Source organism: Nycticebus coucang, chromosome 19 (genome assembly GCF_027406575.1).
Source record: "Nycticebus coucang isolate mNycCou1 chromosome 19, mNycCou1.pri, whole genome shotgun sequence".
Lineage (NCBI taxonomy): Eukaryota > Metazoa > Chordata > Mammalia > Primates > Lorisidae > Nycticebus > Nycticebus coucang.
In genome coordinates this window covers 27232707-27376885 of record NC_069798.1, presented here as the reverse complement: position 1 = coordinate 27376885, position 144179 = coordinate 27232707, and the positions used below count along the sequence as shown (strand labels likewise).

Here is a 144179-nt window from a genome sequence, read left to right as displayed (position 1 = left end):
TTTTTTGGTTATTAAAAATATAGAAGTTTTTTTATTTGGGGCTCATAGTCTTTGTATTTAAAGAGAGGAATAAGCCATCTATTAAAGCAACAAATGCCTCAAAGATGTATTGCGAATTACTGTCTAATTGTGAAAAGAGTTGTAAGTAAATAAGATGTTCTATGTAAATAAGATGCCAGAATCTAGTATTCTTAGAGAAGCCATTTGTTTTCATTTGGTGCTGCCATAAACATAGTCAGATTACATTCTCTTTATTGTGAATAATTTGAACTTCACCACCAAAAAGTGGTGTGAATCATATCATCGAAGTACTTGATAAATCTTTAAAGGCTGTTGCTTTGGACTTTGAGTTATTTGGCACTTACACAGGTCTCCTAATGAGAAGATAGTACTAGTTTATCAGTATTTGATAAAAAATAGCATAATATTAGCACCCCCATTAGATTGATTAATTTCCAGGGATAGTAAATACTCCAAAATGACATTGATACTGTTTGATGAATTTAACTTCATCTGGGCCTTCAATATTATCCATCTGTTTTCTCTCTTTACCTCTCTCTTGGTCTCTTTGAAGACCAAATCAAATATCTTTGAACCATCCTATATTAGTAATGAATGCTTCTGGATGCAAAATTAATCTCTGAGGCTGGTCACAATGGCTCACACCTGTAATCCTAGCACTCTGGAAAGCCAAGACAGGTAGATTGCTTGAGCTCAGGAGTTGGAGACCAGCCTGAGCAAAAGCAAGACTCTGTTTCTAAAATAGCAGCCAGGTATTGTGAGGGGGCGCATATAGTCCCAGCTGCTTGGGAGGCTGAGGCAAGAGGATCACTTGAGCCCAAGAGTTTGCAGTTGCTGTGAACTATAATGCCATAGTACTCTACCAAGGGCAACAAAGTAAGCCTGTCTCAAAAAAAAAAAACAAAAAAAAACTGGCTTAAACAAGGAGATGTTTGCAACATGAAATCTGGAAGGCAAGTTGCTGCTGGCTGTTGGTCAGCATCTGGACGATGTCTGGTCTGGCTTGCATCTCTGTTCTAGCCTCTCATTCAGGCTAATTTTCTCAGATTTTCAAGAGGTGTCCCAGCTCCAGGAACTACATCTAGGTTTAAGTTAGCAATAAAGAGAAAAAAAGGGGGACTAGTTATGCCTGTCCCCTTTACTAGGAAAAGCAAAAGCTTGTGTTTCTTTGTTGCACATGTGTCTGGAAAAGCAAGTGCTTTCAACCTCTAGAGAGAAAGTAGTAGGGACTATGGGGCTTGGGGACAACAGAGGGTCAGTTAACAGTGTTTGCCATATTACTCCTTTGCTACTTTCTTCTTTGTGGGCAACTATGTTTTTTCTTCCTGTGTTATATTTTAAAAGATGAAAACTCTCACAACTTCCTGCCTAAGTCTGCGAGCTTACCCATACTTTACCTATCATTTCCTCTCCCTCTTTGACCCTCACCATTCCTTCCTACCTGCGAAGTGCCTTGGCTGCAGCGTCATTCTCTTGTCTTCTGATTGTTCACCATCTGTCTTTACCCCTTCAACACATCAGTGTGCTCCTGTGGCCCATCCTCCAATCCTATTTTTGCGGCATTTATGAGCAAAATTCAAGATATGGGCTAATGCCTGAGTGGAAGGAAGCATATGGCCCTTCACTTTGTCCTCTTCATTTGCATTCATCTCTTCCAACCAGAGTAATTTTCTAAAGCATAAACTTTGTTGTGCTCCCTTCCTGCCTAACACATAGGCTTCCCGTTTCTTTTAGGATAAAGTCAGAGCTCTTAAACAAGAATTTCGAGGCTCTTCATGTTCTGACCACTGCTGACCACTTCTGGTTCATCTCTTGCCACCACCTCCTTTATACCCTGTGCTGCAGCCTGGTTACATTGTCAGAAGTCCTCTTGCCTCTCTCTGGGCTTTTGTGTGTGTTCCTTTTGAGCTCTTGCACCTCCCACATATTATCTAACTCCTGTGTATTCTTCGGGTGGGTGTCCCTTCCCTAACACCCCAAGAGTAGGTTGAGGACGCCCAGCACTCTTCTCTTGATTCCATAGCAGTTTGTTTTTAACCCTGGCGGGACATTTATCACATGGAATAGCATATTTTTAAAGTAATAATCAACTGCAAATATGGCCTCAAGGAAGAGGAGGAGAATAAGTGATAACCTGGGAAGGAAGAAGTCACGAGGCAGCAAAAGGGAACATTTTAACGGCCCATCTAGTCCTGGCAATGGGGAGACAATGAGAGGGTCAGGGTGACCTTTCACGTCTGTACGCCACATGCTGCGGAAGTTGTGAAAGGGGTTGGAGAAGAACTTGAAAGGGGGGAGGGCTGTGCCCACTGCCACTGAGTGCATCGGGAGGAAAACTGTTGAATAGGCTGTGGTGCTCCAAACTGGACTCCTGTAAAAAATGGCAATGCAGTGTCAGGCAAAGAGCTTCTATCAGCTAGCAGGTGGCTTCACAAATTCATGGCAGTTGTCCATGTTTGATAGGGACCTTGGAAAATAGCTATCTATCAGGCTGGAGACATGGAGAACTGTGCAAAGTAACCGTGTGGATCCTACAGCTAAGGGCTGCGGGATCCAGCAGGCCAGCGTCAACTGTAAGTCTCAGCCAGGTCCTACAGGGGACCCACAGCTCTTTCTAGAAGCAAAGTAGAGGCAAATCTCCAGAGACCATACAGCAAGCCCGTCTACAGCCCAATCCGCAGCACTGCCTCACCACAGGGCATGTCAGCGCCCTTGCCCAAACACCCTGCTGGCAGAAAAGGACAGAGAGAGAACTAGCTATGCTAGGGAGCTGAATTTAAAATGGACTGAATAATTCAATTTAATAATTAATAACTTAATTCAACTCTTGCATCACCCACTCACCCAATGGGGTAGAAATTCAAGAAGCAAAAACATATCGATTATAAAAATAAAGAAGCTACATTTTCCTTTGCATATTTAAGAACATGATAGTTTTTTACACCACTACATCTGGATGGACACTATATTTGTTTCTGTATTGGTTCCACTAATACTTCCTGGGAGTATGAGCTGCCTCATTCTCCACTTTTTCTCAAGCATCTGGCAGAGTACATGGCCTATGATAGTCACTTGAATGCTTGTAGAACAACAATATTTGAAAATAATATATCAGATAAAGGGTTAATATCCATAATATGTAAAGAACTCCTATAATTCATCAACAAAAGCACAATCTTTTAAAAATGGGCAGAGGGCAAGCATGGTAGCTCATACTTGTAATCAAAGAACTCCGGAAGGCTGAGACAGGAGGGCTGTCTCAGGTCAGGAGTTCAAGATCAACCTGAGCAAGAGCAAGACTCCATCTCTACAACAAACAGAAAATAATAGCTGGGCCTGGTGGCACATGCCTGTTGTCCTAAGGTACTTGGGAGGCTGAGGCAGGAGGATTGCTTGAGCCCAGGAGTTGGAGGTTGCAGTGAGCTATGATGATGCCACCGTACACTAGCCAGGGCAATAGAGTGAAACTCTGTCTCAAACAAAAAGGGCAGTGCCTGTGGCTCAGTGAGTAGGGCACTGGCCCCATATACTGAGGGTGGCAGGTTTGAACCCAGCCCCGGCCAAATTGCAGCAAAAAATAGCCAGGTGTTGTGGTGGGTGCCTGTAGTCCCAGCTACTCAGGAGGCGAGGCAAGAGAATCGCCTAAGCCCAAGAGCTGGAGCTTGTGAGCTATGATGCCATAGCACTTTACCTAGGGTGACAAAGTGAGACTGTGTCTCTCAAAAAAGAAAAAAAAAAGGTAAAGGAGTAGACATTTATTCAGTTTATGCAAATGACTAATAAGTGTATGAAAAGTTGTTCAATATTGCTAATCATTGGAGAAATGCAAATCAAAACAACAATGAGATATCACTTTATACCCATTAAGATGGCTATTTAAAATAAAAAAGAAACAAAATAACAGGTGCTGGAAAGGATGCAGAGAAATTAGAAGCCTTGTTCTTTGTTGATGAGAATATAAAATGGCATAGCTTGTATGGAAAACGGTTTGGTGATTCTTCAAAATGTTAACCTTAAAATTATCATAGGATCCAGCAATTCCACTATGAAGTACATACCCCCAAAGAAAGCAGAGACTCAAAGAGCTATCTGTGTACCAATGCTTGCAGCAGCAGCATTTGCAATAGCCAAAAGGTAGAAACAACCTAAATCATTCTACAAATGAATGGATAGACATGTATTGTACACATACAATGGAATATTATTCAGCATAAAAAGGAATGAAATTCTGATGCATAAACAATGAGGATGAACCTTGAAAATGTTATACTAAGTGAAATAAGCCGGAAAAAAGGACAAAAAAAGGATAGCTATTATATGATTCTACTTATCTGAGGTGCCCAGAACTGGCATGTTTATAGAGACATAAAGTAGAATCGTAGTTATAAGTGTTTAAAGCGGACAAAATGCATGGAGCAACATCATTTACTTCCAAGTAAATGACAAGAAGCAGATTGGGAAAAGAGCACAAAATCTGAAGTTCTACTAAACTATCATTGAATTTACTCTTTAATCTACTTGTCTCCTTTTACTCTTCTTATCTAACCTTGCAGGCAGGCTTAAAACCCAGAAGTACATGTGGAAAGTAAATAAACAAGACAAGTGTTCTGTTTCTGGCCTAAGGAGTGGGAAAAGGGACTTCCAAGAATCGGAGAGAATGGGGGAAAATCCCATATACAGTATTTTCCCCTTCATTGCCATTCAAACCCAGTCTCAAGGCAATACTCTGTCAGTGGCAGTGGCAGCAACTGTAGTAGCAGAGGAGCACTTTGCTCTAAACATAGCATGTTGCAAATTGCCATTGTTTGTCTTATCTCTGGGTCCTTTCATTACTTGCACCAGGGGGCAGAATGCAGGTGTGAGAAGTAAATAGCAAGGTCAGGAAACTTAAACTCCAGCTTTCTGGATGAACAACTGGTAAGGAAGACCCCTGGGGCCAGAAAGAGGATGAAGATCAAGTGATCCCCTAAATTCGTCATTTGGGTATTGGCATTGTGTGTGAACTCCTCCACTGGCCTTTACACTGCGCATGCATGGATCTGACCCTATACAGTGGATCACAGGCGTTGAGAACTGAGCTACAGGGCAGACTACCAGCTAGGCCCCACACTGGCCACTGGGTGGCGCACACAAAGGACAGACCCAAATTGCACTGGAAATGTTTGAAAATCAACTGACCCTGAACTACCGCCCACACAATCAGATCAGAACTTGTGGTCTAACTCTAACTAGGGCAGTTGCTTGTTAAAACAAAACCATCAACATTCTCCTTAGGGTTTAAATAATTCCCAGAATCTGATAACGTAATATAGAGAATGTGCAGAACACAATGCAAAATTACTAGGCATAGGACAAACAAGGGATATTTTAATTTACAAGAAAAAAGAAAACCAAATGATGCCAATTCATGGAGCTCACAGATATTAAAATTAACAGAAGACTTTAAAGCAGGTTTTATAACCATGTTTAGGAAGTAAGGGTGAATGAATGGAAAGACAGATATCAGGAAAGAAATCAAAGATATGAGAAGAAATAAATGGGAATTTTTGTTGTTGTTTGTTTGTTTGTTTGTTTGTTTTAGAGACAGAGTCTCACTTTATAGCCCTCGGTAGAGTGCTGTGATTGTCACAGCTCACAGCAACCTCCAGCTCTTGGGCTTAGGTGATTCTCTTGCCTCTGCCTCCTAAGTAGCTGGGACTTACAGGTGCCTGCCACAACGCCTGGTAATTTTTTTTTTATTGCAGTTTGGCCGAGGCCAGATTCCAACCTGCCACCCTCGTTATATGGGGCCAGGGCCCTACTCACTAAGGCACAGTTACTACCCAGGAATTTTTTTTTTCCAAGACAGAGTCTTACTCTGTTATCCAAGCTAGAGGGCATGGCATCAGCCTAGCCCACAACAACCTCTAACTCCTGGGTTCAAGCAATTCTCTTGCTTCAGCCTTCCATGCTGGGACTACAGGCACCTGCCACAATGCCTGGCTAATTTTTCTATTTTTAGTAAAGACATAGTCTCACTTTTGCTCAGGCTGGTCACAAACTCCTGAGCTCAAGCAGTCCTCCCACCTCAGCCTCCCAGAGTGCTAAGATTACAGGCATAAGCCACCATGCCTAGCCTCAAATGGGAATTTTTGAACTGAAAAATACAGCCATTGATATGAAATATTCATTGGATGGGCTCAATGGAAGAAAGAAGGTGACAGAGGAAATAGAAAGTAATAGATCACTGGCAATCATCCAATCTAAACAATACAGAGAATAAAGGATTTAAAAGCAAAAAGAACAGACAAGAAAAGAAAATTGCAATCTAAGGCTAAGCATGGTGGCAGACACCTATAATCCTAGTCCTTTGGGAGGCCAAGGTGGAAGGATTGCTCAAGGCCAGGTATTTGAGGTTTGAGACCAGTCCAAGCAAGAGTGACATCCCATCTTTACAAAAAATAGAAAAATTAGCGGGGTGTTGTAGTGGGCACTTGTTGTCCCAGCTACTCAGGAGGTTGAGGCAGGAGGACCACTTGAACCCAGGAGTTTGAGGTTGCAGTGGGCTATGATGACATCACTGCACTCTACCCAGGCAACAGAGGAGACCCTGTGGAAAGAAGTGAGGGAGGGAAGAAAGGAAGGAAGGAGGAAGGGTTATAATATCCTTCACAAACACAGGCACAAAAATTCTCAAGAAAATATTAGCAAATGTAATCTAGCAAGGTATAAAAAGAATAAAACCTCTGAATCGGGCGGTGCCTGTGGCTCAGCGGGTAGGGCGTCGGTCCCATATGCTGGAGGTGGCGGGTTCAAACCCAGCCCCAGCCAAAAAAAAAAAAAATACAAAAAAAAAAAAAAAAAAAACCTCTGAATCACATGGGGTTTATCCCAGAACTATAAGGTTGACTCAGTATTCAAAAATCTATCAAGGTGATGCTGAGGTGGGTGGCCTGAGCTCACAGGTTCGAAACTAGCCTGAGCAAGAGCAAGACCCCTATCTCTAAAAAAATAGCCGGGCATTGTGGCAGGCACCTGTAGTCCCAGTTACTCAGTTGGCTCAGGCAAGAGAATCACTTGAGCCCAAGAGTTGGAGGTTGCTGTGAGCTATGACACCATGGTACTCTACCAAGGGTGACAAAGTGAGACTCTGTCTCAAAAAAAAAAAAATCAATCAAGGTAATCTACCATATTAATAGTGTCAAGAGGGAAGATCATATGATCATATTGATCAATGCAGGAAAGATAGTTGACAAAAATTAAACATCCATTTATGATAAGAATAGAAGGAAACTTCTTCAAACTGGTAAAGGACATCTACTAAAATCCTAAAGTTAGTATCATAGTTATTTATAAAAGACTGAATAGTACTTTTCCCCCTAAGATTGAGAACAAAGAAAGAAAGTCCACTCTCTTCACTCCTATTCAACATTGTATTGGCAGTCAAAGCCAGTGCAGTAAGGCAAGAAAAAGATATAAAAGTTCTATGGATTCTTTATTTAAAAATAAATTTTTTCTCAGGTGAGAAATGACTTGGCAAAAAAAGTTAAAAAGTAAGTTTTTCCAATTTTCAGACAACATGTTTACCTAGAAACCCCCACAGAATGTACAAAAAAGCTCCTAATAATAATCATAATTATAATGATGGAGTTTAGCAGCGTTGCAGAATGGAAAATTGTCTTAGTTACTTTGGACTGCTACAACACAAATACCATGGTTTAAAGAGCAGAAATTCATTCTCCACAGTTCTGAAAGCTAGGTGGTTCAAGATCAAGGTACCATATGATTGGGTTCCTGGTGAGGGCCCTCTTCCTGGTTTTCAGAGGGTCATTTCCTTGCTATTTCCTTACATGGCAGAAAGAGAGATCACCCTTTTCGTGTGTCTTCTCATAGAGGCCCTAATCCCATTCACAAGGGCTCCACCCTCATGACCAAATTCCCTCCTATAGGCTCTAATTCCAAATACCATCACATTGGGGATTAGGGCTTCAATGTATAAATTTTGGTGAGGGGACACAAACAGTAAATTTATAGCAAAAGTCAACATACAAAAATCAATTATATTTACATGTGCTGACAATAAATACAGGAAGTCAAAACATTTTTAAATACTATTTAAAATATTTCAAAAACCTATCAGTATTCCAGAATAAATTGAAGGAACATGGGTAGGATGTGTATATTGAAATCTATAAAATAATGATGAAGGAAATCAAAGAAGACAGAAAATAACTGGAGAGTGTAGAATGTTTATGGATTGATAGATTTAATTGAATAAACGTACTTATTTTCCCTAAATTAAACACTACATTTAATGTAATTCAAGTACAAATTCCAGAAGGATGTTTTTGGACATACATACTAGCTGATTATAAAGTTAGATGCAATGCTAAATTAACTAGAATAGCCAAAACAATTTTAAAAGAGAAGAATAAACTTGGAGGACTACCAGATTTTTGACAATTATTATAAAGTTAATAGTAATAAAGGGTATGAGATAAATACAGCAGACTAGAGAGTTCAGAAATATGCACCGTTGATTATTTTTATAAATAAAATGCAATTCCATGGAGACAAAATAAACTGTTCATTAACAAGAACAATTGGACATCTATAGGAAAAAAAATGACTTATACTAAACTTGAAAGCAAACTAAATAATATCTAACGTAAAATTTAAAATTATGAAACTTTTAGGAGAAAACAAAAGAGAGACTCTTCATAGTCTGGTATTAAGTACTCTTAGATATGCCACCAAAAGCACTAAAGAAAAAAAATTGGATAAATTTGAGTTTGTCAAAATTAACTTTTGCTGGACAGCAGGAACAGTCAGGTTCTGGACACTGACACCTTTGGTGGTGACTGGTACGGATGGTCTCCACCTGAGTTATCCCTTCCAAATTCGCCCATCTTGGGGCCACGTCCCTCGGATTAACTTTACAAAAGAAAAGCTATTTTCTGCAAGTCCTCTCCACTAGAAATGTCCAATGTGCTTTGTTTCAGAGCCAGACTGGTTTCCTATCTCCCAGGGTTTTGCTCTTTAATGAAAAGAGTTGTCAATCCCAAAGCAGTTTCAACTGTGGGGTCATCAGATTCTGATGAGTCTCATGTGGCCATTGCACCTACAGATATAGGCTCTTGAACAGTTTGGCCTGATGAAACTATGGGATCATTTGGACCTCAGGATCAGAGATTCCAGCTTCCTGGGAATATAGGTTTTGATTGTCACCTCAATGGGACCACTTCACAGAAGAAAAGTCTGGTTCATAAAACTTTGCCTGATGTTCTAGCAGAACCTTTATCAAGTGCAAGACATGAGTTTGTGATGGCATAAATTGTAAATGAATTTCAGGGTAATGATGCACCTGTCGAACAAGAAATTAACAGTGCAGAAACTTACTTTGAAAATGCCAGAGTAGAGTGTACAATCCAAACATGTCCAGAATTGCTGCGAAGAGATTTTGAATCACTAATTCCAGAAGTAATTAATAACAAACTAATGATTCTGACTGTAACAAAGAAGACTAAGAATGACATGACCGTTTGGAGTGAAGAAGTAGAAACTTGAAGAGAAATGCTCTTAGAAAAGTTCGTCAGTGGTGCTAAGGAAATTTGCTATGCTCTTGGAGCTGAAGGATACTGGGCTGACTTTATTGACCCACCATGAGGTTTAACATTTTTTGGACCATATACAAACAATACTCTTTTTGAAACAGATGAATGCTACCAACATCTAGGATTCTCTGTTGATGATCTTGGATGCTATATAATGATTCATCATAGTGTTTGGGGTACCCATGTATTCGTAGGAAGTATCTTCATTAATGCAACACCAGAAAGTTATATTATGAAGAAATTAAGTGGAAACTAGCAGTAATGTCAATTTTTTTGCAGAACTGTTTGTATTAACATTTGAGTTGATCTATAAACACTATCAAAGACTTCAATTTTTAAAAGATACTTATTTCTAAATATTTATTGCAACAATTATGAACTTATAACATTCTTAATGATTTGGGATTTTAAAATTGCAAATCTATTATTTGTAATATCTTTGAATACATGAGCACATTCACATCATATAGAATGTGGCAATTAGCATGTAACCAGGGTATAATATCTTATTGTTATTTCTCCCCTTTATTGAAAGAAAAAGGGGGGAGGGGGCTGAGGCAAGATGACTGACTAAAGCCAGCTTTTCACAGAGGCTCCTGTCCAGAAGGAGAGTTAAAGAACAGAAGTTTAGCAAGTCACCCAGTGGATTACAGCTGCGCCAAGAGAGAAGGTTGAAGAATGCACATCAACCCTCCTGAGGTGAGCTGTGACCTGAAGGATACAAACAAAAGGTACAAAATCCATCGCTAAGCAGACCAGAGTCCCCTCTCCCAGGAGAAAAGATCAGAGTACTCCATACAAATGAGCAGAGTTCAAAAGTCCTCCCATTATATCCCATGGGACAGACTGAAAACTGGACCTACTTCCTCTACTAGGGTGCCATGGCACTCTCCTGCCAGGCATAAAACTGTATAAAACTGGATATATTCTCTACCTGCAATTCTGAACTCCCAGCACACCCCTCCACTCTCAATCTGAGGTCTGGAAGCCTGTCCCCCAGGAGTCCAGATTATTGGGTATTTTCTCGAGAGGTGTGGACAGGGCATGGACTGCTGCTGGTCAGTGCTGATTCTGTGGCCTGGGAGTGAGGAGAGGATAGTCAGCTGAGAGGGAACCATACAGGAGCTGCAGTGCCCCAAGGCACAGAGCAGCAGCCGTTTTTGGCAACAATGGGGCTCACCCCTGCATATTCTGGAGTCACACATCCTGTCTCCCTGGGAAACCAGAGGAGGCCAGGCATCTTCTCTGGTGGCAGCCACTGGTGGAACAGATCTGGGACGGAAACGCGGGCCCCTGTGAGTAAAGGGTTTGCATGGGCTTAGTGTGGGGACTAGAATACGTACTTGCAGAGCCAGCAGACTCTCAGGGTAGGGATGACACAGAAAACTGCTTTACTGAGCCGGGATGCACCTGGCCCTCAGGGGATCATTAGCTGAGACAAAGGAGGGAAGGCAGAGGTTGGAACTGACAAATAACCGTGCTCCTAGAATACAAACCGCAGCTGAGACGGGGCAGCGGCACAGACAGGGCCTGAGGTGCAGGTTCTGTGAACTCTAACAGCCTCTCTTCTGCAGGGGAAGATAGCTGGGACAGACACAAATTCTGTGAAGTTGTTCTGTTCTGTCAGTAACATCAATCAAGGGCAGGGCTGGAACTGAGTGAAAAGCCCCAGCCACCATTAATCACCTGAGGTTGTCAAGCCTCACCTCCCCCTGCCAGATAGTGGCAGAGAGCAGCGGCCTAGCTGAGGAGACATAGATCTCCCTGTGAATCAGGCCGGTGCAAACCCCTAGAGTATCTGCTCATTGGAGGCAACTGGGTCACAGCCCTGTGGGGTTATCAGTGATTGGTTGTCACAGAGGTGCAAGGTGGGAAAGGAGGCATCGACCTTCCCAGACTAATATATTTGCTGGTTGGGTCCTCCTGACCTCACAGAGCACAAGAGCGAGTCATATTTGAGTTGTCAGCAGACCCCTGTGATCTAATTGCCAGAGACTTTTAAACTTTCCCACTTGAGACAGGTGCTAAGACAATTGATTTGGACCTCTTGAACTGGGCCAATCACCTAAGGACTATCCAAGTGGTACCCTGGGTGGGTGGTTGTGGGAAGGTTTGATTTTCCATTTCCAATTATTGCCTGTGGGGGCACAGTAATTTCTCCACAGCAGAGACTTCAAACCAGAGTAACTGATACACTAAGGTAGGACAGAGACCACCTGAAAATAAGACAAGGCACTTAGCCCCACCACACCAAGCAGGTACCCCGTTTCTCAGGCCATAGAACTGTACGGGTCCTTGGCAAAGATCCAAGGGAAAAGGTAGAGACATCAGTCCCAGCTTTTGAGGAAATGGCTCGTTAATTACTACTCCTGGAGCACCGAACACAACTTTCTTTATCTGCTCATCTAGGCAAATGCTGTAAAATAATCATGGTGTGGAATCACCAGAAAAACTTCAGTAACATGAATAACCAGAGTAGATCAACCCCCACCCCCAAGGAAAGACATGGCAGATGTAACTGAAGATCCCATTCATAAACAGATGGCTGAGATGTCAGAAATCGAATTCAGAATTTGGATTGCAAACAAGATTAATAGAATGGAGGAAAAGTTGGAATTAGAAATTTGAGGAGCAATTCAAAAGTTGTCTCAAGGATTCAATGAATTTAAAGACAAAATCACCAAAGATTTTGACACATTGAGGAAAGAATTTGCAGCCCTCAAAGATCTGAAAAATATACAGTAGAATCCCTCAGTAACAGAGTGGAACAAGCATAACAAAGGATTTCTAACATTGAAGACAGAACTTTTGAACACTCCCAAACTCTCAAGTGGAAGAGAAATGGAGAGCAAAAATGGATCATTCTCTCAGAGAGCTCTGGGATAATTGGAAGAAGGCTAATATCTGCCTCATTGGAAACCCTGAAAGCAATGAAGTGGCTTCGCAAGGCACAGAGGCTCTTCTCCATGAAATTATGAAAGAGAATTTTCCAGACATGCCAAGAGATTCTGAAATTCAGATAGCAGTTTCAGAACCACAGCATGACCCAACCTGAATAAGACATCCCCCAGGCACATCACAATTAACTTCAATAACGTTAATATGAAGGAGAGAATTCTCAAAGCAGCCAGATGTAAGAAAAACATAACCTACAAAGGGAAGAATATAAGAATGACTACAGATCTCTCTGCTGAAACTTTTCAAGCCACAAGAGGGTGGTCATCGACTTTTAATCTCCTAAAACAAAATAACTTTCAACTCCAGATCCTGTATCCAACGAAACTGAGTTTCACTTATAATGGAGAAATTAAATAATTTAAGGACATGATAAAGAAATTTGCCATAACTAAACCAGCTCCTCAGGATATTCTCAGACCTATCCTCCATAATGACCAGCACAATCCGCTACCACAAAAGTAAACTCACTCAGCAACTTTGATCAAACTCCAACTTCCACAGTGGCTAAAGAATTAAAAATGTCCACCGGACTTTCGAAAAACTTGATATCAAAAAATGTTACCAGGCTTATCAATATTCTCCATTAATGTGAATGGCTTCACCTGTCCTCTAAAGAGGCACAGGTTGGCTGACTGGATACAAAACCTCAGGCCACATATCTGCTGCATACAACGATCTCATCTTACCTTAAAAGATAAATATAGACTCAGGGTGAAAGTATGGTTGTCTATATTTCAGGAAAATGGAAATCAGATAAAAGTAGTATTGCAATTCTATTTGCAGATACAATATGCTTTAAACCAGCAAAAGTAAGGAAGGATAATAATGGTCACTTCATATTTGTTAAGGGTGATACTCAATATGATGAGATTTCAATTATTAATATTTATGCACCCACCCAGAATGCACCTCAATTTATAAGAGAAACTCTAATAGACATGAGCGACTTAATTTCCTCCACCTCCATAATAGTTGGAGATTTCAACACTCCTTTGGCAATGTTGGATAGATCCTCCAATAAGAACCTGAGCAAAGAAATTTTAGATTTAAACCTAACCACCCAACATTTGGGTTTAACAGACATCTACAGAACATTTCGTCCCAACAAAACTGAATACAAATTCTTCTCATCAGCCCACGGAACATTCTCTACTGAGGTCACAAGTCTAAATTCAGTAAATTTAAAGGAATAGAAATTATTCCTTGCATCTTCTCAGACTACCATGGAATAAAAGTTGAACACAGTAAAAACAAGAATATCCATACTCATACAAAAACATGGAAGTTAAATAACCTTATGCTGAATGATAACTGGGTCATAGACGAGATTAAGAAGGAAATTCCCAAATTTTTCTAACAAAACGACAATGAAGACACAAATTATCAGCACCTCTGGGATACCACAAAGGCAGTATCCTTTAGGCTGGCTCTGCAAGCCTTCCTCCAGAGAATGGAAAGAGAGGAAGTTAATAACTTAAAGAGACATCTCAAGCAACTGGAAAAGGAAGAACATTCCTACCCAAAACCCAGTAGAAGAAAAGAAATAACCAAAATTAGAGCAGAATTAAATGAAATTGAAAACCAAAGGATTATACAACAGATCAATAAATCAAAAAGTTGGTTTTTTTAAAAGGTCAATAAAATAGATAAACCTTTAGCTAACCTAACAAGGAAAAAAGACTAAAATCTCTAATTTCATCAATCAGAAATGACAAAGATGAAATAAAAACAGACTCCTCAGAAATTCAAAAAATCCTTAATGAATATTACAAGAAACTTTATTCTCAGAAACATGAAAATCTGAAGGAAATTGACCAATACTTGGAAGCACGTCACCTTCCAAAACTTAGCCAGTCATTCTAATATTCTTCCCTTTGTAGGCACTGGCTTTCTTATATCTGGTTGCTTTGAGAATTTTCTCCTTCATATTAACTTTAGTGAAGTTAATTATGATATGCCTGGGGGATATCTTATTGGGATTGAGTCATGCTGGGGTTCTGAAAGTGTCTGCTATCTGAATTTCGGAATCTCTAGGCATGTCTGGAAAATTTCTCTTTCATAATTTCATGGAGAAGGGCCTCTGTGCCTAGCGAGGCCACTTCATCAGATTCAGGGATTCCAATGAGGTGGATATTAGCCTTCATCGAATTATCCCAGAGTTCTCTGAGAGAATGATCCATTTTTGCTCTCTATTTCTCTTCCTCTTTGAGAGTTTGGGAGCATACAAAGGCTTTGTCTTCAATGTCAGAAATCCTTTCTTCTGCTTGTTCCACTCTGTTACTGAGAGATTCTACTGTATTTTTCAGATCTTTGAGGGGTGCAAATGCTTGCTTCAGTGCGTCTAAATCTTTGGTGGTTTTGTCTTTAAATTCATTAAATTCTTGAGACAACTTTTGAATTTCTCCTCGAATTCCTAATTCCGACTTTTGAGTTGCTGCTCAAATTTCTAATTCCAAATTTCCCTCCACTTTATTAATCTTGTTTGCAATCCAAATTCTGAATTTGATTTCTGACGTCTCGGCCAGTAGTTTATGAATGGGATCTTCAGTTACATCTGCCATATCTTTCCTTGGGGGAGTTGCTCTATTCTGGTCATTCATGTTACCAGAGTTTTTCCACTGATTCCACCCCATGATTGTTTTACACCCTTTGATTTTTTCCCTAGAGCTTTGTCGAGGACCCATGGAGTGCTATGGCCTGAGAAACTTGGGTCCTGTTTGGTGTGGTGGGGCTAAGTGGTTCTGTCTCGTTTTCAGCTGGTTTCTGTTCGACCCTACTGAAACAGTTACTCTCGGTTAAAGTCTCAGCTGTGGAGAAATACCAGTGATTAAGTCACCCCACCCACCGCAGGCAACAATTGGTAAAGGAAAATCAAACCTTCCTACAAACATACACCCAGGGAACCACCTGAATAGTCCTCAGGCGATTGCCTCAGTTCAAAAGGTCCAAATCAATTGTCTCAGTCAGCACCTGTCTCGGGTGGAAGAGTTTAAGAGACCTCTGGGAACTGGGTCACAGGGGTCTGGTGACTACCCTGATATGGCTTGCTCCAGTGCTGCATGGAGTCAGGAGGAGCCACCCAGCAAATAGATCAGTCTGGGAAGGTTGATGTCTCCTTCCCCACCTTGCACCTCTGTCACACCCAGTCACTGATAGCCCTGCAGTTGGCTGACCCAGTTGCCTGTAGTGAACAGATATTCCAGGGGATTGCACCTGCCTGAATCACAAGGCAATCTATTTCAGTTCAGCCAGGCCATTGTGCTTTGCCTTTACTTAGCAGGAGGAGGTGAGGCCTTACAACCTCAGGCACTTGATGAAGGCTGGGGGGTGTTCACTCAGTTCCAGCCCTGCCCCTGATTGATGTTACTGACAGAACAGAAAAGAACAACTTTGGGGGATTTTGTTTCTGTTCCTGCTAAATTCCCATCAGTTCTATCCTCCTGCCTTCCTTTGTCTATAGGCTGACAATCCCCTGAGGGCCAGGTGCATCTTAAGCTCAGTAAAGCGGTCCTCTGTGTCAGCCCTGCCCTGGGAACTTCTGGGGTCTGCGAGTGCGTTTCTAGTCCCTGTGCTCCACTCAGGTAGGTACCGCCTCAGGCAAATCCTTTACTCACGGGGCCTGTGTTTCCATCCCAGATCTGTTCGTGGTGGTTGCCGGCCTCCTCTGGTTGCCCAGGGAGACAGGGGGTGTGGTTTCAGGATATCTGGGAGTGAGCTGTATTGTTGCTAAAAGATAGCTGCTGCTCTGTGCATCAGGGAACCACTGCTCTGGTGTGGTTCCCTCTCAGCCGACCATCCTCTCCTCACTCCCATGCCCCAGGGTCAGCACTGACGAGCTGTGGTTCAGGCACTGTCCACACCCCTTGAGAAATCACCCAAGAATCTGGATTCCTGGGTGACAGCCCTCCAGACCTCAGAGTGAGAACGGAGGGGAGGGCTGGGAGCTCAGAGTTGCAGGTGAAGAATATATACAGTTTTATGCAGTTTTATACAATTTTATGCCTGGCTATGTTTTTGCTAAAAGACAGCTGCTGCTCTGTGCCTCAGGGAACTGCTGCTCTGGTGTGGTTCCCTCTCAGCAGAGCATCCTCTCCTCGCTCCCATGCCCCAGAGTCAGTACTGACCAGATGCAGTTTAGGCCCTGTTCACACCCCTCAAGAAATCACCCAAGAATCTGGACTCCTGACGGACAGGCCTCCAGACCTCAGAGTGAGAGCAGAGGGGATTGCTGGGAGCTCAGAGTTGCAGGTAGAGAATATATACAGTTTTACACAGTTTTATGCCTGGCAGGAGAACACCATGGCACCCTAGTAGGGGAGGTAGGTCCAGTTTTTAGACGGTCTCTCCCTTGGAGTGTAGTGGGAGGACCTTTGAACTCTGCCCATTTGTTTATGGGGCACGCCGAGCCATTCTCATGGGAGAGGGGACTCCCATCCACTTGGTGATGGATTTTGTACCTTTTGTTTGTATCCTTGTGGTGTCGGCTCGCCTCAGCAGGGTTGATGTCTGTTCTTCAGCCTTCTCTCTTGGTGCAGCTCAAATCCACCAGGTTACTTGCTAAATTTCTGTTGTTTAACTCTTCTTCTGGCAGGAGCCTCTGTGGAAAGCTGGCTTCAGTCAGCCATCTTGTCTCTGCCCACAGTATGTGTATTTTATAGCCTGTGAGTTCTCAGCAGGCTTGTCTTTGTATTGTATACATTATATCTTACATTCTTGTAACTATTGTGTGATCAGTAAGATTCCTATTAAAAAATGCCACATTGGGGAGGATGTGTGTGACCTATATTCCACTTCAGTGGGTGGTCACTTTATAGGATCTTCAAAACAAGTACAATTTTAATGAACTGAGGTGAATAAAGGCACAATTAAAACCTGTCAAAAAAATAAATAAAAAGTTTCTGCACAGCCACGAACACAGTAAGTAAAGCAAGCAGACAGCCCTCAGAATGGGAGAAGATATTTGCAGGTTATTAACCTCCAATAAAGATTTAATAACCAGAATCCACAGAGAACTCACACATATTACCAAGAAAAGAACATGTGATCCCACCTCAGGGTGGCCAGGGACTTGAAGCGAAACTTCTCTGAAGAAGACAGGTGCATGGCCTACAGACATATGAAAAAATGCTCATCATCCTTAATCATCAGAGAAATGCAAATCAAAACTACTTTGAGATATCATCTAACACCACTAAGATTAGCCCATATCACAAAATCCCAAGACCAGAGATGTTGGTGTGGATGTGGAGAAAAGGGAACACTTCTACACTGCTAGTGGGAATACAAACTAATATGTTCCTTTTGGAAAGATGTTTGGAGAATACTTAGAGATCTAATAATAGACCTGCCATTGGATCCTACAATTCCTCTACTAGATATATACCCAGAAGACCAAAAATCACATTATAACAAAGAGATTTGTTCCAGAATGTTTATTGCAGCCAAATTCATAATTGCTATGTCATAGAAGAAGCCGAAGTGCCCATCGATCCATGAATGGATTAATAAACTGTGGTATATATACACCATGGAATTTTATGTAGCCTTAAAGAAAGATGGAGACTTTACCTCTTTCATGTTTACATGGATGGAGCTGGAACATATTGTTCTTAGTAAAGAATCTCAAGAATGGAAGAAAAAGTATCCAATGTACTCAGCACTAATATGAAACTAATTTATGAATTATATAATTTTATAATTATTAATTATGAAACTATAACCCAATCATAATCTAAGAAAATGGGGAAAGGGTAAAGGGGGGAGGATGGGCGGAGGGAGGGTGATTGGTGGGATCACAGCTACGGTGCACCTTACAAGGGTACATGTGAAATTTACTATAGAATATTAATGTCTCAACACAATAATTAATAAAATGCCAGGAAGTCTATGTTAAGCAGTGTGATGAAAATATATCAAATGGTATATAAAACCAGAGTATGGTGCCCCATGATTGCATTAATGTACACAGCTATGATTTAATAATAAATAAAAACCTCAGTTTTGTTTTGCTCCAAAATAAATCACACATTTGATTATGATAACAAAAAAATTAACTTTTGCTCTGAGAAACACACAAGTGAGAGAAGAAAATATAAACTACAGATGCAAAGAAATATTTACAAATCACAAACTAGGCAAAACACTTGTCTCTAGCATATATACAGAACTTTCAAAACTCAACAACAAGAGAAAAAAAAATTCAAATGATGGGAGGGGCTTGACCAGAATTCATGAAAGAGGACTTGTAAAAAAGCACAGAAAAAGTTGTCCAACCTGTGTACTTAAAGTGTCCAGCAGGAAATACTTTTGAACTGAAGACCTCCAAAATAAATATTAGAGAAAAGCCTAGAAAAGATCAGTCATGAGGAAAATCTGATAACGTCAAATCTGAAGGTCTGTGCTTTCCTTCCAATGTGAAAACAATCCTTACTCTCTTCTCTGTCCCATGGTGCCTCCCTTCCCTCTCAGTGCTGGGTCCTCTAGCAGTCACAGTTGAGGGAAGATTGGGGCCAGCCCGATCTCATCCCAGGGGCTGAGCGGGATGGTGAGTGTCGGTGGCTCGAACAGGGACATAGGAGCTGGAGTCTGTCGAAGCAGGAACTCAACTTTATTGTAACATGCTGCAATTTTTATCATTTGGATAAGGGCTAGCCCAAAGGCACATTCCTGGAAGAAGGGGGTGCATTTGCACTTGAATAGGGGGTGCTAAAGTACAATTAGGCACTGGGTGAGGAATATTATAAGTAGATGCATTGGTAATTATAGCTATGGGTTGAGGGGGGCTGGCACTTAAGCACAACCAACAGCTTTCAGTGAGGGTAGGACCTGTACTGTTTAAAAGGGAAAAATTGAGGCCAAGGATATCTTCAGTGAGGGTGTCAAGGGTTAATTTGCCTCAATTCTTGGGTATAGTTAATGGGTGATAATCAAGTTTAGGGTATTTGGACTTAAGATCCTGTTCTATCATTTCTTGAAATTTAGCTTTCCGGATGTCGTCCTGTACCCCCCCCCCCTCCGTCTGTATACCCGATGGGAGGCTCCAAGCTCCAGCATCGTTTTTTTCCAGCTACTCCAGGACAGGGAGCAGTAGCCAGATTGCCTGCTCCTGGGGAGGAAACAGAGGCCCTTGCTGGTTTTCTGATAGCTGTCCAATAGGTTCGATTGTGAGCGGTGTACTGCTGGGCCTGATCATAACAGGTGACATGCATAGTCAAGTGGAATTCAGTGCATTCACGCAGGCAAGGTCCTGGCCTCCCTCCCACTGAGGGTATAACCTTCGGTTTAGGCACACAGTACCAGCCGGCAGTGCCGCCTGTAAGCTGTGTTACGAGGTGTTGACGTGCTAATTTGTCTCCACAGTCAACTGTGGAGAGTGTCTGGCCTAATCCTGCCATTCCACTTGGAAGGGCAGTAACCGTTCCTGCGGAACAGGCACAAGAATTACCGAACGTCCTCTGCAGGAGTGCTTTGGCAGCAGTGTTATCATCAAGTCCCTCCCAGCTGGGGTGGATGAACATCATCAATAGGGAGAGGAACAAATGTGTCAGCATCCGCATCCTCATTGTGAGTAGTATCTGGGGAAAAAATAGGGGGGGGGTCTCAGGGGTGTCAGACTCCCTGGACAAAGGCTGATCAGTGTGTTCCGGCTGGGGCAAATATTTGAAATCACGTGCCGGAATCCAAATAGGTCTGTTTTCAGTTTGCGGGAAAATACACCCAAATCCTCTCCCTGCTGTAAGCAGGGGGTCCGGGCCTCTCCGTGCTCCCATGAGCGGGTCCTTCCACCTGACCCAAATGCAGCTGTAAGTGACAGAAGAAGACCAATGCTTTTGAAAGGGGGAGAGATGCGGGTCATTTCTGGAAAAATTTAAAATATTTAATGTGAATAATGCCTTCTTGAGTTGATCATGTGGGGGCAGTGACTCCCCCTTTTGTTTTTGTAATTGGCTCTTAAGGGTTTGGTTGAATCTCTCTACGATTGCTTGTCTTTGGGGGTTATAGGGTATACCAGTGGAATGGGAAATTTTCCAAGTTTGGAGAAAAGTAGTAAAAGGTTTACTTGTGAAGCAGCGACCATTATCAGTTTTGATTTGGTTGGGTAGGCCTAATGTGGCAAAGCATTGAAGCATATGGCTTATGGCATGTTTAGTTTTTTCCCCTGAATGCGCCAATACCCAGCAAGCATGGGAAAAAGTGTCAATAGACATGAAAATATATTTTAGTTTTCCAAAAGGGGCATAATGAGTGACATCTATTTGCCAGAGGTGATTAGGCCGGAGGCCCCGTGGATTGGTTCCTGCGGGTTGAAGTGGGGGAACTTGAAGAAAAGGTTGGCAAGATTGACAGGTGCAAATGATCTTTTTTAAGTCCTTGATGGGAATTTGGGGGTATTTATGTTTTAATCCTCTCCAATTGGTATGAGTGAGTTGATGGAAGCGAGTGGCTTCTATGACTATATTACATTGAGGATGAGAAGCTAATTGATTGGCTAATTTATTAAGAATCCTGGGAGATTTTTATGTCCTCAGAGATGTTGTATATAAATAGGATTAGATCTTTGCTTGAGCAAAGTTCTGGCTTGGATCATTAAGGGAGAAATAGGGTTGGAATCTAATCTAATATGAGTTTCCACTAAATAGGGTAGAAGGTTTACAACATAGAGGCTATCTGAAAATAAGTTGAAAGGTTCGGTGACGGCATTTAATGCCATAACTACTGCAAAGAGTTCTTTGAACTGAGTCGATCCTTTAAGTTCTTGTAAAAGGGACTTTGAAGGTGTGGGCTCTTGTGCTTGGAGCAGGGGTGGATAAATAATTACAGAAGCTCCCAGGCTCCCCCCGTCCATGAAAATCGTGAGGAAATTAGGGTTAGGGTGAGAAAGGAATAATCGGGGAGGTCTCCAAGTTAATTGGGAGAAAGAGTTCATCCACTTATAGGGTCCGTAGTGATAGTCAATTTGGCCAAGGAATCCTTCAAATGCCAATGCAATTCTGTTGTTATTCCTGTGGAGCCAGGAAAAGTCAGTGGCTCTATATGGGGTAATGATGAAATGGGGTTCAATACCAAATAATCTGACTGCTGTGTCTCTTCCCTTAATGATGCAGTCAGCAGTTTGATTGATCATGGAATACAGTCTGGAGATTCCTCCCACTGAAAGGTGGATCCACTGGATAGGCTCCCCATCCTTGGCTAGGAGGGCAGTACATAAAGTTTCCCCTGGGAAAAGATAAAGAGTGAGAGGGAGGTGGGGGTCAAATCTTTTGAGGGAGGCTTTATCTATGGATTGTTGGATTTTTGTGAGGATAGATAAACAGTGGGGCGGGACTGTAATTTGAGAGGCCAAATCATGGCCTCTAAGGAGATCGAATAGGGGAATTAACTCTTCCGTAGAAATGGGAATCCAAGGTCGGAGCCAGTTAATCTCTCCCAATAATCTCTGGAGTTGGGGTAATGTATAAATGTTTTGAAAGACTAGTTGGGGCTTAATGGGGGAAATAGACTCTAAAGAAAGGATAGATCCTAAGATTTTGAAAGGGGGGACAGTTTGTATTTTTTCGGGCACGACTTGGAAGTTATTTTGTTGGAGAATGTTGAGACATTTAGTGGTAAATTCTTGGAGGCCATGTGGAGTAGGATTTCCTATGATGATATCATCCATATAAATATAGAATAATACATCTGGGTGTTCCATTAATGGGGTAAAAATATGTGTTAAATAGTATTGGCAAATAGGGGGGCTGTTAGCCATCCCTTGGGGGCAATACTGTCCACTCAAATCTTAAATCTGGTTTTTGGAAATTAGTTGAGGGTACAGAAAAAGCAAATTTTTCAGTGTCATTAGGGTGAAGGGGGATGGAAAAGAAGCAGTCTTTAATATTGATGATGGTTAGGTGGTAAGTTGAGGGAATTGCTGGGATCCAAGGAAGGCCCCTCTGGGGGGTTCCAAAAGGGATCATTTTATCATTTATTTTTCTAAGGTCTTGTAAAAACCTCCAGGAACCATTGGGCTTTTTAATAATGAAAACAGGGGAATTCCAAGGACTAGTAGAAGGTTTTAGGTGTCCTTGATCTATTTGCTGTTTGATTAATATAAGTAGTTGTTGGAGTTTAGTCATAGGAAGAGGCCACTGCTCTACCCACACAGGGTCTCCGGGTATCCACTGTATTTGGAATACCGGGGGATGAGCAGTGGCCCTTAGGGTTGGGGGCGGAACCCCGGGAAAAAATTGTGTAATTGGCTCAGGAAGCGAATTATGTGTCAGATTGGGCTGGCTTTTATATTGTTGTTGAGGCAGCTGCTTGATTCTGTCATGGTTTGAAAGGTTGTCATAAAGGATCTTGTGGTCAGTGGTAATACATGCTTCAGCTTCGCCTAAAATATCTTGACCCAGAAGATTGGTGGTTAAGCCAGGGACTACCAGTGGGCGGATTGCTCCATTGTTTCCACTAGAGTCTACCCAGGGGAGCCAGTCAGCAGTTTCCCAGGATGTGGATTGGCCACCCACCCCTACCGGGCGGTCCAGGAATTAGCTGCCAGGACGTGGGCACTTCTTCCTTTCTGATGACTGTGCGATCCACCCCAGTATCGATGAGGAATTTAAAGGATTTGTCCCCTATTGAAACATTCATTTTCGGTCTCAGGCCGGCGATGAGAGGGATGGTCCAGTGAGCGTGGACAGGTCAGCTCCCCTTATTTAAGGGGGCTGGGGCTGCCCCGTTGGGAGTTTAAAGGCTCACCTTTGATATTAAATTTAGATTTACAGTGGCGGGCCCAATGAAAACCCTTTTTACAATGGGGACATGGGGTCTGGGGTCCGTCTCCACCCGTGGAGGCAGAAGGGGCTTTAGGCTGGCTAGGGCATTCTAGTCGGAAGTGTCTTTCTCTGCCACACCCAAAGCACATCCGCTTGCCGGATGTTGGGGGCTAACTGCAAGGCATTAATAAGCATTTGAAGCTCCTCCTGGCGGTTAGCCTGTAATGCGGAGACCATCGCCCTCCTGTGGTGAGATGTAGTACCAACGTCTAGGGTAGCAATAATCCATCTCTCTATGGACTGGTTTCTAAGCCCGGCACAAGCAAGCTTGCACTCATTGGTCATGCCATCCCAAACTAGGGAGCGAACAAAACGATCGCGCATTTCGCTGGAAGGGAACTTGTTTTTTAAACTTTTCTGGACCTGGTCAACATACGTGGGGAAGTCCTCAGTGCCCTTCTGAAAAATTCCTGATATGGGGGACTCAGTTGGGCCCTCATCAAGCTTTTTCCAAGCGGCTAGCCCACAGGCCCTGGGCTGTGGTGGTGGTGGGGGAATGGTAGCTTGTTGGAGGCCGGTGGAAAATTGATCAGCAGGAGCCGTGCTACAAAGCATGCCATAGGTGATAGGTATAAGGGTCGGGCGGCTTGGTTATGTTCCCCATATACGCGACACTCTTCCTGAGAGAAAGCCATCCATTTAAGGAAAGAAGGACCGGGAAGCACAGCTTTGGCAAGATCCTTCCAGTCGCAGGCAACACAAGCCCAATGGGCTAGCCCTTCTAAGATAGTTTTTGCCCAAGGTGAATTAGGACCATCCTCAGCGACTGCCTTTTATAGGTCTTTAAGATCTTGAGGCTCCCAGGGATACCAGGCCTCCAGGATTGACATTGACTGGAAAGAGCCCGGTCGTTCTGTCCCCAACCTCACTTTCCCCGCCATACGGAGGAGGTGCAGGTGGGGCCTGAAAGGGGTTGGTCAGAGTGATGGGGAATGTGGCTCCTTATGGGGCCAAGGGGCGCTCCCGAATGGATCAAGAGAAGGATAAAGAGAGGGAGGCTGATTTGGTGGGGGAGTGGGGCTTAAAGGTTTGGGACTCTGATCTGAGTCCCAACTGGTGTCGGGGGTTTTGTTCTCTGCTCCTTGAGGGAGAGGAGCTTTGTCGCCTCCTTGGGCGGTCGGGGAGGGAAACAACCCTTCAGGGCAGCCGCTGTGGGGAGAGCTCCGATAGGTGGGATTTCTCCTTTTCTATATGAGCTCTCCGAATCAACCTTTCAACTCTTTCCCAAGTGTCCCAGTCAAAGAGGTTGCTCTCCGGAAGCCACGGCGCAATCCGGAGCAAGCATACCCAAGCCTGGGAGGCCTGACTATCCGAGAGGTCAAGCCCTCGACTCTTGAGTAAAACTCGAAGGGATTCTAAAGTGGGGTCAAGTTTAGAGTAAGACTTCCCCATAATTTATGGGAGTACACTCACCCGCAGACCGATTGGCTTGTCAGCGATCTTCCTGTGGGGAGCCTAATTTCCTCACACGGGGCACCAATCTGCCCGGTCCTCCGGCAGTCGCAATTGAGGGAAGATTGGGGCCAGCCCGATCTCGTCCCAGGGGCTGAGCGGGATGGCAATTGTCTGCTGCTCGAACAGGGACACACAGAGCCGGGAGTCTGTCAAAGCAGGAACTCAACTTTATTGTAACATGGTGCAATTTTTATACACTTCGGCTAGGGGACAAGAGGTGGGAGCAGGAAGGAGGGGGTACATAAAATGGGTGACAGGCTTCAAGCCAATAAAATCTAACCCCATCACCTTTATCCAGGCAGAGGCCGTTTCAGGTCGGGTCTTGCTGAGTCACTCCTATGCAGAAGTGTGCGCATAGCACCAACTTGACTCAGGCTTAGGAAGTTCCTCTAGGCTTCGAGTAGGCCTTGCCCACGTGAGAAGGCCCAACATCTCAGCACTACCTCATTTAAGTGTGATTGCTGGTACTCCGTTCTTCTCTTCTCTTCACTTCTATGCTACCTTGTCAATACTTGTTTTCTTGTCTCTCCTTTTTTTTTTAATTTATTTATTTTTATTTATTTTTTATTTTTTTATTTAATCATAGCTGTGTACATTGATATAATCACGGGGCATCATTCACTAGCTTCACAGACCGTTTACCAAGTTTCACATATACCCTTGTAAGATGCACCACTGATGTAATCCCACCATCTTGTCTATCTTCTTAACGAGATAGTCACATTAAAAGAAGGCATCACGTCAGGTGTGGTGGCTTGCGCCTATAATGCTAACTCTGGGAGGCCAAGGTGGTGGATTCTTTGAGCCAAGGAGTTTGAGACCAGCTTGAGCAAGAGCAAGACTCTATCTCTACTAAAAATAGAAAAATTAGCCATCTCCACTACTTGGGAGGCTGAGGGATGAGGATCACTGGAGCCCAGGAGTTTGAGGTTGCTCTGAACTATGATACCACAGCACTCTATTCAGGACAACAGAGTGAGACGCTGTCTCAAAAAAAAAAGGAATAATGACTTAACTTTTTTTTTTTTTTTATTGTTGGGGATTCATTGGACTTAACTTATTTTTAGATCTCTGGTATTCAGCTAATGTCTGTCTGGTTGTTTTGTCGGTTTGTCTTACCCTTAATTATGAATCAGATATTTGGTATCAAGGCAAGACATGTTTGAAAGATTTGGCTGGTAAAGAAATGAGCCATTTTTGGACTTAGACGGGTTATTACTTACATAGGCGGTGAGAGCAAAGGCAAGTGCCCTTTCCCAGTGAGCTTTTGTGTTACACACCAAAATGAGGACATCAAAACCAAAAGGGCCAGATGACTGCAACTCGATCACCTGGTTGCTGAGAGACTGATACCTCTACAGCTAACTTTTGTTACACGTGGATAGCCGGCAGGGGTACTCTAGGGAGGTGAGGTGGAAAGGCTCATCAGAACCCAGGAGAAAATGAGAAACTGCCTCATGACTCCTCCTCGGAAAACAGGTTGCTGAGTGGGAAATGGCCTTGTAGTAGCTGCTCACAAGCTTCCCATGCTCTCATGTCCCAGGAGAATAAAAGGTGTTCTGCCAAAACTGAAGCCATGCCTATGTGGCCCATGAGGATTTATACAAGGTTGTCGTGTGCTGATACTGAGCTGCTCCCTCTATTCAGGTTGCCCAGAGAAACACGGTATTCTATTTCTTTTTTTTTTTTTTTTGCAGTTTTTGGCTGGGGCTGAGTTTGAACCCACCACCTCTGGCATATGGGGCCAGCGCCCTACTCCTTTGAGCCACAGGCACTGCCCCATGATATTCTATCTTGACTAGATCTTTAAGATGGCAACAAGAGCCACCATTCAGGAAAAATTGTACATAGTGGGGCTCAGAAAGATGGTGTTTCTGATAGAGTCAAATGGAGGACCTGCCCAAATAGAATTGACCTACCCAGATAGAATGTACCAACCCCTACCCTTCGGACCTTTAAAAGGCCCATCCATCTTAACCCCAGTGCTAACTTCCTCCTTCAGCTCAGCTCACCTGCACCTGGGTGGAAATAAAGGCTGATGTTGCCTACACAGAACCTGGACTTGTTATGGAGCAAGATAAGGACCACCAACTCAAATTAGAATTTCAAAAAGGAGTCTTTTATTAACTGTGTGACTGTCTCAGCAAAATCTAAAGCAGACTAAGTGAGAGAGCATTGAGGGGTCTGAAGTTGGGGTTTTTCTAGTCTGAAAGTTGGCAAAAGGCCAAACAGGTGGGCTGAAAGTTAGCAATTAGAAGCAAAAAGAAAGTTGGTAGAAGAAGCAAAAAGCGAAGCCAATTTACAGAAGCCAATCTTACTATTTAGCGGTTTAGCCAATAGGTAACATAAAGGGCCGTTAGATAACAATAAGGTAACATAATGCAGATCTAGCAACTAATAGATGAGTAAAACAATTTGTCACAGCACTTAGCTCATTAACTCTTATTATGACAGTACTTGGCCCATTCGTTCTTATCTTGTCCTGTTCTGGCCCAATCCAGACCTATCTAAGAGTAATGGTGCCTGTCATCATTTCAGAGTTATGGTATTCTCATCTTTTTTGTCCTTTCATCTTTTATCCTACACAGCCCCCTAGGGCACGTTGGTGGCAGGCAGTATCCATCTTTTGGGGGTGATGAGCCTGTTGGAACCCATCTCAGACTCAGTTTCCTTTCCTTTGCATTTCGGAATAGTCCTTTATTTTTGATCCACGACGTCTCAGTTTCAAAGTGGGTGTTATTGGTCCCTGCCCTCAAAAGTCAGTAAAATCTCTTTGTTCTTTCCATTTACCATCTTAGAAAGAATTAGGAGTAATAGGCAATCATGGGCAAAGGGTTTTGTCAAATTTTCAACTAAAAATATTGCCAAAACATACCAAGTTTTTGTTTGATGTTTATCATTTTTGTTTTCCAACATTAGATGTAAAAACTCCTAATGTGAAACAAACAAAAATACCTTGAGCTATCCTTTAAAAGAGGGACAGAGTGGGAACAGCAGCCAAACTTGTTACTAGCAGTAGCCATGTAGGGAAATGAAATGGCTGGATTTCTGAAGCCTCCTAAAATGAAGTGGGGAGGTGGTGGTGGTGGTGGTATGTTATGAGAAGATGACTCTATTCACACTGAAAAGTGATGCTATACCACCATCAGCTACTCACTGGCTCAACTGTCTTTTATTCACAAATCCTCAGTCCAGGATGAGGGCACTTTCCAGAGGGCATTTTTCCTTAATAAGGCAGAAAAGCCAAAGCCTGAGGATCTTGAGATACTTCTAGAAGTCTGGACCTACACTTCCCACAAGGACTTACACAACAGGGCTCTTTCTTTTGTGTGACGTCTGATGCCTGACACGTGACCTAGCAGAGGCAACAATGTGATCAGCCCACAATTCATTCATTTATTCAACAAATATTTATTGAGTTCTCTATGTACCAGGCAGTCAGCTTCCTGGGAGTAGGTGGGGATACTGTGGTAAACAAACAGACAAGATCCCTGTCCTTATGGCACTTAGAAGCAAAACAAAAAGCAGAAGAATAAACAAATGAGATCTGTTCTAATAGTGCTATGAAGGGTGAGGCGGCTTCCAGGAGGAAAGGCTGTGGGGGGTAGGTGGGGGGGGGGTGGTGAGGAGCCTGGGCCACAGTGGGCCTAAGAGCTTTTAAATTGAAGTGGTCTGATTTATGTTTTTAAATGATCACTTCAGCAGCTGTTTTATAGTTTAAAATGAGTAGCTAGAAGTTTGAAGATGATCATGCATTCTGCAAATTCACTGTGACCTCACTGCTAAAATTCTTAACTGGTGTCATCTAGTTCCCCTGACAGATCATAAAAACTCCGTAGCATCTTAATTCGAGGAATATCTTGGTTTCAAATCCTGCTGCCCTCTTGGAAGTTGTGAGCCCGTTGGCAAGTTATTTACTGTATTTGTGACTCAATTATCTCAGCAGTGGAAGGGGCATAATAAAAGTTCCTACATTTATGTAGGTTATTGTGAAAAATAAATGACATGCAAAGCGCGACGATGGTGCCTGGCACAACACAGTACACTTTCATAAATATTCACTATTATTACTTCTTTCAGAAGATTATTGTGAGAACCACAAGAGATATTCCATGTGAAAGAGCTAGTGCAACGGTAGGGACCGATCTTAACAGCAGTCTTCTCTTTTCCTTTTCTTTCAAATGAACAGAGAACACTATGCTATCCGAGGAGAGGCGCCAGGCCAAGCACAGCTTCAATACGGTCATTGTCGCTGGGCCGCCCCTCCCCCACCCGGAGCGCATCTCCATGGCAACGTGGGCTTTGCCTCTCCCGCCTCCTGGGGCCCGCAGACCGGAAGCAGTCCGCACCGGGGGCTTCTGGGAAACGGCTTGCAAACGGCATTTCTGCGTCCGCCGTGTACAGCGAAGCTGTTGCGGTTCCTGAGCCGGAGGTTGGCGCCGGAATAGGGGGAACGGTATTCAGGGGAGGGGGACGCTGAGCTAGGGTCTGCGGATCTTTTAGCAAGAACTGGTGAGGAAGCCTGGCGGGGATCTTCCTCGGATGCCTGGGCGACGCGGGGAACAGGCCGCGGTCTCCGCGCCCTGCAGTTGGAAGGCGAGGAGGGGTAGGCGGGAGGCCTGCGCGGGTCTTCGGAATCCGTGGAGAGCCCTCTATCTCCTGTGTCCTCTGCGGCGCTCACTTCCCCCTCCCCCATGGCCGGTTTTGTTCGATTTGGAGGCCTTGGCATCTCGCGGAGGTTTCTGGGAGTCGTTTCAGGCGGAGGTGGGGACAGGGCGGGCCTTGCGCGGGGGGTGCAGGGACTTGTAGTCCCGCCGGCTGTGGACGGAAGTACTCCGACGCTGTTGTGTCCTGGGGGCCTTTGGTCCTCAGAAATGCGCCGCCTTGAGTGCAGGGAAGAGGGCCCGGAGGACGTCGGACTAGGGTCGGGGTACAGAGTGGGTCTGTGCTGGAGTGAGGTGGGGATCGCCTGAGGCGAAGTACCCTGCCCCAGTACTTTCAGGACCGTGGGCTTGCCCTCCTGGAGTGTGCTGTATATATAAGAGAACCATTGATACCATTTATAAGATAGGGGGTCTTGGAATAGGAACGAATGAAATCTGCTGGCTAGACCTTATTTATAAGGCCTCCAGCTCCAGAGGATTTAGATAAACCCATATGTATTACCGGTCTGATGAGGTCTTAGATTTCTAGTCTTCGTCTTCATCGGTTTACAGTAAGCTTTTCTAAGTTGTTATTGTTCAGATTCGGGGAACTGAATAAATACATAGCTGCACGCTTCATTCCTAACGTGTTGTAAACAGTGGCACGGGCATGACAGTGCAATTACTAAGGAAAGGATCAGAAATAGTACAAAGTTTCCCCGAAGGTAGAAGCTGTGAGTCGTCCAGTATAAGGACAAGATATTGGGTGACGGCAAGAAGTCAAGGTGGTTATGAGAGTGCTTTTTCTTAATAGAATTTACTGGAATTAATGCTTATTATTTATTATAAATGTATTTATGGTGTGATGGATGAAAGATAATTTGCATATTACTATGCAAAATGTTTTTTTCAATATTGTGTAGTCTGTTTTTCATATATTATATGCTTTCCCCCCAATATCCTGTGACATATCACTAAGTAAGAACTTTTTTTTTAACGTTTAAGTCGAAATACCTTTTCACTTAAAAAAAATTTTTTTTTGTGAAGAAAATTCTCTTAAAGCAAATAATAAAAAAGGCCTTTAATTTTGAGTTGACCTAAGAGTCAGGAAATGCCAGTCCTGAATGGAAAATAGTGTGTACCTGGATTAAGCACATTTAGAAAACACGAGTTGGGGCAAATACTTAACTTGGCATTCTTTTGAGTATTGACATAGAGTTTGTTAACTTAGGTCATATATTGGCAAGCTTTTTCTGTAAAGGGCCAGAGAGTAAATATGGTCATGCATCACTTAAGGACGTGATACATTCTGGGAAAGGTGTTAGGTGGTTTCAGCATTGCTCGAACATCATAGAATGTTCTTCAAACCTAAATAGTATAGCCTTCTGTTCCTACACTGCAAACCTGTAGGGCATGTTACACTGTAAGCGACTTTAACACAATGGTATTAACAGAAAAGGAACAATAAAATATGGTGTAAAAGATAAAAAAAAAAAGTACACATGTACAGAGCACTTAACTATTAATAGAGCTTAGAGAACTGGAAGTTGCTCTAGTGAGTGAGTAGTGAGTTAATGTAAAGGTTTACTGTACACTGATGTAAACTTTATAAATATTGTATACTTTGGCTGACTAAAATTTTTTTTTTAATTCTCTTTCATCAATAATAGATTAACTTATGGGAACTTTTTTTTACTTACCAACTTAAATTTTCTTTTTGTTTTTTGAGACAAGAGTCTCAAGATGTCGCCCTGGGTAGAGTGCTGTGGCATGTGTCACAGCTCACAGCAACCTCCACCTCTTGGGCTTAAGTGATTCTTTTGCCTCAGCCTCCCAAGTAACTGGAACTACAGGTCCCTGCTACAATGCCCGGCTATTTTTTTGTTTTTGCAGTTGTTGTTGTTTAGCTGGCCCGGGCTGGGTTCAAATCTGCCAGCCTGGGTGTATGTGGCCGGTGCCCTACCCATTGAGCCACGGGCACCACCAAACTTAAATTTTCTTAAACGTTTTGATTCTTACATTAGTACTTAAAACACACATTGTACAGCTATACAGAAATTCTTTTATTATATCCTTATGGTATAAACTTTTTTTCTATTTAGAATTTTTTCTTTTTTCAGTTTTTAAACTTTTTTGTTAAAAATTGATTCACAAGCAACAAATTAGCCTACACAGGGTCAGGATTATCAGTATCACTGTCTTCCACCTCCGTATCTTCTCCTACTGGAAGGTCTTCAAGGGCAAATAACACACATATCATCTCCTATGATAACAGTGCTTTCTTCTGGAATACCTCCTGAAGGACCTACCTGACGTTTTACAGTTAACCTTTTTTCCGTAAGTAGAAGGAATATACTCTAAAAGATAAAAAGTGTAGCATAATAAATATATAAACTAATAACATACATGCTAGACTTTTGTACAACCAGCAGTATATTTGTTTACACCAGTAGTGCTACAAACATCTAATGCCTTACACAGTTACAGTTAGGAATTTTGGGGCTCTATTTTCATTTTATGGGACCATGTTCTAAAGGTGGTCTGTTCTGTTACTGACCGAAACATCATCATGTAGTGCATGACTGCATAAGGTCTTTCAGGCCACATAATCTGTTGAAACTAACCAACTCCAATACTTACAATGGTAATTGTAGCATGAATCATGAATAATTAAAATTATTTATGGACACGTAAGGGATATCATTTTCACATCTTATGAAATATTCTTTTGTGTTTTTTTAATATTTAAAATTGTGAAAACTTTTTAGAATAAGCATTATATAAAAATAGGCAGCAGGTACATTTGGCCATGAGCTATAGTTTGCCAACTCCTGATATAGCTTGTTGATTGGAAAGAATAGGTATCTTTTACTTCCTTTATCAGCTCGAGTTCAAATTTTTAGGCTATTTGATTATTTATATATTTTTTCTTGTGCCTCAGGATTGACTGTGAAGAAAACGGGGTATTTTCCTGGAGCAGTGTATTCTGCCTTGGTTGTCTCCTCTTGAAGTATTGAGTAAATCAGGATGTCTGCACAGTCAGTGGAAGAAGATTCAATACTTATCATCCCGACTCCAGATGAAGATGAAAAAATTCTGAGAGTAAAATTAGAGGAGGATCCTGATGGTGAAGAGGGATCAAGTATTCCTTGGAACCATCTCCCTGACCCGGAGGTTTTTCGACAGCGGTTCAGGCAGTTTGGATACCAGGATTCACCTGGGCCCCGTGAAGCTGTGAGCCAGCTCCGAGAACTTTGTCGTCTATGGCTCAGGCCAGAGACACACACGAAAGAACAAATCTTAGAGCTGGTTGTGCTGGAGCAGTTTGTTGCCATCCTACCCAAGGAGCTACAGACTTGGGTTCGTGATCATCATCCAGAGAATGGAGAGGAGGCAGTGACAGTGCTAGAGGATTTGGAGAGTGAACTTGATGACCCTGGACAGCCGGTGAGCCTGTTTGTATCACTTTTCCTGGGTCAGAACCACTAACATAGGCATCGGCAGCTGCTGAATTAATTGCAGTCAACTAAGTTAGATGTATGTTTGTGCCTTCTCTCCCATCCCTCTACTACTCCCCATGATCTGAACTGCTTTGCCATCTAAGCCTTTGCAATGTATGTTTTGTGTGGTTTCTTTTATGTGTTTTTAGTTCTGATCCTCATCAAATTTTTTTCTCTGAATCAAATCTTACTGTTTCCAGGTTTCTCTCCGTCGACGAAAACGCGAAGTACTAGTAGAGGAGATTGTATCTCAAGAAGAAGCTCAGGGATTACCAAGTTCTGAGCTTGATGCTGTGGAGAACCAGCTCAAGTGGGCATCCTGGGAGCTCCATTCCCTCAGGCACTGTGGTGAGGACCAGAATTCTTTGTGAGCTAGAGGATGAAAGAGAATATGGGCCTTTTATCCAAAACTCTGCTTGTTCTCATGGGGGTGTTACTCTTAATCTGATTCCTTAGACACAGACACACTCTAAGATACTGATTATTTTGCTGAACTCAGATCTTTTATTCTTAGCCATTAACATCTTTAGCCTTTTCTTCTTTTTCAACTTGTTTTCTGAAGACTTGCCTGTGTCAGGATAGCCATTTGCTTTACTCTGAGCTAGCACCCCACCTCTCGACCAGATCCCTCTATTTTACATGCAGTTTTGCTTATCTGTTGTATAACTTTTTACTTTGAGTCTACTGCCTAATTCTGTACTTTTGTGTTTACTTTGATGTAGTTCAGTATATTCCTAAAACTGCTGGATTTCTTTTTTATATTTGTTTAAATTAAAATGAAATTTTGTTTACATCTGCTTTGGGAATCCTTTCTTGACATAGTTGCATATAGGGCTGGTGTGTTACAGAATAAAATCTGAGCAGGTTTTCTTCCCGTTTGAGGGGGCAGTGCTGAAGTCTGCTGAGAATCTGCAGTTATGTGTCATATGGGACATTCTTCTGTCCAGTAAAATTTGAGAACCATTGTCCTTGATCTTTGGAGGTACCATTTTCTTGGGTAGCAAACTTCTGCCCTTTCTGAATTTGAGAATAACTTTTTACCTATTTTTATATAGATTCCTTTCAGCAGTCTATTCTCTTCCACACTAGGAAGTTCTGTTTCTTTCTGTGCCAGTTGTCTCTACTTAATCTTCCCACTCACTTCTGTTCTTTGTCTTTGGGCTCACTAATGCATATCTCTCTTCTTTCTCTCTGGTTTATCTTCTGATTTTATCCTTTTGTTAATCATCTACTATTTACCTCTCTTTTTATTTCTTTATTTTTTTGTTGTTGTTGTTGTTGAGACAGGGTCCCACCCTATGCCCCTGAGCAGAGTGCAGTGGGCGTGGTAGCTCTCCGCAACCTCAGAACGGGCTGCGGGCACCCCACTGCCTCAGCCTCCGGAAGTCGCTGGGATTACAGGCGCTTGCCAAGGTGCCCAGTTGGGTTTTTCCATTTTTTTCATGAGTTGGGGTCTCACTGTCGCTCAGGCGAGTCTTGAACTCCTGAGCTCAAGCAATTCTCCCTCCTCAGCCTCCCACAGTGCTGGGATTACAGGCGTGAGCCACCTCTTTTTGAGTGTTGCTGTTCACCATATATCAACTGTATCTTTACTCTTTAAGGCTTGAATTTTCAGGAAAGTCTTTAATGAGACTTGCTGACTTGCTGTTACCTCTGCCTGAAGGTGGATGATAGTACCTCATGTTGGTAATTCAGGCTTTTCTTTCACTGGCCACAGTTCACTGAGGCTTGGAAATAACCATTTTTCTAAGACCATGACAGAAAATAAACAGAGAAAGCTTCTTTTATTGGAAAGTTTTCATTTATTAGGGGCATATTGAATTGAATCTTCATGTCTTGGGTCAACACAGTGTTCCCAGTTTACCTTCAGCCCCTTCTCTTTAGGACTCCTATGTTAGTTCTGCTTTTACTCTAATCTTGGCTGGGACCTGCCTTGTCTTCCTTATTTCAGAAATAGCCACTTCTTGACAGATACTTTTTTATTTACTCCTTTCTATTTCAATGTGATTTATCCCTTTCTCAAAGCAAAAGAAGATTACAGTAATTTCCAACTAGCCAATTTAATTTTCTTTCTTTCTTTTTGTTTTTTTTTTGGGTTTTTTTGGTTGCAGTTTGGCCGGGGCGGGTTTGAATCCGTCATCCTCGGTGTATGGAGCTGGCGTCCTACTCACTGAGCCACAGGCAAAATTTCATCCAGACCTAGCCACATCACTATGACTGTTTCCATAACCATCTTAGAATCTACCATCTTTCTGCTCTTTCTTTTCTGACTGTCATTTATAACCCACTTGCCTGTGTTTTATCCAGATATAACCTGTTATGTCGTTAATGCTGTTACCTCATTAGCTGATAATTAGTGATTACATTTTTTCTCTTTTGAAAGTAGGCAACTTTAACACCAATTTTCAGAACACTGTATATAGATATATATAAGTTACTTACTTTCAGTTCATTTTTAAAAAAATTTTCTTTAGATTTCTTTTTCCCTGAATAGGTAATGAGTGATATTTGCATTTTCTGTTTATTTCAGATGATGATGCTAGGACTGAAAATGGAGCATTAGCTCCAAAGCAGGAGACTCCTTCAGCAGTAGAATCTCATGAAGCTCCTGGCATACTCAATATAGGTGTTCCTCAAATTTTTAAATATGGAGAAGGCTGTTTTCCCAAGGGCAGGTTTGAAAGAAAGAGAAATCCCTCTCGAAAGAAACAACATATATGTGATGAATGTGGAAAACACTTCAGTCAGGGCTCAGCCCTTATTCTTCATCAAAGAATTCACAGTGGGGAGAAACCTTATGGATGTGTTGAGTGTGGGAAAGCATTCAGCCGAAGCTCCATCCTTGTGCAGCACCAGAGAGTCCATACTGGAGAAAAACCTTACAAATGTCTTGAATGTGGGAAAGCCTTTAGCCAGAATTCTGGGCTTATTAATCATCAGAGAATCCATACTGGGGAGAAACCTTATGAATGTGTTCAGTGTGGGAAATCCTATAGTCAAAGCTCCAATCTTTTTAGACATCAGAGAAGACACAATGCAGAAAAACTTCTGAATGTTGTGAAAGTTTAAGAAATTAAAAAAGAAAATTAGCACTCAGGTCTTTTTCTTCAGAAATGAAGACAAAATTAAAAACATGAAATGATACAGAATAGGTTTTTCCCTATTGACTGTCAGAAAATCCACTGGGAAATGTAAAAATTCTTCACTTACCATTATTATTTTATCTGAAAAGGAATGGTGTCATACCTGCCTAGAAACTGAAATTTTAAACTTAATTCAGATGTTAATGACTAAATTTTCTGTAAAATGTTTATATTCTCTATTATTTTTCCAAGTAATGAGCTACTTGATTATCCTTTTCTGAATTTCTTTTTTTTAGGCAAATTATTTCTGAGTTGTTCATTGAAATGCTCTTTATAAGGATACATTCCCTTCTATATTAAAAGGCAACATAGGAATTATAAAGTCTGAAAACTATCTTAAACAATTTTAAAACCATCTTTTAAAAGTTTGCTTTTCTGTTTCCTTTTTTTGAATTTGAATCTGCATTTGAAAAAAATAGGAGATAAAGGATGGCTAAAAGCCTGAAAGTAAAATCTAAGCTGTAAGATCTCAGATAAGATGTGGTGGTAACAAGACATCAGTAAGTGAATGGGGAAGATACACAGATACTCTTGATTGAAGAATTGAAATATCTCAAGGATTTTTCTAAATTCAGTCATTTGTGTACAGGAAGACTCAAAAACCACTCCTCCTATCTGTAATTTGGAGGCACCTTACTAATAAAAATGTTCTCCTATATACCATTAAAAAGTAGAAGTCTAACAATAATTATAAAACTATGAAGGTGGAAATTATAACACTAAGGAAGAATTTGTTGTGAATGGCAGTGTTGGAGGGCAAGTGTAAACGTAAGAGTAATGATCTTTCTTGGCTTTTAGAAAAAGATCTGGTTTATCATTATTTTGCCTTTATCTTTCCTAAGGATAGAAAATTCCGTGATAGTAGGCAACAAGTATCAGGTTTGCTATTTTTTTATTCATTTGGTATAAAAGGGTTGAACACCAGGCTTTAAAAGCAGCCATACATTTATCATTAAACATTTTCTACCGATAAGGCACTGTGCTAGGTACTGTAATCCTACCATAAATGGGGTAGGTATTTCTTCCACTATAAATCATAGGGTGTATGGTACAAAGCTGTTTCACATGAATTAGCCTCTTCCCTTGCTGAGCATTCCCGGGGGTAGTCACCTCTGAAATTCCCAGAGCCATAGTTGTCTTACCAGGGTGTTGTATTGGGGTGGGGTGGGGGGAGGATAGACTCAACTCAAATTGCTAGCCAGCTCTCCAGCATTCTTCAGAGGTGAGTCTAAAATACTCTCTATCACAGTTTGGAGGTTTGTGAATCTTTTAAAAAAACTAAACTCTAGTAGCATTGAGGTTGTACCTACATGTTAAGTTGAATGGACTATTTAAAAAATAAACAACTAGACTATTAACTAGTTTATTAACTATCAGAATTGATTGAACTATTTTTTTTAATTTTCAGTCTTAACACATTTTTAAAAATGTATTCAAGTAATACATTGTAGTAGTAGGATTATATACTCCTTGACTGAGAATCCCAAGTACTGTGGTTCTACTGTTTAGAGGAAAACTCTGGAAGTTAAAATATAGAATATGAGAAAAGGGTTTTTTATAATGGGCATCATTGTGTGGAAAATGACCCAAGTCAATACAAATATTTCATAGTTCAGAGATTTTGGTTATATCTGGTGCTTGGATCAAATTGAAAAATGGAAGATGAGATTTGCATGAGCCTATTAAAAAGCATAGTACTAAAAGCAAGGCCAGCTGGTGGAGAAGTGAGGAAGAATGGAACTTGTTTATAGGTTTTCTGATAACAATTATAAGAAATGTGCTTTATAGATTAAGATTTATTGAAGTATAAATATGTAGTAATGATATAATGTATTTTAAGTTATACAAGAAAACATAGGGACTTTTGTTTGGGTCTTTTTCTCTTTGTGGCTGAGAGGAAGCAAGTTACTGTCCAATAAAGCTGTAAATTCCTCTGCTCTAAGATAAAATGATCTTGATTGATTTATTTATAACTGGCTTCTTTCCAAGACCGTTTTGAGGTGGCATATTTGGAAGACTGCTGGGATGACAATTATCAGAGTAGGTAAGAAGGGAGCAACCTCTCAGTGGAATGTTCCATTTTTAAGATCTGACACCTTTCCTACGTAGAAGGAAGCTTCCCTGTGGTAGGTTTTTCATAAATGCCAAAGATTTGGTAATATGAGAGTATAGAAAAAGTAGTATTAGAGTTGGCAAATAATGTTTTTGTCTTGCTAGCTTTAATACCTGTGCGTTGTTCGAAAGGGCTCTGACTGAGGCTAAGGAAGGCTCTGGGGGGAAAGGGACTGGGACCCGGACCAGGAAAAGGAAATGAGAGATGTATACTGCATTAGGCTTAGTCCCCACTAGACACATTGATTTTCATTAAACAGTTATTGATCTGTGATTTCGTCCAGACATTGATTTATACCCATGGAGATAATCATAGCAATGTGACTGTGTGCCCAGCTTCCAGTGAAGTGTGGTGATGCGGCAGTTGCTGAGCAGTAGTGCATAACCAGGACATCTGTTTGGTTACAAATGAGCAGATGTATTGGGGCATGCAGATTACTGATACCTGCCCAGGAGCCACTGTGCATTTGCTTGTTGCTGCTAAATTTTATTGTGGTTTTCCTGGAGGATAAGCTCCACATTCACACCCAGTTCACACTTCGATCATTTAACAGTATGTCTCACATTTGTGTAAATTGAGGGGAGGGATACATGTATTGAAATAATTTGCATGTCAGGCATTGAATTAGACATTCTAACTATCAGTTATGTTTATAGACTAGGAAAGCAAGGTTCAGAGATCATGTAACTTGCATGTGGCCAATTAGAGCTAAAATTCATACCTAGTTCTGTGGGCTCCAGTGATATATTCACTATACCATGAGTGGTGGCTGTTAAGCCAGCCTTAGTTAATAATTTTTACGCATTTATTTTGATGGTTAACAAATCAGGAAGTTATTAAAATGCTGGTTTGAATTTTTTACAGTACACAAATGTAAAATGAAAAAAGACATTTCCTTTTACAGTTACTACCCAGAAGTGATAATAGTTTGGTTTCTTGTTCTTCCAGATATGGGCATATATATGTTTAATAAAAAGTGTGTTAATAGCTGACACTTGTTGCTATGTACAGGCACTCTGAGGTGCTTTGTTATGGATTAGCTCTTAATCCTTAGCAGCCATCAGAGGTAGAACATACCCTCATTTCACATGTACTATGCTGAGATTTGCCTCCCCTCCCTCTCATTGTTATAGACATTGTTTTCATAACTACATACAATTCCACTGCATGAATATACTATAATTTATTTAATTCCATATTAATGGATAAGTAGGTTCATTATAGATAAAGGTATAGTTAACTTTCTGTACATGTGTTTTCTTGCCTGTGTGGGTACTTCTGTAAGGGAAATAGATTGGAATACTACCAAAAAGATTACACCAATTTACAACTCCATCAATAGTAAGAGCACCTATTTGCCTACACTCCTACCAACCCTGAATTCTTAAAATTGCCAGTCTGACAGGTGAAATTTGTTTCTTTGAGTATTAAGAGGAATGCCTTTTTGTGTTTTTATTGGTCATTTGCTTTTCCTGTTGGGAATTGCTTTTGCCTATTTTTCTGTTTTTAAGTGTGGTAGTACAAATGACTACCTTATCATTGTACAAAACTTAAATGATACCCAAGTGGAAGAGTAAGGAGAGACCCTTTTCTCCAATGCTTTCGATCACATTCCACTTCCTACTGTTTAGCATACATCCTTTTAGCCCCTTTTTTCATGTTTCCATATGAATATACATACATAAAACACTATTTTTACACAAATAGGATCATATTTTGTATTGTTCTGTAGCTTTTTTTTTTTTTTTGGTGTCAGAAATAGTTACTGAGGTCTTTAAATTTCTTTAATGGTTGAAATGGTTAAATACTATGAAAATACCATTATTCAACGATTTGATTCCCTTATTTTTTCTCTCTTGCTATTACATTGCCAAAGTAAGCATCATACTCAGATGTTTTTGTGCATGTGTGTGAGTATCTTTAAGTTGGAGTCCCACATGGTGGATTGTGGGTCAAAGGGGTGTGCTCTCTGATAGACCCACCTTAGCCTTCCCAAAGGCCTTCATAACTTTGTATTTTCACCAACTATGTGAAAAATGCTTGTTTCCTTATTTAGCCTTACCTACTTTGCTAGTTTTTATCTGTTAGGCTAGAAAGAGACAAGAATCCTTTCTTATTTTGCATTTCCCTAATCATCAAAAATGGTGAGATTGGGGTTATTTTCATGTTATTGGCTATAGTTTTACCATGAATTGTTTGTATCCTTTACCTGTTTGTCTTTCGGGTTATTGCCGATATCTCAGTTTTGTTCAAAACATCTCTTTCCCTATCTTCTGGTAATGGAACCCTTATTTATTGTGGAGAACCCATTCCCTGTGGCCTAGGTGAACGATGACCACGTCTGACACTTGGGTCCCAGAGCTCCCTAGCCACATTGATTGAATGGGCATGAAATTTAAGCCAGGCAAAGGAGAGCCCTCGACAGAACTTCTGCTGGGACTACTGGAAAGAAGGCTTTATGGAGATCCCAGGAATCAAGGAACATGTAAGCCTGAATTTGTACCATGATGGAAAGAGTCTGTGTGAGGAGAGACTTGGAGGCTAGCAGAAATGGAAAGAGAACTAAGTTCTGATGTCATTTTTCTGGAGCCCCTAGATCCAGCTGTGCCTAAAGCCTGCCCTACCTCCGGACTTTAAAGTTTTGTGAGCCAATAAAGTCCCTTTCTTGTTTAAGATAATTGAATTGGGTTTCTGTCCTGATTAATATAGGTTATTTGTATTTTCTTAATTGATTTGTAGAAAATGTTTGTAATATTAAATTTTAGACCTATACTTTATGCACTATATAAGTTAATAAAATTAGCATGGCCTTCCATGATTTAGCCTCTGTCACCTCTGCCATTTACTTCAGTTTCTCCATACCCCACACCCCATACGTACATAACACATTCTAACAATGAACATTGGTGTTGAGAATGCCAATGAAGAGCTTTTTACACAATTGCTTGCTTGAGAGTTCTCATTTCATCCTTCCTCCAGATTCATTAACCTGGGACTTTGAAACTGGAGATTGCACTGTTGTAACACCACCACCCACCCCCCACAATTGCTCTTGGGGTATTCCACTCAAGGATCCCCTATATACAACCATTGGAGGCCTTTCCAATGACCTATTACTCTAGCATGTTTCTCCAGGTCTTTTATTTACTCTTAGGCCTGTGAACTTGAAGCTGCTTATGCCCAAGATTTGAGTGGCTTCACGTTGTGGGCTCTTTTCCAGGGCAGAAAATGGAGCAATGCTTACTGTCACCTGGCACTTGTGATTAATCACATCTCCCAGCATGTAGTTTTCAAAAAGATGTCCCCCAAGACTGAGCCAAACATTGCGCAAGTTTTGTTTCATTCCTCAAAACATTTGGTACCTACTCTGGGTCAGGCACTGTTCTGGGTTTACATCTATTCCTGTGTGTGTGTGTGTGTGTGTAAACTACACATGGCAGTTGAAAACCAACAGCAAATAAAGTTTTTTTTTTAAACACATATTGCAATTTAGATTGGTTGGTCAGGTGACGCTTCATTGACAAAATGAAATTTAAGAAAAAGATGAATGTAAGGAAGCAAGCCAGGAGACTGGAAGAAAAATGTTCTCGTCAGGGAAACAGCGATTTACAAAGAACTTGCATTACGATTAGCAATGCCTAATTTGTTTAAAAAAGCAAGGAGGCCACTGAAGCTGGAGCAGAATATCCATGGGGAAAAGTAGTAGATGAGACCAGAGAAATAAAAGAGGTGAGGACAAGAGGCAGAGACATCATGGAGGAACTGGGTAGTCATTGGTAGAACTTTGGCTTTTCCTTTGAATGTGATGGGGGACCATTGGTGTTCTGGGCAAAGGAGAGAGATGACAAATTATCTAGTTTCCTTAAATTCTTAAAATATGTCTCTACATATCATGAAGGTAATGTAATAAAAGGAAAGATTTAGAGATAAAATTGACCCCAAAGTCACCTATGTGTCCACCATCCTAATAAAATCCCATTAATATGTGGATGTTCTCTATATACCTCTCTCCATCTATACCTATTATGCCATTATCTGCAACAGAAATATATGTTTAGAAAACGAAAAACTTGTGTCCATGTATTTTCCTTCCTCCCTTCCTTTCCTCTGCCCATCCTCCCCTTCTCTCCTACCTCCTTCTCTTATCTCTCTCTGGGTCCTGAGACCTTATCTATCAGCTACAACTCTCTGTGCTTCTAAGGCTAACTTCTCCATTGATCCAAGCTGTCTTCTCTTGCATCCAATGGAGCTATCAATTTTTCTGTTCTGAATTTTTCTAATTAGCATTCAAATAGGTTTGTTACAGACACACAAACCCTTCAGGCCAAGATGCAGCACAGGGATTAATCTAACCTTCCTGAACAAATATCAGACATAGGCAAAGGACGGGAAAGATAGGATCCCAACAGGGAAGAAATGAGATAAACTTGGATTGCCTCAGTTTACCACTTGGAGTTTCTAGGTCACAACATAGGAAAAGGGAACTCAGTCAGGGATCAGCAGTCTTGTTGAGAAGATAAAGCAAAGAGTTCTAGGAGCCCAAGGTGGCTAGCTTTTGCAGGGCAGAGTCCCAGAGAGTGGATTAACTGCACAGAAAGAGAATACTGGACATCTGCAGGGAGTCCTTCACAAGTTTTTTTTTTGTTGTTGTTTTGTGTGAGACAGAGTCTCACTCTATGCCCTGGGTAGAATGTTGTGGCATCATAGCTCACAGCAACCTAAAACTCTTGGGTTGAAGTGATTCTCTTTCCTCAGACTTCATAGTGACTGGGAGTACAAGTGCCTGCCACAACGCCGGCTCTTTTTAGAGATGGGGTCTTGCTCTTGCTCAGGCTGGTCTTGAACTCCTGAACTCAAGCAATCCACCCACCTCGGCCTCCCAGAGTGCTAGCATTATAGGTGTGAGCCACCACGCCTGTCACCTCACAAGTATTCAAATGAGTACTTATGAGCCCATATATGTAAGAAAACTACCTGAGGTTGAGGAAAGAACCGTAAATGATTAGCAGGGAAAATCACTGGAACTCACAAAGCATCAGGAATGGTATCATCAGCTAGAGTAGAAAATCTCATAATTCACAGGGCAGTGGTTCTCAAGGATAATTTTAGCCCCCAGAAAACATTTGGAAATATCTGGAGACATTTTTGGTTGTCACAAACTAGGGGAGTACTACTGGCAACAGGTGGGTAGATGCTGTTAAATATCCTACAATGCATAACAATGAATTAGCCTGCATCAAGTGGCAATAGTGCTGAGGTTGAGAATTCTAATTCTGGCTCTTGAAAGGGTCTTCCCTCCTTAGTGGAAAAAAATAAGCCATAGACTAAATACTGCCTTAAAAAAAAAAAAAAAAAAAGGTGAGAGCAAAACTTGAGAAAATAAAACTTTAAGTGACTTAAACACATACCAGAACAAAGCTCAAAAACGTGTGTGTGTGTGTTTTAAAAATATCCAGAACCCTGGCTCGGCACCAGTAGCACAGTTGTTACAGCATCAGCCACATACACCGAGGTGGTGGGTTCAAACCTGGCCCGGGCCAGCTAAACAACTGCAACAAAAAATAGCCAGGCATTGTGGCGGGTGCCTGTAGTCACAGCTACTTGGGAGCCTGAGGCAAGAGAATCGCTTAAGCCCAAGAGTTGGAGGTTGCTGTGACACCACGGCACTCTACCGAGGGTGATAAAATGAGACTATGTCTCTAAATAAATAAAAATAATAAATATATCCAGAACCCAACAAGATACAATATACAATGTCTGTAGCTAATCAAAAGTTATAAGTCATACAAAGAAGCAGGAATATAACCCATAATAAGAAAAATAATCAAAAACGACCCAGAAATGACAAAGAATTACTAGACAATGACATTAAAACAATTATTATAACTGTATTCCATATAATCAAGATGCTAGTGGCAATACTGAGCATGTGTAGTAGAAAAACAGAAGGTATAAAAATAATCAAATTCAGGGCGGTGCCTGTGGCTCAAAGGGGTAGGGCACCAGCCCCATATGCCGGAGGTGGTGGGTTCAAACCCAGACCCAGCCAAAAACTGCAAAAAAAAAATAAAAAATAAAATAAAAAATAAAATTCAACTTCTAGAGATGAAAACTGCAATGCCTGAAAATTTTAAAATATGTGCAGGATGTGTAGTGATTCACTGCTGTAATCCTAGTATTGTAGTAGGCTGAAGCAGGGAATCACTTGGGCGCAGGAGTTTTAGAACATAGTGAACCCCATAGTGAGACCCTGTATCTACAAAAATTAGAAAGGCAGCCAGGTGTGGTGACTCACACCTGTAATCCTAGCACTATGGGAGGCCAAGGCAGGTGGATTGCCTAAGCTCATGAGTTCAAGACCTACCTGAGCCAGAGCGAGACCTTGTCTCTAAAAATAGCCGTATATTGTGGCAGGCCTGTAGTCCCAGCTACTTGGGAGGCTGAGGCAAGAGAATTGTTTAAGCTCAAGAGTTCGAGGTTGCTGTGAGCTATGATACCACAGCACTCTACCAAGTTGGACAAAGTGAGACTCTGTCTTAAAAAAAAAAAATTAGAAAGTATAGCTGGGTGTGGTGGCATGCACCTGCAGTTTCAGTTACTTAGAAGGCTAAGGCATGCATTTGAGCTGATTCATGTATGAGGTTGCAGTAAGCTATGATGATGCTGTTACATTCTAGCCTGGGCAACAGAGTGAAACACTGTCTAGAAAAAGAAAAAGAAAAATGCAGTTGATGAGATTAATCATACATTAAACACAATAGAAAAAGAAATCATTGTAGACAAAACATAGCAAAAGAAACTATACACAAAGAAAAAGAAAAAAATTAAAGCATCAAAAAGCTGTTGTACAACTTTAAGCAGTTTATGTTTAATAGTAATTGGAGTACCCAAAGGTGAGGAGAGAGTGGAGGAATAGAAAAAAATTTATATGATGCAGCTAAAACAGTACCTAGATGGAAATTTATTGCAACAAAACACCTGTATTAGAATGCTTGCACATGCTGTTTTACAGGTGAAATCAATGAGAGGGATGATAAAAAGAACGGGAGTGAAGAATTAGTATTATTTTGTTTTTATAAGGAATTTGCACTGGCCATGAAGTGATACAATGTTATTTGAACATGGACTTGGATTAGCTTTAAGTGTATATTGCAAACTTCAGGGCAAACACTTTTAAAAGTTTCAAAAAAAAAAAAAAAAGGAAAGACAACTGATCTGCTAAGAAAGGAAAGAAAATGGAATCATACAAAATGTTCAGTTACAACATAAGAGGCATGAGCCTTATCAGTGGCCCATGCCTGTAGTCCCAGCTACTTGAGCCTTGAGAGGCTAAGCCGGGAGAATTGCTTGAGCCCTTGAGTTTGAGACCAGCCTGGGCAACATAGTGGGGTTACTATATTGGTCAAATAAGAAAAAAAAAAAAATCACACGAGTCATATAGGCAAAAGGCCTATAAGTAAACCTTTAGGCAGTTCCATTCTGTGAGAGTAAGTTTGAAGTCTTTTGTGAGTAAGGCAGGAAAAAAACCTGGATAGAACTCCGTAAGTGGCTGAAGGACTGGTCACATAGCAAGTGATTTAAGGCCTGGCTTCATGGGGGCAAGTCTGCAAGCAGGTACTTGTATATCTCAGGAATTTCCTGATTACTCCTCAAGATGGATGACCTCCTCCAGATGGTTTGTTAAAGGTCAAGCATTCAATTGGTTTTCTCCCTAGAGTTTTGTTTTGTTGTTTTGTTTTAATTATGTGGTATAAGGATAATTTTAGATAAGGTTAGTGAAGTGGTAATATATTGGTTAATCAGTAGATTTGTAAGGTGCCAGGCAGTAACAGACCTGCGTAATAAGGTTTTAGTCACAAGATTATTGATTAATAATGTGTGTACATGCAGTGCTGCTTAAATAAGTTGTGGTAGAATAAAGAACATTGCTACATGCCATAGAGAGCTATAGTCTTCCTTATTCGCCATACAATTTCATTGTAGGTCTTAGCCTATGCGTCTCCACATCACTCACATTAACACAACAGAGTCAGAAGAAGAGAAGACAAAAATAGGAACAAAGAAGAAGGGCAACAAATAGAAAACGGTAACAAATATGATAGTATACCCATATATACTTATCTATATATGAGATATGTAACTATATCAATAATCACTTTGAACATCAATGGTTTAAATGAATCAATGAAAAGACAGAGAGTGTCAGAGTGCATCAAAAAATGAGACTCAACTATATGTTGTCTACAAGACACTCACTTTCAATATAAAAACATACAGATTAAAAGTAAATGGATGGAGGCTGGGTGCCTTTAGCACCGCGGTTATAGTGCTGGCCACATACACTGAGGGTGGCGGGATCGAAACTGGCTGGGGCCAGCTAAACAACAATGACAACTACAACAACAACAAAAAATAGCCAGGTGTTGTGGTGGGTGCCTGTAGTCCCAGCTACTTGGGAGGCTGAATGAAGAGAATCGTTTAAGCCCAAGAGTTTGAAGTTGCTGTGAGCTGTGATGCCACAGCACTCTACCAAGGATGACATAAGATATGTCATTTCCTTCCTGTCTCAAAAAAACAAAAAAAGTAAATGGATGGAGAAAGATACTAATATTAACTGAAGGTAGGTAGGAACAGCTATATTCATTTATAACAATGCAGACTTCAAAGCAAGGAAAGTTATCAGGCATAAAGAATTGTATTACACAATGACAAAGGGATCAGTTCTCCAAGAAGACATAACAATTCTTCACATATATGTGCCTAACAAGAGAGTATCAAAATATATGAAGCAAAAACTGATAACACTCCAAGGAGACATAGATAAGGACATAGTTTAATTCAATAATTGTATATTATGGACTTCTATTGATGATTTTATCCACTGCGGCAGAATACACATCCTTCTCTAGCTTACATAAAATAATTTGTTAAGATAGACCACATTCTGGGTGATAAAACACATGCTGGCAAATTGAAAAGAATGGAAATAATACATGTCTGCTCTGAGATTATGCTGGAATTAAAACTAGAAATCAATAACAGAAATAGAGCTGAAAAATCTCAAAATATTTGGAGATTAAACAACACACTTCTAAATAACACATAGGTCAAAGAAGGAATCTCAAGAGAAATTAAAATAAATTTTAAACTAAATGGAAACTTAAATTCAAAGTAAGTAGAAGAAAAGAAATAATAGAGTAAAATTGATGAAATTGAAAACAGGAATTTCATAGAGAAAAATTAACAAAACCAAAAAGTTCTTTGAAAAGATCAATACAGGGAGGCGGAGCAAGATGGCAGCCGAGTAACAGCTTTCTTGCATCTGGGCACCGTGAGTCTGGGGAGATAGAACTCCAGGCATCTCTGTCTGGTGGGATCTGCCTATCATCACCCCTGCGCGGATACAGGGAGTCAGCGAGAGACTTCTGGACCCCAAGAGGAGGACTAAAACAGTGGAAAACTGGCAAGTGGTCGCGTGTGTTCAATCCATCTAAACCCGCCCACAACTGTAAGTTCAGTAGCAGCGAGACTGCAAACCAGAAAGGCCTTACCTGTGAACTGTTTTGGTGTCTTTGGACTTGGCACTCAGTTGAACTGCCTTGGGGAGAGCCTGAGCGGGAGTGTGGAGAATTTTGGCCATTCTCTAGGGCCCCAGTCTGAGCCGCTGAGCCAGACGGAGCTAATGGTGTTTGCCAGTGGGTCACAGGGAGCCATTGTGAGCGATCTGCCCCCGCAAGCTCCGCCCTCAGGGTCGCAGAGCTAGAATTGGGTGGGGCTGGTAACCCAGCGACCAAGTAGCTTAAGGGTGGGGTCTGAGCCGCCTTGCAGCCCTAACTCTCAGGGGCAGAGTGAGACCGGTTTTGGCACACTGGATAAGTGGATAGCCACTTCAGCAGTGATTCCAGCGACAAGCACTTTCCTGGGAAAGCTTCTGCTCAGCAACTGAACAAGTTCAAAGTGCCTTTTAAGTGGGCTGAAGAGAGATTTAGGGTGTCTACCTGCTGGAGTTTGAGAAATCAGCACCCTCCAGTCGTATCAGAACTGTGATTAACATCTCATACCCCAGAAGACCACGTGTTGCCCAGACAATATTCAATAACATATACATACTGCTTTGTTTTTGGTTGGGTTTTTTTTTTTTTTTTTTGGTTTGGTTGTTGTTTTTTTGTTTATTTTGATGTTGTTGACGTTGTTTTGTTTTATAAGTTCAACCTTTTCCATACAGATCCTTTTTCTTTCTCAATTTTTCTAGTTTAATTATAATTTCCTATTGCTGTCTTTTTCAACAATTAGAACTTCATTTTTGCTAGTGTTTCTACTGCTATTATTTGGTTTTTCACCCAATTTTATCCCGTAAAGTTTTCTGTTTGCTTGTTTTGGTTTGACTTATAGCATATTTGTCTTTCCTCTCTACTTGGTGGAGGTGGGGTACTGTATCTGATCAGGTTAGCAAAGAGCTGCTGACCTCAAGGGAACCACCCAACTGGGCACCCCCAGAAGGTGGGTTTTTTTTTTAAGGTTGTGTCAAAGTACCCTACTGTACACCTATATTGTTCTGTCTCCCTCTTTCTGTGCCTCTCCTCTTTTTGTCAATATTCCTTTTACCCACCCCCTCTCCTTTCTCTATTTTTCTTTTTTTTCTTATCACTTGGTCCTCCTTTCTTTCATCCCTTTTTTGCTCTTCAGCCTTCTCACCCCTCTGGTCCTGTAACCCTTAGTCCACAGGCACGAGAACTTAAAGAGCAAGAGGAAGTGAAAGGAAAATTAAGGTAAGAAAAAAAGATAAAAGAAACCACTCATGAGGAAGAATCAGCAGAAAACTCCAGGCAACATGAAGAACCAGTCCAGCGCAACCCCGCCGAGGGACCATGAGGTAGCTATTGCAGATGATTCCACCTATGAAGAAATGTTAGGAATGACAGAAAGGGAACTTAGAATACACATGTTGAAAACAATGAAAGAGGGGTGGCGCCTGTGGCTCAATCGGTAAGGCACCGGCCCCATATACCGAGGGTAGCGGGTTCAAACCCGGCCCCGGCCAAACTGCAACAAAAAAAATAGCCGGGCGTTGTGGCGGGTGCCTGTAGTCCCAGCTGCTCGGGAGGCTGAGGCAAGAGAATCGCTTAAGCCCAGGAGTTGGAGGTTGCTGTGAGCTGTGTGAGGCCACGGCACTATCGAGGGACATGAAGTGAGACTCTGTCCCTACAAAAAAATAAAAAAAAAAAAAAGAAAACAATGAAAGAAATGATGGAAACAATGAAGGAAACTGCTAATAAAGGGGAAAATAACCAAAAGGAAATCCAAAAACAGAATCAAATAAGAGATGAACGATATGAAAAATATAAAAAGGATATAGCAGAGCTTAAGGAACTGAAACAGTCAATTAGGGAACTTAAAGATGCAATGGAAAGTATCAGCAACAGGTTAGACGATGCAGAAGAAAGAATTTCAGAGTAGAAGACAAAGTTCTTGAGATAACTCAGATAGTAAAAGAGGCAGAAAAGAAGAGAGAGAAAGCAGAACGTTCACTGTCAGAATTATGGGACTTTATGAAGTGTTCCAACATACGAGTTATAGGAATTCCAGAAGGGGAAGAAGAATGCCCCAGAGGAATGGAAGCCATACTAGAGAATATTAGAAAAGAAAATTTCCCAAATATCACCAAAGATTCTGACACACTGCTTTCAGAGGGATATCAGACCCCAGCTCACCTCAACTCTCACCGAGCTTCTCCAAGACACATTGTGATGAACCTGTCCAAAGTCAAGACAAAAGAAAAGATTCTGCAGGCTTCCAGGAGTAAGTGCCAGTTGACCTACAGGGGCAAATCCATCAGAGTGACTGCAGACTTCTCTTATGAAACTTTCCAAGCAAGAAGACAATGGTCATCTACCTTTAATCTACTTAAACAGAACAATTTCCAGCCCAGAATTATGTACCCTGCTAAACTAAGCTTCAAAATTGACGGAGAAATCAAATCATTTACGGATATACAAACATTGAGGAAATTCGCCACAACAAGACCAGCTCTACAGGAAATACTTCAACCTGTTCTGCACACTGACAACCACAATGGATCAGCAGCAAAGTAAGAACTCAGAAATTAAAGGACAGAACCTAACCTCCACACTGATGCAAAAGATAAAACTAATAATGGACTCTCACAAAATAAGATGAATAGAATACTACCACACTTATCAATTATCTCAATAAATGTTAATGGCTTGAATTCCCCACTGAAGAGATATAGATTGGCTGACTGGAGTAAAAAACACAAGCCATCTATTTGCTGTCTGCAAGAAACACACCTGGCTTCAAAAGACAAATTAAAGCTCCGAGTCAAGGGGTGGAAGACAATTTTTCAGGCAAATGGAATTCAGAAGAAAAGAGGAGTTGCAATCTTATTTTCAGATACATGTGGATTCAAAGCAACTAAAGTCAAAAAAGACAAAGATGGTTACTTTATATTGGTCAAGGGAAAAATACAACAAGAAGACGTTTCAGTTCTAAATATCTATGCATCCAATTTAAATGCTCCCAGATTCTTGAAGCAGACCTTACTCAGTCTGAGCAATATGATATCTGCAAATACCATAATAACAGGGGACTTCAACACTCCTCTCACAGAGCTGGACAGATCCTCTAAACAGAAATGAAACAAAGATATAAGAGATTTAAATGAGACCCTAGAACAACTGTGCTTGATAGACGCATATAGAACCCTCCACCCCAAAGATAAAGAATATACATTCTTCTCATCACCCCATGGAACATTCTCCAAAATTGATCATATCCTGGGACACAAAACAAATATCAACAGAATCAAAAGAATTGAAATTTTACCTTGTATCTTCTCAGACCGTAAGGCACTAAAGGTGGAACTCAACTCTAACAAAAATGCTCGACCCCACCCAAAGACATGGAAATTAAACACTCTTCTGTTGAATAACAGATGGGTACAGAAAGAAATAAAACAGGAAATTATTAACGTCCTTGAGCATAAGAACAATGAAGACACAAGCTACCAAAACCTGTGGGATACTGCAAAAGCAGTTTTGAGAGGAAAATTCATCGCTTTAGATGCCTACATTTGAAAAACAGAAAGAGAGCACATCAACAATCTCACAAGAGATCTTATGGAATTGGAAAAAGAAGAACAATCTAAGCCTAAACTCAGTAGAAGAAAAGAAATGTCCAAAATCAAATCAGAGATCAATGAAATTGAAAACAAAAGAATCATTCAGAAAATTAATGAAACAAGGAGTTGGTTTTTTGAAAAAATTAATAAAATAGATTAACCATTGGCCAGACTAACAAGGAATAGAAAAGTAAAATCTCTAGTAACCTCAATCATAAATGATAAAGGGGAAATAAGAACTGATCCCACAGAGATACAAGAGATCATCTCTGAATACTACCAGAAACTCTACGCCCAGAAATTTGACAATGTGAAGGAAACGGATAAATATTTGGAATCACACCCTCTCCCTAGACTTAGCCAGGAAGAAATAGAGCCCCTGAACAGACCAATTTCAAGCACTGAGATCAAAGAAACAATAAAAAATCTTCCAACCAAAAAATGACCTGGTCCAGAATTCTATCAAACCTTCAAGGAAGAGCTTATTCCTGTACTGCAGAAATTATTCCAAAAAATTGAGGAAGAAGGAATCTTCCCCAACACATTCTATGAAGCAAACATCACCCTGATGCCAAAATCAGAAAAAGACCCAAACAAAAAGGAGAATTTCAGACCAATCTCACTCATGAATATAGATGCAAAAATCCTCAACAAAATCCTAGCCAATAGATTACAGCTTATCATCAAAAAAGTCATTCATCATGATCACGTAGGCTTCATCCCAGGGATGCAAGGCTGGTTTAACATACGCAAGTCCATAAACGTTATCCACCATATTAACAGAGGCAAAAATAAAGATCACATGATCCTCTCAATAGATGCAGAAAAAGCATTTGATAAAATCCAGCATCCTTTTCTAATTAGAACACTGAAGAGTATAGGCATAGGTGGCACATTTCTAAAACTGATTGAAGCTATCTATGACAAACCCACAGCCAATATTTTAGTGAATGGAGTAAAACTCAAAACTTTTCCTCTTAGAACTGGAACCAGACAAGGTTGTCCTCTGTCACCTTTACTATTCAACGTAGTGCTGGAAGTTCTAGCCAATACAATTAGGCAAGACAAGGAAATAAAGGGAATCCAAATGGGAGCAGAGGAGGTCAAAATCTCCCTCTTTGCTGACGACATGATCTTATACTTAGAGAACCCCAAAGACTTAACCACAAGACTCCTAGAAGTCATCAAAAAATACAGTAATGTTTCAGGATATAAAATCAATGTCCACAAGTCAGTAGCCTTTGTATACACCAATAACAGTCAAGATGAGAAGCTAATTAAGGACACAACTCCCTTCACCATAGTCTCAAAGGAAATGAAATACCTAGGAATATACCTAACGAAGGAGGTGAAGGACCTCTCTAAAGAAAACTATGAAATCCTCAGAAAGGAAATAGCAGATGATATTAACAAATGGAAGAACATACCATGCTCATGGATGGGAAGAATCAACATTGTTAAAATGTCTATACTTCCCAAAGCAATCTACCTATTCAATGCCATTCCTATCAAAATACCAACATTGTACTTTCCAGATTTGGAAAAAATGATTCTGCATTTTGTATGGAACCAGAAAAAACCCCGTATAGCTAAGGCTGTTTTTAGTAACAAAAATAAAGCTGGGGGCATCAGCATACCAGATTTTAGTCTGTACTACAAAGCCATAGTGCTCAAGACAGCATGGTACTGGCACAAAAACAGAGACATAGACACTTGGAATCGAATTGAAAACCAAGAAATGAAACTAACATCTTACAACCACCTAATCTTTGATAAACCAAACAAGAACATACCTAGGGGGAAAGACTCCCTATTCAATAAATTGTGTTGGGAGAACTGGATGTCTACATGTAAAAGACTGAAACTGGACCCACACCTTTCCCCACTCACAAAAATTGATTCAAGATGGATAAAGGACTTAAATTTAAGGCATGAAACAATAAAAATCGTCCAAGAAAGCATAGGAAAAACACTGGAAGATATTGGCCTGGGGAAGGACTTCATGAAGAAGACTGCCATGGCAACTGCAACAACAAAAATAAACAAATGGGACTTCATTAAACTGAAAAGCTTCTGTACAGCTAAGGAGACAATAACCAAAGCAAAGAGACAACCTACACAATGGGAAAGGATATTTGCATATTTTCAATCAGACAAAAGCTTGATAACTAAGATCTATAGAGAACTCAAATTAATCCACATGAAAAAACCCAACAATCCCATATATCAATGGGCAAGATACATGAATAGAACTTTCTCTAAAGACGACAGACGAATGGCTAACAAACACATGAAAAAATGTTCATCATCTCTATATATTAGAGAAATGCAAATCAAAACAACCCTGAGATATCATCTAACCCCAGTGAGAATGGCCCACATCACAAAAATCTCAAAACTGCAGATTCTGGCGTGGATGTGGAGAGAAGGGAACACTTTTACACTGCTGGTGGGACTGCAAACTAGTACAACCTTTTTGGAAGGAAGTATGCAAAGCACTCAACCTAGACCTCCCATTTGATCCTGCAATCCCATTACTGGGCATCTACCCAGAAGGAAAAAAATCCTTTTATCATAAGGACACTTGTACTAGAGTGTTTATTGCAGCTCAATTTACAATAGCCAAAATGTGGAAGCAGCCTAAATGTCCACCAACACAGGAATGGATTAACAAGCTGTGGTATATGTATACCATGGAATACTATTCAGCCATTAAAAAAATGGAGACTTTACATCCTTTGTATTAACCTGGATGGAAGTGGAAGACATTATTCTTAGTAAAGCATCACAAGAATGGAGAAGCATGAATCCTATGTACTCAATTTTGATATGATGACAATTAATGACAATTAAGGTTATGGGGGGAAAGAAGAAAGAGGGTCGGAAGTAGGGGGTGTGGCCTTGGTGTGTGTCACACTTTATGGGGGCAAGACATGATTGCAAGAGGGACTTTACCTAACAATTGCAATCAGTGTAACCTGGCTTATTGTACCCTCAATGAATCCCCAACAATAAAAAAAAAAAAGAAAAGAAAAGATCAATACAATCAGTAAGCTTCTCTAGTCAGTCTAACTAGGAAAAAAAAGAGAGGGTATAAATCACTAATATCAGAAATGAAAGGGAATCATCATTACACATGCAACAAACATTAAAAAGTTAATAAAGGATGGCTTGGCACCTGTAGCACAGTGGTTATGGTGCCAGCCACATGCACCAAGGCTGGCGGGTTTGAACCCAGCCTGGGCCAGCTGAACAACAATGACAACTGTAACAATAAAATAGCTGGGCATTGTGGCAGGCACCTGTAGTCCCAGCTACTTGGGAGGCTGAGACAAGAGAATCGCTTAAACCCAAGAGTTTGAGGGTGCTGTGAGCTGTGATGTCACGGCACTCTACCGAGGGCAACATAATGAGATTCTATCTCAAAAAAAAAAAAAAATAGTAAAGGGATACCACAAAGAACTCTGTGTTCACTTAGGTGATAACCTAAATAAAACAGACCAATTTCTTGAAAGACACAATCTGCCAAAAATCATACAAGAAGAAATAGACAATCTGAATAGTCCTATATCTTTTAAAGAAGTCAAATCATTTCCAAAATGGAAAGCACCAAGCCCAAATGAATTTACTGGGACTTGTACCAAACATTTAAGAAAAGTTTTACACAATTCCTTTCAGAAAATAGAATAAGAGGGAATACTTCCTGACTCATTCTTTGGAGCCAGCATCACCCTAATAGCAAAACCAGACAAAGATGTTACAAGAAAAGAAAACTACAGACCACTATCTCTCATGAACAGAGATGCAAAAATCTTCAACAAGATATTAACAAATCAAATCCAATAATGTATAAAAAGAATTATATACAACAAAGTAGGATTTATCCAAGTGCATAAGACTAGTTCAACATCTGAAAATTGATTAATGTAATCCACCCAACCAATAGGCTAAAGAAGAAATATCACATGTTCATATAAATAGATGCAGAAAAAACATTTGATGAAATCCAACACCCATTTATAATTAAAAAAAAAAATCTCAGTAATCTAGGAATAGAAGAGAACTTCCTCAACTTGGTAAATAGTATCTACAAAAAACCTGGTGCTAGCAACAAACTTAATGGTGAGGGATTTGAAACTTTCTAAGATTAGGAACAAGGCAAAGATTTGCCCTTTCACAACTGCTTTTCAATATTGTACTGAAAATGTACTAAAAGTCCTAGCTAATGCCCTTAGACCAGAAAACAAAGGAAATAAAAAAGTATATAGATTGGAAAGGAAAAAACAAAATTTTGTCTTTGTTTGTAGATGATACAATTGTTCATGTAGAAAATCCAGAAGAATGTACAAAATATCTCCTGAAACTAATAAGCAATTATAGCAAGATTGAAGGATACGGAGTTGTTTTCCTGTATACCAACAATGAACAAGTTTACATTAACACCATCAAAAATGAAATACTTAAGTATAAGTCTAACAGAATATGTGCAATATCTATATGAGAAAAACTACAAAATTCTGATGAAAGAAATTAAAGAATTTAATAAATACAGAGATGCGACAAACATGCGACAAATATCGAGTCTTCCTATCCATAAAATCCGTAAACTCTAGAGAGCCAAGAAATACACCTATATAAATATAATCAACTTATCTTTGACAAAGGAACAAAGGTAATACAGTGGAGAAAAGTGTAGACTTTTCAACAAACAATGCTGGAACAAGTGGACGTTCACATGCCAAAAAATGGGAAAAAAATCTAGCCACGGAACTGACCCTCTTCATGGTTCAAAGGAGTAGGGCGCCAGCTCCATATACCAGAGGTGGCAGGTTCAAACCTGGCCCCGGCCAAAAAAAAAACTGCAAAAAAAAAGAAGATTTTTTTTTTTAATTAAAAAAATTAACTCAAAATGAATTATAAACTTCAAGATTCAAAACTAGGCTCGGCGCCTGTTGCTCAGTGGTTAGGGTGCCGACCGGGCATTGTAGCTAGTGCCTGTAGTCCCAGCTACTTGGGAGGCTGAAGCAAGGGAATCACTTAAGCCCAAGAATTTGAGGTTGCTGTGAGCTGTGACACTATGACACTTTACTGAGGTGACACAGTGAGACTAAAAAAAAAAAAGATACAAATTATAATATACATGTATCAGCAATGAGACGTGTGACATAATTGTATATCACACAAATTCTTCAGATAGAGTTCTAGCCAAGTTTGTTAACCTCCATGGTAATAATTCCAGTCCTCATTTCTTAGACTTATATTGCTTAGCTCTCAGTAGTATTTTGCATAATTGACATATTTTTACTTGGCTTCTAGAACACTCGGTTTCCATTTACCTCTCAGTCTCATCGCTGGTATTTCCTCATCTCTCTAGATATCTTCCTGTATGTTGGAATACCTGAGTCTCCGTGTTCAGAACTATTTTATTCTCTACCTATATTCACTCTCAGATATTGTCTTATGCCTTTAAATATTATCTAAAATGTGAAAATCTAACTCCCCAGCCTTGACCTCTTCTCTTAAGTCCGGACTCATATAACCCTTTGCCTACCAGACATCTCCACTTTGATACCTGCCTTAGTCTAGGTTCCTTGAGAAAACAGCTTAACTCAAAACCTTAAAGCTAGTAAATTATTGGGGTGCTGCAATTGCAGAATAGGATGACTGAAGGTAAATGGGAGATGACCAGGGAAAGAGAGAGAAAATTCCAGTGGGTGTTACTGGAGCTGTCTGCTTAGTCTCACTAAACATCTTCACAGCACAAACCTTATGAACCACAGCAATGCATTTCACCTCACCGTGACGTGAGGAATGGGGGTCCGTAGACTCCCCTCTCCCTCTGGTCAGAGATTCCACCACAGAGTATCAACTCTTCCACATTTCCAGGCTGCACACCATTCAGCCTCTCCAGCAGGAACCACTAAGGAAGCTGGGCTCTAAGACGACAGCACAGGATGAGTGGCAGGCCAACAAACAAGTGGGAGTCAGCCACCAACCTGGTGGGTGGGGCCGGGCAATCTTAAGGGAGTCACCAGTGTCACAGAACAGAAAACCCTGTAAATAAACCCGAGGCTTATAAATTGGCTTTGGCACAATGACTAATTAGACATATAAAGTTGTTGGCTTTATTTTCTCTTAAAAAATGTTTGTTTTCTATTTCGTTAATTCATGTTCCTTACTATTTACTTCTTTCTACTTTCATTGGATTTGTTTGCTATTCTTGTTACAAGTTTTTGTGATGGATACCTAGATCTTTGAATTTTAGCTTTTTTCTTTTCTAATATTTGCAATAAAGGCTATAAATTTCTCTTTAAGTTAGCCATATTGCACAATTTTCACTATCACCCACGTGAAAATGTTTTTTTTTTTTTTTTTTTTGAGACAGTCTCAAGCTGCTGCCCCTGGCTAGAGTGCTGTAGTATTATAGCTCACAGCAACCTCAAACTCTTGGACTCAAGCGATCCTTTTGCCTCAGTTTTTTTTCTATTTTAGTAGAGACGGGATCTCACTTTTGCTCAGGTTGGTCTTCAACTCATGAGCTCAAGCTATCCACCGGCCTCGGCCTCCCTGAGTGCTAGGATTATAGGCGTGAGCCACTGCGCCTGGCTGTAAAAATATACTCTAATTTCCACTGTGCTTACTTCTTTGACCCATGGATTATTCAAATTGTGTTACTTAATTTCCAAACATTTGGGAAATTGTGTGTGTGTGTGTGTGTGTGTATGGTTATTTGAAAATATATGCTAAGTCTGCGATGTCCAATATGGTAGCCACTAACCACATGTGGTTAATTAGACCTAAATAAAATTCATCACTTTAGCCAGAGTTTAAGTGCTCAGAAAGCACATGGGGCTAGTGGCCACAGTGTTCAATAATACAGATAGGACACAGAAACTTCTATCAGACAGCATTACTCAATATGATGAAATTTTTTGAGGCTTCCTTTACAAACTAGCACATACTTGGTTTTGATAAATGTTTTGTGTGCACCTAAAAATAAGTTTTTTGCCATTTTTAGTTGCACTGTTATCTGTACATTGTTTTGTTAATTATATTGTCCATCTATACTATATTCTTAGAAAATGTTCTTCTGCTTGTTCTATCTTTTACAAATGAGTTGTGTAAAACTCTCCAACTACAGATTTCTCTTATGCTCCTTTTAGTTTTGTCAACTTAAGCTTTATATATTTTGAAGTGAAATTATTAAATGTATACACTTTAAGAATATTTATATTTTTCTTGCCAAATTGACTCTTTCATCAATAGAAATGTCCCACTTTATCTCCAGTAATACTTTGGCTTAAAGTTTACTTCTTATCTGAAATTAGCATAGTTATTAACAACTACCAACAGCTTTCTTTTGAGTAGTGTTTCCTTTTCTTTCTCTCTCTCTTTTTTTCCTTTCCTTTTTTTTGAGATAAGGTCTTGCTCTGTTGCCCCCAAGTTAGAGTGCAGTAGTGTCATCATAGCTTACTGTCATCATAACTATAATGCCTCAGCTCAAGTAATCCTCTTGCCTTAGTCTCCAGGATAGCTGAGACTGCAGGCACGTGCCACCACACCTGGAAAATTTTTCTATGTTGTGTAGAGACAGGGTCTTGTTATTACACAGGCTGGTCTCAAACTTCTGGCCTCCAGTGATCCTCTCACCTCAGTCTACCAAAGTGCTAGGATCACAGATGTGAGCCACCACACCTGGCTTCTTTTGGGTAGTGTTTGGATGTGTTACATTTTCTCATGCTTTTATTGTTAAATTTCCTGGGCCCTTGTAGTTATAGTATGTCTTAAATAAGTGCTATATGGTTAATTAAAACAAATCTAGTCCACAATATTTGTCTTGTAGTTCATTTACATGTAATATAGTTATTGATGTATTTGGGTTTATATCTATCATGTTTCTACTTGTTATCTATTTGTCTTGCCTGATTAATATTCTTTTTTTGTTTCTTCTTGCCTCCTTTTAGATTAAGCAATCATTTTTATTGCTGCATTTTATAGTGTATTAAGTTGTTAGTTATACCCTTCTTTTTACCCTAGAGAGTATAAGATGTATCCTTGGTTAGGATCTGGTATAAATTAGGACTTGGATCACTTCCCTGAGAATGTACTGAGGTCCTGACTTTAGGCATTATTATCTTTTCCTGCAGTCAATATTCATTTGGATCTACCTTCTGGTTTACTCTTTCTGTGGCTCTTCACTTCTTCCTAAACTTCTTTTTCTGAGTAGGATCATTTTCTTTCTGGCTTTTGGCTATTATGAATAATGCCGCTAAGTATCTGTGAGTCCCTGCTTTCACTTCTTTTGGGTGTACACACAGAAGTGGAATTGCAGAGTCATGTGGTAATTCTATTTTTAATTTTTTAAGGAAACACCATACTGTTTTCCACAGCAGCAGCATTTTCCTTTCCTATTAGCAATGCACGGCGTTCCAATGTCTCCACATCTTCACCAAAAAGTTCTGTTTTGGTTTGTTTGTTTGAATAATGCCCAACCTAATGGATGTGAAGAATCTCATTGAGGTTTTTACTTGTATCTCTCTAATGAATAATGGTGTTCATCACCCTTTAAAGTATTTTTCTGTTTAAGGCCTTTAGAATGTTGAGGTAGTTTCCTTATGTTCCTATTTTGTTGAATGCTATCATAAAAAGGCATTGAATTTTGTCAATTGTTTTTCTGTATCAGTTGAGATGATCATGTAGTTTTTTTATCCTTCATTCCATGTAATGGAATGATTTTTGTTTTTTTGTTTTTGTTTTTGTTTTGAGACAGAGTCTCACTTTGTCACCCTTGGGGGACTGCCATGGCATCTTTAGCTCACAGCAACCTCAAACTCCTGTGCTCAAGTGATCCTCGTGTCTCAGCCTCACAAGTAGCTGGGACTACAGGTGCTGGCCACGGTTCCTGGAAATTTTTTTTAGAGATGGGGTCTCACTCTAGCTTAGGCTGGTCTCAAACTCATGATCTCAGGCAATCCACCCACCTTGGCCTCCCAGAGTGCTAGGATTACAGGCATGAGCCATTGCATCCAGCCCTGAATTTTGTATGTTGACCCATTCAGCATTTCAAAAATATATCCCCCTTGGTCATGATGTATAATTATTGCAATGTGCTGTTGAATTATGTTTACTAGTATTTTATTTTGCTGAATTTTTTTTTGCATCAGTATTTATAGGGATATTGATCTGTAATTTTCTTGTAGTATCAGGTTAATGCTGGCCTCATAAAATAAATTTTGAAGTTTTGCCTCCTCTGCAATATTTTATAGGAGTTAAACAAAGATTGGTGGTACTTATTTAAGTTATTGGTAGAATTCACCAGTGAAACCATCTGGTCCTAGGCTTTTTGTGGAGGGCAAGTATTTGATTACTTATTTAACCTTACTGGGTATAGTTCTAGTCAGATTTTCTGTATTTTTCATGATTCACTGGTAGGTTGTGCTTCTAGGAATTTGTCCATTTCATCTAGGTTATCCAAATGGTTGGTGCATAAGAATTCCTTTCACTCTTTTGTAATCCTTTATTATTTCTTTAATATCAGAATGCCCTCTTTCACCTCTAATTTTAGTTATTTGGGGATTATACAGTCAAAGTGATCTTCTCATCACATCATTATCAAGTGGTACAGGATATTCACATAACATCACTGGTGATACTAACTTTTAGGGAGTGCATCTCAGGAAGATGAGAAACCTGCCTGGGGATGTTTGGTAGGGTCTGGAGACATTTTTGGTTGTGTCAACTGGAAGAGGGTTGCTTCTGCATCTAGTGGATAGAGGCTGGGTTGGTATTAAACATCCTATAAATCCAGACAGCTCCCCACAGAAAAGAATTACCTGGCCCCAAATTTCAATAGTACTGAGGTTGAGAAACCCTGAGTTAAGGTAGATTTGTCAGGTTTCTCTGCTGTTGTTACTGTTTTTCCCTTTCCATACTCTATTCCTGGGAAGTAAGTCAACAGGTCCAACCTCCTCTGTGTGTGTGGAGTTCAGATACAAACTCCACATCCTGGAGGGGAGAGAATCTGTACATATGATTAAGAATGTTTCCATAAAGATTTGTCTTTTCTCTTGCACGTATTTATCATTGTGGACTCATGTATATTTATTTTGCCTTGGGAACTCATCAGGTTGGCTTCTGGGTTCTTTAACATGCCCCCTATTCTTTTGAGCTCTTGCCTACTTTCTATACTACAAGATGTTCTAGGCTCATGTTGAATTTTCTCTACCGTAGCCCTGAATCAGTTATTTCTCAAAGGAGTCTGGTTCCTTTTATTTGAAAAATGGTATTTAGAAACCATGATTTGGATATGCTCATTGATACCGGGATATTAGTAATACAGTGCTTCTAGGGCCTCTCAGAGAACAATTAAGTGATGTGCATATGAACCCACTTTCTATAATTGTTTCTGTATGTATAAATTGTAACATGAGTTCATAGTGACGTCTCTGACTCGAAGGGTTCTGGCAATATTTATTTTTTATTAAATCATAGCTGTGTACATTAATGCAATCGTGGGGTACAATGTGCTGGTTTTATATACAATTTGAAATATTTTCATCTAATTGGTTAACATAACCATAACATAACCATAAGGTATTGGTTAATACCTTCATGGTATTTTCTTAGTTATTGTGTTAAGTTTATATTCTAGGTTCTGGCAACTTTTGATTGAACATATCATGTATGAAAAATTATCGCCTCTGAATGGTCATCCTCCAGAGAGGATTCACCCTTTTCTCTCTTCTAATTGGAGGCTAGGTTAGGAGCAGATAACTTACTTCACTGAAAGCCTGACCTTACTTGACATTGCATTTCATACTTGGTCACACAGGTGTCATTCTCTTTCCCAGGGTGTAGTCATACAATGTTTACATGGAGAATGTAGGGTGTTTACAAGGACATTGTCTCCTTGGCATATTCTATACTCTAATTTTTATTCCCTATCACAGTGGATCTGCTAAGAGTTAACTTTCCTGCTATCTTTAAACAGTTAACTTGGCCATTTGCCTACCAGGTCAAGAGCTAGCAAAATGCCTGGAGCAATCAACAAGCTCAAAGTGTCAGGCCCAATTCTCTGCAACAATGTTTGTTGAACTGAAATGTTAATTGGATAATTATGGGGTATAGTCCAAGTAGATGACAATTTGAATTTTATTTTGAAAAACTATGTATATTTTTCAGTTGAAAACTTTGTATATATGCTGTGTGTTATCAATATGTATGTCAGAAATAAAGAACCCAAACCGAAAAAAGTTCTGTTAATATTGTCACTTGTAAAACAAGATCAGGCTGGGTGCCCATAGCTCAGTGGTTAGGGCACTGGGCCAGGCGGGCACTGGCCAGGCCACCACTGGGGCTGGCGAGTTTGAACCTGGCCCAGGCCTGCTAAACAACAAAACAACAACAAAATAGCCGGGGGTGGCGGGTGCCTGTAGTCCCAGCTACTTGGGAGACTGAGGCAAGAGAATTGCTTAAGCCCAGGAGTTTGAGGTTGCCGTAAGCTGTGATGCACAGCTCTCTACCACGGGGGACAAAGAGAGACTGTCTCAAAAAAAAAAAAAGAAAAGTTCAAAAGATCTTCTTATTTTTAGACAGAACATACTCTATTTTTTTTTTTTTTTTTTGAGAAGTCTCACTTTGTCCCCCTTGGTAGAGTACCTGGTGTCACAGCTCACAGCAACCTCAAACTTGAGTTTAAGTGATTCTCTTGCCTCAGCCTCCCAAGTAGCTAGGACTACAGGCGCCTGCCACAACGCCTAGTTTTGTTGTTATTTTCATTGTTGTGTGGCAGCCCTTGGCAGTGTTCCAACCCATCAGCTCCAGTGTATGTGTATGTGACTGGCACCCTAGCTGCTGAGCTACAGGCACTGAGGCCATACTATACATATGAAGGAAATTACTTCAGTTACCTTGTGGGAAAAACTGTCATCTTCTTTATATTCAGAGCACTTTTAACACCAGATGTGTATGGTGTTTTACCATACTGAGCAATTCTCCAATTCTTTGTAGATAATCAACAGGGTGTCATACAATTTAATCCTTATCTACTTGGAGTTAGCACAGACCTCTTGGGTCAAGGACTCAGTTCAAGAAGACTGCCCCCCAGTTCCAATACCAATCACACAACCATATTTTTACCAGAGCTTTCTGATTGGCTATAAATCTGAAGTCCCTACAATCCCCATTTTGGGTTTGAGCATTTGCTAGAATGGCTCACAGAACACAGACAAACAGTATATTTGCTAGGTTACTGATCTTTTATAAAAGGGTAGAACTCAGGATCAGCAAGATGAAAGATGCATGGAGCAAGATGTGTGGGAAGGAGCACTGAACTTCTGCACCCTTCCCTATCATGCCATTCTCCTAGGACCCACTCCAAAAGTTCAACAACCTAGAAGTTCTCAGATTCCTATTCTTTTAGGTTTCCATGGAGGCTTCATTATGTAGGCATGATTGATTAAATCATTAGCCACTGATGACTGAATTCAATCTGCAGCCCTTCTCTCCTGCCAAAGGGTCCATGAGGGGTAGGGTTGGTTTGAAAGTTCAAATCCTCTAATCACAAGGCAACCAGCTCCCATCCTAAGGTTCTCTGAGGTCTTTCCAAAAGTCCTCTCATTAATATAAACTCAGGTGTGGTTGAATGGGGCTTTTATGAATAACAAAATACCCTTTCTATCTTTTAATTTTTTTTTTTTTGAGGCTGGATCTCAGATATGTTGCCCTGGCTAAAACACAGTGGCCTGAACATAGCTCTCTGCAACCTCAAACTTCTGGGCTCAAGCAATCCTTCTCCTATGCAGCTGGGACTACAGAGGCACACAACCACACCTGGTTAATTTTTCCATTTTTTGTAGAGATGGGTTCTTGCTCTTACTTAGGCTGATCTTGAACTCCTCTCCTCATGAAAATTCTCCCACCCTCAACCTCCCAAGTTGTTAGGATTTTAGGCATGAGCCACTGTGCTCAGCCCTCTTTTCACTTTAATCACTCTTGCTACTGAGGAAATTCCAAGGGTTTTAGGAGGGGATGAAGACCAAATATATATTTATTATAAATCACCATATCACAGCTCCCATTTTTGTCCAATCTATAGATGACAATAGAAAAATCTTCACACTTTGATATATGAAAAAACATTTTGTAAATCCTCTTTCACACATTTAGAAGCTGTGATTAAATGATATTGAAGAAGTAATTTTAAACCAATAAAGTTTATAGGCTGTATCACTAAAATAAATCAATATTTGCTGTGAACATTACAGAAACTTGCACAAACCTCTGCTCACTAGGAAAAAAAAAAAGCTAGACCCTCCCCAACCAAAACTAGTAACAAAAAAACTGAGTAAAGGGAGCACTAGAGTTATCTAGTTAATACATTTAATACTGGAATGGTACAGCGTGTTCACACACAGGTAATTTACAGATAGCCATCTACATTAGCATAAGGAGGACTCTCTAGGTGTTAGAGGCTAAGTGTCATATTAGTATAAATGTCATGAAAAAATATGAAGAGGACTTAAGTTTTCCCTACATTCTCTAAAATAACTGCTGATATACAACTGGTAATTTGGGCTCACTAAAGGTTTAAGATTATAATACTAATATGTTTCCTTCTGAGTTGATTGAACACGTCCCCACACTAATCTAAAATATCTAATAAGTTCTGCATTAATGTTGTTATACATTTCTTGCAATATTAACTCTCCTTTTGTGGATCATGTCTGCATAAAAGATGAGCTTTCCATAAATGATAGCAAAGACAGGAATTTGTTTCTATTGTTGCTGACCTTCAGTGAAAATTTTATTCATATTGAAGGTTTTCCCACAACTAAAAAGGACTCTTCTTTAGAATTTTGCTTAATTTTAGTAATGTCTGATCTCTGAGTTAAACTTTCATTATAAAAATGGAATGTTTCCTCCCCATATGGTTTTTGTTAATGTAGCATAAGAGTTGAACATTGATTAAAACCCTTTTCATACTCCTCAAGAGCATTCATAAGATTTTTTCCTGGTATAGTGTCTCTGGTACTAAATAAAGTTGATGTATACCCTAGAGATTTTCCTGCATTCAACACATCTAGACTATCTTCCCCAGAATGGACTTTCTCATGATTAATAATATCAGACAGCTGGCTAAAACTTCTGTTGCACTGAAGACACTGGTAGGGTTTCTTCTCAGTGTGGATTTTCTGGTGTTGAACAAGATCTGTATATGTTTTGAAGGCTTTCTGACAGGCATCACATTTATACAGCTTTTCCCCAGTGTGGATTCTTTGATGGTTAATGAGATCAGAGCGCCGACTAAAGCTTTTGCCACATTGATTACAGGAATATGGTTTCTCCCCAGTGTGGATTCTTTGATGTAGGATAAGAGCTGAGCATTGACTGAAAGCCTTCCCACACTCGTTGCATTTGTAAGGTTTTTCCCCAGTGTGTATTCTCTGGTGTTTGATGAGGTCTGAGTTCTGACTGAAACTTTTGCTGCACTGTGTGCATGGATATGGTTTTTCTCCAGTGTGAACTCTCTGATGAAGAATAAGGTCAGAGCTCTGACTGAAGGCCTTCTCACAACTGTCACAATGATAGGGCTTTTCACCAGAGTGTACCCTTTGATGTTTAGTGAGGTCTGAGCTTTGACTAAAACTTTTACTGCACTGGTTACATGTATACGGTTTCTCTCCAGTGTGTATTCTTTGATGCTTAACAAGATCTGAACGGCGACTAAAGCTTTTATTACAATCACTACATGGGTAAGGTTTCTCTCCAGTGTGGATTCGCTGATGAAGAATAAGGTTGGAGCTCTGACTAAAGGTTTTACCACACTCATCACATTCATAGGGTTTCTCACCTGTATGAATTCTATGATGTTTAACAAGATCTGATCTTCGACTAAACATTTTACTGCATTGATTACATGGGTAAGGCTTCTCTCCAGTGTGAATTCGTTGATGATTAATAAGATCTGAAAGCCTACTGAAGGTTTTGCTACATTGATTACATGGATAGGGTTTCTCTCCAGTATGAATTCTTTGATGCAGAATAAGGACTGAGCTCTGATTAAAAGCTTTTCCACATTCATTACATTTATAGGGTTTCTCTCCAGTGTGGATCCTTCGATGTTTAATAAGGTCTGAGTTCTGACTGAAACTTTTGTTACATTGATTACATGGATATGGTTTCTCCCCAGTATGGATTCTCTGATGTAGAATAAGATCTGAGCTCTGACTGAAGGCTTTCCCACACACATCACATTTATATGGTTTTTCCCCAGTGTGGATTCTCTGATGTTTTATGACATCAGAACTCTGACTAAAATGTTTGTTACACTGGTTACATGTATAAGGCTTCTCTCCAGTGTGGATTCTCTGATGCTTAACCAGGTCTGAGCGCTGGCTGAAACTTTTACTACAATGACTGCACCGATAAGGTTTTTCTCCTGTATGGATTCTCTGATGTATAATAAGATCTGAGCTCTGACTGAAGGCTTTCCCACATTCATCACATTTATAAGGTTTTTCACCAGTGTGGACTCTTTGATGTTTAATAAGGTCTGAGCTCCGAGTGAAACTTTTAATACACCAATTACAAGTATAAGGTTTCTCCCCAGTATGAATTCTCTGATGCAGAACCAGGGCTGAGCTCACAGTAAAGGCTTTTCCACACTTATCACATTCATAGGGTTTCTCCCAGTGGGTTCTTTGGTGTCTAAGCAGGCCGGTACTCCAAACAATGCTTTGCCCACATTCATCACAGTTATGTTGTTGTCTTTCAAATAGGTTCTGATCCTTTTCATTTACTTTATCCCCAAATCCACAGAATCCTCTGCCTTCACAATCCTGGAGAACATGCTCTCTGAGGTTGCCAGATGCTTCAGTCAATGATTCAGTTTTTGCTGTAATTATCTCCTCTGAATCTGGCTTCCCAATCTGGGTCTTAGTCTTACCATCTAGAACAATAAACAAAATCCAAATGAAACATTTTCTTCAAACTGTAAGAAGGTTTCAGATGAAACAGATGAATATTTATCTATAAGATGTTACCACAATATGGGAGTGTTCCAAAACAGTGAACATTATCCACTGAGAACACAACTAGGAAAAAAAATCAACAAATAATGTATCACGTTAGCTATTTACAGAAGTGACTTACCAGATATATTTGTTTTCTATGTTTGTCACAGAAGATTTGGGAATACTAAAAACTAATCACTGTGATCAGGAAAGTGTGACTGAATTAGAGCTAACAAATAAGCAATTTATTAATATATACATAGTATAAGGTAAGCAGTGTGAAAAAGTCTAGAAAGAGAAGTGATTAAGCTTTATCTAACACTGTCTAGCCAATTAGGCTAAAAGTATGGTATTAATAAAAAAGAAAAAGAAAACACTTTAATTACCTTGTTCATATTTTCTCTGTCAATTTTTAAAAATAGTACAAAATTGATTGTTAACATACCAGTGGAGCATGTACTGTGTTCTAAACATCTTACACAATAAAGCCATAAACATGAATGACCCTGGTCCTTAAGTATAGCAATCACATAAAATACTGAGTTTTCATGTGAGAAATAAAAACAAAATCCTAAGACTCTTAACTGAATAAAAAGACCCCCCTTTAGCCAAGCAGACCCCTAGAGAAACCTTAAAAACTGAGTTTCCAGTTATGACAAGACAGTAGGCTGGACAAATCTCATTATACCCCCTCCTTCACTAACCACTATTAGGCTTTTTTCATATGGGTTAAACAGAAACCAGCCCTTTCAAAAGACTTGCTCCACTATTGATTTCAACCAACTACCTAATACTGCCCTGCCCTTTTTGCAGTTTTGACATGGCAACTGACCAGCATTCCCTCCTGATAGGAGACCATGACCACGGAGCAGTTCTGGCTAGTCTACGGAGACTGCACACTGAGTGTCCTTGTGTCCTCTATTTCACCTTTTGATATATAGAGCCTAACTATAATACATTTAAATGATACATCTCCAACCCCAAATGAAGATAGAACATGTATAACATGCATTTTTCACTTACTATACAGGAAAATGCCTCCCCTTTGTAAATATTCATAGATCCTTCTATAACCTGTTGAACATAATATACTTAGCCAATCTGTTCAGCATAAATTTCTGTCTCATCTTTCCCTCCCTGAAAGCACCTGGTTTTTTGTTTCAACTGGAGGCTTCACTTCCCGCAGGCAGATTAAAATAAAGCGCCCTTGTAGTAGAAATAAAGCTCTTTTTTCTAAATATATAGATTTTGTGTCAACCATAAATAAATCTACATTTTTTTTTTACAGTTGACACATAACAACTATTTGAATTTATTGTGTAGAAACACCCACAGCCTTCCAAATGAGCCGATCAGGTTGTATACCTGACATTCTACTATAAAAATGATCGCTTATATGGGGGTCACTATGAAACTTTTGGGACAGACTGTGTTATGTTCCATTATTTACTTTCAAGAAACACAGCTGATAGAGTCCTTTCTGATTCACCCATGTAAGCTTCAACTTGCTTGGCTTATTAGAGTTGCCCAGAGGGCTTCATTTGTTTATGACATGCAGATGTTTATGTTTTTTGATTTTTATGTATCTCAAAGTTTTCATAATGACCGATGTATTCCCATCCAGATGGAGGGCCATCCTAGTTCTATCCATAAATGGATTACAAAGATTCCTTTAGGAAGAATACCTGGGAAAATAACAGTTATTACCTCTGAAGAAAAATAGGAGTAACATAGCCAGGGATATGAAAAATTCTGAGAAACTTTTTATTGCAACACTTTTGTAATGCTTGACTCTTTTATTACTTTCATGCATCAGCTACAGCGGCTAAAGGAACCAGCCACATACACCTGAGGTGGCGGGTTCGAATTTAGTCCAGGCCCGCCAAACAATGACAGCTACAACCAAAAATTAGCCAGGTGTTGTGGCCGGCACCTGTAGTCCCAGCTACTTGGGAGGTGGAGGCAGGAGAATCGCTTGAGCCCAGGAGTTGGAGGTTGCTGTGAGTTGTGAGGCCACAGCACTTTACCCAGGGCAACATCTTGAGGCTCTGTCTCAAATAAATAAATAAAAATAAAAATAAAAAATAAATATGTCAAAGTAAACAAAACTCCTCGAATTAAGGAGTAAAAAAGTTCTATACTTATATTTAACTATTTGTAATGTCAAAGACAGATCACAATCTGATATTATAAATCCACTCAGAACATTGGTTATAAGACATTGCATTGTATTATGCCTTCTTCTTTGTTCTACATGGGCCTCTATAAGCATACTTGGTAAGCAATGTACACTCAACTGAGTGAATATCATCTTTACGATCTAGGACATGTCATCCAACAAAAGAATCCAGATAGATGAAACAGAATTAAATTTGAACCCTTTAACCTGTACTTTGGCTAGGCTGTCACTGGGTTGGTATGCCAACGCTAGCAGGAACTGCCATTAGGGAAAGAAAGAAACACCAGGCTCAGGAATGGTCAGAACAAAATCCTAAATTTCCAAAAAATAGGTCTATGTAATCCTCAACTTCTTCTGTCCTGGTTATAACCAAGGAAGTACAAAAAGGTGTGATCCTTTTTGGGAAAAGTCATCTTCAGTAAATAAATTTCCTTACTAAAGTGTGTGAAATAGGAAATAGTTAAGGAGGTAAAATCAGAAAAATTTTTTGAGCTGGCTTTTGAGGAGGCCATTCCTATGGTCAACAACACCAGAGACCTGTGATGACAGAGAACATGGAAGCACCATTGAATTTCTTGATTATTAGCCCTTTGTTGAATTGTGTTTACAACAAAATGCACATCATTGCCAGCTGCAAATGGTCTGGAGAGCTGAAAACACAACACATTCATTTCAAGGGCAAAAGTCTAACACCCCAAAGAGCACTTCCAAGAAGAAGCTACTTCCCTTTGCCTGAGCTCCAATGAGCAAAATCATTAGTCACAAAGACTGTACGTAGCTCAAAGTGGTCATTAGTGTTGTGAGGGTCCCAAAGAACTTCCAGCACTTCTAGCACTTCTTCATATACAGCTCTTCCTAACAGGGAGAGTCCCCTATGGCACTGAAGTTATCCTGAAATACAAGCATCAATGCCAGACATTCAGATGTAGAAGCAGTAACAATAGTATAGTGAATTGGTCCACTCACAAGTCATGTGATCTTCCTTTCTACCCTGTGAACCTTGCCCAAATCCCATTAGGTAAATTCAGGTACCTTCTCCCCACAGGGGACTGATTTGGAGGGTGACTTAGGCTTCTGTACCTAACAGAAATATAAGTTTGACTCTTTCCCAAACTTCCTGAAGCTTCTCACCATATTTGAATGAGAGGATAGAGCTTCCAATGCTACCCCCTATCATATTTCTCTTTAAAGCAAATGAACTGCTAATATTATTGGTTAACCAAAACCCTTCTCATCAGGTGGCCAGGTATCCTTACTGACGCCATCTATTTCCAATTTAAAGACTTTTTAATTAGGTGGCTCCCTTACTCTTTAAAGACTTTTTAATTAGGTGGCTCCCTTACTCAGTGAGTAGGGTGCTGGCCAAATACACTGAGGCTGGCGGGTTCGAATAGGGCCCAGGACAGTTAAAAGCAACAATGACAACTGCAACAGAAAAACAGCTGGGCATTGTGGCGGGCATATGAGGTCCTAGGTACTTGGGAGGCTGAGGCAAGAGAATCACTTAAGCCCAAGAGTTGGAAGTTGCTATGAGTTGAGATGCCATGGCACTCTACCAAGGGCAATAGCTTGATACTCTGTCTCAAAACAAACAAACAAAACTTCTTAATTAAAAAAGTCACAGCCATACTGTTTTCTATTTGTGGCTGTGGGGTTTACACCTCTTGGTTGACCCAAGCTTGCTTGTAAAGTGATGACTTTTTTAAAGAAAGTATTTGCACTGTAAAGATAACATCTCTTAAATTCTTGCTTAATTTCAACATAAGGGCTAGGGGACTTTTTCAACGCTTGAGAATCTATCTAATTCTTCATATCAAGTTGACCATCTTCATCAGCTCTGTAAATCCAGTCAAGAGCTATAATGTAATAGAGGGGTCTGAAAAAGGGCAAAATGTTTTCAGAGATTTCTCTGTAAGACCCCTCACCCTTTCTGAAGAATTAAAACCTGCATTCCTGCCTAAGGCCAATGATCAACAGGGTAGAAGAAAATTCTTTGTTTTTTGTTTTCTAGTATCTTAAACCACTAGAGATGTCTCAATGGAATTGTCTGGGCAAAGGTCATGGGATCATCTTCACTGGAGATAAGGTAGACTAGGAACAACAACCATAGTTAAACAGCAATAGTCTGGAACTGAAAAATCCCCTTTAAAAGCTTCGTATTTTTGATTAGAGTAAGGGGACAATGGTTCTTTATGACAAGTGTCTGCCATCCTCTTTTGCTGGCAAAGTTTGTAAACTTCTCTTTCCTTTTCCTCAAACCACTTATCCTTGTTGTTCTTCTTCATTCAGTCTCTGAGACAAGTACTGAACTTTTGATAACAGAAAGGGTTTGGATACTAGGTAATGCCTTGTCTGGGGGTACCCCACCAGAGTTCTGTCTCTCTGAGGGCAGCCCCTGTCCTTTGCAGAGTGCCAAAGTTCCTCTATGCCACCTTAGATATTCTGTAAAAGAACTCTGAGACAGACCTTTTACTATATCCTCCAAATAGATCTGTGGTTGACATGACAGAGTATAGGAGGACTGGAGTAGTAAGATGGCACAGTATTTCCACTCTTTCTTAAGCTTTAGGCACCAACCCAAGCAAACCAGCCAAAGTTCTAACAATTCATCTGGTTTCTATCCATAGTGATCACAAATTTCCTTCCTTTCTCACTCAGTAGGTACATGTCCTTGTAATTATCTGAAAGTTGGCAGAAACTTCTATGTACCTAGTATGAATCTTAATTACTACTGTTACAATGGAATGAACCCAGTCTCCTGAATAGCTTGGACTACAGGCACTTACCACAACACCTGGCTAATGTTTCAAGGGATCTTTCCACTTCAGTCTTCCAGAGTGCTAGGATTATAGGCATGAACAACGGCACCTGGCAAGCCATAAAATAATCTTAAAAAATGTTCCAGAACAAAGGCAGTCAATGCCTCTACTTATAAGAGGTGCAGAAAGAGAAACGCCCATGAAGATTTATCTGTCAAAACTAACTTCAACAGAAATGATAAGAGAATGGAATGCCATCTTTCCAGGGCTAAAGGAAAATAAAAGCCTTTCCTTTTTTAAGAAAAAAATCTAAAATACAAGTGAAAATATAGAAATTTTTAGTTAAACAAAAACCAAGAAAGATTTTTACCAGCAGAACTGCACTAAAAAATATACTAAAGGGAATTCTTTAAGAAGGAAAAAATATCCCAGATGCAAGCAAAGTAATGTAAGAATGAAGAGCACTGGGAAAAGTAAAGTATCTGTGTGAATCCACATGTGTACTGACTGATTAAAGCAAGATGAATGTCCTGTGGAATATACATGGAATTAAAAATGTATATGCAAAAATAGCACAAGAGAAGGGAAGAAAGTAGAACTAAAGTATTATAAAGTCTTTACATTGTCCTAGAAGCAGTATATTAAAATAAACTGTAATAAATACAGTATATATGTTGTAATTTCTAAGGCAGCCTTTTTCAATGAGAGTTCCAAAAGAGCATAAAACAGAAAATGATTTGAGTGACTATTTTCTTAATTCTCCCAAGGGTAGTACATAGTTAATAGTATTGTAGATGTATAACAGAAACATGAATACATTACTTGCAGTGGATGCCTTATAATATCAAGACCTAATTCGCACAAAGAACCATATTTGAGAAAGGCTGTCATGAGGTAGCCATTAAAATAACAATAAAATAATGCATCAATAAGCTAATAGAGAAAAAAACTAGAAAAGCAAGAAAACTAGTAATGTAAAATTAGTCATAAAAGGAGAAAAAAGAAAGAAAGAAAGAAGAATAGGTACATCTAAATCAAAGTATATCAATTATATTATATGTAAAGTATAACATAAAACAATAAAAAACAAAGGAAAACCTACAGCTAACAGCCTAACATCATTAATGGTTACACATTGAATGCTTTTCTCCTAGAATAAGGCAAAGATGCCCACTTTTTTCAACATTGTACCACTTCTATTCAACATTACTAGCCAAAGCAATAAGACATGAAAAATAATGGAAACATACAAATAGGAAAGAAAAAACTCAAACTATCTTTACTTAAAAACTATATAATCACATACGAAGAAAATCCCTAAGCTATATTAAAAAAGCTATTAGAACTTATAAATGAGTTTATTAGACCAAAATATAAAACTTAACTGTATTTATATATACAAGCAATAAACAATCAGAACCTAAAGTTTGAAACATTTTTAAAATCATACCCTAAAATAAAATACTTACGAATTCAAAAAAATATGTGTAATACCTGTATAATGAAAACTAAAAAAGATTGCTGAGAGTAATTCAAGACTTACTAAACAGAAATATATACCATTTCTTATAAATACTCACATAAGATTTAATATTGTTAAATATTAAATGGTACATATAAAGATGGTAATTATCCTAAAATTGACCTATAGTTTCAAAGTAATGCCAATTAAAATTCCAGCAGTGCCTGTGGCTCAGTGGGTAGGGTGCTGGCCCCATATACCAAGGGTGGCAGGTTTGAACCCAGCCGCCACCAAACTGCCACAAAAAATAGCCGGGTGAGGCAGGGAGGCTGAGGCAAGAGAATTCCCTAAGTCCATGAGTTGGAGGTTGCTGTGAGCTTTGATGCCACAGCACTCTACCAAGGATGCAATAAAGTGAGACTCTGTCTCTAAAAAAAAAAAAAAAAAAAAAAATTCCAGCAGGCTTTTTTGTACAAATTGATAAATTGAATCTAAACTTTAGTTAAAAATGCACAGATGAGTCTACACAATTTTTCAAAAGAGGAACAAAATTAGAGAAGTTACACTCCCTGATTTCTAGCTTTTCTATAAAGCTACAGTAATCAAGGCAATGTGATATTGATTTAAGGATAGACATATTCATTAATGAAATAGAACAGAATTCAGAAATAGATCCAGAAATATGTGTACAACTGATCTTCAACAAAGGTCCTAAGATAATTCAATGGTGAAAGGACCCCCCCCTTTTCAACAAAAAATATTGGAACTGGATATTATAATCACACTATACACCAAAATTAAGTAGAACTCTTAATATACTATTAAATATTAAAGTTAAAACTATATAACTTCTAGAAGAAAGCATAAATGACCATCTTTATGAGTTTGGGAGAGAAAGGATTTTAGATAGGACACCAAAAACATGAATCATAAAATGAAAAATAAATCAACTTGAACAAAATTATAAACTTCTACTCTTCAGAAGACATTACCTGGAAAAGAAAGTAAAGCCACATGGTGAGAAAATATTCACAATGTATATATCTGACACTGGACTTGTTTTCAAAAGATAGAAATAACTTTTACAATTCAAAAATAAGAACATGACTCAATAAAAAGAGCAAAAGTTCAGAAAGGAAATTATATGAATAGTCAATAAGAACATGACAAAATGCTCAGTGTCACTAGTTATCAGGGAACGCAAATTGAACTACAAGGAGTTCCTGGTAAATGTCAATTACTGACAATACAGTTAACATAGTCAATGGTTAAATGTTGACAAGCATATAGAGCAGCTGGAACTCTCATATATGCTGATGCAAATTCAAAATGGTACAGCTACTTTAGAAAATTCCTCAAAGAAAGAATTGGAAAAACACTGGAAGATATCGGCCTGGGGAAAGACTTTATGAGGAAGACTGCCATGGCAATAGCAACAACAGCCAAAATAAACAAATGGGATTTAATTAAACTGTAAAGCTTCTGTAAAGCCAAGGAGACAACAACTAAAGCAAATAGACAACCTACCCAATGGGAAAGGATGTTTGCATATTTTGAATCAGACAAATGCTTAATAACTAGGATCTATACAGAACTTCAATTAATACACAAGAAAAAAACCAACAATCTCATACATCAATGGGGAAGAGAGATGAATAGAATTTTCTCTAACTCAGATATCACCTAACCCCAGCAAGAATGGTCTATATCACAAAATCTCAAAACTGCAGATGCTGGCGCAGATGTGGAGAAAAAGGGAACACTTTTACACTGCTGGGGGGACTGAAAACTAATACAACCTTTTTGGAAGGAAGTATGGAGAAACCTCAAAGAACTCAACGTAGACCTCCCGTTTGATCCTACAATCCCATTACTGGGAATCTATCCAGAAGGAAAAAAACTTTTTATTATAAAGACACTTGTAATAGGGTGTTTATCACAGCCCAATTTACAATGGCTAAAATGTGGAAACAACCTAAATGTCCTTCAACCCAGGAATGGATTGGTAAGCTGTGGTATATGTATACCATGGAATATTATTCAGCCATAAAAATGGAGATTTTGCAGCATTTGTACTAACCTGGATGGAGGTGGAACACATTATTCTTAGTGAAGCATCACAGGAATGGAGAAGTATGAATCCTATGTATTCAATTTTGATATGAGGACAATTAATGACACGGTGGGGCATGGGGGAAGGGGAAACCAAACAGAAAAGGAGGGAGGAGGAGAGGGAAAGGAAAAGAAGAAAAAAAAAAAAAAGAAAAGAAAATAGTGACTAATTCTCACATAAACTGGATTTAATTTTGACCAAAGTACATTACTTAAACATTAATTTTTAATTCAACTTGTTAATATGTTGTTTAGGATTTTGCATCCTCATTTATAAGTGAAATGTTTGTAATTTCCCCTTTCTAATAATATATTTTCTCCAATTTTAATATCAGATGTCTGTAAGATTTGGCATGATCTGTTTTTTTAAATAATCTTTTACTTTTATTTGTAAATATTAGTTGTCTATTTTTTGAGACTTAAAAAAAAATAAGTTAACTGATGACTCCACACTGAATCTCAGAGTCAAAGCATTCTATAATAGAGATATCTTATTTGATAATGTGAATGTTACTTTTTTGCATTATTATTGCTTACTAATTTGATGCAGCAATTGTCTGATTTCTTTTCTGAATGTATTTATGTTCGTTCGTTCTTTACGAGGTTTTTGTTTCTAGTCTTTATCTTAAACATTGTTATTAAATTTGAAGCCTTTTTAATTTTGTAAAGGCAAAAATCGGAAACCTAATAAACACATGTGTATGTAAAAAAAAATGTAGCTATCAATGATGATTTTGGAAGTATTCCATAAAGGAAATTCAAAAGAATAGAGAGCATATTTTCAGTGGATAGTCTAAAAAGGTTAACAATAAAATTTAAGTTAAATTTCCTTTGAATCTCAGAACTAGCAGAATAAAACTGAATTTAAAGCCAAATCTTTTTTTTCTGCCTAAACTTGAAAACTTTTTTTTTCTAATTGAAAGCATAGATGCAAAAAGTTTGAGTGGTTCTGAGAAGTGACAGGTAAATGTACTATTTAATTCCTAATTAAGTTCAGTTCTTGGAAAAATAGAACTGAATGCACTTGCCAGTGGAATGAACTTTCTTGAACTACGGTATTCACAAATCAGTTCTGAAGCTTTTTTCCCTTTCATCTGAACATCGTAAGTCAGCCTATGTGAAGGAATAGTCTTATCTTTTTTCATGTGTTGTCCATTAATGTGCCTTTATATATTATACAGGAGATAACTATTAACTATTTAAAAAATAACAAATTTCACCCAGTATACAAAATAGAGTACTTAAGATCATCACATCACAATAAACTGAAAGCACTCAAGATGTCCTTCAATGTAGAATGGAAAAATATAATGTGGTATGTCCACATTATTATAGTATATCCACATAATGAAATGTTATCAAGTTGTTCAAACATGGTGAATGTTTCTAAGTGAAAAGTGCATTCTGTAAAAACTAATGCATGATTCCACTGTACTTGGAAAACAAAAATTATAAATAAATAAATTACAAATAAAAAAAAGAAAGAAAGTTCTACCAGCTTTTTATAAAGTTAAACATAATCTTACCATATGATTCAGAAATTCTACATCTAGGTATTTACCCAGGAGAAATTAAAACTTGTGTCCACAAAAAGACTTGTACCCAAATATCCAGAGCAGCTTTGTTAATAGTCAGAAATGTAAATAATCCAAACGTTCATCAGTAAACAGATTGTGATACATCCTATCTGAACTAAAGGCAGGTAGTCATAAAATAGCATGATTCCATTTACAGGGAATGGCAAAGAAGGCACATAAAATATATAGTGGTCACTCTATTGACCAGGATGATTTATCTCAGTTACCAAGGGGAATCACATACTAAGGGCAAGGAAGAATATGTCTGGAACTCAGAGGATTCACTGGGGTGTCTCTTAGTCCTCTCAGGTCTAAGAGGCCCAGTTAATGGTACACTGAAGCAGCCTGAAAGAGATCTCCCAGGAAAAAGATTTACCTAGGTAAAGAATTCTGTGCCACTAAGATGCTGATGGAAAGTAAGGGAGCTATGAAACAGGTGATGGAAGAAGATAGGATTATCAGCTTAAGCTTTGTGAACAGCAAAAATTGCAGCAATTATGTTTTATGTTATAACTTTTTCCCCTTTTGCTCACTATGTTGTATGAGGAGCACTAGTGGTACTTAAATTCCATGTTTTCAGGTCAAAGTATGATTTAATTGTATGTCAACCTGTAAGGAAATGGTAGTTGAAGGGACTTTATTTTCCTGCCATATTGAGAATATAACAATCTTCTAAACAATGGATAGAAGAGAATATTATAAGGTAAAAGAGGTGAACTGTGATGAATGTTCTCCCTTTATTTCTGCAGATCTACTTTCTGCCCTGTACCCCAGAAGGTTGATGCTGATGAACTATTATATCACCTGGGGTTCTGTGCCTTTTAGATTTGGATAAAGTGGGAGAATTTTAGAGTGAAAAACTGTCTCCTGGTTTTCCCCAATATGTGGGGTTTACTGAGATGTGGGATTTTCAGAGCTAAGTTCCAGGCAAACTGGGCAAACCAACTGAAATGAGCTGGTTATCCTACATCCTGACTCCCTGCTAGCTGGGCCTTTTTGTAAAGGCCAGAGCTTTTATATGGTGGCTGCATCCTACAGCTACACTCTTTAGGAGCTGGTAATCATTCTCTCTTCCCTTGTCACTTAAGGTAGTAACTGTTCCCCATTGGTGTTTGCCCCAAAGCTGTTCTTCACCTTTTGTTGACTTCTGTAATCCTGCCTGTCCTCTTTATGAAATCCTGAATCACCACACTTGAACAATCCTTTTGTTTCCTATTAGAATCCTGACTTTAACTTCCTTAATTTCTCCATAACCATGACCATTACCTGATAATATAATGTACATTTATTTATTGTTTCCCTACAATAGAATGTAAGTACCTCGAGGGCAAAGGCTTTGTCTGTTCAGTTCAATCCCATCCCCAGCACTTAGAACTGTGCCTGCCATAGAGTAAATCTTCAATATTATATGGCTAGTAATCAATATTATATGACTACTAATCAAACTTGGGTCTTATTAAGAAACATCAACAATAAATATTTATTAGTTAATTAAATAATTTGAAGGATACATTAATGTAAGTTGTGACTATTTCTAGAAGGTGGAATTCTACATTATTTAAATTTTCTGTTTTGTGCTTTCCTATACTTTATGAATGAACTTTAGTGTAACTATTACTCTATAATTAAAAATGTTATTTTATACATACTCTATGAGACATAAACACAAAGAATACCTATTTATGTAAAACTGCAGGGATGAGGCCCAATTGTGCAATGATTCTCAGGAAACACGAGAGCTAGATGCCTTAGATTAGATTAATAAGGACAAATTCTGAATACAGAAGAAATTAAGTAAAATAAAGATGCTTCAATACTAAAAAGAGGCAGAAGATATACATGAAAAAGGGGACAATGGAAGTTAAATTTCATAGGTAAAATGGCAATGAGAAAACCAAAACCAAAAAGAAATAACACAATGTAAAAATGAGCCCCTGCAGAAGATCTGAACAAAGTTGGAATCAAAATTATCCTATTAAAAATAGTAGTGAAGAGTTTGAGACCAGCCTGAGCAAGAGTAAGACACACTCTCCAACCCCTCTAAAAAGAAAATAGCCAGACTCTTGTCAGGGTGGAGAGCAAGATGGTGCTGAATAACAGCTTCCTTGCATCTGGGCACCGTGAGTCTGGGGAGATAAGACTCCAGGCATCTCTGGCTGGTGGGATCTGCCTATAATCATCCCTTTGAGGATACAGGGAGTCAGCGAGAGACTTCTGGACCCCAAGAGGAAGACAAAAACAGTGGAAAACTGGCAAGTAATCGCGTGTGTTTGATCGGTCTAATCCCGCCGACAGCTGTAAGTGCAGTAGCAGCGAGACTGCAAACCGGAAAGGCCTTACCTGTGAACTGTTTGGTGTTTTTGGACTTGGCACTCGGTTGAACTGCCTTGGGGAGAGCTGGAGCGGGAGTGTGGAGAACTTTGGGTGTTGTCTGGGACCCCAGACTGAGCTGCTGAGCTGGACGAAGCTAGTAGTGTTTGGCTGAGGGCTGAAGGGAGCCATTGTGAGAAAACTGCCCCAACAAGGTCCGTCCTAGGGGTTGCAGAGCAAGGAACAGGCGGAACCTAGTAACCTTGTGACTGAGCAGCCGAAAGGCGGGGTCTAAGCCGCCTTACAGCCCTAACCCTCAGGGGCAGACTGAGACCAGTTTTGGCACACTGGGTAAGTGGATAGCCACTTCAGCAGTGATTCCAGCGACAAACACTTTCCTGGGAAAGCTTCTGCTTAGCAAGTTTAGAAGCTTAAAGTGCCTATTAAGAGGGCTAAAGAGAGACTTAGGGTGTCTACCCTGTTGGGTTTGAGAAACCAGCGGAGGCCTACAGTTGTATCTACATTGTAATTAACATCTCATACCCCAAAAGACCAACTGTTGCCCAGACAATATTCAACAAGATATATATACTGCTTTGTTTTTGGTTGTTATTTATTTATTTATTTATTTTTTTATTTTGATGTTGCTGTTGTTGTATTGTTTTTGAATTTCAACCTTTTCCATACAGATTTTTTCTTTTCTTTCTCCAGTTTTCTAGTATAAGTACAATTTCCCATTGCTGTCTTTTCCAATAACTAGAACTTCATTTTTGCTAGTGTTTCTACCCCTATTATTTGGTTTTTTACCCAATTTTATCCCATAAAGTTTTCTGTTTGCTTGTTTTGGTTTGATTTATAGCATTTTTGTCTTTCCTCTCTACTTGGTGGAGGTGGGGTACTGTGTCTGATCAGGTTAGCAAAGAGTTGCTGACCTCAAGGGAACCACCCAACTGGGCACCCCCAGAGGTTGGGATTTTTTAAGGTTGTGTCAAAGTACCCTACTGTACACCTATATTGCTCTGTCTCCCTCTTTCTGTGCCTCTCTTCTTTTTGTCAATATTCCTTTTACCCACCCCCTCTCCTTTCTCTATTTTCTGTTCGTTCTTTCCTTCTTTCATTAATCCCTTCTTGCTTTTCAACCTTCTCATCCTTCTGGTCCTATACCAAAAGGACTCATCGAAACTTTAGTCCACAGGCACAGGAACTTAAAGAGCAAGAGGAAGTGAAAGGGAAATTAGGGCCAGGAAACAGATAAAAAAATCACTCATGAGGAAGAACCAGCAGAAAACTCCAGGCAACATGAAGAACCAGTCCAGAACAACCCCGCCAAGGGACCATGAGGTAGCTACTGCAGAGGATTCCACCAATAAAGAAATGTTAGGAATGACAGAAAGGGAATTTAGAATACACATGATGAAAACAATGAAGAAAATGATGGAAACACTGAAGGAAACTGCTAATAAAGTGGAAAATAAACAGAAGGAAATCCACAAACAGAATCAAATAAGAGAGGAACAATATGAAGAATATAGAAAGGATATAGCAGAGCTGAAGGAACTGAAGCAGTCAATTAGGGAACTTAAAGATGTAATGGAAAGTATCAGCAACAGGTTAGACCAGCAGAAGAAAGAATTTCAGAGGTAGAAGACAAAGTTCTTGAGATAATTCAGATAGTAAAAGAGGCAGAAAAGAAGAGAGAAAAAGCAGAACGTTCACTGTCAGAATTATGGGACTTTATGAAGCATTCCAACATACGAGTTATAGGAATCCCAGAAGGGGAAGAAGAATGTCCCAGAGGAATGGAAGCCATACTAGAGAATATTATAAAAGAAAATTTCCCAAATATCACCAAAGATTCTGACACACTGCTTTCAGAGGGATATGGGACCCCAGGTCACCTCAACTCTAACCAAGCTTCTCCAAGACACATTGTGATGAACCTGTCCAAAGTCAAGACAAAAGAAAAGATTCTGCAAGCTGTCAGAAGTAAGTGCCAGTTGACCTACAGGGGCAAATCCATCAGAGTGACTGCAGACTTCTCTAATGAAACTTTCCAAGCAAAAAGACAATGGTCATCTACCTTTAATCTACTTAAACAGAACAATTCTCAGCAAAGAATTTTGTACCCTGCTAAGCTAAGCTTTAAAATTGATGGAGAAATCAAATCATTTACAGATATACAAACATTGAGGAAATTCGCCACAACAAGACCAGCTCTACAGGAAATACTTCAACCTGTTCTACACACTGACCATCACAATGGATCAGCAACAAAGTAAAAACTCAGAAATTAAAGGACAAAACCTAACCACACTGATGCAAAAGATAAAACTAAGCAATGGACTCTCACAAAATAAGATGAATAGAACACTACCACACTTATCAATTATCTCAATAAATGTTAATGGCTTGAATTCCCCACTGAAGAGACATAGATAGGCTGACTGGATTAAAAAACACAAGCCATCTATTTGCTGTCTGCAAGAAACACACCTGGCTTCAAAAGACAAATTAAAGCTCCGAGTCAAGGGTTGGAAGACAATTTTTCAGGCAAATGGAATTCAGAAGAAAAGAGGAGTTGCAATCTTATTTTCAGATACATGTGGATTTAAAGCAACTAAAGTAAAAAAAGACAAAGATGGATTGGTCAAGGGAAAAATACAACAAGAAGACGTTTCAATTCTAAATATTTATGCACCCAATTTAAATGCTCCCAGATTCCTGAAACAGACCTTACTCAGTCTGAGGAATATGATATCCGATAATACCATAATCACAGGGGACTTTAACACTCCTCTTACAGAGCTGGACAGATCTTCTAAACAGAAATGAAACAAAGATACAAGAAATTTAAATGAGACCCTAGAACAACTATGCTTGATAAACATATATAGAAAACTCCATCCCAAAGATAAAGAATACACATTCTTCTCATCACCCCATGGAACATTCTCCAAAATTGATCATATCCTGGGACACAAAACAAATATCAACAGAATCAAAAGAATTGAAATTTTACTTTGTACCTTCTTAGACCATAAGGCACTAAGGGTGGAACTCAACTCCACAAAAATGTTCGACCCCACACACAGACATGGAAATTAAACAATCTTCTGTTGAATAACAGATGGGTGCAGGAAGAAATAAAACAGGAAATTATTAACTTCCCTGAGCATAACAACAATGAAGACACAAGCTACCAAAATCTGTGGGATACTGCAAAAGCAGTTTTGAGAGGAAAATTTATTGCTTTAGATGCCTACATTCGAAAAACAGAAAGAGAGCACATCAACAATCTCACAAGCCATCTTAGGGATTTGGAAAAAGAAGAACAATCTAAGCCTAAACTCAGTAAAGAAAAGAAATCTCCAAAATCAAATCAGAGATGAATGAAATTGAAAACAAAAGAATCATTCAGAAAATTAATGAAACAAGGAGTTGGTTTTTTGAAAAAATTAATAAAATAGATTAACCATTGGCCAGACTAACGAGGAATAGAAAAGTAAAATCTCTAGTAACCTCAATCAGAAATGATAAAGGGGAAATAACAACTGATCCCACAGAGATACAAGAGATCATCTCTGAATACTACTAGAAACTCTATGCTCAGAAATTTGACAATGTGAAGGAAATGGATCAATATTTGGAATCACACCCTCTCCCTAGACTTAGCCAGGAAGAAATAGAGCTCCTGAACAGACCAATTTCAAGCACTGAGATTAAAGAAACAATAAAAAAGCTTCCAACAAAAAAATGCCCTGGTCCAGATGGCTTCACACCAGAAATCTATCAAACCTTCAAGGAAGAGCTTATTCCTGTACTGCAGAAATTATTCCAAAAATTCGAGGAAGAAGGAATCTTCCCCAACACATTCTATGAAGTAAACATCACCCTGATACCAAAACCAGGAAAAGACCCAAACCAATCTCACTCATGAATATAGATGCAAAAATTCTCAACAAAATCCTAGCCAATAGATTACAGATTTTCATCAAAAAAGAGTCATTCATCATGATCAAGTAGGCTTCATCCCAAGCATGCAAGGCTGGTTTAACATACGCAAGTCCATAAACGTTATCCACCATATTAACAGAGGCAAAAATAAAGATCACATGATCCTCTCAATAGATGCAGAAAAAGCATTTGATAAAATCCAGCATCCTTTTCTAATTAGAACACTGAAGAGTATAGGCATAGGTGGCACATTTCTAAAACTGATTGAAGCTATCTATGACAAACCCACAGCCAATATTTTACTGACTGGAGTAAAACTGAAAGTTTTTCCTCTCAGAACTGGAACCAGACAAGGTTGATCTCTGTCACCTTTACTATTCAACATAGTGCTGGAAGTTCTAGCCAATACAATTAGGCAAGACAAGGAAATAAAGGGAATCCAAATGGGAGCAGAGGAGGTCAAACTCTCCCTCTTTGCTGACGGCATGATTTTATACTTAGAGAACCCCAAAGACTGAACCACAAGACTCCTAGAAGTCATCAAAAAATACAGTAATGTTTCAGGATATAAAATCAATGTCCACAAGTCAGTAGCCTTTGTATACGCCAATAACAGTCAAGATGAGAAGCTAATTAAGGACACAACTCCCTTCACCATAGTTTCAAAGAAAATGAAATACCTAGGAATATACCTAACGAAGGAGGTGAAGGACCTCTATTAAGAAAATTATGAAATCCTCAGAAAGGAAATAGCAGAGGACATTAACAAATGGAAGAACACACCATGCTCATGGATGGGCAGAATCAACATTGTTAAAATGTCTATACTTCCGAAAGCAATCTACCTATTCAATGCCATTCCTATCAAAATACCAACATGGTACTTTCAAGATTTGGAAAAAATGATTCTGCGTTTTGTATGGAACCAGAAAAAAAACCGTATAGTTAAGGCAGTTCTTAGTAATAAAAATAAAGCTGGGGGCATCAGCATACCAGATTTTAGTCTGTACTACAAAGCCATAGTGCTCAAGACAGCATGGTAGTGGCACAAAAACAGAGACATAGACACTTGGAATCGAATTGAAAACCAAGAAATGAAACTAACATCTTGCAACCACCTAATCTTCGATAAACGAAAAAAGAACATACCTTGGGGGAAAGACTCCCTATTCAATAAATGGTGTTTGGGGAACTGGATGTCTACATGTATAAGACTGAAACTGGACCCACACCTTTCCCCACTCACAAAAATTGATTCAAGATGGATAAAGGACTTAAATTTAAGGCATGAAACAATAAAAATCCTCAAAGAAAGCATAGGAAAAACACTGGAAGATATTGGCCTGGGGAAAGACTTCATGAAGAAGACTGCCATGGCAATTGCTACAACAACAAAAATAAACAAATGGGACTTCATTAAACTGAAAAGCTTCTGTACAGCTAAGGAGACAACAACCAAAGCAAAGAGACAACCTACACAACGGGAAAGGATATTTGCATATTTTGAATCAGACAAAAGCTTGATAACTAGGATCTATAGAGAACTCAAATTAATCCACATGAAAAAAGCCAACAATCCCATATATCAATAGGCAAGAGACATGAATAGAACCTTCTCTAAAGAAGACAGACGAATGGCTAACAAACAGATGAAAAAATGTTCATCATCCCTATCTATTAAGAGAAATGCAAATCAAAACCACCCTGAGATATCATCTAACCCCAGTGAGAATGGCCCACATCACAAAATCTCAAAACTGCAGATGCTGGCGTGGATGTGGAGAGAAGGGAACACTTTTACACTGCTGGTGGGACTGCAAACTAGTACAACCTTTCTGGAAGGAAGTATGGAGAAACCTCAAAGCACTCAAGCTAGACCTCCCATTTGATCCTGCAATCCCATTACTGGGCATCTACCCAGAAGGAAAGAAATCCTTTTATCATAAGGACACTTGTACTAGACTGTTTACTGCTGCTCAATTTACAATAGCCAAAATGTGGAAGCAGCCCAAATGCCCACCAACCCAGGAATGGATTAACAAGCTGTGGTATATGTATACCATGGAATACTATTCAGCTATTAAAAAAAATGGAGACTTTACATCCTTTGCATTAACCTGGATGGAATTAGAAGACATTATTCTTAGCAAAGCATCACAAAAATGGAGAAGCATGAATCCTATGTACTCAATTTTGATATGAGGACAAGTAATGACAATTAAGGTCATGGGGGGGAAGGAAAAGCAGAGAGGGAAGGAGGGAGCGGGTGGGGCCTTGGTGTGTGCCACACCTTCTGGGGGCAAGACATGATTGCAAGAGGGACTATACCTACCAAATGCAATCAGTGTAACCTGACTTATTGCACCCTCAATGAATCCCCAACAATAAAAAAAAAAGAAAAAAAATAGTAGTGAAAATGATTTGTAAAGAATTTGCTCTGAGTCAAGTTTACATACAGGATCTCATTTAGTTTTTTTTGGTATTTGTTAACAGTAGTACTGGTCTCAGTGAATGAATCCTGTCTCTTAGGATCTATATCATTATACAGTCTCCTTCCACAGAACCTCTGGAACTAATCATGTGACTTGCTGTAGTCAATGAGACATTAACAGATGTAATGCAAATATAGAAGAGTGCCTTCTGTCTGATTTTGGAAACCAGCTGCCCTGTGAAAAAGTTCATGCCAGACTGCTAGAGACGTGTCAGTCAAGCCATAGCCAGCACCAACAGTCAGATATGTTACTGAGACTATCTTAGACCCCCCTCCCCAGTAGAGCCACTAGATTACTACATGAGTGATTCCAGTCAAGACCAGGAGAAAAAAAGGCCCAACTGAACTCAGCTCAAGTTGATGACCTAAAGAACTTTAAGAAGGGTGGTGCCTGTGGCTCAAAGGAGTAGGGCACCGGCCCCATATACTGGAGGTGGTAGGTTCAAACCTGGCCCTGGCCAAAAACTGCACAAACAACAACAACAACAACAAAAACCTTAAGAAGTAACATGGTTTAAACATGTGTGATGTTTTAGGTTACTAAGTTTTGGAGTACTTTACATAATTCTCAAAATAACCTCCAGGGTATGAATTACTATATACTTACACAGTGAGGAAACAGAATCATAAAATATATAAAGCTTCTCACAGAAGTCAGAGAGTGACAAAGCTAGTATTTGAATCCAGGTTGCCAGACTCCAAAACTTTAAATCATGCCTCTACTGCAGATGAGAAAGATGACCTGAAAAGAATTTAACGGGAAACACTACCCAGATTGGTTATAGGCTGATTATACAGGGAAAAATGGAGGACTTTGAAGCCTTAAAAAAGAGGGAAGATTTGGGCGGCGCCTGTGGCTCAAAGTGGTAGGGCGCAGGTCCTATATGCCGAAGGTGGCAGGTTCAAACCCAGCCCCGGCCAAAACCCACAAAAAAAAAAAAAAAAAAAAAGAGAGAAGATTTGCCAAGATTCAAAATAATGCCACGTGACTATGCTTAGAGCACAAAAGAGATATTGCCTAACAGAGTGAGGGGCAGACAATGAAGAATACAGGTATCATTTGAAGACACTAGCATAGGGAGACATCTCCCATCCCACCATCCTACCCACCCCCCACCGAAACCACTAAGAAAGATATAATACACCGCTTCTCACCTGACAAAAGATGGTGTTCTTGAGATTCATTACTGAACTGGCTCTCCATGGGCTGCAGCTGGACACCTCAGGGAACAATTGGAGAATTACCATTTCCTTTGTAAACTTTTCTTGTCCAAATAAGGGTCTGAGATTTGGAGGCAACTGGGCACCACTTGGCACCACCAAAGGGAACCATTGTGCAGACTAGTGATGCAATTTCTGAGATTAGACCACCAGAAACATCCTCTAGACACAGAAGAACGAAAGGAAAAAACCAAAATCTCATTTAATTTCCAAGTGCCTTTATCTTAGAATTTATTAAGCTTCCTTCCTCATCATCAGGATGCAGGCATTACTCCTCTTGGACACATCCCCCATTCCCAAGTCTAGAGATGTTTAAATAAAATTGGGGGGTAAGGGTACCAAATAAGGTTATAACTGGAAAGGTAACTCAGAGGAGGGAATTTTAGAATTTGTCCTAGTGGTGTAACATTTTGTCATTCTCTGCCCTTCTTATACAAAACTGGATCATCGTGATCTTTCTTTTTCCAACAAGCACAAATTCAGGTTGCTCTTTCCAGGTATGGTCGGCTGATTTGCGTGGATTCGTTTACGCTTTGTGATTAAACCCGCCCCCAGAATTTCTGGGGTTCACTCAATTGAACCCAAGGCTTAGCAAATGCTGACAGGGTACCAACAGGACTCTAGGCCAAGAACCGATGAACCCTCCGTGCCCAGGAGCGACCCTGGCGGCCTTGACGTTCCATGGAACCGGACACAGGCTCCTGGGGGCGCTGTGAAGTGCTTATTGGCTAGGTCACCTGGGATTGCCCGGCCTTCCGCGAGCCGACGCCACCGGTACCTTGACGTGTTCTGCAGAAAGCTGTCAAGCCTCTCTCGCCGGGAGCCCGCCATCACCCTGCCGCTCTAGGCCTCTGGGAGGATTGCGCAGCTCTATGGCTTGTTGCGCGCACGCGCCGGGCGGCGGGGGCAGGGCGGGTTTCCGAGGATTAACTCCTGAAAGTCCGCAGAGCTGGCTCAAGGAGAGCCTTAGCAAGGGGCCTTCTTGGCCGGAGACAGATCCTTTGCTGCCCTCTCTGCCGGTTCTTGAGGTGAATGTCGGAATCCGTTATCTATGGGGAAGCTGTGTGGGGCAGGGTATGTTTTCTGACTATGTAATGAAATCTTCATTAGTTTTTTTTCCCTTATAACCACCCCTTCCCCCATCGCTTAATTTGATTCACAGGTGTGATTCCGTTCTAACTTTCTTCTTGTCCTGTTTTTTTCTTCACCCCAAGAAGAGTGGAGCGCAATAGAATCAATTGGAGGCCTCGTTAAAATACTGACTGCTTCCCCCATGCCCCGAGCGTATGATTCCGTAAGGGTTGGGGTGGGTGCTCAGGTGATCCGGGTGCTGCTGGTCCTGGGACCACACTATTAGAAACCCTGCCCTAAAAATCAGTGCTCAGTAATGAATCCCAGAATTGCCAGAAAGCTGGATTTTCATCTTGTTTGCTATTTAGAAAAGGCATGGGGTCTGTTTAGTTTGCTCACCAGTACAGACCTCGTTGTGGCTAAAGGATCAGGGTGAGAAGAAGGACTTGAAATGAGACGAGATTGGGGTGGGGGGACGATGAGGGCAGGAAGGATATTGCTGTGTCCATGGAAATATCTTAGGAAATTAGGAATTGGTAGAATGTTTGAGACCACTAAGACTTGTGACTTAAAATGTCTGGGGAAATGAACAGGTTTGAGAAAATGGTGGATGCTGAACTGATGGTTGATGTAGAGGAAGACAACTTCCTGGTCCCAGTCCAAGACCCTCTCTGGATATTTGAAACCTTGAGGATAATATGCCTGTAAGGGGCAAGAGAGGTGGCAGCTTGTTTCAGCTCACCCGTCCGGAGAAGGGAGTGCAGATACTTTTTTTAAAAAGTAAAAAGCTTTTAAAACGAAGCTTTATTGAGGTATAACCATCATAAACAGCTGGTGGGGTGTGGTGGCTCATGCTTGTAATCCCAGCAAAATTTGTGGGCGGAGGCTGGAGGATCTCTTGAAACTAGCCTGAGCAATGTAGTGAGACCCCCATCTCTACAAAAAAGCAAAGTTAACAGGGTGTGATGGAGCGGGTGTCTGTAGGGAGGCTGAAGCAGGAGGATCACCTGAGCCCAGGAGTTAGAGATATAATGAGCTATACTCTGTCACTGCACTCCAACCTGGGCCACAGAGTGATACCCTGCCTCAAAACACAACACAAACCCCCAGATATTTAAAGTATATAATTTAATAAAGTATACAGCTGTGAAACTATCATCACAATCAAAATAGTGAACACACGTCAACCTCAAAAATTTCCTTCTCCTTAGTTATGCCCTCTCCATAACTCCTGACCCCACCACCAGTTTGCTGTTACTGAAGATTAGTTTGCATTTGCAAGAGATTTTTTAAAATGGAATCATAGAGAATGCATTCTTTTTTGTCAGATTTCTTTCACCAAGCATTAGTTTGAGAATTATCTCTATTGCTGTGTGTACCAACAGTTCATTTCTTTTTGCTGCTGAATAATATTCCATTGTATGTATATACCAGTTTGTTTATCCATTCACCAGTTGAGGAGCATTTGGGCTATTTCCAGTTTTTTCTATTGCAAATACAGCTGTGAACATTCACGTACAAGTCTTTATTTGATGCTTTGCTTTTTCTGCTTTCTCATGATGTTGTGTATTTAATGTCTTAAGAAGCTGTCACACTATTTTTCAGAGTAGCCATATCATTTTACATTTGCATGAGAGTACCACTTATTTCAAATTCTTACCAACTTTACTGTGTATCTCATTATGGTTTTAATTTGCATTTTCCTAATGTCTAATAATATTTAATGTTTTTTATATGCGTATATGCCATTTGTATTATTACTTGGTAAAATATGTCTTCAAATCTTCTGCGCATTCTGGACACACTTTTTTTTTATCAGAAATATACTTTGCACATATATTGTGGTTTCAGTTTTATTAACAGTATTTTTTGAAGAACCATAGTTTTAAGTTTTAATGAAATATAATTTATCAACTGGATCATGCTTTTTTCATCATATGTAAGAAATACTTGCCTAACTTAAAGTAACCAAGATTTTCTTCTATTTTCTTATAGAAGTTTTAGGTTTTACATTTTGAGCTATGATCCATCTTGTGTTAATTTTTTTTTTAATTTCAGGTTAACGTGAGGGTACAAACAACTAGGTTACAATATTTGCATTTGTTAGGTGGAGTCCCTCTTGTAGTTGTGTCCTGCACCCAAGAGGTGTGCCATATACCTTTACATTGTGCCCATTAAATGAGAGCACACTAATCTACTCCTCCCTCCTCCCTTTCCTCCTCCCTCATTTCCCCTCCCCCTAACTAGAATTGAATTGTGTTTTTCTCTTATGTGGGCATGTAGTAAATTGTGTACTGGCTTCATATTAGTATTGAGTATATTGGCTATTTGATTTCCCATTCTTATGATACTTTACTAAGAAGAATGTGTTTCAACTCCATCCAGGTTAATACAAAAGATGTAAAGACACCATCTTTTATGGCTGAATACTATTCCATGGTATACATATACCACAGTTTGTTAATTGAGGTAATTTTTTGAACCCATACTGAAGATTTGGGGCAAAGTTCTTTTTTTATATGTGGATATTTAAATTCAATGTTTTTTGCAATGTTTTTTGTCAGTTCTCATTACTGGCTGACCTGACCTGTCTTCATCAGTGATGCTTTCTCTCCCTTTAGAAAAACATTTACTCCATTTGTACACTGCCATTTTCTTCATGGCATTATCCCTACAAACTAAACTTGGACTAACATGTCTCTGATTCTACCACTCCTGCCAAGTTTAACAAGAAATTTAATGTTTGTCCACTGTTCTAATTCAAATGCCGACATTCTCTTGACAGCATACAAAAACACACAATAATGAACACCGTTCATTAAGACACCACCACATGTTGACATGAACACAGTTGTGAAGACACTAATATACCAAGGTTATGAAACCTCCAAGTTGATTGTACAGTGCTGCCAATGTAAATGCAAGGTGACAAGTTCATGAATTTAATAGTCAGATCTTGTATGTCAGTGTAGCAAAATTGCACTTGTTACCTCTTGAAAATATACAAATAAAAAATGAATGAAAAAATACTGCTAAGCTACAGTAATCAAACAATGTGGTACTGGCATAAGACAAACATGAAGCAATAAAACAGAATAGTGAGTTTAGAAATAAATCCTCACATATATGGTTAATATATTTTGGGGAAGGGTGTTAATTCAATGGAGAAAAGGGCAGTCTATTCAACAAACAATGGTGGGAAAACTGGATATCCACATGCAATGGAATGAAGTTGGACTCTTACCTTATACCATGTACCAAAATTAATTTAAAATAGATTAAAGGTACAGTAATGTTCATGACAGCATTATTCACAATAGCCCAAAGATGGATGGCACTCAAGTGTCTTTGAAAGATGAATGGATAAATAAAATGTGGTATATACATGCAATAGAATATTATCCAGCCCTTCAAAGAAAGAAAATCCTGACATATTCTACAGCAGGGATGACCCATGAGGATGTTATGTTGAGTAAAATAAGCCAGTCACAAAAAGGCAAAAATTGTGTGATTTCACTTCCATAAAGTACTTAGTGTAATCAAATTTATAGTCAGAAAGTAGAATGTTACTTGCCAGGGGCTGGGAGGGAGAGAGAAATGGGATTATTGTTTAATCATAATTGAGTTTCAGTTTGGGAAGATGAAAAAGTTCTAGAGATGGGATGGTAGTGATGGTTGTACAATAATGTGAATGTACTTAACGGCACTGAAATGTACACTTAAAATTGGTTAAATGGCAAACTATATGTTATGTATATTTTACCATAAAAAACTTTTTTAAATGACATAGATATATGAACGTGAGCTAAAGAGAAATTCTTAATTAAAAATATTAAGTTATAGAAATTGAGAAATTAAGGGGAATATTTTAAAAGTAAACTATTACTGGCCTGGAGTGGTGGCTCAAGCCTGTAATCCTAGCACTCTGGGAGGTCAAGGCCAGTGGATTGCTTAAGCTCAGGAGTTCGAGACCAACCTGAGCAAGAGAGACATCCAGTCTCTAAAAAAAATAGCTGGGTATTGTGGAGGGGGCCTGTAGTCCCAGCTACTTGGGAGGCTGAAGCAGGAGGATCACTTGAGCCCAAGAGTTTGAGGTTGCTATGAGCTATGAAGCCATGGAACTCTACTGAGGGCAACAAAGTAAGACTCTCTCTCAAAAAAAAAAAAAAAAAAAAAAACAAAGTGGCTTGGTGCCCGTAGCACAGTGGTTATAGCACCGGCCATTTACCTGAGGCCGGTGGGTTCAAACCCAGTCCAGGCCAGCTAAGCAACATTGACAACTGCAATAGAAAAATAGCTGGGTGTTGTGGCGGGCACCTGTAATCCCAGTTACTTGGGAGGCTGAGAATCGCTTAAGCCGGAGAGTTTGAGGTTGCTGTGAGCTGTGACGCCATGGCACTCTACTGAGGGTGACATAGTGAGACTCTGTCTCAAAAAAAAAAAAAGTAAATTATTACTGAAGTGTTAGTAATCTAACAAAAATGAAAAGAGCAGGTTAAGAGATATAAGGATACAGTGAGGATGTCTAACATTTTATTGAAGTTCCACAAGAAAGACTGGGGCAGAAACAATATTTGTTGTTTTATTCCATCATATTTTCATACATTATCAAGTCTCGAGAAATTCATATCTAACCACCTGTTCTCTCATCTCTTCTGCTTTTTAATCTACATAGTACGGTCAGATAGCAGAGTTCTGGCCATATCACAGTTAAATGGCCTGCACTGATTACTAAATGCATTACTAACATCTGCACCTGATACTGGACTCTCTCCCCACAACCCAACTAACTTCAACTTCAGGCGAGGGGCAGGCCAACCATGGTGCTAGGCTGAATCTTGCCTAGCTGGGCAAACTGTTGTCCTCTGTCAACGTTCTAGCCATTTGGAAGGCTCAGCTCGAGTAGCGCTACCCATGAGGAAATTTTTACAACCTGCCCCACTCTCTGACACCTCCTAGCGTGCTCACCATTTCCCACCACACCTCCCCGTAGCTCCTAGAACTGTTACTGTAATCGTATTTGAGTTGAGTGTGATCTGGCCCTCTTCATCTCCAAAGTTTTTAATTCATTGATTGAACTGGAGTCTTATTCACTCCGTCGCCCTGGGAGACTGCCACGGCGTCATCATAGCTCACTGCAACCTCAGACTTCTGGGCTAAAGTGATCCTCTTGTCTCAGCCTCCCTATTAGCTGGGACTACAGGAGCCCGCCACAACGCCTGGTAGTTTTTTTTGAGAGGAGGTCTCACTTTTGCTCAGGCTGGTCTCGAACTCCTGAGGTCAAGCAGTCCTTCCGCCTCGGACTATAGGCCTGAGCCCTGGCCGGCTATTTTTATTTTCTTGATGCTATACCAGCCTCGACTAAAGGAGGTGAAAAGCGCATATATTTAAATATATACGTATATTCTTATATACTGAAACGTGTGAAGCATACAGCTTTATATATTTAGTCTCCCCCACTCCACCAGCGCTTCTCAAACTGTGGGTCGCGACCCTCAGGAACTGTATTAAAGGGCCGGGGCATTAGGAAGGTTGAGAACCACTGGCGGACGGTCTTGACTCCGGGCTGCCCCGCTGGATCTGGCCCGCCTCGCCGCTGCCACCGAGTCGCAGTCCTCCGGGCTCCTAGAGGGGCGCGCCGCCCCCACTTCCGGCGCGCGTGCGGCCCGGGGAGGCTGGCCTGCTCCGCGTCGGAATTGGCGCCGGCGGTGGGGAGAGCGAGGGACATCGCGGCCTCAGGGAAGTTCCCTGTGGGTCCTCAGCCCTCCCTAACGCCTTGTCTGGGCCGGCTTGGTCTGCCCTGGGCCAGGGGCAGAGCCTCGGCGCTGTCAGCCTGCCGGGCCGTGGGTCCGTCCTTGCATCCGTTTGCGAGCCAGCCGGCTTCTCCACCCGTCCTGGGCTCCCTTGACTCCTCAGGCGCTTATCCGGCGCCTTCTGCTTGCAGGGCCGCAGGCTGGGAGTTAGGGAGTCGGACGTGCATTGACGGGCCTTCCTGCTGCTCCTCTCGGCTGCAGCTCGCTCTTGGGTCAGCCGTTAGCTATCGGTCTTGACTCCCCAAGTCTGGGCGAGATCTTTTATCCGTCACTGTCAAAGCACCTTCTACTTTCTCCTATGTAGTAGTTTTAATCACAAATTAGGTAATTATGTGTACTTTCAGTTTAACGTCTGCCTCTCCCTACTATTTGTAAATTCTGTAATGGCAAGGACACTGCTTTGTTTATAGCTCGTTGCTCAGAGGCTAGCACAATGCCTGTGCACAAATAGGCAGTCAATATTATTAAATAAATGTGTGAAAAACGCACGCCCTCTTCTAGAGGGCGCTTTAATTTGGTGGGACGTGCAAATGTGAAAAGGCATTTCAGCAGAGAGTAGGCATCCAAGAGCAGGGACTCAGAGTCCTCAGAGTAAGGACTCTGGAGTCAGATCATTTGGTTTCAACACAGTCCAGACCACATCACTTGAAAGCCATATGATCTCGATAAATTACATAAACTCTATGTTTCTTAAGCAATTGAACTACACCCTGAAGTGTTGTGATGATAAAATGAGTTAAGATATTTAAAAGAGGTAGATGGGTGCTTGACTCTGTAATAAAGGTTCACTTGGTGTTTTCTCTTACAGTTGGGCAAAGAGATACATTGTAATAGCTGTTAATAATACAGATACATTATAATAACAGTGGTGTTGCAGCAAACAGGATTGTCCAGAAGCGCCTTGGAGGTTCCCTCTGAGTTGGTTGGACCAAGAACTAGCTTTTTAAAAGCAGGGAAATCACCTTTTCCCAGAGGGAGGACCATACCCAAACTCAGTGCTTCCCACTTCCTCACATCTCCTTACTCCTTCCTCCCAAATGCTGGGCAGCTGGTTCCTTAACTGATACCCAAATCTAGAGTCCTGGTTCAACGCTGTCAGCTTATACTCTTCACTTATACCTGGTATAGGCTGGTTGCTCACATTTGCACCATGAGAAGGTAGATGGAGTTCTCTCCTGAAACAGGAGCACCCCTTGACAGACTTCCCTTCTATGGAATGTTGGGAGAATCAGGGGACTGTCCTTTCTTTACTGACCTCTGACTGGTAAGTTCCCCCCAAAAAGCCTATTCCATAACCTGCGCCTTGTGATATAGACTTTGCCCTTCCCTTTCCCCATATCTCCTCTAAGCCAGGTAATTGAAAATGTAGATTTTATTATTATTTAGTCATAGTGAGGAGGACAGATCAGGAGATGATTGCTGTTGAAAAGATAGTTTGTTACTCACAGTTCCCATGTGAGGGGAACATGCTTGGCCATGCTGATCCATACAGGGAAGCACCAAGGTTGGTCAGAAGACAGAGGGAATGAGGGAAAATGGTCAGGAGCCTTTGTGGTTTCCATGGGAAAGGGCAAGGCAGAGTAATTAGGCTTAGCATTGGTTAGTCTGAATAACTTCAGTGGACTTTGGGGCATATTTGTTGTCCCTAGTTGTTTGCTACCTGGTGGTTAGGGGAGGGGAATGGTAGCCCTGAACGTAGAACCGGGTAGAAGAAGTGGAGGGAGGAGTATATATGAATGGCACACTCACAGACGGATTTTTTACTGTCTGTATGAATTGACTGGCCCTGGGAGGGGTGGCCCCTCCAGTGTCATTAAGGCCCCAATGTCAAAGCATCTGTAAGAAAAGGTGTTTGATACACTAGCACTTACGTTACTGCCACTTCCTGAACACTGCAATGTTAGGTTATTAGCTTCACTTTTAGGAGAAGAAATTGTATATCAGGAAGGTTCAATAAGAGGCTGCACCATGATTCTCAATTGAGTTACCTAACTCTGAACCTGGCTCTCTAGGTGAGCTAGATTTCTCTGCAGTATGAATCATGCTGTGGGGACATTTTTCAGTTATTAGGCATTGACAACATTGACAACTGCCTCTGTAAAATTCTCTCTTGACTATAGTGATACTCCTCCTTTTATATATATGACATACCGTGTGCTGTGCATTGGGTTGAGTGGTGGAGATACGTCACGTACAATAGTGAGCAAAATGTTGATATAGCTTCCATCTAGTCATGGACAGGACAGGTATTAACCAACCATTCCCAATGAAGTATGTACACTGACAAAGTGAGAAGAGTGCTGGGAGAAAGGAACACAAGTCTCTCTAACTTTGTCTCTCATGATTCTTTGACTAGTCCAGGCTTCTCACTCCTGACTGCCATTAGAATCACTTGCAGAATGTTTTAGAAATATGGTTGTTGGGACCCCACTCAGAAGATTCTGACTCAGGTTAAGGTGCAGTCCCGGCAAGTAAGATGAGTATAATCAAAGAGTTTCTCACCTTGGTTAGAGGGTTTTTGTTGGTTAAAAACTAGTCAGAAGAACAGTGATCAGATTTGCAATTTGAAAAGATCACTCTGAATACAAAGTAGATGATAGACAGAGAGATCAGACCAAGTGAATGGGGGGAAGCCAGTCTATGATTTATTTTGCATTGTGAGAGACAGGTTAGTTGCTGGGATAAAGATGGTGGCAGAGATGGGGAAGGATAGATTCTTGAGATAGGAAATAAAATCAAAGGACTAAATTTGTGTTAAATAAAGAACGTAGTTAAAAAGACCATTTAGGAATGCTTCCATATTTTTTGTCATGTAGCCAGGTAGATGTTCTGGCTGGAGGAAGAGCAAATTTGGGGTGGAAAGAACCATGAGTTGGTTATGGATATGCTGAGTTTTAGGTCCTTTTGAGAAATTCCAGAAGAGTTATGGTAAGAGTGAGGAACTGAGGGGAAATAGGTCTGGAGCGCAGATGGGAGGTATAGACTAGATGGATGTAAACCCAAGGTGAGGATGAGGTTTCTTAGGAGAGAGTGAAAATATGGGAGGACTCAGGGTTAACCTTATGGACTGATGGTAGAGGAGGGTAGACCTGTGAAGGTGATAGGAAAGGAGCAAAGATGATGCTTTCTGATTAAAAATCTTCCTCAGCCACATACCCATGGAGGGCAAGTTGGCAAGGCATAATATTTTTTAATAAAAAATAGAATAATATCACAAACATGGAAATTCCCATCTTTTCCCCACATATCAGTGTGATGCAACTTTTGGTAAGTTCTATGTATGCATCAAAGCACATATCTGAAAGTGCTTTGTTGTAAAATTTCTTTTTTTTTTTTTTTTTGTAGAGACTTAGTCTCACTTTTATGGCCCTCGGTAGAGTGCCGTGGCCTCACACAGCTCACAGCAACCTCCAACTCCTGGGCTTAAGCGATTCTCTTGCCTCAGCCTCCCGAGTAGCTGGGACTACAGGCGCCTGCCACAATGCCCGGCTATTTTTTGGTTGCAGTTTGGCCGGGGCCGGGTTTGAACCCGCCACCCTTGGTATATGAGGCCGGCGCCTTACCGACTGAGCCACAGGCGCCGCCCTGTTGTAAAATTTCTTAACTGCCAGTTGTGCTAGGTAGGGCACTAAACAGGAGTCTTGGGATTAAGTGACATAATAACAACTAAAGAAATATATTTAATATTTTTCTTATATTAGAAAATTAAGAAGAAAAATATTTCGAAATTTCCATGTGTTTAGGTGTGTATGGAGCCTCTGGTAATATCTGACAAAAATGCGCCTTGCAAACATTTCAGACCTAACTTTCTTAATGAATAGCTCAGCAAATGACAGTATTATCCTCCATTCACCAGGACTACCTTCTTGACTCCTCCCTCTCTCTTTCAAACCCTTATGGGTGTCTCTCTGAGCTCCCATCTTTGCATCTTTTGGCTCCCGTGGCTCAGGTCCTCATTGTGTCCTGAGACACAACCATACAGAATAGTTGCAACAAACCTCTTCCCATCTTTTCCTCACACCACGCTCTGTGTGGACAGACAGACCCTCCAGCCACCCCCTTGGCCGTGAAGATCAAATGCAAAGTATGGAGCACAACCTCTCAAACCTTTGGTGGCTGGCCGTTCCCCTGTAGATGTGGCCTCTCTCTCTGTTCCTTCCCTTGGGAAAATTAATTAACTTTCGAGAACCTCAGTTTCCTGATCTATAAAATGGATATGATAACATCTCACAGTATTATTGCCAACCCCCAATAAAATAGTTCTTTTGAAATGCCTGGCCTATAGTAGATGGTTATGAAGTGTGAGTTCCCTTCTTTTGGGAGGCCCCAGGTGTAGTAGAAAGAGCTAAATATTTTAATTGCAGAGCTCAGTTCTGTTGCTCACTGGCTGTGTGTCTTTGGTCAGCTTATGAGTCTCAGAAACCTCATTTGGAAAATGAGCACAATTATGATTATCCTTATTAAATTGTTAGAAAAATTATATAAAATTTATATGCATGTCCAGCTAGTGCTCAATAAAGCGATGGTTACTATTCTGAGACATAACAGTATACTGCAGTGCTTTCCAGCTTGCCGTGATTTACAAGCACTTTTTATTATCTCAATGTTGTCCCTAATGTTATTATTAAAGGTCAAATTGATTTTGGCTATACTGAAATTTTCTATTTCATGTCTTAAAAAACATCCTTAATCATCTATACATGTGTCATTGATACGGAAGCTCCCTTTTGGTCAATCTGCTTTACAAACTGGCCTTCAAAAACCTGTATTTATATTCCAAGCACATGTTTCCCTTGTGTAACATGAGCATTGTTCACCTCAGGAGCTCCCTGAAGAGTTGGAATTTAGAGAAAATCTCTCTGACGCAAACTAACTCCTCCCTGCCTCAGCTGGGCAGCTTTTTCAGACTGTGGCCGGAATGTCAGGAGAGGCCGCAACTATGGCCCAGCATGCTCCAAAAGAACAGGAGAGATGCACAACTGTGAAGGTTGAAGAAGAGAATTATGTTTGGGAGCAAGACTTTGGCCTTCACGGAGATCCCTGGAGCCAAGAGGTAACTCGTCAGCGGTTCAGGCAGTTTGGTTACTCTGACTCCACTGGGCCCCGGGAGGCTCTGAGCCGTCTCTGGGAACTGTGCTGTCAGTGGCTGAGGCCGGAGGTGCACTCCAAGGAGCAGATCCTGGAGCTGCTTGTGCTGGAGCAGTTCCTGGCCATCCTGCCTGAGGAGTTGCAGGGCTGGGTGCGAGAGAACCGGCCAGAGAATGGAGAGGAAGCTGTGACTATGCTGGAGGAACTAGAGAAGGAACTGGATGAGCCAAGGCAACAGGTGAGAAGTAGGTGTTTTGTTTAATCTTTTGTAAGTTATTGGAGAAGCTATTATGAATGGCAATGCCTCTAAGAAAATTATACAATTTCTGGCAGCGCCTGTGGCTCAGTGAGTAGGGTGCCGGCCCCATATACTCAGGGTGGCAGGTTCGAACCCAGCCCCAGCCAAACTGCAACAACAACAAAAATAGCCGGGCATTATGGCGGGTGCCTGTAGTCCCAGATACTCAGGAGGCTGAGGCAAGAGAATCGGCTAAGCCCAAGAGCTGGAGGTTGCTGTAAGCTGTGATGCCATGGCACTCTACCAAGGGTGACAAAGTGAGACTCTGTCTCTAAAAAAAAAAAAAAAAAAAAAAAAGAGAGCCAAAACTGCAAAAAAAAAAAAAAAAAGAAAATTATACAATTTCTTTCTTTCTTTTTCTTTTGTGGGGGGGGGGGGCAGAGTTTCATTTAGTCACCCTGGGGTTGAGTGCCCTGGCATTATAGCTCATAGCAACCTCAAAACATTTGGGCTCAAGTGATCCTCTTGTCTCAGCCTCTCAAGTAGCTGGGACTATAAGATTACACTACTATGTCTGGCTAGTTTTCCTATTTTTAGTAGAGATAGGATCTCTCTCTTGCTCAGGCTGGTCTTGAGCTCCTGAGCTCAAGCAGTCCTCCTGCCTCAGCCTCCCAAAGTGCTAGGATTATAGGCATGAGCCACTGTGCCCAGCCTAAATTATACAATTTATGTCTTTTGTGTTATTAATTATGCATCACTTGGGTTCAAGTCACTAGAGCTTTTAGTCCTGTTGCTTTCTCTCTAATCAATTCATGAGTTTTAATTCCTCTTATTGTCCTGCCCTGTTACTCTAGAGGTTTTCCTCTTGTGTATCCTCAGAATCATAGTGCTGGTACTTGATTACTCTTAGGACACAGCTCATGGCCAAGAAATGATCAGAAAGGAAATGACATCCATGGGAGCCCTGAAGTCTTTGAGTAGCCGGCTGCAGCCCTTGGAGAACCAGTGTAAGAGTGAGTCTCAGGAGCCCCAGAGCTTCCAGGAGAGAGGTGAGGAGCCCTTGTTCTTTTGGGGTGTAAGGTAGAGATGAGGTCTGTCATCTGTGGTATGGTTCATTCTCTTAGTGACAGTCACTCAGTATTGTAGAAAGGCCTCCTTACCTAGAAATATTCTTCCATTGGCTGTGCTTAGATTCTGACATTTTAGTATCATTTCTAACTTCGGGTTAAGATCTTAAATAAAATTCTTTAACATATCTATATTATTCAAAGATGAATATTCTGGGTTTTTAAAATATTTTTTGTTCCTTTGGCAAGGCAGTCCCTAAGGTGGAGTGGAATACTGTAGTAGTAATATAAACCACATAACTTGAACAGGAACGTTTAATATTAAGAATTACAGAGCCAGCACAGTGGCTTACGCCTGTAATCCTAGTACTTTGGGAGGCCAAGGTGGATGGATTACTTGAGCTCATGAGTTCAAGTCCAGCCTGAATGAAAGTGAGACTCCCGTCTCTAAAACTAGCTGGGTGTTGTGGCGGGTGCCTGTAGTCCCAGCTACTTGGAAGGCTGAGGCAACAGAATCACTTGAGCCCAGGAGTTTGAGGTTGCTGTGAGTTATGATGCCACATCACTCTGCCAGGGTGACAAAGTGAAACTCTGTCTCAAAAAATAAATAAATATTAAAAAATAAATTAGTATGAATTATATCAAGGCATTAACTGTTAATACTAAGTGGTGTAACAGAAAACCAAAGAATACAGGAATAGAGGGCGCCCATAGCTCAGTTATTAGAGTGCTGGCCACCTGCTCCAGGGCTGGTGGGTTCAGAACCTGGCCCGGGTCTGCCAAACAACAAAAACGACAAAAATAGCTGGGCGTTGTGGTGGATACCTGTAGTCCCAGCTACTTGGGAGGCTGAGGCTAGAGAATTGCTTGAGCCCAAGAGTTTGAGATTGTTGTGAGCTATGACACAATGGCACTGTATCAGGGTGAGACAAAGTGAGACTCTGTCTCAATTAAAAAACAAAACAAAACAGGAATAACAGATACTGGGAGTCTCTAGGGCTGAGATAGAACACCCAAGGAAGGAAGAAATCTGCATGAGAGTGCCACATCTTCTCCTTTCCGCTGGGCTCAGACTTAGATCTTGTTGGAGGGGTGCAACCACAGCCCCCAGATGGGGACATTCACTGCAGTGCCGAGCTGGAGAACCCAGTGAGGTGGCACTCTCTGGGGGTGCCAGAACTGCCTCCATGGGGAGGTGATATGGCACAGAACTTGCTTGGAAGACAGTGACGGAGATAGTGCTTCTGGAACTCATTGGGGTGTGCACTGCTGGGTATCCCATGTGCTGTATAAATGAACACAAAGAGCATGCCAGAACCAAGAAAAGCCCCTACTTCTTCCAGTGCCCCTACGGCCCCCTCTACTGGCAAATGGAAATGTTCCAGTACCATTGGCAGGACAATGAAGGGTGGATTTGAAACTAAGAGGTGATAAATCGATAGCTGTCACAGATGCCAAGGTTTAGAACTAAAAGGACTTTGATTACATTATTGGCAAAATTATCTCAAAGGACAGCAGAAACATCAGGCTTATTTGCCTGATCTCATTAAACTTTTGTTATGTTTAACTCTCCCCTTCTGATTTTATCTTCACCAAGCAATCTTACTAACTTTCTATGAAAGAGGCTCGGTGCTTGTAGCTCAAGTGGCTAGGGCACCGGCCACATATACCAGAGCTGGCGGGTTTGAATCCAGCCTGGGCCTGCCAATCAACAATGACAACTATAAACAAAAAATAGCCAGGTGTTGTGGCGGGCACCTGTAGTCCCAGCTACTTGGGAGGCTGAGCCGAGAGAATAGCTTAAGCACAGGAGTTTGAGGTTGCTGTGAGCTGTGTGATGCCATGGCACTCTACCCAGGGTGACAGCTTGAGGCTCTGTCTCAAAAAAAAAAAAAAAAAACACACACACACACAAATAAAAACAGCTTTCTATGAAAGAAATTGCATCAGTTCAGTCTGGTTCAAGTGACAGTTAAATTACTCAGTAATTCTCATTCTGGTTTTATTGCTTAGTGCTTAAAGTTTCATAAGCTTGGCTAATGAGAATCTACCCCAAGAAGATTAGCTCTTCATTGTATGGTGATAAAATTAGGTATATGAGGACACAATCCCAAGGGCCAGATCTTGAACCTTGGAAGTTCACCAAAGGAATCCATACCATCCACTGAGTCCTAGGAAACTCCTGTCTCTCATTCATCACATGCACTTCTGCCATTAGCCAAGCAAGCATTCTTAAATATCTTCTGCACCAAGTTGGAGCCATGTTAATGGGTTTTGCAAATTCATCTCGTCAAGTCTCCTACCTTGAAACAAGGAAATGTAGACATTTTGTTTTATTTTTATTTTTTTTAAGGCCTTGAGGAACAGAGATTCAACAGTAATTTCTTAAGTGCTTCTTGGGCTTTTTCTCATTGCTACTTGTTATGGGGTTGTTATATCTGAAGCGAGTGGAATAGAGAAACGCTAGCACACTGAGTCCAAATTAAGCAAGGGTCCTTTATTGTTGGGCTGGGCTGAGAGCGAGCTTATGCCTCAAAGTCTCTCAACCCCTAGAAGCTGGGGTGGAAACCTTTTATAAGGTGCTTTTGGTAGGGTAAGGGGAGTCCTTAATTCAAGAGCCAAAATCTGCAAAATTAGATCTATAGGGTAAAGGAGAGTGCTTACAAGGGGGAGCTGAGCTGTGGTTTCACAGGTTTTTGCAGTTTTTGCTAAACTCTGCAGCTTTAAACTGAGCTTCCTTTTGTTGAAAGCCCTTAGCAAAGTCCTTAGCAAAATGGTGTACGTCTGGCTGTATGAACAAAATGGAATTAGGGCATTACAGGGTGATTTGTATCTTTAAAATTCGTATGTTGAAGCCCTAACCCCCAATACCTTAAAATGTGACTAGTGTTTTTTTAGGAAAAGGGACTTCAAATTGGTTAAAATGGGATTGTTAGGGTGGGCCTTAATCCAGTGTGACTGATGTCCTTATAAGAAGGGGTTATTAGGACACGAACAATACAGACCAAAAGGATGATCTTGTAAGAGCACAGCAAAAGTGTGGCTGTCTGCAGGCCCAGGAGACACGGGCCTCACAGGAAGTCTAACCCGCTGACACCTTGGTCCTGGACTTCTAGCTTCCAGAATTGTGACAAAATACATTTCTATTGTTTAACCTCCAGTATTTTGTTTATGGAAGCTCTAAAAAAACTGATAATATTAAAGTTCTTGCCTATTTAATCCATTTGATTTTGTTTGTTTAGCAGAGTCCTCAGAAAACACAACCTGTAGTGGGGCAATGAATACACTGTGCTTTCACCTTGTTTTAAGTAACCTTCTCCTGCCTCTGATTCTGTCTGTTGTCTGTTTTTCTTGCCACAGTTCTATGAACATGTTTCAATTTCTTCATATTCATTTGAAGTTCAGAGATCAAGACAAAGTAAAAAAATGTGGATCTGAGAAATTTAAAATATAAAGTACATTCACTCCTCAGCACTGATCTATTCTGTATATTTTTGTTTCTTCATGATGGCAATTTGTTGATTTAGTCACCTTAAGCAACAGTGATTCCATCTTCCGGATATCCTTGGCCTTAGCAAATTTCCTCTTTCTTCATTTATGCCTGGTCTTTAGGTATATGGTCTTGAATGGCCTTGACTGGGTTCCTGAAAGGTTTCCTTATGTTAGTCTCTTTTGAGTCCTGAGGGTCTTAGTCATCCACACCTCTGAAGAATTAATATTACAGGTCATAATGATTAAATCACGGAGGGGTCCATCATGATATGATTTAGGAGTTAGCACACCATTTTTGTATGTTTGGGTTATAACTTTCCTGTAGGTTATTCATTAGCCTAATAGTAGAGCCTTGAGGTGGAGATTTGGGTACAGGTGATTTGTTGAGGGTGTGCCCTTTGAGAGAAATCTGTAGTCGAGGGAGAGAAGCAGGTTTAGGAAAGGAAAAGAGCAAGTAATGATGTGGTCTCAGGTAAAACCTAGCCTTGGTCCAATCTTTGAGGTTTTCAGGGACCCCTGGAGCATGATTGCATTGCAGAGTTGTCCCTTCTTGAGGTGGGGGTGGGGCAGTAAGGGTAGGAGTAACCTTCTAGGCCAGGTGGCCTAATCAGCCAGGGCAGTTCTCCAGAGAAGGCGTCACCTCTGAGTAGTTAGGAGCTATCTCAATCAGTTAGGGTTGCTATGACAAAATTCCATAAACTGGTTGGCTTATAAACAACAGAAATGATTCATCACAGTTCTGGATGCTGGGAAGTTGAAGATGGGGGTGCTAGGAGATTTAGTGTTTGGTGGGTACTGGAGGCTGGGAAGTTGAAGATCAAGGTGCTAGCAGATTTAGTGTTTGGTGGGGACTCATTTTATCATGGGTGGCACCTTTGCACTGTGTCCTCACATGGTGGAAGAGGCCTGTTTTTTAAGGGCACTAATCTCATTCATAAGAGCTCTGCCCTGTGAACTAATCACTTCCAAAAAGGCCCTACTTCCTACGGTTACCTTGGGGTGGTGGGGTTCAGGATTTCAACACATGAAATTTGAGGGGACGAAAACATTCAGACCACAGGAGCCAACACTTACAGCAGCTGAGGGAAGAAGGCATCATATTGGTAAAGGGGAACGGGGTGAGAAGTAGAGTGTCATCTATGAGCATATAGCATTAGCTTATTTGTCCATGTGTAAGTAAAGGCTACATTCCTATTTAAAAGGATTTTAAACCAAACAGGTCACTGAATGTGTAAGAATAGCAGGGTCTATAAAAGAAAAGAGGTCTTGGGCAGTGCCTGTAGCTCAGCACCTAGGGTGCCGGCCACATACACTGAGGCTGTCAGGTTCGAACCTGGCTAGGCCAGCTAAAACAATGCCAACCACAATAACAAAAAAGAAAAGAAAAGAGCTCTTCTGACAGAGAAACTTACGCCTTATTTTTCCTTGAAAGAGCCCCCTGTAATCTGCACCCTATTCTCCAGTCTCTGGAGTTTGGGCTTATGAATTAGTTTTTATTCTTGGGGATATTAATTAGGTTCTTTGGGTTATCTCTATACCAATATTTATAAACAAGTGACTATTTTTTACTCTACTTATAATCTTTATTTGTCATTCCTGGGAATTATTCCAGTTAACTGCTTATTCTAATATTTTTGCATATAATGAATGGATAGTTGAAAAAATAAAAATCCTTTTTTGTTTTTTTGAGACAGAGTCTCACTTTCACCCTCCGTTGAGTGCCATGGCATTGTAGTTCACAGTAACCTGAAACTCCTGGGCTTAAGCGATTCTCTTGCCTCAGCCTTCCAAGTAGCTGGGACTGTAGGCATCTGCCACAACACCTGGCTATTTTTAGAGACAAGGTCTTACTCTGGTCCCAGCCTGTCTCAAACCTGTGAGCTCAGGCAATCCACCCCCCTCAGCCTCCAAAGTGCTGGGATTATAGGAGTGAGCCACTGCGCCCAGCTAAAAAATAAAAACTTTGATGTTTTCTTGATCTTTACAACTAAGGTCAAAAATTTGACTTTTTCAGTTATAGAATTTGAAGGGATATTTTAAATCCCATAAGTACATTGCTTTTCTAATTTCCATGGCTCTTAATTTTGTCTCTATATATTATATTGTGACATACCCTATATCATTTTTTTTTTTTTTTTTTAAAGAGACAGGGTTGGTCTGGCTCTGTGGCCCAGGCTAGAGTGTAGTGGCATGATCGTAATTCCCTGCAACCTTGAACTCCTAGGCTCAAGTGATCTTCCTCTGCCTCCCAAGTAGCTGGGACTACAGGCATGAGCCACATCTAATTGTTCTATTTTTTGTAGAGACAGAGTCTTGTTATATTGACCAGGCTGGGCTCAAACTCCTGGCCTTAAATGATCCTCCCACTACAGCCGCTCAAAGGGTGCATGACAGGCATGAGCCACGGTGCCCAGCAATACTCTTTATACTCTTTATAATTTGACTTATTACTTTCAGAAAATTTCTTTTTGTTAGGTCTCTCTCTGACTTTAAGCAGTTTGGTATTTATTATTTTTCTTCCTCTTTTATATGCTATTACATTTTTTCATAAATGTTTTCTTATTGAACAAACATAGCCTTGAATAATGTTCATTCATTTCTAAAATCCTAGGACACTGTGAATTTTAGTGTTCAGCCCTAATCTAAAGAGGGAATGTTGTATATCTTTAATTTCTAATAAGAAAAGGGGAGAAGGGAAGCCAGAGAGCTCTCTGCTTTTGTCAGGTATCTACTGTAACACTTTATTGTTGTGTTTGAAGTGTTTTGAACTCACAGAATATCAGAAGTATTCATTTTCATATAAAAACATAATACTTTCCCAAAGCGAAATTAAAATTATTTAAAAATTATTTTTTGTTTCTGTGCAACAGTAGACCTGCTTCCTTGCAATAGGGAAGGCAGACAACAAAGACTGCAAGCTTTGATGTTAAACGTCTTTATTTGAATTGTGACTTTACCAGTTATTAATTCTATGGCCTTATATAGTCTCTCTGAGCCTCAGAGAGGTAAGTTCCTGATCTGTAAGATGCATATAAATTTAGAGGACTTTGGGAAGGTCAGAGTTAACAGTTTATCAGCCATCTCTCATAGTCTCCTGTTACGAGTTATTAGAAATCTAAAGATAGAGGGGCATGTTTCATGAGAGCCAGATTTGGTTTTGGATAATAACATCTATCAGTTGTTTCCATCCCCTTTTTTGACCATTTACACATTTAAAAAGTGAACCTAATAGACTCCTACCTAATCCTAAAATGAGTCAGGAATGTGCAATATTCTTTTCTCCTGCTCTGGGTATCATAATTCTACTTTATTACAATTATTTATTTGGAACCTGTTTGAATCTGCAATTGCCTAAATGCTTTCTAGTTCTTGCCCAACTATCTCTGTTCAATACTAACCCCCAAAGCATTTCCTGATCATGTCTTCTGCTCTCCTAATTTGCTAGGGTCTACTGGCCTAAGACTGTTAGACATCTGTCTTTATCCTGATTATTCCTTATCTCCTTTAATCCCTTTCCTCATTACCTAAAAATACATCTTCTCCTCCAACCCAGGAGGGATTGTTGTACTGCTTGTCTCTATTTCTCTAATGCCTTTCCTTGTCCACCATCCCTCCTCCCCCCTTACTCTCTGAGGGAGACATGTCACTACACTAGGCCACTTCTCTGACTTCTAGATTGGGGAGCTAGTTTTTGAGAATTTTCCTCGTAATAGGTAAATACTTTATTTGGTTTATTTTCTGGTCTTGCTACAATAGTTTCCTTTCTTCCCACATGGACAGTTAACAACATGTATTTGCATTTTCTATTCACATTTTTAGATGTCAAGATGGTGGCTGACATGTTGATAGCAAAGCAAGAAATTATTGAATGTGTGACCTCTGCAGCTATGATATCCTCAGGACTTCCTGGGGAAATGCCTTCAGAGCAGATAGTTGAAGAAGCTTTGGGAGGTCTAGGCAACTCTGAGAAACAAAAGGGAAATGATGCAGGGAACAAAATGAGTCTGCTTCCTTCCCAGGAAAGACATTTCAGTGTGGTAACCTTCAGCAAGAAAATCCCCACAGAAAACAGTGGCCTTGAATGTAAGGAAAGTGAAAGAAGTTTCAGTCTTAAATCAAATGATATTACACAACAGAGAGTTCACACTGGGGAAAAGCTGTATGAGTGTTTTGACTGTGGGAAGGCCTTTTGCCAGAGTTCCAAGCTGATTAGACATCAAAGAATTCATACCGGAGAGAGACCTTACATGTGTAAAGAATGTGGCAAATCCTTCAGTTTGAGCTCAGACCTTGTTAGACATCAGAGAATTCATAGTGGCGAAAAACCTTATGAATGTCATGAATGTGGAAAAGCCTTCAGGGGCAGCTCAGAATTCATCAGGCATCGGAGAATCCACACTGGAGAGAAACCTTATGAATGTGGTGAATGTGGGAAAGCCTTCAGCCGCAGCTCAGCCCTTATCCAGCATACGAAAATCCACACTGGAGATAAACGCTATGAATGTACTGAGTGTGGTAAGGCTTTTGGTAGGAGCTCTGTCCTTATTGAACATCAAAGAATTCACACTGGCGAGAAACCATACGAATGTAGTAAATGTGGAAAATCCTTCAGTCAGAGCTCAGCCCTCACCCAGCACCAGAGAATTCACACTGGGGAGAAGCCTTATGAATGTAGTGAATGTAGGAAGGCATTTAGGCACAGGTCAGGCCTTGTGCAGCATCAGAGAACACACACCAGAGTTTAAATGTGGGTGGGAGTTGTCAATTTTGAAATGCAAGGAATCCACTGTGGGGCAAGACCGCACAGAGACAGAAATTTTCTTTCTTTTTTGGTAGAGACAGAGTCTCACTTTATTGCCCTCGGTAGACTGCCGTGGCATCACACAGCTCACAGCAACCTCCAACTCCTGGGCTTAGGCGATTCTCTTGCTTCAGCCTCCCTGGTAGCTGGGACTACAGGCCCCTGCCACAAGACCCGGCTATTTTTTTGTTGCAGTTTGGCCAGGGCCAGGTTTGAATGTACCACCCTTGATATATGGGGCTGGTGCCCTACCCACTGAGCCACAGGTGCTGCCCAAGACAGTTTTCTGAGAACAGGGTTTCTGAGCTTTCAGCCTGTTCAGTCCTGTGGAGGAGAGTCACACAAAGACCTTTGTTATGTTTATCATTAAGTATTAAATGTTAAGACAATTTTTACCCAGGTCTTCTCCAAAAGAACAGCAGATACTTCCTAAAAATGTCTAATCCATTTTTGGACAAAGATGCTCATCAGTACCCTGTGAACTTCCCTGGTACCAGCCCAGATGTAAAGTTCAGGATTGGGGCAGACATCCTAAAAGAACTTCTCATGATATGCCGAGGATCCCTGTCCAGCAATAGTATTCGTGCTTGTGGCAAGCAGAGGTACGTCCTGAGGTGTTCAGCTATCCAAAATGAGTTCACAATTGGTTTAATAGTATCTGAGGAATGGTGGCTCATTGTGCCTTCTTGCCAGTTCTTACCTGAGTTTCCAGCTGAGGTCAGTTCAGGTTTACTTAAATTTATCTAAGTACCTGTTGTGTGCAAGCCATTGGGGCAGACATGGTGGTTGCTGTCTTCAAGTTAAAGGGTTATGAGCCATACGTATTGAACAGGTAATTTCAGTGAAGTGTGATAAATGCTTTGGTAGGATAAACACAGGGTTCTGTCAAGAGTACATGGCAGGGGGACCTAACCTGGTCTGTGAATCACTAAAGACCTCCTGGATGTGATGGTATCTCAGTTAAGACCCAAAAGGTGGGGTAGAAGTTAGCCAAGTCAAGGTCAGGAAGAAGAGAACATTACAGGCAGAGTGTTATAGCACATAATGGTGTGTGAGAAGAGAGGATCTGAAGGCATTCCTTCATCAGGACTCTTCTCCAGCAGAAACTGCTTATCATAGATTCTCTCTCAGAACCATAACGTGTTGATTTCTGTTTATAATCAGAGTTGGGGGAGCCTATTCCAGACTGAGGTTGACCCATGAGACCTTGAAATACTCAAAATTAGTGTGATGGAAGACAGGTGGTGTCTATGGAATTAGGCATGTGTGTACACCAAGAATAAAAACTGGAGGTCAGAGGACAGTGGGGACTGGCATGTTTCTGTCTCGTGATCCTGGGGCTGAGGAAATTGGAAGCATACAGGAACAGAAATGACAAGTCTGCATTCCCAGACTTCCTTATTACTCGTTTCCTGCCCGTACCCTACTCACCAGGCTGGCAGACCCTAAGCTACTTAAGGACAGTATTTATTGAATTACCCCCTCAGATTCCTCAAAACCGTTCTTCTCTAATTTTTACTTTGGCAGTTTAAGTTTAAGGTTTAACTGCCTCAGCAACCCACAATTGCTGAGGCAGTTAATACCCAAGAGGAAACTTGATTCCTCTTCTGGGGAGTGCCATTTCTGATGAAGATTCAGTGACCATAGCTTTTGTGGGTAATAGAGGAGGTAAAGGTGGGAGAACAGTTCACAACTCTTATGTCCAAAGATTATGCAGTTACCATTAGTGGGGTCAATCACAAATCTAAAGGGATCCTGCAAATGGATAGTGAGTTGAGCTGCCTTTTCCCTACAGGTGACAATCAGATGGCTTAATGTTTTAATAAATATCATTTAAAATATTTTTTTCCTTATTGTGAATTGTACAACTATTCATAATAAAGAAAATGAGAAAGTATAAATCACCCACAATCCCATTACAGATAGAGACATTGTTAATTTTTGAACTACTTCCGATTAGTGTTTTCCCCCCAGCTCTAATATTTTTGGGGAAAATCTTTAGTAAATAATTTTTGGTAACTAATTTTTACATACATACTTTGACTATATAAACTATTTAATACTATAATGCAATGCAAGATGTAATAAAAGTTGAGTTTTAAAGGTCTGCTTTGAAATTAATTCATTTAGGAGTAGAGAGCACAATCACAAGTGGAATAATGCTAAGAGGGTGGGGGAGGGGCTGTGGGAAGAAGTCAGGGAATTGGAGTTCTCAGTTTTCTATCCCTTGGGCCAAAAAGTGGGAAACTGACTGTTGGTCTTTAGGGCTGCTGTTCATCCGGTGAAGTCAAAATTGAGTGGACATCAGGGACTGAGTTTTTGAAAAGCTTAACATGCGAATGAGGAGAGTCTTTAAAGAGCTGTCTCCAGCCTTCTTGGCACCAGTGACTGGTTTCATGGAAGACAGGTTTGACATGCACAAAGATACATACCTGATAGGAGGCAGAGATCAGGTGGGGAAGCTAGCAATGGGGATAGGGGCTGGCTTCATGGAAGAGTTTTCCACAGAAGGGTTCAGGGAAGGATATCTGACGGGAGGTGAAGCTCAGGCGAGGGCGTGAGTGATGGGAAGCAGCTGTGAGCACAGCCGAAGCTTCACCTGCTCACCTCCTGCTGTGTGGCCCTGTTCCTAACAGCCCTGTTCCTGCACAGCCCAGGGGTGGGGCACCAGTCTAAACAGATACATACCCAACATACACCAGACTTAGGATTCTTCCTTCCCGTTGGTGGTGGGGTATTGTACGCACCAGTCAGAAATCCCCAGTGCTAACTGCAGAGGACCAAGCGTAGGCCTGTGGACTGGGCAAGGAACCTGCCATGACCTTCCCCTTCTCATCCATCAGTTCCTCAATATAAACACGAGCTTGGAGAAACCATTAGGGAGGAAGAGAGAGGTAGGAAGCTGCTATTGAGCACTATGTCTAAATTGCACATCGCCTTTTTAATCCATGTAAGAAGCGTTTACAGCAGACATTGTTACCCCAGCCCTGAGCAGAATGCAAAATTAGGAATTGCTTTTCTTTCAGGCAAGGCTGATGAAGACAAATTGCCTTTGACATGACCTTATATTGGTGCCCTGTCCATTTCATAAAAACAAAATGTTGACACTTTGACCATAAGAGATCATCTACTTGAGATCCTTTAAAGTGAGGATCCTCTAAGGTTAGAGGCTACTTACATATGCAGAATTCAAGGAAAGCTCTACTGAAGGTCTCCATTTCAAAACTACTGCTTTTCTCAACTGTAAACCTCTTTAAGGTGTATAACTTCTTTTTGCACTGGGATGTATAATTTTTAGACATTTTTGTACACCATGTATGAGATGGATAAGTCTACTGTTATCATTTCACCGGTGATGAAATCAGGGATCAAAGTTAACAAGCTAGCCACCATCCTGAGACTTCAAAGGGACAGAGATGTTATTGCAAAGTAAGTGCTTTTCTTAGTATTTTCTCAACTGTCCTGGGCTTCCATTCACTCTTCCTAACTTTAAGACTGTTAGATATTTACTACAGAAAAATTTGGACAACACAGAAAAGCACAAGAAAAAATTAACCTTAGTACCCAGAGATAACTAGTACTACACATAACACCTTGAATTATCTATTTTGAATATTTTTAGTGCATAAATATATATTTTACATGGGCTGCCTGAGGAGCCCACAGAAAAGTACATATTTGATAATTTTACTTATCATGAATGCTTCATTTAATATTAATCATTAAGTTTGAAAAGATTTTGTGTATATTCACAATGGTTTCTTCATACGTATACATTTCCAGGTAGAATTTCAGTCAAAAGGCAAAGCTTAAGGCTTCTGGTACTGATTGCCAGAGATAGTATGTATTTGTATCTCACCAGCAGCATTAAAGTCCCAATTTCCCTGAATCTTTGTCAGTTTTATGAGGAAAAGAAGTACCATCTCAACTCTTGCCTTAATATACATTTTTACTCTAGTGAAGAGGAACAATTGTTACTTGTTGGCATTTATTCTTTTGTGATTTGCCTATTTAAGTACCATTCTTTTCTACTGTAACTTTTCCTTGGGAAACCAGTACAATAGGGCTCTGGGCTTCTACTTTCTGGGTTCAAAGTCTAACATTACCATTTCTTACCTGTATGTCCGCTAGCTCTTATTTACTTATCTATAGTGAGAAATAACTGATACATATAGACAAAGCCCTTAACAGGTACACATTACATTTCTTACAGAGATATGCAAAAATGCTCTTAGTTTTTCTCAATATTGTATCAATTCCTCCTTAATGACCTACTTTCAGTTTGTTTGGGTCTTTCTCTGTGGAAAAGGAAGAAAACAAAAGTTGAGTAGCTCTTACCAAATTATTTTGTTAAATTTTACCATTAATTCCAAATGATTCCATTCCTTTCTTTTGAGGGGTATTTTAGCCCTCTTGACATTCTTACTTGTTAGCACATGCCCACCTGATGTATCTCAACAGGAGAATTATTCTCTTTGCTTCTTTTGATTTTCATGAAAATTGTTTTCCTATGCACAGGATACTACATGTCCATACAGTTTTGTGTTTTTCTTCTAACCTAATACAGTCTTTTAAATGACAACTTTCCATTTTGTGTTTAGCACCCTCCTAAGGATGCTCTGCCTGGGGAGCCCACAGAAAAGGAGAAATCTTAACTGACCATGACCATCAGTTTCTGTCATTTCTTTTTATCATCTTAACAAAATTTGCAAAAGATTAACAGTGAAATATTTGTAACATTAACACAAAACTGAACATATGCAAAGTGCCTGGATAATGTTACAGACAGGGCAAACAATAAACTTTTGAGCACCTGAACCCAAGGGAATGTGCTAGGACCTGTGGGGATACAGCTCCTGAAACCAAGGATGTAACTTCTGACCCAGAGCCTTGGGGATTAGAAAGAATCTGACAGCAGCTTTAACTCTGTCATTAGGAGAGTCTTTGTATCTGGAACAAGACTTAGAACTTTAACAATCTCTTAACATCTAAGCCGGCTCTTTCTCACTCCAATCCCATCACTATCCCCATGGACGTTCTAGGCTATTGTACAGATTAGGCAAGGAAATTATTAGTCCTTTCCTTGGTGTCACCCTGACCAAGATAAAGCTCCTAACCACTTTGTGGTCAAAGGGTTCCAGTTTTATTAACAGAAATTTCTCCGCTGGCATATATGCCTTTCAGCACTGAGTCTGGCCACACCCATGTTTCTCTTACAGACAGAACCCTACTTCAAAGGAAAATCAACAAGAATGTACACTTTCTTCCTGGCCTTTGTCTGTTGCTCCTTCTACTGGGAACATTCTTCCCTAATCTACCCACTGCACTTAGTCCTACTCCTTCAGGTTACCTCCCCATGTCTTCAACCACAGTTGAGCTGGGTGCTTCTTAAGGTTACATGGCACTGACCACAACAGTGTCCCTGCCTGTTTGGCTGCCTTGTCCATTAGACTGTAGAGACTTGTTTCGATCATATCCCTACTCCCTGGCGGGCACAGTAGATATTCAAAATTTAACTGTTAGATAAATTAACTGATACTTTGTCTTAAGCCATCTAATTTCTGGCCTGCCCTGGGCGTAACAAATCATTGATGAAAACATTTCCCCACCATTCTTGCTGCCCTGTCACTGTTCTTTATTGGCTTAGTAAAATTTTTTACATTCCCGAGACAAAAGTTCCTCATGCTGTCCACACCATCCCCACAATCTGACACACTGACCATCAAATGCAGTGACAAGAGTCTGTGTCGCTTTTCATGATATTCCCATTAAAAAAAAAAACAAAACAAAACGAGGTTTCAATGTAACAATCCCACTGTTCATATTTCCTGAGTATTCCTGATGGCAAGAGAAAAGCTGAAGTAATGATTCTCCTGATCATTCATCAGATTTTTAAAGGGCAATTTTTACATTAGCACTGGGGAAATGCTCCACCAACCAAATCAGACTGACTCTCAAGTCCTAGTAGTTTACAACCTTAATGAAGTCTTGCTCCAAAATAAACTCTTTTGACTTAACAAAGATAAAAATGTGAAGTATTTACAATATTCACAAGCTACTTTACAGTGTGAACTCTTTGATGGCGCAGGAGAACTGATCTGTGCCTGAATGCCTTCCCACATTCATTACATATGTAAGTTTCATCCCCAGAATGAATTCTCTGATGCTGAATAAGAGCCGAGCTCCTTTTGAAGGTTTTGCCACATTCATTACACTGATAAGGTTCCTCTCCACTATGAATTCTCTGGTGTCTGATAAGGTTTGAACTCAAACTGAAGGCTTTTCCACATTCACTACATTCATAGGGCTTCTCTCCGCTATGTATTCTCTGATGGGTAATCAGCTCTGAGCTTTGCCTGAAAGCTTTTCCACATTCGTTACATTCATAGGGTCTCTCCCCTGTATGAATTCGCTGATGTCTAATAAGTTTTGAGCTCTGGCTAAAGGTTTTCCCACACTCATTACATTCATAAGGTTTCTCACCAGTGTGAATTCTTTGATGTATAATTAGATAGGAACTTTGGCTGAATGCTTTGCCACACTCGTTACATTTACAAGCTTTCTCACCAGTATGGATTTTCCGATGTCTAATGAGGGCTGAACTCTGATTGAAAGCTTTCCCACATTCACTACATTCATATGCTTTTTCACCACTATGAATTCTCTGATGAATAATAAGATATGACCTCAAACTAAAGGCCTTCCCACACTGGTTACACTTATATGGTTTTTCTCCAGTATGGATTCTCTGATGTTGTGTTAGAGAGGAATACTGCTTAAAGCTGTGCTCACATACATCACATCTGTAAGGTCTCTCTTCTGGAGGAACCTTCTGACATCTCACAGACTTTGTAGTAGTTAGAATCAGGCATCTTGTAGGATCGGCATCTTGGGCTCTCTGTCCTAGAGATTTGTGTGTGAAGATCACCTGACTACAACTGCCCACTTGGGAAGGGGATGTTCTTAATTTCTCCCCTGTAGCACTTCCTTGCTTCCATTCTAAACTGCTTTCATGTCCACTAACTCTTCCAAATGAAGTTTCCCCAGGGAGTCCCTGTGATTTTTCTCCTGAAATGTCCTCCTTTGGTGCTGTTTCATTGTTCTCACAACCTGAAATGACAAACACCAAAAAACCAATTTTACATGTCTCCTGTCACTCTCAATACTCAACTTTCTACATGACAGAAACGAGAAGCTTCTACCTTCCAAAGCATCACTGTCCTCCTGCACCTTTTCTTTAACTGGTCAAACTAGGGCCTCTTTTCTGATGTTAAAGCCTATATCTACACTTTGAATTTCATACTTTCCCACCACCTCTGAGACATCAATTATCATTCAATAGATCATTCACTATTTCCTTTCTACTATTTTCAACCTTTTCCCATGTTTTTCTTTGTAGATTTAATTTTGAAATTTTTTTCCCTCCACTGACTCTTGTTCTTCAACATTTAAATAAGCTCAAGTCTCTCATCTTTAATTTAAAATAAAGTTCCCCTTGCCTACACATCTCCCTCAAGCAACCTCCCTTCACTCCCATAAAGTTCTTGAAAGGGGCTATCTGAACTGTTTGTACCCTCATATTAATCTTAAATTAAAAAAGGGGGGGGGTTGTCTGTACTCATCCCCATTCTGCAAATCTGGTTTCTGTCTTATCCTTCCCTTCAATCGTCACCACATCCACTAATATTACTCTCGTCAACGTCACCAACTTCACAGCTGTTAATCCCGTGGGTACTTTCTAGATCTTATTTAGCTGACCTCTCCACAGCTGACACTGAGGACCACACATTCCTTTTAGAGACATTCTCTTCTAGGGTATCTTAGCCTGATTTCTGTGGCAGTTTCTTCTTAAGATTCTAAGGCTAGTCACTCAAACTTGGTTCCCCCAGATACTGTTCTAGGCTCTTACATATCCTCTACAAACTGGGCAGGCTTCATTACTATTATATGCTAATGTCTCCCCAGATCCTCAATTCTATTCCAAGACTATTAAGTTCCGGACTCTCACATCCAGTCTCTTATATCCAACTAGTGGACATTTCACATGCACAGAAATGTCCCAAACTAAACACATCATCACAGGTATTGCTTTTCACCATTTGTATTTACATTAAACAGGTTGTTCAAGACTGATACCTGAGTAGAGTATCAACTTCAACTCCCCTTCCTCATGCTCCATTTATAACCATTACCAACTACTGCAATGCAGTTCTAATGCTGATGAACAAAAGTATCTTCTCCACCTCCATCCTAACATTGATTTACTCACCATGGACACTTGGATTACAGTAGTTTCCGGTAAGATTTTACTCTTGCTTTCCTCAAATCCATTTTCTACTTTGCAGCTAAGTTTTAAACCACAAATCTTTATCACTCCCTAGTCCGAAATCCCTCAATTGTATCACACTGCACTCAAGAGACTGTACCAATAAATTAGGAAGACACACAGGTTTTCACACTTTGGATCCCATTTTCCTTTCTAGTTCATCTCTAACCACTCCTCCCCCATCAATTCTCCATTCAAGTTAAATGCAACTACGTGTAATCTTCAGTTCTATTCTCTCACCTTCAGGACTTTGGTCACTCCTCATCCCATGTATTTACTTGATTTTTTCCTACTCATAATTCAAGTCTTAGCTTAGCTATCTCTTCTTATAGAAAGTGTTCCTGGAACTTTCAAGATTGGCTTAAGTGCCCTTATATGTGCTCCCACGGTACCCAGTTCCTACTTTCATTCTACAACTTATTACACTATATTGCGACTACCTTTTTGCTTGTCTATCACCTAATTATACCTGAAAGCTCTTTGAATGTAGATACCCAGGGCCTACCACTGTACTAGACATGTATTAGCACCCTGTAAAGTTATTATGAAATGACAGAATAAATCAATGAATGACAGGGAAGGTGATGGGAGGGCTGACTGCAGTTCATGGGGGTTGCTAAATACAAAGTAAACACCTCTGGTTTAGAATAAAATGGACGCTCACATAAGGGGCATGTTTATAAAATGCAATTAATTCTGTATCCTTAAAAACAGAAGTGTAACCGATAAAAGTTCCCAGACAAGTTTGTTTCTCACCACTTTTAGGGGAAAGGCAAGGTTTCCAGGATTTCAGCTGTGTCCTTAAAGGCTGGAGTTGGATGTTTGCCAACTCTTGGGATGCGCCATGATATGTTAAATCCTTCCATGGCATTGCTGTTCCATGTAGACCAGCTGGGACCTGAAATCAGTAAAATATGATTAGTTTCGTGAGAAAATCCCTAGCAAAACTGAAAGTCTCAAAGAGGGGCTCGGCGCTCATAGCACAGTGGTTATGGCGCCAGCCAAACTGAGGCTGGTGGGTTCGAACCCAGCCCAGGCCAGCTAAACAACAGTGACAACTGCAACAAAAAATAGCTGGGCATTGTGGCAGGCGCCTGCAGTCCCAGCTACTAGGGAGGCTGAGGCAAGAGAATCGCTTAAGCCCAAGAGTTGGAGGTTGCTATAAGCTGTGATGCCACAGCACTCTACTGAGGGTGACATAATGACACTCTGCCTCAAAAAAAAAAAAAAAAATTCAGAGGTCAACAAGGACATCCCCAGAGATGAAGGATAGGAAAAAAAGACCATTTAAGGTTACAAACAGGCATAGCCCTATCAGTCACTTCAGGATTAAGGTTCAGAAGAGACAAACAAATCTTCACCCCTGTTAGCATGATACCTCATGCTCCAGTCTACAAATTCCTATAGCACATCATTTCTCTCTGCTCCCACCTGCGGCCCTGGATCATCAAACTCCCTCTCCAAATCCTCCAAAAGGGTCACAGCTTCCTCGCCACTTTGTGGATTATGCTGCTGCACCCAGATCTGCAGTTCCTCAGGCAGGATGCTCAGGAACTGCTCCAAGATCAGTAGTTCTAGAATCTGCTCCTTTGTGTGCAACTCTGGCATTAGCCATTGATAGCAAAGCTCCTGGAGTCGGCCCAGAGCTTCCCGGGGCCCAGGTGTCTCCTGGTAGCAAAACTTTCTGAATTGCTGGCGAAATAATTCTTGGCAGGATTGGGTACTCCCATTCTGTTTAAATTTTGGATCCCAGGAAACACCCTCTTCTATTTTCACTAGAATTAGGTCATGTTCCTGAAGATCCTGGGTTGAAACTGTTCTGGATTCCATAGCCATTCTGGGCTAAAGCAGCTTAGCCAAAAGCTTAGTACATCTGGGTTCTGTGCTTCAGAAGCGTGAGCAATCTCTTCTTTCCTGAAGATATACATTAAACAAACAAAACCACTGTTAACTTATAGCAGCGAAAACAATCTCTAAGAACTGGTAATAAGATCAGTCACTCCAGTAACACAATGAAAGGGAGCAGGTTTGAGGTTATAATGAAATCAAACAGTAATCAAATGAAAAACTAAAAATCATTTACCTCATTCGGTGTCTCCCATTATGTAGAATTCCTACCGCTGTTAGAAAAAATTATTTTAGAAGAGTACAATATTAACATCAAGCTACTTAGTGATAAAATCATTTCCTTTTCAATTCTTTCAATCAGATTGCATCAAGGAAAAAAACTTTAGTCTTTAGCATGTATGTAAAACTTGATGAACTCCCTTTTATGTATTTATTTTTGTAGAGAATGGGTCTTACTCTGTACCTGGGGTGAAGTATAGTGGCACAGTGATGGCGCACCATAACCTCAAACTTCTGGCCTCAAGCAATTTTCCTGCCTTCTTTTCCCAAATGAGTGGAATTAAAAGCATGAACTACTTCCCTGGCCCATTTTCAGTAAAATAGGTTTCATACTTCCAAGGTAAGTATTTAGGTAGAACTTAATAATGCTATTTTAAACATTTATTTTCAGTCACCTTTTATCAACAGCAAGTAATGTTGATTTTCATTTAAGATAGTAATAAAATTCACATTAAACATGAGCTATTTAAATAAAAACATTGTGGGATGTTTGTCATTTGATCACATTTAGGGTTCACCCAATTCCATCCACAAACTGAGGCACTTAACTATCGGAATCTGTCCCCAGTTGACCATTAGGTTAAGATTTTGCTTGTGAATAAATGAGTCTACTGAGGAATTAACCAAGAAGTATTTATAAAATGCTTGCCCATGTTTTCAAAAACATGTTAGACATCATTAAGCACAACAGAAGCAAAAAGGTCAATTTCAGCTCTCAAAAAGCTTAAAATATCCTGGGAGTTAAAATTTTTTTAAGTGGAATACGGTAACAAATAATTATGTAGTAAATTTTGCGATACAGACCAAACACGCACTGATTTTACGGTGGGAGGATATTGATACAGAGTTTATGTTCTCGAAGGCAGATGAATAAAATTTAACACCAAGGCACTACGGTTAACTTAAAAGGTTAAATGGAATATTTAGGCTACAAATATGTGCTTCATTAACCAGCCCGGCTGCATTAACTAACCTTTCTATTTTCAAAACTGTGGTTGAATCACAGGATTTGCGAAGTCACGGGAGTCAGGGAAGAACTGCGCCTTTCCAGTGGAAAGCAAGGGGCCTGAAGGCCGGGCTCCTCCACCCCGCCCCGCCCGGGCCGCGCGACCTCCCCGCCCTCCCTCCTGGGTGCCCGAATCTCTCACCGCGAAGCCCAGAAGTCGCCAGCGAACAAGCAGCTGACCCCGAGCGGCGAGCCACAAAGACCGGAAGTCACACGGTCTTCCGCTCTCGTGCCCTCTGGAGCCTGTGTCTGCCCGCCCCTTGCTCTTAGGTAGCCAATCAGCGCTTGAGTTCTATCCTTCCTACCCCCCCCCGCCCCCTTCCCTCTGTGGCCGCGCGTCCGGCGGAACCGCGACGCTCAGAGAAGGGAGACCTGTGGGCTGCGGCTCGGAGGGTAGCGTCGCCGCCCCCTCTGGCCTTCTTCTACCCAGCTTTCTGGGTGTCGCGTCATTCCTGCCTGTTTGCACAACCAATTTCCAAGGAAAGTATTCAGGTTTTCTTGTAGTTCCAGTTCTATTTTCAACATCTCCGACAAAAGTAAATGCACGGACAAACAGGCTGGACAAAGATTAGCAGTGACTTATAATGCTCTTCTCTGCATATCATTTGAGAACAGTTTTGTGCAGTAACTGTACCTATTTTACAGCCCTAAACATTATCCGAAGTCAGTCAGCTAGTGACCAGGGCCCCTGAAGTCCCCGTAGTTACAGGACATTATCGTGCCCCAGATTCCGGACCTCTAAGGCAGGGTTGTCCTTTTTTTATTTTTGCAGTTTTTGGCGGGGCTGGATTTGACCCGCGCCACCTCCGGCATATGGGGCGGGGGCCCTACTCCGTTGAGCCACAGGCGCCGCCCGGGTTTTCCTATTTTTTACCGGGGCCTAGCTGGCATGAAGTCTTACTATGCTTTTCTTCGGCTATTAATAGACGCAAAGTGATGCCTATGGTTTTAACTTAGTGATCTTCCTCATGTTTATTGACTACGAGAAGTGGCTTTTCTCTTTTTCTTTATGTATTTATTTTAGAGACAGAGTCTCACTTTGTTGCCCTCGGTAGAGTGCTGTGTCGTGACAGCTCACAGCAATCTTCGACTCCTGGGCTTAGGTGATTCCCTTGCCTCTGCCTCCTGAGTAGCTGGGACTACAGGCGCCTGCTGCAACGCCCGGCTATTTTTTTGTTGCAATTTGGCCAGGGCCGGGTTCGAACCCGTATATGGGGCCGGTGCCCTACCCACTGAGCCACAGACGCTGCCCCCACTTTTCTCGCTTTTAAAATCAACGTTAGTATTTATTTTTTGTGAGAAGCTTTTACTTGTTACGGGTATCAACTCATGTATTACAAAATATTTCCCCATGTATTTGTATTTAATTATTTTTAAAATGTTAGTGCATAGGATACTAAGGCGATATATAAATAGAAGCAAGTTAGGTTCCCCTTTGCAAGCTAAGACTTAAACACCGTAGACTTCCACAGTTGACCACTTCCCTACCTTGACCAGCTCCCTACATTGACCATTTCCTTAAGGTGAGCAAATTTTCATAGACCAAACATGCACCAGGTATATGTATCAGTACAGTAGGCCTAGTTCCTTATGTTGACCACTTCCGTGTGTTGACCAGTTTGTTACAGCCACTTGAGTGGTCCAAAAGTTCTGCATTTGGAAAAATATGTTCATTACTATTCAGAGTTATTGGTGTTCTTAATCATTATGAAATGACTATAGCAATTTTACAAAGCAAGAAAACAAATAATATTACTTTTTTTCAATTGCCTACTGCTGCATTATAAAACCACTCCAAGACTTAGTGACTAAAAATAGCAGATGTTTTATTACAATTCTGTGGCCAGGAATTCAGGCAGGGCATAGCAGTGATACCTAGGCCCTTTTTAAATGAGGTGTTAGCTATTGAAGCTGAGCTGGAACTGCAAAGTACAGGATGGCTTTACTCACATTGCTGAAGTCTTGGTGCTACTTCTTGGCTGGAGCTACTTGATTCTCCTCCATAAAGCCTCTGTCCATTCAGGAGTTTAGCCTAGGCTTTCTTACATGGTGACTGGCTTCCAAAAGAGTGAAGGAGGAGGGGTGAGGCTAGGTCTCCCACAGTGGATATCAGGAACTGGCATTATATTCTTTCTGCACTAGTTCACTGAAAGAAGAATTAGATTGGTGGAAAGGGGAAATAGACTCCCATCTGTTAATGGGAGGAGTAGCTTGATCATAGGAGGAAATTCTGGCAGTTATTTTTGCATCTAGCCTACCACATGTTATATTGAGAAGCCTAGTATTTAGGAATAAAACTGTTGAAAAAGAGAAGGTATATCCACTGCAGTAGCAGAAACATTACTAAATGTCCTTATTGTTTAAGCCCCATTTTTTTAATCCTACATATCTAGATGCATCAAGGTAAGATCATTCCCAGTGTTAGTTAATTCAGTTTCATGACAGTATTGTCAAGGACTTCGGTTCTTTCCTTCTTTCTGTTCTACAATCTTTTTTTTTTTTTGAGACAGAGTCTCAGTATGTCACCCTCAGTAGTGTGCTGTGGCATCACAACTTACAGCAACCTCAAACTCTTGGGCTTAAGTGATTCTCTTACTTCAGCCTCCCAAGTAGCTGGGACTATAGGTGCTCTCCCCAATGCCCAGCTCTATTTTTTGTTGTTGTTGCAATTGTCATTGTTGATTTCAGTTGGCCTGGGCTGGTTCGAATCCTCCATCCTTGGTGCATGTGGCTGGCGCCATAACCACTGTGCTACAGGCTCTGAGCCTTGTTCTACACTCTTTAAATGTGTTGGTTTGTATTCTAGTCTGGTTTCCTTTGTGGTCCTAAAATGGTTCTCTCAGTTCCATTATTATAGATGATGGCTAGAAGCAAAGAAAAGGAACACCCTTATTTTCTGCCCCTTTTTTTAAGACTAGTGAAACCCTCGTTCCTCAGCAGATTTTCCTCTCATGTCCTCTTAGTTAAAATTCAAGGGCTGTGCTATCAATGACGGGATGGTGGAGTCTCTGTGGTGGGCTTAGGCCAATTGAAATTTATATTCCAGAACTAAGAAGGGGGCCAGACTCTCCTAAAAGACACAGAAACTCTGGGAGGTTGTATGAAATTAGGATTGTGTTAAAAAGTCAGAAAAAGGAGATAAATAGATAAATGTTAAGTGTGTAACTGTAGTATCTGCTTTGAATAGGTACTCTGATTCCCCTACATATGTAAGAGATGCTAGGAAAAAATGCAGATCCCTATTCTTCCTTATAAAATGGTACATATATTTTAAATATAACTAAATTCTTTAGTTGCAAGAGATATAGACCAGAGTTTTAAAGCTAATTTCTAGAACTTGATTTTTTTTTTTGAGACAGAGTCTCACTTTGTCTCCCTCAGTAGAGTGCAGTGGCATCACAGCTCACAGCAGCCTCAAAATCTTGAGCTCAAGACATCCTCTTGCCTCAGCCTCCCAAGTAGCTGAGACTACAGGCACCCACCACAATGCCCGGCTATTTCTTGAAATCGTGAGCTTAAGCAATCCTGCCTCGGCCTTCCAGAGTGCTAGGATTATAGGTGTGAACCACCGCGTCTGGCCTGGAACTTGATTTAAACTTCCAATAGAATAGCAAATGATTACCCCTAGGGCCTTAAGCTAATACTCTTCATTTATACAGCTTATTTAACATTCAAAATTCTCAATTATATCAAAGCCCTCAAAGATCTCATTCCCTCTGTCTCCACCCTTCCCATCAGGTCTGCTTTAATGTGCAAATATTTGTCTCATAAATTACTGAATCAAGGGTGAGAAAATATGATTTTTTGTTTTTTCCCTTTCAGATGTTGTTAATTTTTACTTTTTTAAATGATATGTATGAATTATTAGATAATGTCTGCCCAGAGCATTTGGCACTACGGGTGCTTGGTGAGTGAGGTTTTCATTTCTTACAGTGAAGTCCAACAGCTTCAATTACTGCATTATTGACAGTGCTCTGCTTTATGGTATTCATCAAATGAGATAAGCCCATTTGAAGTCTTGTCACTGTACACCGCTATTCAATAATTAAGAAAGGATAGAGAAAATGGCTTCTGATCCAAAGGAGAGCAATCATTGCCTCATTCAGAAGGTGTTCTGAAACATTACTGTATGTGGAACACTGAGAGCAAAAGTGTGGGATTTAAATGAAATAAAGGATACGCTCTCTCATCTCACTTACCACTGTAATTCCTCGAGTGTAAACTCTGTGGGGCAAGGGTTTTACTTTCCATTGTTGTTTCTCTAGTATGGCCTAGTATTGTATGGTTGTTTGGATAATCAGATACATACATACATACACACAAGATAGAATACTTGATATTGGTGCTGAAACTGTAAGTATTCAAAGGGTTCGAAGTAGCGTATACAAATAGGACAATTTTCAATAATATGCCTAGACTATTGTAACATAAGCCCAGGATTTGTTTTATGCTGACAGACAAGGAGACAATTGCCTTTAAAAGAAGAGTTTATTACTTACAGTTCCTCAGAGCATGGTATACCATGCTGGACCACTTGAAGGGAGAAGTGAGGAGAGGGAGATAGAGGTAGGAACTGGGTTTAAGCCTTTATTACCATAGTGGCAGGAAGTAGCTAAGTGAGGACATCTGTACAGGAAGCAAAACATACATATTGAAGCTAATGGTTGTGATAAGATTTTTGAGTGCCCAAGAAAACACTGGGGTAGTAGAAGTATATGCATATAACCTTGAGCCTTCAGCACTGGCCAGTAATGGCAACATATCAAATTCTTAATTACAGAGCATCAGGAATAATTACTATACTATTGTATTTTATCACCATTATCATGATGTCATTAATTTAGTAGTGTAGTTTTCAGAGACAGATAATAGATGTGTTAACCGATCAGGACAGTGCTTATTTGTATTATCCAGGATAGCAAACAAAGGCCTTACTTACTAAGTTCTTCCTCTTTGCACATAATCGTCAAAGAAAGCCTTTGAGATTGCTTACGATATTCATTTTTATATTTAACATGGATAGAAGAGAATTAACTGTAGAGGAATGGACATCATGCTTGCAAAGGACAGTTATACTGATTCTTACCATATTAAAAGGACACGCCGGGAACAGGACAGTCTCCTGGCAAGCCTAGAGATGTTTTGTGACTTGGGGGCAATCCCCCAAGTAACTCAGTGTTCTGGAATGAGATCAGATCAGTCACTCACTAGTAAGCATGTGTTAAACATTGATGCTTAGTAGTTCTTCCTGAGGGTTGTGGGGAAAGAACACGTAGGGGAAAAACACGTGAGGAAAGAGCACATTGCAAACCTTAAACATGCAGCCCTCACATGTAATTACCTTAACACTCTACACCTATTGTGTATGTCAGTTACCTTAACTCTCCACGCCTGTTGTATATAACCTTAATAAATAGCTGTTGCGGAGGAGGCTCGGGGTACCCTGCAGGGATCGAGACCTGTGCCGTAGGGCTCGTGAAAATTAAAGCTCTAGGTGGGCTCTTAGTATTGTTTTACTTTTTTCTTCCTCTTTTTAGGTTAACCATAATGACAAATCATTTGACAGGGTTCCCACCCTAGCTCTCACTCCTGTCAGCCACTTGGAAAGATCTTTCCCTAGGATTCTGTTCTGCTTTGGGGGTAATTCAACAAAGATACCAAGATGCACTCTAAGATCTGAAAACAAGGTGATGTCTTTCTAAATGCATGATGCAGTGTGAGTAATGAAAAGAACAACTCAGCTGATGAAGCTTACTGAAACATTTTTCTCATGGTTTTGTGGGTAGAAAACAAGAGTCTGGAGAGAAAGCTTTTTATTAAAAAAAATTATTTTTTTAAAAATAAATAGGACTTGCTAAAAATACACTTATCTCATTTCATTATACCCATAAATAGTTTGTGGTAAGGGGGATATGTTTAAAAATCTAATTTGGTTGCCCTGAGCTTGCATTATTGGCCTAAATTCTTTTTTTCCATTATTATTAGAAGGAGATTGAGGTTTTAATTAAATTTTTTTACAGAATGGTGAATTTATTGAATACTCTGGGTTTTTGTTCAACAGTATATAATGAGAAATTCATTTCTCTAAATCTTATTAGACAACATGGTAGTTAATGAATATCTAATTTATATACTATTCAATGTTACCTTCAGGCCTCCTAAATGCCAAATATATTTTTATTTTTTAACATTTTTTTCAGGTGGTACAACTTGATTTGCTTACCTTTCTGGATTTATCTTGCTTTTAAAAATTCATTATTTTTGGCTTGGCACCCATAGCTCAGTGGTTAGGGCGCTGGCCACATACACTGAGGCAGACGGGTTCGAACATGGCCCAGGGCTGCTAAACAACAATGACAATTGCAACAAAAAATTAGCCAGGTGTTGTGGTGGACTCCTGTAGTTCCAGCTACTTGGGAGGCTGAGGCAAGAGAATCGCCTAAGCCCAAGAGTTTGAGGTTGCTGTGAGCTGTGATGCCATGACCCTCCACCCAGGGCGACATAGTGAGACTCTGTCTCAAAGAAAAAAAAAATTCCTTATTTTATATTATGTTTTTATAACTGGGATTTTACTGTTGAAGGTAATACTTTCCTTATAAATGGTTGCTTCTTTTGATTAAAAAGATCCAATTGAGTACCTTTTTGTGGAAGTTTCCTTTGTTTATAATCTACCGGTTTGGAATTTGTGATCAAGTATACAGAGAAAACAAGTCAACTTTCATTACCAGGATTGGAGATAGGTATCCAGAGGGAACGTTTGGTGCCAGCACCTTGGAAAGGAAGAGACAAGTGGGTGTGGACAGAATAATATAATGATTTAGAGAGTTCAGGTTATAGAACAAGACTGCTTCAAATCCTCCTCTGAATTCATAGCTGTTACCTTGTGGCACTTTCTTAGACATCCCATAGTTCAATTTTTTTCTGAAAAATGGGATAGTTATTGAACCTACCTTATAAGGTTGTTGTGAGCAACAAGTGAATTGATTCATTTTGAAAGTGTTCAATGAATGTGTATTTTTGTTATGTTGGGGAGGAGGGAATGAGGTCACAGGGACAGTGGGGAGGCAAGCAGGAACATTTTTGCAGGTTTGGATTTGCCCAGTGATGAGAATTATTTAGGGTATTGTTACAAACAAACATTTCTTGGTTTTCAATCAGAAACACCCAGGAGGGTTCTATCTACTTTCCACAGATACTCCAGATGATTTTTATTATCAGTTAGTTCGGGAAACTGATGTGGTAGAATGCAGGCTTCAGGGTCAGACAAATGTGGGTTCTGATCCATTTATGAAACAATTATCTCCAGATGCCTACATGTACCAGAGACTGTTTTAGATGCTGGGGATACAGCAGAGAAAAACTGACCAAAATCTCCCTTTGTCCTTGTAGACCCTATAGTCTACTGAGATTTTTACTCTAAGAGTGTAACTAGGGCCTCACCATGTTATCTAATGAACTATTTAAACAAGAACTTTTTTTTCTTGTTGCAAAAAGCATTGAGTTTATTAAAGAAAAAATAAATCAGAAATTATAAGCTATATCCCCATGCACTCAGGTAGGACATCTTCAGCTGCCCAGAGGCCTGGTGTTCATATTAAGTGAAAGAATTTAGCACAGGAAAAAAAATAGTAATGGCTTAGTGGTGGTGAAGATGTTCAAGTGGTTTTACCTTTAAGTGGGAAATACTGCCACTTGGCCACAGAAAACTAAATATGATCAGATTTAGTTTCCTGGGATTTGGGGTTTCTGTATTTACTGTCTTACTGGCTAGTTGCCAAACATAATAGGTTGTTTTTGACAAATCCCATCAAAACTTCTCTTCAAAAGAGGAATTATGGTAGCATAGTATAGAATTTTAGTTTTCTCCCAAAAGGTATGATAGAACACAGGAATATTTATTTTCACTTTGTTGATGGCTTTTTATAAAAGGACAATATTTACCTTTGAAACTAGTTTTCTTACTCTCTTGTCAGGGAATACCAAAAAGTATTTGACAGTTGTTTGAATTAGAGTTTAATTTAATATAATTGGTGTCCTTATCTACTTTTATTTTATTTTATTTTATTTTATTTTTTTGCAGTTTTTGACCGGGGATGGGTTTGAATTCACCACCTCTGGTATATGGGGCCGGCACCCTACTCCTTTGAGCCACAGGTGCCGCCCATCCTTATCGACTTTTAAGATGAAAACAGGAATAGTAACTCTATTCATTTGGTTTTATTTTTTAGTAAATGAATTAGAGATTGCTAGTGTTAAGATTCATGTAAGAATACTGTTTAATACTGTAAAAATAGATGTTAAAGATAAAATACTATTTTCTTTTTGAGACAGAGTCACACTTTGTTGCCCTTCCTAGAGTGCTGTCATGTCACAGCTCACAGCAACCTCAAACTCTTGCTGAAGCGATTCTCTTGCCTCAGCCTCCCAAGTTGCTGGGACTATAGGCACCCGCCACAACGCTCAGCTATTTGTTGAGACTGGGTCTTGCTCTTGCTCTTGCTCAGGCTGGCCTTGAACTTGTGAGTGCAAGCAATCTACCCGCCTCAGCCTCCCAGAGTGCTAGCATTACAGGCTTGAGCCACCTTGCCAGGCTAAAATATTATTTTCTTTAAGTCTTTTGAGTATCTCAGTTTTTATCCTTTGATTTGCAGATTCTGGATTTATTTGATGCTGGATGTGGTAGTTTATATGCTTTCTATTGTTAGTGCATGCATTGAGTATGGTATAAAAAACAAACATTGAAAACAAAAATATATTTTGGCCATGGCTGTCGGGGAAGTGTGGTACTTATTAGTGACATTTTAGGTGGCCTATACCTCTTCAAGAGCCCAAGTTATCGCATTTTCACACTTCCTAATTGTGCTGCTCATTTCCATCTCTTTTGAAAGAGCGTATATGAAACACTTTGAAGCTATAATTTACTTCTACTCAAAGTATGAGTTTTTTAAAATTATGTCAGTATAGAAATAAGGGTACATACTCACTTCTTATTTACTGTTCATTTTGATGTAATCCTCTTTCTTCTTACCATTCCTCAGAAGCTGAACCTTTGAACAAAATGAAATCCCAGTCCTTCTCCTTCCTGAACTTTAGTATTTGTCATTACTGGCAGCCTGTCCATTTTTCAGATTTCGAGAGCACAACTTTTCCTGTACCTCTCCAGGCACACCTCTGCCTCACAGCTAGCTCCTCCTTGCTACCTGCTCGGTGTAGGCTCTGATTCATGTATAGTTCTTCCCTGGGGGAGTGATATCTGTCTTCTACTTATACATAAATGATCCTCAGATTTGTATTTCTATCCCTGACTTGTCTGTCAAGCCCTAAATCTAAAGTTTCAGCTTGTGTGAAGATCTATTCGTGTTGGTAAGTCCACCAAGGCATCAGTAGTCACACAGCCAAATCCAATTTGACTGCCTCCCTTCATTTTAAATATTATTAATCATGCATTATTATATTAAGGATTTATAATAAAATAATTATCTTACTTTCTTAATTTGCCTTTTTGCCTCACGCTGTCAACACAAGGTGGAATTTTAGGGTAAGTATAAAGGACCAAGACAAGTAGGTCGCTCTTTAACTCTGGTCCTATTGAAGCATCATTTGAAATAGCTCAAATTTGTCCTCTTTTTCTTTCTACAATTTCAATTCAGGCCTTTATTGTCTTTCTTGTAAAAGTTTTTTTTTAAAGACAGAGGCTCAGCTTGGCACCGGTAGCTCAACAGCTAGGGCGCCAGCCACATACCCCAGAGCTGGTGGGTTCAAACCCAGCCTAGCCCTGCCAAACAACAATGACAGCTACAACCAAAAAAAAAAAAAAAAAGGTGCCACCTGTGGCACAGTGGGTAGGGCATCAGCCCCATATACTGAGGGTGGTGGGTTTGAACCCGGCCCCAGCCAGCTAGAACATCAATGACAACTGCAACACCCCCCCCCCCCAAAAAAAAAAAAAGAACACCAAAGCTGGGCTTTGTGCTGGGCACTTATAGTCCCAGCTACTTGGGAGGCTGAGGCAAGAGAATTGCTTAAGCCCAAGAGTTGGAGGTTGCTATGAGCTGTGATGCCACAGTACCCTACTGAGGGTGACATAGTGAGACTCTGTCTTAAAAATAATAAAATAAAAGACAGTCTCACTCTGTGGCCCTGGGTAGAGTGCCATGGCATCATAGCTCATAGCAACCTCAAACTTTTGGGCTCAATCAATCCTCTTGCCTCAGCCTCCCAGAAGCTGGGATGGTCTACAAGCACCCACATTTTTCTATTTTTAGCAGAGGCAGAGTCTTGCTGTAGCTCAGACTGGTCTCAAATTCCTGAGCTCAAGCGATCCACCAGCCTTGGCTGGGATTACAGGCATGAGCCACCACACCCAGCCTTGTAGCAACTTTTTAATTAATCTTCTTGCCTCCTATTTCTCTGCTATCAGATTTCTGCCAAAGTGAACATGAATCTGATTATACAGAGGGTATACACATTTTAAGAAAAGGAAACACTGTGTTAAATTGTAATACTCTAGTCATGTTTGACTTCTTGGAATTATAAGAAGTGCTCTGATGTGACTTATATTCATCTTTTGTTATTGGTATATATTGGGTATTGCCATTTTAATACATTTTTTTCCTTTCTTAAAATGTTATACACATTTTTTTGGCACCCTCTGTCTAATCATGCTTTTTAAATAAATCTTTGCTGCCTTGCTGTGTCCACAGAATAGAAGATAACATCCCTTTACTGTACCATCCAACATCTTGCGACCTATCACCATAATCTGTTTTGTGTACTCACACACAGCAAAGGTGATGGATCATTTCTCTCATCATACTCTTTCCAACTTCTTTGTCTTTACTATCTATCTATATATATATATATATATTTTTGAGACAGAGTCTCAAGCTGTCACCGTGAGTAGAGTGCCATGGTGTCACAGCTCACAGCAACCTCCAACTCTGGGGCTTAAGTGATTTTTCTTGCCTCAGCCTCCCAAGTAGCTGGGACTACAGGCACCTGCCACAACGCCCGGCTATTTTGTTGTTGTTGTTGTAGTTGTCATTGTTGTTTAGCTGTCCTGGGCCAGGTTCAAACCCGCCACCCTTGGTGCATGTGGCTGACGCTGTAACCACTGTGCTACAGGTACCAAGCCCAAATATTGTTTTCAATAACCTTTTTGCATTTGTTGAAATCCTCAGCATCCTTCAAGGTCAGCTTGTGTGTTATTTTCTTTGTGAAACCTTCCTTGGCTCCCTAGAAAGAGCTCTGTTATGATTTGGCCTTCTTAACTTATTCATGTTAGTATCATCAGACCTACCAAAGTACTTAGAGAATTCTATTAATTTATTTTTTAAATTAGAAGTACTTGTGTTTTCAGAAAATGTTCTTTCTTTTTCTCTTAGAGACAGGATCTCACTGTCACCCAGGCTAGAGTGTAGTGGATGATCCTAACTCACTGTAACCTCGAAGTCCTAGGCTCAAGTGATCTTCCCACCTTAGCCTTCCAACTAGTTTGGACTACCAGTATGCACTACCATGCCCAGCTATTATTTTTTAAATATTTTGTAGGGGCTGAGGGCTTGCTATGCTGTCCAGGTTGGTCTGGACCTCCTAGTTTGAAGCAGTTCTCCCGCCTTAGACTCAAAAATTATCCTTAAAAGAAAAGTTTTTATTACTATTTTGTTCTTTATCTGGTAAATTTCCTTTAAATTATTGTCATCACTTGGAGAAACATTTCACAATTGTCTATACTGTTTGTGGATAATTGGGTACAGAAAGATCTAACAATTAGTTCAACACTCATCAACTATGTGAACAATATAGTTAATCGAGAGGGATGTTAAATGATGGCACTTCCAGTGCTGTGCTTCCCCCACAGCCACCAGTGAGGATCAGCTGGGGCTACAGACGTGAAGATGATATGCTACCAGAGGCTTCAAGTTTCATCTGAAGTATGAGGTAATGATCTGACTCACACTTGACACCTTTTTAGGCTTAGTGGCCTCTACCATCTATAATTTTAAACAAATCTCAAGTCAATTATTTGCAGTTAGACACGTCTAGTCAGTTTAGTTCTATGTTTAAATAGCAACTGAATTCTCAGTCTCCTAGGAAACTGCATGAAAAGCACAGACTCAAAAACTTCTCAAATACAGGACATGTCAGGCTCTTTCTCTCTCTCTCTTTTTTTTTAATTAAATCATAGCTGTGTACATTAATGCAATCGTGGGGTACAATGTGCTGGTTTTATATACAATTTGAAATATTTTCATCAAACTGGTTAACATAGTCTTCACAGCATTTTCTTAGTTATTGTGTTAAGACATTTATATTCTACACTTAGTAAATTTCACATGTACCCCTGTAAGATGCACCATAGGTGTGGTACCACCAATTACTCTCCCTCCACCCATCTTCCCCCTCCCCTCCCCTCCCTCTCCCCTTTCCCCATATTCTTGGGTTATAATAGGGTATAGCTTCGATATGAAAGCTATAAATTGGTTTCATAGTAGGGCTGAGTACATTGGATACTTTTTCTTCCGTTCTCGAAGTACTTTGCTAAAAAGAATATGTTCTAGCTCCATCCATGTAAACATGAAAGAGGTAAAGTCTCCATCTTTCTTTAAGGCTGCATAATATTCCATGGTGTACATATACCACAATTTATTAATCCATTCATGGGTCAGTGGGCACTTGGGCTTCTTCCATGACTTAGCAATTATGAATTGGGCTGTCAGGATATCTTAAAGCTTAGGATACTAATAATTAACAGTTTGTATAGGTACATATGCCCACATAGTAGAATAAAATAAAATTGGGTAAATATACAAATGAATGCATTCTGTTGATTACTGAATCTAACCAAACAAAATAAATAAGTAATTGTTGTCTTTTTTTTTTTTGCAGTTTTTGGCTGGGGCTGGGCTTGAACCCACCACCTCCGGCATATGGGGCCAGCGCCCTACTCCTTTGAGCCACAGGCGCTGCCCAATTGTTGTCTTTTTAAATCTAACACCCAGAATTTTACCATAGATTTATTAGTCTATAAAAGGACCACATCCTAGTAATATCCTACAGGTATAATAAAATGTATGAAGATGTTGAATGTCAGTCTGACAGAAGTACCTATTTCATGGGATAAATTCTTCCATTTTTATAGAAGATTTAATTGTACAAAGAATGAATAAATTAATCTAAAAATCCTCACTAGTTTTTGCAGTTACTTGATCACATTACTATTACTAGTATCTATATTAATAATATATTTATATAGTTATACATAAAGGGTTAGTATTATAAACAGCAAAAACATATCACATATTAATTATGTTTTCTAGACCAAAAGATCATTAAATGTGCAAATTAAAGGTGTTTTGATTGAACACCTTTAAAAAGGTGTTTAATTTGAAAAATTGAATGATTACTTAAGCATTTTTCAATTTTCATTTTCCCAAAGTCCTTTTATTCTTTTACCTCTTTGCTCTCTCTTCTCTGGTCTGGCAGGAACTTTGCTATTTTGTGTTGTACTGAGTGTTACACCCATTGTACATTAACAAGCAAGTGATAATCAGTGGTGACACTGGATATAGTGAGAAATGATCTGTACAATGGATTAGTGGCCATACAGTGACCTCTAATGCTTTAGAAATATAGTTTGGCTGGAGCCAGGAAAGTAAATAGATATATATATTTTTTTATTGTTGGGGATTCATTGAGGGTACAATAAGCCAGGTTACCCTGATTGCATAAAGTCCCTCTTGCAATGTCTTGCCCCCAGAAGGTGTGGCACACACCAAGGCCCCACCCCTCTCCCTCCTTCCCTCTCTTTTGTTTATCCTGCATTCCTTAGTCCAGGAGTTCTGTGGCAGTTCTGAGAAGGAAAATGAGTAGTGCCAACTCTCAGACATTTCCCTGGAACATGCTGCCACCTCTTGGCCATTTAAAGCAGGGCAGCTTCAGAAGGATCTTGGGGAAGCCTGTTGTGTAATTTCTCGTTCCCAGTAATACAAGACACTTTCTGAACATAGAAATTTGGATTTTTAACATCGAAAGGATTAATTAAATGTTTTGTTTATAAAGAAAAATCATATAACATCCTAAATCATATAACTAAATAATCTTGAATACTTTCTACAAAATACTCGAATACAAAGATGTGAAAGAGTTTGGGCTGGGGAGTGGTGGTTCAACGCCAGTAATCCTAAAACTCTGGAAGGCCGAGGCAGGAAGATCACTTGAGGTCAGGAACTCCAGACCAGCCTGAGCAAGAGTGAGATTTTCCTATCTATCAAAAGTAGAAAAAATTAGCCAGGAGGTGGCGGGCGCTGGTGGGGCCAGCTACTTGGGAGACTGAGACAGGAGGGTCGCTTGAGCTCAGGAGTTTGAAACTGCAGTGAGCTGTGATGATGCCACTGCACTCTACCCAGGGCGACTCTGCCCGGGGCAACAGAGCAAGACTGTCTAAAAAAAATTTTTTAAAGTAACTCTATTACATCTACTTTTGAGTTATATGAATAGAGAAAGAAAATTAGCCTTAGAGAATCTGTTCACTATGATTTTATAGTGAATCTCTTAAAACTGAAGAAATGACTAGCAGTTATGAAAGAGTTTATAATGTAATCTCTGGATTTAATATTGAGCGTTTTAGAAAGGATCACTTTTGCTTTTCACAAACACTTATCCAAAATTATAAATAAGCTGCCCTCCATCTTATAATTTAGGTTAAAGTTCTGTAAATAATTGCTTCTTTAAATTGATTTTGGTCGGGCTCAGGTGCGCGCCCGCCCACCAGCGGGCGGCCCAGGTGGCAGCTCTCTGTAGCAGGTGGCGGCCCCCAGCGGCAGCTGGCGACGGCAGTGGTGACAAGCGAGCGTCCCGGGGTGGTCGGGGAACCGCGCCCTGCTGGGCTCTCCAGCACCCCGCGGGTGGAGGGCTGTCCCCAGGCCCAACGCCGCCTACGATCCCACCCTGGCCGGCACTCGCTGGCTGCTCGGATCGTGCGTTTTATCCACCGCCATCCTAAGCCTGGTCTCCTGAGTCCGTGGCGTGGTGGTTGGAAATAAATGGAAGAAAAGGAGCTATGTGACCGATTCCGTTCAGAAGCCTTGAGTTCAGGTCTGGTTGGTACTTATAAAGAGGAAAATAGTCTATTTTTGGAGGGAGGTGGGAGGGGAGAGTGGGGAAATGGAAATAAGGTCTTATATTTTATTATTTACTTATTTATTTATTTGAGACAGAGTCTTACTATGTCGCCCTGGGTAGAGTGCCATGGCGTCAGAGCTCATAGCAACCTCCAACTCTTGGGCTTAAGCGATTCTCTTGCCTCCGCCTCCCAAGTAGCTGGGACTACAGGCACCTGCCACAACGCCTGGCTATTTTTTGGTTGTAGTTGTCATTGTTGTTTAGCTGGCCAAGGCTGGATTAGAACCCACCAGTTCTGGTGTATGTGGCTGGCGCCCCAGACTCTGAGCTACAGGCGCCAAGCCATTTATGTTTTTGGTTTGTTTGTTTTCAGAAATTCTGCACTTAGTGGTGGCAAAATACCAGTAAAGAAGCTAAAGATTATTTTTCTGCTGAGAAGAGAGATGGACTTTTTTCTCCTTTGGATTCCAACGTTTTCTCCTAAAACAAATAACATGAGGTGCGTGCCATGGAAAGGAGACAAGGCCAAATCAGAATTGTTGGAGCTGCCCCAAGGGGCACCCCCACAAATCTACCATGAGAAACAGCACAGAGAGCTTTGCGTCCTCCATGCCCTGAATAACGTCTTCCAGAGCAGCAATGCCTTCACCCCGGAAGCACTTCAAAAGATTTTCCAGAGTTTGTCCCCAAACACCATGATGACTCCTCACAAAAAGAGTATGCTGGGAATGGAAACTATAATGTGTCATTATGGCAGCACTTCAAACCAAAGGCTATGAAGCTGTTTGGTGGGACAAGTGCAGGGATGTCAGTGTCATTGCTCTCACTAAGGTTCTGGGCTTCCTCATGAATCTGCCCTCAGCCCATGCTGGGGTCCACTGAAGTTACCTCTCAAAAGGCAGCTCTGGACCTGGGCTCCAGAGGTAGGAGGGGCCTACTATAACCTGATCTCCAAACTCAAGACACCTCAGTGGACTGGAGGCGAAAGCGAGCTCAGGACATTTCTAAAACATCATTTGCAAGGAAAGAACTGTGAACTGCTGGTGGTACCAGAAGCGGTGGAGGTGCCTCAGAGTTGGAGGACTGATGTGTAACATGGTCTGCCCGACCTTGCCCTGGCCTCACCCCTTCAGTCCTCTGTGATGTGCTGTGGCCTATGCTGTGGGTCTGCCCTGGCCACTTCCCCAAACATCTCATTTGGTTTTCCCCTTCAGATTTGACAGTGCAATAGGACAGATACAGGGACTGTTATAAGAACCATCCAGTGTTTTGTGCCTGGGAAAGGAAGGGGGAGCTCTGTATACTTCAAGCCAGTGATCACAAACCCTTGTTTTATTTGAGAGAGAGAGAAAGCAAGGGGGGGCGGGGGGAGTCCTAGCTTGTCTCTCCTTTCTGTGAAGGCCTGATACAGATTCTGCTGGAGTGTCACTGCTGCTTCAGACTCACATGGAGATGAGGCCTCCACTTTCCCTCCTGTCACGTCAGGGAGTCTGAAGATACAGTATATGCAAACCCCATGTGGCTGGCTTGAAGGTCCCAGAGTAAAAAGGGTCTCTAAGGAAACCATCTCCAAAACTCTACTAGTGGCACATGCCATCTTCTCTTACCCCCAGTTTTAAGGGTGGTTTAGGGCTAGTCTGGGAGTTTCAATAATGAAAAGTTCTCTCATATTCGAAGTCAGGTAGTTGAATCCCACAACATTCTAGTGTGACTAGTGAGATGGACATCTGGGAAATTGTAGCTAAAGCCAAACTGGGACAGGCCTGGGGCAGCTTCTTCACTCTAGTTTTGTCTTTACCATTTCACTACGTTGATTTTGGGAGGTTCTGGGGGGAAAATTTATTTTTTATAGTTGACTCAAACCTTTGACATAAAACTCCACTAGTTTGGGGTAGAGTTGGGGAAGGAAAGTATTGTGAAGATAAGCTTCTCAGAGTTTAAGAGCAGCCAGAATCAGACTTTGTAGCTCACAGTCCGAGTTACCACAGTGACAAGAGACCCCTCAAACTGGGTGTTTCTGTGCATTGGGTTTGTCATCTTTATGTAGTTTCCTTTACAGATGTGCTGGGGAGTGACCAACCCCCTACCTCTTGAAATGGTTGTAGGCCACTTTTCTCCTGCAACTTTAGAAAATAGAAAGGAGAAAAGAGTATCATTCCACATACGTGTTGCCAATGTAGTTGTGGTTGCCTCAAGGCAGGTGGGCAGGCAGGAAGACCCACTAGCCCTTGGGGGTCAGTGGTCTTGGCAGGTCTGAGAGCTGCCCCACTGGCTAGACGTATCTCCAACAGCAAAGCCAGCCTGGGCTTGCATGTCGGTCCTGAGCAAGCTTAATGGGTGGAGCTGAGGTTTTCTCCCCACTGTGACTGGAGCGCATGTATCTTCAGTCTAACAAGGCCATTTTTTATGCTGAGTAACAGAAGCCACCCAGCAGCTACTGCATTATTCCCTCTCAACTGGCCACAGTCTTTCTACACCAGACCTGCTTGGCACCACAGGGAGCTCTTTACCCCTGCAAAGTCACATTCCAACCACCACCAGCCAAAAGTTACAACCAACCTAGTTGATTGGCACAGCAGGACCTTGGGTCCTTTAGTACCGTCTGGTAGCAAGACATTTCCTGGGAAGGGGAGGAAACTCCTCTCCACATACCTGCTTGGGCCTGTGCAAATGGCACTTCAAAAGGAGTCCCATGCACTTGGAGTCCATGAGCCAATGGGATATTCAAAGATGCTTGCACATTTCAGGGCTGGTTTCTCTGTTCATATCCCATTCCAGGGCCGAGGAGCAGGAACCTGTGCTGATGCCCAAGGACGGAAAGCCTCACTTCCTTTAGGAAGGGACCCTGATGCCCAGGAAGGGGCAACCTTGGCTTTTTGTTTTTCTTGCTTTTATTCCCTTTTTTTGTTGGCCTTGTGTTGGGTTTATTTACAAAATGTCTATTTTGTTTAACCAAAATTAAAAATGGAAAAACTCCGTAAAAAATTTTGATTTTAATCTCCGTAAATCTTTTAAGTTTTATGTTTTCAGAATATAATTCCTTTCCACTTTTAAACTTATTTTGTTTAAAATGAAAGAGTAAGTTGCCAGTCTGGAATGAGTAAATGAATAAAACAAACAAACACACAAACAAATACACACATACAATGAGCTAGTGGAATATTTTTCTCAAACTTTAGGTTACTGCTGTAGACCTTTAGTATTTTTCTACTAGTCATTTGTCTACTCCAAAAGCCACTTCTCCCCTGCCAATTACCTTTAATGTTGTCTTTTTCTTCAATTTTATGTCCCTTTAACATAGTGTGGCATTGCTAGATCTCAGAATTTGATATAGTTCGGTTGTTAATGCCTTTAAAATCTGCAAAACTAGCTTATCATTGTTCATATTTAAAGTATATTTTAACTAATTTCTTAGACTGTTGAGTGGGGAGTCATCTTTCAACATTTTGACCTAGGGGCTTTTCTGTAACATCTGAAGACTCTTAGTCTTAAACACCTGATTAGGCGTTTGCCAGAATCTTTTCAGTCTTGAAAAAAGAAAAATCTCATGGGATGCCTTTTAATGGAGGTTAAAATGAATAATCTTTTTTCTAATCTGCTTACAAGTTTTCCATCCAATTTTGACCAGATGCATTTTTGAGGGGTTCAAAAATAGCAAGAGGTATAAAATGAAAATTTTTATATCTACTCGGTTTGCACTTTCATTTTCTGTTTGTTCCCTCTGTTTTTATCTTCTTGTGAGTTACTAAAACATCTTTTAGAATTCCATTTTAATTATCTATGGTGTTTTAAAAGAATGTCTTTTTTTTTTTTTTTAAGGTACAGATTCACTCTGTAGCCTAGACTAGAGGCAGTGACATTGTTATAGCTCACTACAACCTGAAACTCCTGGGCTCAAGCAATCCTCCTGCCTCAGCCTCCTAGATAGCTGAGACTGTGCGCCACTGTGCTCAGTTTGTTGTACGTCTTTGTGCAGCTTTCTTTGTGGTTGTCCTAGGGTTGCATTACGTCTACCTAACTTATTGCTGTCTACTGGTATGGACATTTACCAGCTCAAATAAAGTATAGAAACGTTATCTCCTTTCACAGCTGTCAACCTCTGTTTATAATGTAATTATCTTAAATATTTCCCTACGTATATTAAGAATTCCATCAAACAATGTTATAATTTCTTTTGCTTCAATCATCCATCAAATACAATTTGGAAAACTAGAGAGATGAAGGAACATTTATTGTACTTACTCAAATATTTACTTTTTATTTTTTTGGTGTTCCAAGATACCTTCTTTCATAATTTCCGTTTTGTTTCAAGCACTTCTTTTAGCCATTCTTTTAAAGGAAGATCTGCTAGCAACATATTTTCTTACTTTTTCTTTCTTTCTTTTTTTTTTTTTTTTTTTTTTTGAGACAGAGTTTCACATATTTTGCCCTCAGTAGAATGCCATGGCATCATAGCTCACAGCAACCTCAAACTCTTAAGCTCAGGTGATCCTCTTGCCTCAGTCTCCTGAGTAGCTGGGTCTACAAGCGCCCGCCTCAATGTCTGGCTGTTGCTTAGGCTGGTCTCGAATCCCTGAGCTCAAGCAATCTATCTGCCTCAGCCTCCCAGAGTTCTAGGATTGTAGTTGTGAGCCACAGCGCGTGGCCTTCTTACTTTTCTTTTCATCTAAGGCCATCAATTTCTTTTTCATTCCTGAAAGGTATTTTCACTGGATATAGAGTTCTTTTCTTTCAACGTTTGAAGAATATTGTGTGAATTCCTTCTGGCCTCTGTGGTTTCTGAAGATAAATTTGCTCTCAATTGAATTGTTTTTTCCACTTTCTGTACTACCCCAAATAGCCATCTTCTCTTTACTTTGAAGACTTTCTTTCTTTTTTTTTTTTTTTTTTTTAATTTTTAGTTTTCAGTTTGACCATCCTGGGGTCTTGGTATGAATTTCTTTGGGTTAGCCCTGTTTATAGTTCATATAGTTGCTTGTCTTTTACCAACTTTAGGAAATTTTTAGCCATGATTAAAAAAAAATTTTTTTTTAGTTCTGCCCTTCTTTCTCCTTTTCAGATTACAATTGCATGAATGTTAGATCTTTTGCGAAGGTTCCAAGGTTTCTTAAAATCTGTTCATCTTTTTTTCAGTCTGTTTTCTCTCTGTTATTCAAAGTGGTATTTTCCATTACCCTGTTTTCAAATCCACTGATTCTTTACCCTGTCCTTTCCATTCTGCTGTTGAACCTATCTGGTGATTTTTTTTTTTTTTTAATTTGGTTGTTATAGTTTTCTATTCTAAAAATCTCATTTTGTCTTTCTTTATATCTCCTGTTTCTTTGCTGATACTTGATTTTTAATTTATATTTTTCATTTGTTTCAAGTTTGTTCTTAGTTGCTCACTGAAACAGTTTTATGATGGTTGCTTTAAAATCATGGGCAGATAATTCCAACATCTGTGTCATCTCAGTGTCTGTTGATTATCTTTCCATTCAAGTTGAGATTTTCCTGGTTCTTGCTGTGATATGTGATTTTGACTTAAATACAGAACCATTTTAAATATTTTGTTTTGAGACTACTCTGGATCCTATTTAAATCTTGTGTTTTAGAAGACCTCCTCTGAAACCATATCTAGTGGGGGCAGGAGTAGTGATACTCTGTTAGTGCCATATCAGGGTTCCCCACCTGGTATTTGCTGACAATGGGATGGATAGGATGGCTTGCTATTGTTGGGTAGGGGTGGGAGTTCAGTCTAGGTTCTCACTAGGCCTCTGCTGATGCTGTGCTGACTGAGAGGGGAACGGGCATCTTGTTACTGCCTCCCCCCAATCTGTCCTCCACACACACTGTATTGCAGGAGGGTGTCATTCTGGATGGGAGTGAAAGTCCAGGCTTTCTAGACAGCTTCCCTGAAACCACCTGAATGAGGAGAGAAGTACTTGTTACGGTCAGGCGGGGATGCAAGGCCCCAGCTCTCCACTTATTCTTTTCTGACACAACCCTGGCAGAGAACAGCTGGATGAGGTTAGAAGTGTAAGCTTCTCTTTTGGACTTTAGCCTTTGCAAATGAGGAAGAGGGTCACATTCTTCCCATAGTGTTTGCTGGAGTAGAGTATTTATTGCCTAAAAAAGTTTTCTGTTTTGCCAGGCTGCCTCTTCTAGGTCCTTTGACTAGGAAGTGTTTGCTTTTCTTGAGAGTTTTTTTTGGGGGGTGGTGGTGTCTGGGCTTCTTGCTGTTTCAGGATCTTTTCTAGCTCTAAGTCTGGAATATATGAATCAAAAAGAAAACCTGAGGAGCTCACCATGTATCTTCCTTGGATCCCGAGGTCTATAGCCAATCTGCTGTTTTTGCTCTACCTTTCTGAGTCTTTTTATATGTGTTTAATATATACTATCCAGGGATTTTTGTAGAGGAATGGACACCATGCTTGCAAAGGACAGTTACTGATTCTTATCACATTAAAAGGAAATGCTGTTTTGTGACTTGGGGGCAATCCTCCAAGTAACTCAGTGTTCTAGAACGAGATAAGATCGGTCACTCACTAGTAAGCCTGTGTTAAACATTGATGCTTAGTAGTTCTTCATGAGGGTTGTGGGGAAAGAACACGTGAGGAAAGAGCACGTGGCAATCCTTACGCATGCAGCCCTCATGTGTCATTACCTTAACTCTCCATGCCTGTTGTGTCATTACCTTAACTCTCCACGCCTGTTGTGTCATTACCTTAACTCTCCACGCCTGTTGTGTATTACCTTAACTCTCCACGCCTGTTGTGTCATTACCTTAACTCTCCAGGCCTGTTGTGTCATTACCTTAACTCTCGACGCCTGTTGTGTCATTACCTTAACTCTCCACGCCTGTTGTGTATTACCTTAACTCTCCACGTCTGTTGTGTATTACCTTAACTCTCCACGCCTGTTGTGTCATTACCTTAACTCTTCACGCCTGTTGTGTATTACCTTAACTCTCCACGCCTGTTGTGTCATTACCTTAACTCTCCAGGCCTGTTGTGTCATTACCTTAACTCTCCACGCCTGTTGTGTATTACCTTAACTCTCCACGCCTGTTGTGTCATTATCTTAACTCTCCACGCCTGTTGTGTCATTACCATAACTCTCCACGCCTGTTGTGTATTACCTGAACTCTCCACGCCTGTTGTGTCATTATCTTAACTCTCCACGCCTGTTGTGTATTACTTTAACTCTCCACGCCTGTTGTGTCATTACCATAACTCTCCACGCCTGTTGTGTATTACCTTAACTCTCCACGCCTGTTGGGTCATTACCTTAACTCTCCATGCCTGTTGTGTCATTCCCTTAACTCTCCACGCCTGTTGTGTCATTACCTTAACTCTCCACGCCTGTTGTGTCATTACCTTAACTCTTCACGCCTGTTGTGTATTACCTTAACTCTCCACGCCTGTTGTGTCATTACCTTAACTCTCCAGGCCTGTTGTGTCATTACCTTAACTCTCCACGCCTGTTGTGTATTACCTTAACTCTCCACGCCTGTTGTGTCATTATCTTAACTCTCCACGCCTGTTGTGTCATTACCATAACTCTCCACGCCTGTTGTGTATTACCTGAACTCTCCACGCCTGTTGTGTCATTATCTTAACTCTCCACGCCTGTTGTGTATTACTTTAACTCTCCACGCCTGTTGTGTCATTACCATAACTCTCCACGCCTGTTGTGTATTACCTTAACTCTCCACGCCTGTTGGGTCATTACCTTAACTCTCCATGCCTGTTGTGTCATTCCCTTAACTCTCCACGCCTGTTGTGTCATTACCTTAACTCTCCACGCCTGTTGTGTCATTACCTTAACTCTCCACGCCTGTTGTGTATTACTTTAACTCTCCACGCCTGTTGTGTCATTACCATAACTCTCCACGCCTGTTGTGTCATTACCTTAACTCTCCACGCCTGTTGTGTATTACTTTAACTCTCCACGCCTGTTGTGTCATTACCTTAACTCTCCACGCCTGTTGTGTATTACCTTAACTCTCCACGCCTGTTGTGTCATTATCTTAACTCTCCACACCTGTTGTGTCATTACCATAACTCTCCACGCCTGTTGTGTATTACCTTAACTCTCCACGCCTGTTGTGTCATTATCTTAACTCTCCACGCCTGTTGTGTCATTATCTTAACTCTCCACGCCTGTTGTGTCATTACCTTAACTCTCCACGCCTCTTGTGTATTACCTTAACTCTCCACGCCTGTTGTGTCATTACCTTAACTCTCCACGCCTGTTGTGTCATTACCTTAACTCTCCACGCCTGTTGTGTATTACTTTAACTCTCCACGCCTGTTGTGTCATTACCATAACTCTCCACGCCTGTTGTGTCATTACCTTAACTCTCCACGCCTGTTGTGTATTACTTTAACTCTCCACGCCTGTTGTGTCATTACCTTAACTCTCCACGCCTGTTGTGTCATTACCTGCCGCGCCCACGGCATATAGCCGTTGTGAGGCGGTGCTGTCCGCGTTATAGAACGACGGGAAGGTGGATTGTGCTCTGCGGAGCTTAGCCCCCAGCGCCCCCAACACGTACAAGCATCAGAATTGTTGCACTACGTGTCTTAGGTA

General features: G+C 40.4%; 4 protein-coding genes and 2 pseudogenes across 14 annotated transcripts; 4 read left to right on the top strand and 2 right to left on the bottom strand.

Moving 5' to 3' along the window:
* The first annotated feature begins 8916 nt into the window (after positions 1-8916).
* Positions 8917-9870, top strand: LOC128571869 (cobalamin trafficking protein CblD-like; annotated as a pseudogene).
* Positions 9871-29021: 19151 nt separating this feature from the next.
* Positions 29022-41058, top strand: ZNF24 (zinc finger protein 24). Of its 3 annotated transcripts, none has more exons than XM_053571593.1 (4): positions 29022-29273; positions 32426-32931; positions 33185-33332; positions 35515-41058. In XM_053571593.1, the coding sequence occupies exons 2-4, from the start codon at positions 32512-32514 to the stop codon at positions 36051-36053; spliced, it is 1107 nt and encodes a 368-aa protein (XP_053427568.1). In that variant the 5' UTR covers positions 29022-29273; positions 32426-32511; the 3' UTR covers positions 36054-41058. The 3 variants fall into 3 exon arrangements, with proteins under 3 accessions (XP_053427568.1, XP_053427570.1, XP_053427569.1); XM_053571595.1 differs by having other exon boundaries at positions 29229-29353; XM_053571594.1 differs by lacking the exon at positions 29022-29273 and adding an exon at positions 29374-31821.
* A 23211-nt stretch (positions 41059-64269) lies between these two features.
* Positions 64270-88296, bottom strand: LOC128571661 (zinc finger protein 271). Of its 6 annotated transcripts, none has more exons than XM_053571277.1 (4): positions 88194-88270; positions 87391-87456; positions 72357-72438; positions 64270-67327 (listed from the first exon to the last, which is right to left on the bottom strand). In XM_053571277.1, exons 2-4 carry the CDS (start codon positions 87418-87420, stop codon positions 65316-65318), a joined length of 2124 nt encoding a protein of 707 aa, XP_053427252.1. In that variant the 5' UTR covers positions 87421-87456; positions 88194-88270; the 3' UTR covers positions 64270-65315. The 6 variants fall into 6 exon arrangements, with proteins under 6 accessions (XP_053427252.1, XP_053427249.1, XP_053427248.1 ...); XM_053571274.1 differs by having other exon boundaries at positions 64271-67327; positions 87391-87618; positions 88235-88296; XM_053571273.1 differs by having other exon boundaries at positions 64271-67327; positions 87391-87618; positions 88194-88290.
* Positions 88297-88391: 95 nt separating this feature from the next.
* On the top strand, positions 88392-138833 carry LOC128571665 (josephin-1-like; annotated as a pseudogene).
* On the top strand, positions 88399-111111 carry ZSCAN30 (zinc finger and SCAN domain containing 30). Its single transcript, XM_053571284.1, has 4 exons — positions 88399-88530; positions 99163-99666; positions 100577-100715; positions 108045-111111. The coding sequence occupies exons 2-4, from the start codon at positions 99259-99261 to the stop codon at positions 108968-108970; spliced, it is 1473 nt and encodes a 490-aa protein (XP_053427259.1). The 5' UTR covers positions 88399-88530; positions 99163-99258; the 3' UTR covers positions 108971-111111.
* On the bottom strand, positions 111857-121411 carry ZNF397 (zinc finger protein 397). 4 transcript variants are annotated; one of them, XM_053571282.1, is made up of 5 exons: positions 120628-121411; positions 119436-119472; positions 118784-119266; positions 118109-118250; positions 111857-116136 (listed from the first exon to the last, which is right to left on the bottom strand). In XM_053571282.1, exons 3-5 carry the CDS (start codon positions 119186-119188, stop codon positions 115082-115084), a joined length of 1602 nt encoding a protein of 533 aa, XP_053427257.1. In that variant the 5' UTR covers positions 119189-119266; positions 119436-119472; positions 120628-121411; the 3' UTR covers positions 111857-115081. The 4 variants fall into 4 exon arrangements, with proteins under 4 accessions (XP_053427257.1, XP_053427258.1, XP_053427254.1 ...); XM_053571283.1 differs by lacking the exon at positions 120628-121411 and adding an exon at positions 120453-120611; XM_053571279.1 differs by lacking the exon at positions 119436-119472.
* Positions 138834-144179: the final 5346 nt, after the last annotated feature.

What these genes read in the sequence shown, in the direction of transcription:
- ZNF397 (XM_053571282.1), bottom strand. Translation starts at nt 119,188, where the DNA reads ATGGCTATGGAATCCAGAACAGTTTCAACCCAGGATCTTCAGGAACAT. An exon ending in TTGATGATCCAGGGCCGCAG is followed by an intron (nt 118,251 to 118,783) that starts GTGGGAGCAGAG and finishes TACTGATTTCAG; the next exon opens with GTCCCAGCTGGTCTACATGG. An exon ending in TTGCCTTTCCCCTAAAAGTG is followed by an intron (nt 116,137 to 118,108) that starts GTGAGAAACAAA and finishes TTGTCATTTCAG; the next exon opens with GTTGTGAGAACAATGAAACA.
- ZSCAN30 (XM_053571284.1), top strand. Translation starts at nt 99,259, where the DNA reads ATGTCAGGAGAGGCCGCAACTATGGCCCAGCATGCTCCAAAAGAACAG. An exon ending in TGGATGAGCCAAGGCAACAG is followed by an intron (nt 99,667 to 100,576) that starts GTGAGAAGTAGG and finishes GATTACTCTTAG; the next exon opens with GACACAGCTCATGGCCAAGA. An exon ending in CCAGAGCTTCCAGGAGAGAG is followed by an intron (nt 100,716 to 108,044) that starts GTGAGGAGCCCT and finishes TCACATTTTTAG; the next exon opens with ATGTCAAGATGGTGGCTGAC.
- ZNF24 (XM_053571593.1), top strand. Translation starts at nt 32,512, where the DNA reads ATGTCTGCACAGTCAGTGGAAGAAGATTCAATACTTATCATCCCGACT. An exon ending in TTGATGACCCTGGACAGCCG is followed by an intron (nt 32,932 to 33,184) that starts GTGAGCCTGTTT and finishes TACTGTTTCCAG; the next exon opens with GTTTCTCTCCGTCGACGAAA. An exon ending in CCATTCCCTCAGGCACTGTG is followed by an intron (nt 33,333 to 35,514) that starts GTGAGGACCAGA and finishes TGTTTATTTCAG; the next exon opens with ATGATGATGCTAGGACTGAA.
- LOC128571661 (XM_053571274.1), bottom strand. Translation starts at nt 87,483, where the DNA reads ATGGTAATTCTCCAATTGTTCCCTGAGGTGTCCAGCTGCAGCCCATGG. An exon ending in AGAACACCATCTTTTGTCAG is followed by an intron (nt 72,439 to 87,390) that starts GTGAGAAGCGGT and finishes ATGGCTTGCCAG; the next exon opens with GTGCCGTTGTTCATGCCTAT. An exon ending in AACATTAGCCAGGTGTTGTG is followed by an intron (nt 67,328 to 72,356) that starts GTAAGTGCCTGT and finishes TTATTGTTCTAG; the next exon opens with ATGGTAAGACTAAGACCCAG.